This window comes from Vicugna pacos, chromosome 19, assembly GCF_048564905.1.
Source record: "Vicugna pacos chromosome 19, VicPac4, whole genome shotgun sequence".
NCBI classification, from domain to species: Eukaryota; Metazoa; Chordata; class Mammalia; order Artiodactyla; family Camelidae; genus Vicugna; species Vicugna pacos.
In genome coordinates, this window is record NC_133005.1 from 19,953,819 (window position 1) to 20,097,997 (window position 144,179).

At 44.0% G+C, this 144,179-nt stretch overlaps 4 protein-coding genes across 5 annotated transcripts; 3 read left to right on the forward strand and 1 right to left on the reverse strand.

The window, feature by feature from the left end:
* Window positions 1–23,039: 23,039 nt before the first annotated feature.
* On the forward strand, window positions 23,040–28,581 carry PROKR2 (prokineticin receptor 2). The gene is made up of 2 exons (XM_072943565.1): window positions 23,040–23,497; window positions 26,017–28,581. The coding sequence occupies exons 1-2, from the start codon at window positions 23,040–23,042 to the stop codon at window positions 26,711–26,713; spliced, it is 1,155 nt and encodes a 384-aa protein (XP_072799666.1). The 3' UTR covers window positions 26,714–28,581.
* A 15,296-nt stretch (window positions 28,582–43,877) lies between these two features.
* On the reverse strand, window positions 43,878–90,580 carry CDS2 (CDP-diacylglycerol synthase 2). Its single transcript, XM_072943847.1, has 13 exons — window positions 90,214–90,580; window positions 63,371–63,507; window positions 62,046–62,142; window positions 61,197–61,294; window positions 59,155–59,294; window positions 57,023–57,081; window positions 56,309–56,391; window positions 54,315–54,402; window positions 53,592–53,660; window positions 52,576–52,728; window positions 50,858–50,977; window positions 50,313–50,416; window positions 43,878–50,056 (listed from the first exon to the last, which is right to left on the reverse strand). The coding sequence occupies exons 1-13, from the start codon at window positions 90,268–90,270 to the stop codon at window positions 49,924–49,926; spliced, it is 1,338 nt and encodes a 445-aa protein (XP_072799948.1). The 5' UTR covers window positions 90,271–90,580; the 3' UTR covers window positions 43,878–49,923.
* Window positions 90,581–95,108: 4,528 nt separating this feature from the next.
* PCNA (proliferating cell nuclear antigen) lies at window positions 95,109–100,211 on the forward strand. Its single transcript, XM_006207361.4, has 6 exons — window positions 95,109–95,483; window positions 96,727–96,824; window positions 96,950–97,017; window positions 97,735–97,929; window positions 99,614–99,737; window positions 99,822–100,211. The coding sequence occupies exons 1-6, from the start codon at window positions 95,263–95,265 to the stop codon at window positions 99,899–99,901; spliced, it is 786 nt and encodes a 261-aa protein (XP_006207423.1). The 5' UTR covers window positions 95,109–95,262; the 3' UTR covers window positions 99,902–100,211.
* A 1,448-nt stretch (window positions 100,212–101,659) lies between these two features.
* On the forward strand, window positions 101,660–111,603 carry TMEM230 (transmembrane protein 230). Of its 2 annotated transcripts, none has more exons than XM_006207360.4 (4): window positions 101,660–101,775; window positions 103,723–103,843; window positions 105,195–105,317; window positions 109,668–111,603. In XM_006207360.4, exons 2-4 carry the CDS (start codon window positions 103,745–103,747, stop codon window positions 109,806–109,808), a joined length of 363 nt encoding a protein of 120 aa, XP_006207422.1. In that variant the 5' UTR covers window positions 101,660–101,775; window positions 103,723–103,744; the 3' UTR covers window positions 109,809–111,603. The 2 variants fall into 2 exon arrangements, with proteins under 2 accessions (XP_006207422.1, XP_031530900.1); XM_031675040.2 differs by lacking the exon at window positions 101,660–101,775 and adding an exon at window positions 102,139–102,283.
* Window positions 111,604–144,179: the final 32,576 nt, after the last annotated feature.

Here is a 144,179-nt window from a genome sequence, read left to right on the forward strand (position 1 = left end):
TCTGAATTTGTCTAACTTTGATTTATGCTTTTTTGTTTTATCAGTTCTTCTTCTTATTTTTTTTTTTTTTAGTTTGTTTTAAAACAGGAGGATACAGTCTTTACCTTCTTTGTGAGCATGGCTCCCTTTCATGCCTTCACTGCTTGTAAAAGGGTTATTCTGGTCCATGTTCTCTTCTTTCTTTACAGTAATTTTGCACAGGAGTCAATCTCGATCCTTTCTTGTGGCTCATTTTCAAGGGTGATTAGAATCATAGCAGCAAAGAATAACCATTAGAACTCAACCATTAGAACTCAATAGAGTTGTCAGTACTCAGAGGGAGAAAGATGGGCCAGCATGGCCTTTATCACCTCACAACTCTTGAGCGCCCTCTTCTGTTGTTTTTGGGAAGTGATCATAAACATGGTCTCACTCAGAGGTGCCCCGGACTCTCTCCTCCCCCCCACTTCTATCTAGATCTTCTCTTTCTTTTGTCCTGCTCAATTTGGATTCTGTTTTTTGTGTTTCTTCCCAGCACAGACGTTCCCTGACAGAGACAGCTGAAGAGAGCCTCTGATCCTAAGGATCTGTCTTGCAGGGAAGTGAAAATTGGGGCCAAGGTGGTGGAAACTGGAGCAAAGCAGGCTTCCTATGAGCCCCACAGTCTACCTGGAGGGAGGAGGGGAAAGGCCCACGGCCCACGTGTGGAGGCAGGCAGCCCAGCAAAGTGACAGGCCCTTGTTCCAGAGGCCTGGGGCAGACAGGGCAGAATGTCCCTACACATCGTGAGTGACTAGGGTCATCTAATGGGCCTAGTCCTCACCTTCTCATCAGAACACCCTTCTCCCTCTTTCCTTCCAGACCCCCACTTTTCACCTATTCAGATATACCACTGCTCAAAGAAGAAAAGGAGGGGGGGGGGCGCTTCTGCTGGACAGAGAACCTACCACAAATGGAAATGCTCTTAAAGGCAGTGGGGCATATTTCACTCATTTAAATGTGTAGGGAGATCATACTCTGTGGCAAGCACTGCCCAGGCACTAGGGAGTCCACCTCTGTTAAGACAATTGGCCAGAAGGAGATAAGATACTCTTTGCGGTTTTTGGAAACTTTTTTTTTTTTTGAGAAAAGCTAGTAGAATCCTATCCATTTATTGAGTTTCTAATGTAAGACAGGTATGTTTGTTCATCATCTCATTTGATCCCACTCAACAACCCATATTTTGTCGTTTATAACTGGCTCCGAGAGATTAATCGACCAATCCAAGGTGGTAGGAGGTAGCAGACCCTGAATTTTAACCCCAGATCTTCTGATTCTAGAACCCACCCTTCTGCCATTACATCAGTTTGCCTCTCAACTGATCAATATTGGACAATATCAGATAATAATCATATGATCTTGACCTCACTAGCATCCTTAGTTAACTTCCTGGACTAACTGAGCTAAAAACCAGTAAATTACAAAATAGCCTAGAAAAGCAGTGGGTGGGGAGGGAGAATGGTGGGTACTCTTGAAAGCTCTTATGCTGAAGCCCCATTCAATGACCAGCCTGTAGGTGTTGTTCGCTGCTTCCCTTCTCCCCCACCCTAAATTGAGAATGGCTCAAAACCCTTCCTCCTCCATAATGCAAGGCAAAGAGCAGCCACCATGGAGGGTTGAGTTCTAACGGCTTCTCTTTTCTGCTACAATAAGGTTTGAAAAGAATAAAATTAGCTGTATCCACACATGAAAAGCCCGCAGTTGAGTGGAAGAAGTCTGACTGATTTCTTACTATTAGATTTTTTTCACAAGCTTGATGCTTTTCTTCTCTTCTTGGCACTTGGTGAAGACTGACAATGAAAATACTTCCCAAAATAAAGAATATTGGAGATTGATGACACGGGGAGAAAATTAACCCCAAATCCACGTAAGCAGAGGAGGATTAACACAAGATACAAGCACCAATTGCTGAAAAGTCCAACAAGCTGGTGTCAGAAGGCTAACAATGCTCTCAAAATAGGAAATCATGTCCTGGGGCTGCTCGAAAACAGTGAGAAGTGGCTCCAAGAGCTTAGACACTAAGAAGCAGGGTGGCCACGAGAAGGGAGTTTTAAAAATTATAAGAGGAAGGGGATAGTTTAAGTGGTAGGGCACATGCTTAGCATGCACAAGGTCCTAGGTTCAATCCCCGGTAACTCCTCCAAAAAATAAAATAAATAAGAAAATCTAATTACCTCCTCCTCTCCAAAAAAGAAAAGAAACTTCCCAGAGGTGATACATTCTTGATGCCCAGACACCTGTTCAGAATGTTGAGTCCCCAAAGCCAAAGAAATTGCTGTGTGTTAAACGGACCACTCATTCTAGGCTCTGATTATACACAGCATGACTTAAATGATTCTGTATTTGCTCTGAGTGTACATTACTTAGCAGATCTGTGTAGGACTTCTCCCTCCGAAATATGACAGTGCCTTCCATTAATCAGCAATGCACCAGCAACTCCAGGAGCAGCCCCCGCTCCTCATGCACGCCATCAGGAAACGTCTTCAGGTCCTCTTCTACCTCCTTCCCTGTGTCTCCATATCTCTTGAGGTGGCTCCAAGCAACAGCAGAACTGAATACTTACTATTTTTCCAGAATTCAGTGCGTTCCAGAAAATATGTTGTTAACCATTGTTTTCCCTCTTCTAAATCTAAATTTGATTGTTTGATGTTTTGTTTATTTTTGTTCTTGTTTTTCTGTCACAAAGACAAGAGAAGGAACACAGATGTAGTCCAAGGTTATATAAAAGTACGGTAAGTCACCGTGAGCGGTATAACCATTTCCTCTGTTTGTAAGTTTGAGAGCATCATGTGAAGTTAGTGGTGCACATACTAACCCTTCCAACCAGGCTTCGTTTGCTTTGACCAATTCCACAGCAACTTTCCTCGGGCCAGTTTTCCTTGTGTGTCTCAAGGGATGTGCAGGCGACAAAAAAAGCCGTGTTCAGGACCCCCTTCCCACCTTGAGTCTGGCCCCTTGTCTGGGCTCAGGCTGCCGTTCCTCACGGGCTGCCTGGTTGCCCTGCACCTGGCCCTTTGTGAAGGGCGACAGCAGCCTAATTGCACACTTCTTTCCTCGTCGAAGCAAAATTGTTGGCATTCTATGGGAACTGTTTGCCGTATAATGAACCATCTGGTCCTCTGTGATAAGGAAATAATTGATCATTTTGAAGACTCTTAACTCATCCTGCCTGCTGCTCCAAAGGAGGAGAGCGGGGTCTAAGCCTGCATGACAGTCCTGTTCACTAAAATGAAGAAAGCAGCTGTGGCTTCAGGAAGCCACGATTCCCTTCTAATTAATTTATTTTTTTAAACAAATAGCAATAAAGTGATGACTATATGCCAAGCACTGGTTTGTTTGCTTTTGTTTCTTCCTTTTTTTATATATATTTCTGAATTTATCTCTAAATGGTAGGGTATATATATTTTGTTTTTAATTGAAGTATAGTTGATTTACAATATCATGTTAGTGTCAATATTGTGTTAGTGTACAGTGAAGTGATTCAGTTATTTTTTTCTTCAGATTATATTCCATTATAGGTTATTACAAAATATTGAATGTAATTCTCTGGGATGTACAGTAAATCCTTGTTGCTTATCTATTTTATTTGTGGTAGTTTGTATCCATTAATCTCATACTCCTAATTTTCCCCTCCCTCCCTCTCCCCTTTGGTAACTAGAAGTTGTTTTCTACCTCTGTGAGTCTGTTTCTGTTTTGTATTTAGATTCATTTGCATTCTTTATCAGATTCCACATATGAGTGATATCATATAGTATTTGTCTTTCTCTGTCTGGCTTATTTCACTTAGTATGATAATCTCTAGGTCCATCTATGTTGCTGCAAATGACATTAGTTCATTCTTTTTTATAGCTGAAAAATATTCCATCTTCTTAAGCCATTGTCTCTTGATGAGCACTAGGGTGGTTTCCATGTCTTGACTATTGCAAATGGTGCTGCTATGAACACTGGGGTGCGTGTATCTTTTAGAATTAGAGTTTTCTCTGGATATATGCCCAGGAGTGGGATTGCTGGATCATACGGTAGTTCTATTTTTACGGTTTTTTTAAAGAAACCTCCATACTGTTTTCTACAGTGGCTGCACCAGTTTACATTCCCCACCAACTGTGCAGGATGGTTCCTTTTCTTCACACCTTCTCCAGCATTTATTATTTACAGATGTTTTGATGATGTTCATTCTGACTGGTGTGAGGTGATACTTTATAGTGGTTCTGAAGTGCATTCTCTAATAATTAGTGATGTTGAGATCTTTTCATGTGGCCGGGCACTGTTTTAAGGGCTTTCCAGATTAGGTCATTTATCCTCAAAATAACCCTATACAGTTATAAAAAAGAATGAAATAATGCCATTTGCAGCAACATAGATGGGCCTGGAGATTGTCATACTAAGTGAAGTAAGCCAGAAAGAGAAAGAAAAATGCCATATCACTTGTATGTGGAATCTAAAACGTAATACAAATGAATCTATATGCAAAACAGAAACATACTCACAGATAGAGAGAACAAACTTATAGTTACCAAAGGGGAAAGGAGGGAGGAGAGGAAGGATAAATTAGGAGTATGGGACTGACAGATATACACTACTATATAGAAAACAGATAAGCAACAGGGATTTCCTGTGTAGCACAGGGAACTATATTCAAGATCTTGTAATAACCTATGCTAGAAAAGAATCTGAATATATATATATGTATATATATATACATATATCCACACACATATATGTGTATTTGAACCACTTTGCTCTGTACCTAAAACTAACACAGTATTATAAATCAACTATACTTCAAGAAAAAAAAAATGCATGGTGAGTGAGAAGGGGAACATATTACCTCTCCGTCAAAAACATCAGTGATGCACTCAACACACGCCAGACCCTACATGCACCCTTGGTGGATTCTGAGGCCCTGGAAGCCAAGTGAAGCTACTGGGGCCTCTCCCACCACTACCACCCCTGCATTCTGGAACACTTCTAGGCCAATCATCTTCAATCTTTTTTTATTGTAAACTTATTAAAACATTTTTGAAAAACTCTGTCTCTCCCTCATCCAAACATTGTTGATATCTTAAGTACTTTCATCGTAACTTTAAATGGTTGAAAAGCAGGGCAATTTCTGGCATTTAAAAAAAAACTGATAATTAAATTAAAATGTTACCTCCCTTGTAACCAATAACTGCCTGTTTCTTAATCCACCTAGGGCACCATTGCCTTTTCTTCTTCCTTCTTTCAATCTGTCGTTTGATTAAAATCACTCGCCACCTTAAAAAGAGTTCACCCATCTCTAGAGAAGACAGACTGTGAGAAATAACTAAACACAGGAATAAGTATTTGTTTGTCCTTTCTTTATCGGCAGCCAAACTTTGTATTTCTAGCTGATACATTGATCTTGACTCACATTCAGTAATAATCCTGGCCATCTATGGGTGATGTATGCACCTTGATGTTATTCCCTAACTATGCAGGTGAAACTCCTAATCGACGTTGGCCATCTTGGGTACCCTTGGTGGTAAGGTGCCCATTTAATCCTTTGCCATTTTTCTGTTTGGGTGTCCAAACTTTTCTCAAAACTTCGTAGAAGTTCTTTATGTATTCTGGATACAGACCTTCGACAGACACAAGGATGGCCCGTATCTCTTCCCACTCCATGGCTTGCTCTTCAAAAGTTGTCTCGATAGTCTTTTGGTGAACATATATACTGGATTTCAGTGTAGTCCAATTTTTCAGTGTATAACCTATTTAAGAAATCTTTTCTAATCCCAAGGATATGAAGATGTTTTTCTTATGTTTTCTTCTAAAAAGTGTATTGCTTTAATTTCCACAGTTAGATCAGCAATCCAGCTGAAAATGATTTTTGTGTAGGACGGGGAAGGTGGATGTTATTTCCTGGAACCCAAGTGTGGTGGTTGTAAATCAATGCCTACTGCTACAGATGATTTTCAGCGATAGATCTGGGGTGGGCACAGCCTTCTGAGCCTCCTGGGATTCATGGGGTGTACGCTGGGTAGTCAGAGCTGGAACGAGCATAGAGGAACTCTTGAGTTTTTCTTTATTTTCCAAGTTCTTAGAGGGAAAACTGAGTGTTATAAGGACATAAGAGCCAGACTAGGAAAACCCCTTTATAGCAGAACACATCCTCCTCCTAACTTGTAGCCCCACCAACCCCCACTGCATGAAACATAAGCTTTGAGATTAACAAGAACAGTCCTCTTCAGGAAGCAATTTTGTGACCATCAGTGACCAGTGCCGCAAAGATGGCCAAACTCTACCTTAACTTATTTAGATGCTGACAGCCAAGCCTCACAGATCTTTTCATCTCAATGATGCACCCAGCATCATTCTCCCTCCTTCCTCACCCCTGCCTTGGCATGGACTAAGGGGTTTGCCTCCTGGCTATTTTTAAGAGAAACTATTGAAAAACAAATAGGAGAAAAAAGGGAGGATTGATGAGGGAGTAAGAGGAGCTCTGGCTTGTGAATCAAAAGACCTCATTTCTAGTCCTGAGAACTTGAGCGAAGCCCTTAACCTCTCTGAGCCATGGTTTCCTTTTCTTTTTCTGATAACAATTTTTATTTGCGTCAATTCTCATATCAATAATCATGATCTGAAAAAGTAAAGCTGGGTCCTGATATTTCTATTATGTTAATATGGTCTCAGAACAAATGTTCACTCCTTAAATCATATTCTGACTCTTATTCATCACCTCATATCTGTTTTGGTACTATTGTGTGATTTCCCTTGCTTTCAGTTTCAGAATATTTCCTTTTGAACCTTTGAGTGTACTGACAGTTGAGCCTGGTTGCCTTAACTGTGTGTGATCTGAGCAGCTGGGATGGACAGTCTCAGTGGCCCTTCAATAGTGAATGAGATTCTATGAGACTCAAAACAACACTGATGTCAGGCACAATTAAAAATGTGTCGAAAGTGGAAACTGGGCTTTTAGGAACACCCCCAAGTGTTGTGTGTTTTGATGATGACTGGTCCTCAAACCAGCAATAAACTTCAATTTACCACAATTAAAATAATAAAATCTGAGAGCCACAAAGAAATTTTGAGTTCAGCTTTTCTTTTTGATGATGAAGAAACACAAGTCTGGAGAAGTCATGAGTTAATTCTTGTTTGAATCTAAGTCCTTTAACTCCCTGTCTAGTGCTCTTAGAAGTAACCCCATTGATTTTATTAAATTGCATTTTCCAAATGGGTAAATTGGATTATGAAAGCGTCACAGAGTTCTCTAATTGTGCTTTGGTATTTAATAAAAGGGAAGGGTTATGTGAACTATAATGTTTTTCAGTTGTTTGTTTTCCTTTTGTGTCCATATTATTCCTGGAAAGCCAAAGAACATTTGCTTTGCAGTCCTCTGTAGCGCTTCCTAGAAGGCATCAAGGAAAATAACCTGCCAGTAAGTTTGCGGACCCCTTCCCAGCCCAGAGTTAGTGCCCACCAGAGGGCTGGAGACCACCTCCCCAAAGGTAGCCTTAGAGGGTAGAGATTCACTTTGTCACCTTTTACTGGTGAGAGCTTTGGTGGGATGACGAAGGTTGTACTAGAATATCTTCCTTTAGCTGCACCCCAGGGGAATGGCGGATCATGTGCAGAAATCAGCCCCATATGCCTCTGATCTTCCCACAGCGATGACGAGTGGTCTTATTGCAGGGGGCATTGGTTTCCATCTAAAACGATCAAGGGAACACATTTTGTCAATTCGCTGTGCAGACCCAACTGTACTGGTTTCCAGTAGCTTCCAAAACACGTTACCACAAACTAAACGGCTTAAAGCAACACACATTTATTCTTTTACCATTCTGGAGGTCAGAAGTCCAAAATGAGTTTTATAAGTCTAAAATCAAGGTGTTGGCAGGGCGGCATTCTTTCTAGAGGCTTCAGGGAAGAATCCTCTCAATCCAGTGCTCTACGTGGTCACTAGCAATTGATCAGGGTTGGCACTTGTATATCGGACACTCATTTTGTTGCATCTATCAGAAAACCTAACCCAAGAAAAAATTGGGGTTCATGTTGGAAGAATTCAGGGTGGCTCTGGCTTCAAGCACACATAGATCAGACTTCCCTCTCTCAGTTCTGCCTTCTTCCATGTCGGCCGCATGCTCAAGTTTCACATGGGGGCCCCTGGCTACCCCAGTTCCTCATCGTAATGACACCAAGTCTCTCGAAAAGCGAGTCTTCAGAACTCTGTCAGAAGACAGTCCCAGTTGGCCCTGCTTGACCCAATTTGGGTCACATCCCTCTTCTTGAATTAATCACTGCGGCCAAGGGATGAAATTTACCAACCAGATTCAACTTTGGATTTCGAGGTGGAGTGAAACTGTCACCCAGACAAGCTTCAACACCCTGCAGTTCCCCCTCATTATAGTTTATTTAATACCTGTCTTTGTTCAACATCAGGAGAGTAAGGACAGTGTTGCTCACTGCCAAGTCCCCAACATCTAGCTAAGGGCCTGGCACACAGCTCTCAAAACCTCATGCACTGAATTGATGCAGGAGAGAAAAATAGAAAGAATAAGAAAGTCCACAGGAGACAGAAAGGATTTAGTCCAAATATGCTCCAGGAAAAACACTCAAGGAGACAGAATTGGAAGGGCCCTGTCTCCCGTTGTGAGTCCATCCTAGTTCTGAGAGTGGCCGGCTTCTGCTTTAGGCTCTCAAAACTCCCATCCCTTCTCCTCCTTCTCCACCTGGACCAGCTCCCTGCGGGGTTTTCAGCTTGCTCATGGGAAAACCCCAGACAAGCTGAGTTCACAGACTTGAGTCCAGCCAAGGTCTCTCACTACCCAGGTGTATGGCCTTGGGCAGGCCGCTCAGACTCTCTGAGCATCATTTCACTGACTCGTCAAAGAAGCAGGTGACCCAAGGGACCTCGAATGTTCCTTCTACCTCAAAGCCCCAGGAATCTCATTTGGACAGAGATGTGACAGGAATTTCCATTTAATCTCAACCTGAGTAATGGAAATAAAACCAAGCCCTGTAACTCCCAAAAGAGTTATTCTTTCTTATTATTCTTTCTTCAGCTCCCTTGTAAATTATAACAGCAGAAAGACTCTACCGTGTCATTTTACATTTGAATAAATGCTGATTATGTTGATCTGTTTATCTGTTTCTCCCTCATTCTGATTGTTTATCTAAAATGCAGTTTAGGCTGCACATGTGTAATAAGTATTTGTACTCCTCGGAAAGGAGCTGGAATGATTTGTAAATGTCTTCATTATGAGTTTGTAACATCTCCTGGAAATTCACCTTATTCAGTATTCACCTTATTCTGTAAGCTGAGTGAGCTTACAGAGATCAAGTCATCACACAGACATTTACTCTTCCACCGAATTCCAAAGATGATTTAAAAGCCCCCCTCCCAGAGGAAAAAAATGGTAAAACCACTATTGAGAAAAAACAATTGGGTGATGTTCATGGATCAAGAAAACAAATTGGATTCCAGAGCTTTACTCAGAAACATTAGCAAGCTTATTATAGAATACTTTGTAAATGTTTATTTTCAAGTGTTAATACTCTGTTCCAAGTGATGTTTTGGAAATTAGTTCACACAACCATGTGGGTCACTAATATTCCTGAGCCCATGCGTTGAAAATAAGAGATTGGACCAAAACCCTAAATTATAGACTATAAAAAAAATGCTATAGGAAAATCACATCAGAACTTAAACATTTTACAACACCCACCAGTATTTTTTTTAATTTTTATGGAAGTATAATAAGATAGATGCGAAAAAGTACACAAATGCTAAGTGTTTGACTTTATACATCTTTTACAAAATGAACATGCCAGTGTCACGAGCACTCAGAGAAAGAATCAAACATGACCAGTCCCTGCAGAAGCCCTCCTTGTGCCTCCTTCCAGGTGCTTCTTCCTCCAAGATGACTTCTGAATGAGGTGACAGGGAAAGAAAACTGAGGAGGTATGGCTAAGCCAAGAATGGCAGGATGAGCAAGATGTAGACAGGGAAGAGCAGGGTGGCAGGCTGGGTGGGGACCGTCTCCCAGGGAGGCAAACTGCCTGTGCAAAGGAGCCTCATCACAGAGATCACTTGTGCCTGTGTTTGGATTTTGTGTACGTGGAATCATACACTTTGTACTCTTTTGTGCCTGGCTCCTTTCATTCAGTATTTTGTCTGTAGCTGCTACCCATTCATTCTCATTTCTACATTCCTATATGGTCTGAAAACACCTCAATTTGTTCATCCATTCTGCCGCTGTGGGCATCTGAGTCATTTTCAGTTTGGGATGAACACAAACAGAGCGGTCCCACCAGTATTTTTATGGAAGGACTAGATGTGACATCTTTGTCCACTAGTTCTGAAGACGAGAGAATGAGTGATATAAAATCGTTGAACTTGAGCAATGGTTCTCAAGGGGTGGCGTGACCTGCATTCCCTGGAGGCTTCTTACAGCGCAGGTGGTTGGGCCCCGCCCCTCAAGGTCTGCTTCAGGCGTTCCATGGCTGTGGCAGCATCTTTCCAATCTCTGCCTCCATGTACACATGACCATCTGCCTTCTGTGTGCGGGTCTGGGTCCAAATTTCCCTCTTCTTCTAAAGACAACAGTTATGTCAGATTAGGGACTGTCGTAAGGGCAACATCTTAACTTGATTACATCTTCAGTCAACCCTGAAATATTTAAGTATGTGTCTTCTAAGAGTGTCTCCTACACAGGCACAATATTATTAGCACACCTTAGAAAGTTAACACCAGTTGAATAATATCAAATACACGGTCCATATTCAAATTTTCCCAGATCCTCCCAACAATATCCTTATAGCTTCTTTGTGTTTGATTTTCATGTATCTTTAGTCTTCTTTCATCTAGAACAGTTTCTCTGCCGCTTTTTTTTTTTAACATAGACTTTATTTTTGTGTGTGAGGGGGTAGGTAGGAAATTAGGTTTGCTTATTTATTTTTAGAAGGGGGTTGAACCCAGGACCCTGTGCATGCTGGCCATGCGCTCTACCGCTTGAGCTATACGCTCCCCTCTGCCACTGTTTGTATTACGTAACATTGGCCTTCTGAAGTGTCCAAACCAGTTATTTTGCACAATGTACCCCAACTGTATTTGTGTGGCTCTCTTTCTCTTAACGAGATTCAGCTGATGCATTTTTGTCGGGAACACCACAGACGTGAGGCTGTGCCCTTCCCATGATGTCATTTTGTCCCATGATTGAGAGTGTTAAGTTTGACCCCTTGGCTAAAGTGATGCCCTCTAGATAACTCCCTTGTAAAGCTACCTTTCCCTTTTATAATTAACGAGCAATCTGATGCTTCAAGACTGAGATCTGGAAGGAGAAGATTAATTACTGGAGGCTGAGGGAAAACCATGATCCATCAACAATTCTGTACAAGAAGAAAATCAAGAATGTTAGAGAAGAAAGTAAATGCTCCTCCCCACACCACTTCCCTTTCGTGCACACTTGCATATACACACATTAACACATTCCAAGGATCCCTGGAGATGCTGGGAAGATAAATAATGGGATACCCAGTGTTTATGGGATGAGGATTTGAGCCATTCTATTTTAAAACTAAAGGAAAACAACCCAGAATGCTGAAAGAATTGCTAGCATTGAGGCAGTAGGCACCCTGGTAGATTGTAGTAATGAACCCAATTTGTTCACGTCCCCTACATCCATGCCCTGTGGTGGTGCCCTATCCCATGGCCTCCGGACCTGGCCATATGACTTGCTTGGTCAATGGGACAGTAGCAAATCACACAAGTAGAGACCAAAAAAGTGCTTGCCTATACGTTGAGACATGCTGTCTTGCTATTCTTTGATCTTGAGACTCCCCTGTGAGTGAGCCCAAGCTAGTGTGCTGGACAGTGAGAGACCACGTGGCCGAGTCACGCCCATCACCGTGGTCCACAGCTGGAACACCAGCAGACAAATGAGTGAAGTCACCTGAAACTAACTAGCCCACATCCACCTCATAAGTTGACCTCAGACACAAGAGCAAACCCAGCTGCAATCAGCCAAACCAGGCTCAGATCAGCAGAACTGCCCAGCTGACCAACAGGCCCATGAGAAATAATAAATAGTTCTTGTTTTAAGACACTATATTTTGGGACAACTTCTTATGCAGCAAAAACTAACCGATACACTTAAGAACCACTCTAATTCACAAACTTTGGTTCAAGATATAAACTGTTACCCGGTTTTTAAAAAAATAATATCCTTCTTCATAGATTATAACATTTTTCCAAACAACATTTGCACTGAAACTTTAGTAGGGTTTTTTAAAAAAATTAATAAAATAGTTTTTCAACAAATTCCAAATTCATTTGAACTCAGAATCAATATCTCGTGACTTTCTACATACATGCTTATTTTAGTATAAGATAGACATGTGCAGTTAAAGAACACATTGAAAGATTCTAAATGTTCTTTAGTTAGGTTGTTAACAGAGACACCAAATCTCAATGAAGGCCAGTCTATTCAACCTCAAACCATAACTTTGTCGAATGGTGTTTAAAGTAATATGCAAATCCCATAGAGGAATGCTCAGACTTTCCTGCACATTAAAATCATCTGGAGAAGCTTTTAAAAATCCCAGTACTCAGGCCCCACTCCAGACCAATTAAGTCAGAATCCCTGGGAGTAGTCCCCAGGTATCAGTATTTTTCTCATAGCTCCTTGGATTATTCCTGAGAACCAGACGCACCAAATGTGCCTGTATATAAATGTATCAACAGATGTAAGTCATTCTGCAGGCTGAGTAATTGAGAAGCAAAAATACAGCATGTGATCACTCACTAATACATGTTCTACTACCATCTTTTACAAAAGCATCAGAAGACATATTCGCTCCTCTCCAGTTTCTACCTAGAACAATTTCATATTTTAGGTAATGTAAAGTAAATGATCTGACAACCAAACTTCACAATTATCCAATAATGCTTAATGAAATTAAATTGTTTGTTCTTCCAGAGTGCTTCCTGAACACTAGAAACTTAACCAAAACACCCCAGAAGGCGTTCAGCTACTTCATCTGAGGATTAAATAATGCAATAATTTTCTCAATAGCCCCCTTCACCTTGAGGATTCCCTATTCTGTCACTGTCTGCCTGGCAGAAAACACTTTTAAATCTCTTTTGAAGATTATTCTTGGCTTGCTATTCTGAGTTCCTTGGCCCCCATGTCCTAACAGTTTTATGACAACCCCAGGACTCCTAAACCATGTGCACAGAAAGTCATTGTTCCCACAATGTGACTTCCACATAAGGGTCTTTTGTTGCTCAGGGATTTTGTCTACATTTTACAACCTGGCTCCTACAAAGCCTCTGCAGCTTTTTAAGCCAAAGATCTCTAAAATGGGCCAAACTGTTTTTCTCCCTAGACTTTTAAAATCTTCCAAGGCACCAATGAACAGTTAGCTGCCTAAGTCACGTCACACCTACAACATAAAACATGCTGTATAACTCAGGATTCTCTGAACAAGAAGATAACACACCAGGATGATGAGTTAGAAGAGATTCAGAGGCTACGCGAACTCCCTGCCTCTGACAGAGCTAATTCAACCAAGTACGCCTGAGTCATACACGTAGCCATCATCACCGCTTGCCATGATCGCCCCATCCGGCCCGGAGATGGTACTGAACATCTTGAATCGAATGAAGTTGGGGTGATTTTGTGGCAGGAAATAGACAATAAAATCTGAAACAAAGAACCTATGAACAATCCCAATGCCTCAAAGAATATTCTAAGGTCAACTATAACTATGTTGACCTCCAACTACAAGAGGAGAAAATGCCTTGTCATTTCACAAAGGCTAATAGAATGACACTTTGAAGGATGTGCCCAGCTATGTTGGGTCTAAAGGGATGATGAGGAGCTGGGAGGGGAGTATCAGTGGCCTCAAAGGAAACTGGGAGATTTCATGTCACTAGAAGGGCTGAGAAGTGAGGTCTGGGTGACTTACAGCCCTCTGGGAGAGCCTGCTTTGCAGGGAGGCAAGGGGAACCCAGCGACTCTGGACATAGCCCGAGTCTTGTCAAACAAAGGAGAGGGAGGACAGTGGGGAGGCGAAGCACATGCAGAAAGCCAGGGGCTTTACCAAAATACAAGTGGGTTTTTATGTCTAATATGGGAACAAATTTGACGATTACAAACAGATTTCCGAAAACTGTAAGCCAGCTTATAGGAGTGGGTTCAAACAGAGTTCAAAAGGGAAGGATCGGATTGCTTGCTCCGAGCCAGGTATCTTGCTTTTCGGTAAAACCAGGAGAACTCCCTAGACCCTGCCTCCCCCTGCTCCCTCTCCCAGCAGACACAGTCCCATCCTATCCCAGATGCTTCTAGTCTCTAGAATGAAAATTCCCTAAGGAGAACTTCCATTCTTGTCTTTAATAAACCGTTTGCTCCTCAAAAACTATCTTGTATTTCATCCAATTGTTTGATGGTAGAAATTGAACCCAGTTGATCTCTTTTTTTTTCCTTCTTAGCTCTACATAGTAACACACATATCAACTTCAATTTAATCATGTTCTCCGTACATATGAACAAAGGTTACGGTTTCTTTGTGGAACATGCCAGCACAAAGCACCTCCAACTCTGCTGTAACATGATCTGCCTGAAAGAAGTAGGGTGGAAAGTTCTGGAGCTGGTTTTGCTCTCGAGGTGGAGGGTAGAGAGGAGGGTGCTGTCTCCCCACCCACTTGCTGGGGAGAGACCACACAGTGCTGCCGGCCCCTACCCCAGCCACAGCTGACTGGACCAGAGGTGGACAAGGACTGCCGTGTACCATTATCTGGGTCATGCTCTGCACAAGGAAAGGAGTGTGTGGGCTCAAGTGAAGCCTGAGTGTGTGCCCCGGCTCAGGGCTGCATCCGACTGGAGGAAGGGTACCTTTTCCAAATGATGCAAATACACCCTGTGGACGGGTGGCCACCTGGGGAAATGCCTGATCAGGGCTATGTGAGTTAAATTCTCTCTCTCTACCATGCACATAGGATCCCTGGGCTTGAAAACTGAGAAGTCAGATAGGACTGGGTCTGGGACAGAGAGAGAGAAGAACAGAGCAAGCACACAGAGAAAAGAGGATGCAGAAAGCTAGCCAGACCCCCAGAACAAGGAGATACAAGCTGCACGATGATCTCCATCTGTGATTCTGGCCCCCAACAGTTCTGACTTGGGTTCCATGGGATATGCCTGACTCTGTCACTAGATTCCCCTCCTTAACATGGGCTGGTTCAAGTGCATTTCTGCTGGTTGCCACCAGTGATGCTTGATTCAGGCCAAGACCTTGTGAAAAGCTACTCCCCAGGTGCCTTTGAGATGGATTATCGGAGTCCTGTGCTCAGTATAACTTCCCCTAATGTTTCTCTACTGATGAAAGTAGAAAGGTGGTTGCCAAGGGCTGGGGAGAAGGGGAAGAGGGAATTGGAGTTTAATGGGTTTAGAGTTTCAGTTTTGCAAGATGGAAAAGTTCTAGAGATCTATAGCAGAACAAGGTAAAAACATTTAACATTACTGAACTGTACACTTAAAAATGGTTAAGATGGTAGATGTAATGTTATATGTTTTTTACTGCAATAAAATATATATATTTATATATATGATAGACTATCGTTTACTAGTTCTGGGAGTTGCTGGAATTTTGTCTGAACCAGTCCGATTGCAGAAAGGCCTCTGCCCCCTAGAATGGCAAGAGATACCTGCAAAAGAAAAAGTGAAAAATAATAGTTGTCCCATGAAGAACACTTTCTACTTCTAGAAAAATAGCAGCAATCACTAATTCAAGATGTAAGGCAGAATCCAGCCTCTGGCTCTGAGAAGCTGGCGCCCACAGATGGGCCTCAGAAAGGTCAGGCTGTTAATCAGCTTTGGAAGGTGCACGGAAGTAAACAGGAGGTGTTCCCTTCTGAACTCCCTGCAATTCAATATCCAGTGATGCAGATTGAATTTGTTGGCCTTAAATAACAGGAAAGTTACAGCCTGAACTCCAGCTTTGCAGATTAAAAAGCAAAGGGAATTTTATGAGAATAGACACACTGTGGAGAAATAATGACTATCAGCTATGGCCTTTGGCATTAAAAACAAAATGGGAACTGGGGGAAATGGAATTAGAAGAACGAGCACGGCACCTTCTGGGCCTTTAGATACAGACAATGTCAATGGTGCGCTCACTCCTCCACTTCTGAGCTTCCAAGGTGAGTATAAACATGAACATTTATAATACCACATCTCAGCTGTCTCTTGTCTGCCTTTTCCTCTCTTTCTTTCACTCCAACCTCATCTCCAACTGGGGTCTCTCAGTTGGGAGGCTGGGGGGAAGCTGGCAGCAAATAAAGATGGCATGTCTGCAGGGGACCTCCTTCAGCCACAACCCCAATTTTTTCCACATGGAATCCCAGTGGCTTCTGCCAGTCCTGTCCACATCCTAATCCTCATCATTCCTCATAAAGGGTCCCTAGTGGGGCAGGGACAGCATTGGGTGGGGAAGAGAGCGCATGTATCCTAATACAGGGCTAGAAACAGGTGTGCAACTCCTGCTAGCATAGTCCTTCCCCCCACAACTCTCACCCATCTTTCCCTCAAAGTCAAAGGCAAGAGCGTCAATGTTCTGAGCCCTGGACGTCTTTTTTAAGGGGCATCTTCTGTCTCTTCTACTGAGGATGCTTGTGATGGGAGAAGTAAAATTTGGCTTCTTTATTCCCAACTGATGCCTACAGGGATACAAATGCCCAAAATGTGCCACCACCTGGCCTGAATGGACTCCTGAGGCTGCAAACCACTCCAGTACCCCACAGCTCTCACCCTTGTGAAAGAATTCCGGACTTAAATCTCACTGGCCATCTTTTAAAAAGAGACATGTGTTCATGATTCAAGTCATTTATTTATTACTAATTTATCATATGGCTTCTCAAAATCTACTTCCATTTCCCTGAACAAGCTGTGTCTTTGGATAAACTGGTATCTCTCATTTTTCCATCCTTGTCCCACGGTGCACCTTCCAAAGCCTTACACCAACTAGTAAAGTGTGTTACTTTAAAAGACATGTTAAATTTGTCACTCACTGATTTTAATTTTCTCTTCCTGGTGCCTGTGCATTTTTTAAGTGGCATTTTCAATTAATAAAGGATCAAAAATGTCTAAACTGAATTAAATTTAGAGGAAAATCCCAAAAATGAATTTTTTAATTTAAAAAAAGAAAGAAAAGTAGTCACACACTCTTGGCTGATAGGGGAGATTGGAACTAAGAAAACTAAATGCTTCTCTGCTAGGAAGAAGCTCTGCTGTTTTGCAGCAGAGTACATTAAGGTCCACCTCTTATATTCAATGACTTCCATCAGAGTATTTTTTACATCTCTTATTGCTTTTGGTGGGGAATTCTTATGAAGAATGAACACATGAAGAAGCCAGCAAAATCTTATTGATAGATAGAAAAAGAATCTACCAGCATGAGGCCCAGGTGTGTGTATTCTGAGAAAGGTCTAGATACACACTCCACTTAGAGAACCACCATTGTGGCCAGACTGGGCTGGAACACTCAAAGCCCCCAGGGTCAAGAATGGGTCTTGGAGATCTTGTTCATTCTTAGTCTGTTTTGTCCAGTTCTTGCTTCCATACTCCTTTTGTGGCAAGCAGAGTTCACTAGAGCAAAAGCATGTGCAATAAATCCTGATCCCAGCCTCCTTTCCCTTGCACTGTAGAAACATTCTCATGTTAGCACAAAGGAAACAGTCTGGTTTTGGAGCCTCGTTTGAATCTCAACTCTGCCACCTACCAGCTGTGTGACTTTTGGAATTTAACCTCTCTGAACCTATTCTTTCTTGCATGAAAATACCCAAATCTGTTAGTAGTTCTTGATAGCAAGCAATAGAATCCAACTTTGGGTAAATTAAGGCAAAAAGGGAAAAATTTTTAACTGAAGTACGGTTGATTCACAATATTGTATTAGTTTCAGGTGTTCAGCAAAGTGATTCGGTTATATATATTTTCAGATTATTTTCCATTATAGGTTATTACAAGATATTGAAAATAATTCCCTGTGTTATACAGTAAAACCTTATCTATTTACGTATAGTAGTTTGTATCTGGTAATCCCATACTCCTAATTTATCCCTCCCCATCTCCCCTTCCCCTTTGGTAACCATAAGTTGTTTTCTGTCTATAAGTCTATTTCTGTCTAGACTAATCAAGGTGGGAAAAGAGAGGAAACAAAAAACAAAAGTGTAAACAAAAGAGGAGACATTACAACTGGTACCACAGAAATACAAAGAATCATTAGGGTACTATGACAACAAATTGGATAACCCAGAAGAAACAGAAAAATTCCTAGAAATATACACACAACCTACCAAGACTGAATCATAAAGAAATAGACAGTCTTAACAGATCAATAATGACTAAGATTGAAATAGTAATCAAAAGCCTCCCATCAAAGAAACGCCCAGGACCAGAGGCTTTCACTGATGAATTCTACCACAACTTTAAAGAAGAACTTTTTTAAATCCTAAAATTCATATGAAACCGTAAAAGACCTGAAATAGTCAAAGAGATTCTGAGAAAGAAGAACAAAGCTGGAGGCATCACACTTCCTAATTTCAAACTATATTACAAAGCTATAATAATCAAAACAGTATGGTACTGTCATTAAAATAGACACATAGACTAATGAAATACAATGCAGAGGCCATAAAGAAGCCTATGCACTTACAGTTAACTAATATTTGAAAAAAGAGCCAAGAATACTCAATGGGGAAAAGATACTCATTTCAATAAATGATGTTGGGGAAACTGGATATTCACATGCAAAAGAATGAAATTGGATTCCTATCTTATACAAAAATTAACTTGAAATGGATTAAAGACTTAGATGTAAGACCTGAAACTGTAAAATTCCTAGAAGAAAACATAGGGAAAAGCTCCATGACATTGGTCTCAGTGACCATTTTTTGGATATGACATCAAAAGCACAGTCAATAAAAGGAAAAATAAACAAGTGGTACTACATCAAACTAAAAACTTCTGCACAGCAATAGAAACAATCAACAGAATGAAGAGGCAACCTACGATAGGAGAAAATATCTGCAAACCATCTATCAAATAAAGGGTTGTCTATGGCCATACCACCCTGAATGCACCCGATCTCGTCAAATAAAGGGTTAATATCCAAAATATATTAGGAATTCATAAAACTTAACAGAAAAACAAAACAAATGATATATATAAAATGAAATATCATAGAATGGTGCTTCCCAGGTGCTGGAGGGTAGGGGTAATGGGGACATGTGTTAAATGGTACAAACTTGCAGTCATAAGATGAATAATTTCTGTAGCTCTAATGTACAGCATGGTGACTACAGTTAACAATACTGTATTGTGTACTTGAAAGTTGTCAAGAGAGTAAATCTTAAATATTCTCATCATCAAAAAAATGCAATTATGTAAGGTGATGGATGTGTCAACTAACCTTACTGTGGTAATCATTTCACAATATATACATATATTAAACCATCACTTTGTATACCTTAAACTTACAAAACTGTTTATGTCAACTAGATCCAATAAATCGGTGGGGGGATGGAAGTAAAATAATTTAAAGAGGACAATGAGGGTAGGGTTAGGTGAAAGGCAGAATCACAGAATGTCACCACCCAAAGAGCTTTTTGATATCTATTCAGGAATTTTAAGTTGGCATCCCAGTGGACGATATTTATTCTAAGGTATGTTCTCTTTGGCCAACACGGGGATTTGGTTTTGTTTTAACTAACCCAACAGAATATTTATAAAGTTCTGAAATTCCAGACTCTCCAGAAAGATGGGAAGCTCTGACAAGCAGAGTCCATATTCCAAGCTGTCAATAATTGGCTGGAATTTAAAAGCAGGAGACGCCTATAGACTTCCAGTTCCAATCCTGTAAAGCCATATAGTCCCCTCGTTCAATGTATAAGGAAACCAAAGATTGCCTAAAATTAGAGTCTGTTGTAAGCAAAGGGGAGGGCTCCGGAGTCTCCCTACAGACAGCAGGAGGCCCAGCTGAAATGGTCTTTGGACTCTGGCAGTGGTGGGCATCGCAGGTGTTAGTGAAGTCTGAGGTCTTCAGGGTTGGAGCTTTGAGCAGGGAGCTCCGGTCCCCAGCTTCCTCCCGGAGGGTCTCCTTCCCCCTCCCCTAATCCCAAAGACTCGCTCTGCACTCCTCAGAGTATCCCCAGCGCCAGCTCCCTGAACGGTGGGATGCACCCTGGGCATTCCTGAAGGAGTCCCCGTGTAGCAGGAGTAGACGTTGTCACTGGGCTCCCCGGAAGACAGGATGTTCGGCTCCCTCACTGGTGACCCCTGTGGAGAGCCACACAGCGGGTGCAGAGGGCCTTACAGGTTCCTCCGACTCACATCATCCGAACTCGGTTATGTGTCCCATTCACACCGGGGTACGAGGGGTCAGAAAGCCTTTCGAGGGGCCGACCCCGCAGCCTGGGGATCCGAGCCACTGAGGCTTGGGCTCCGTGTGCCTCGCGTCCTGGGAGCACCAGGTGCAGGAGGCAGCGCCCACCCTCCGCCTCCGAGCAGAGGCAGGCGGGGGGCCCCGGGGCGGAGCCCAGCGCCGGGCGGGCGCGCCCGGCGGGGTCCCAGACGCCAGGAAGAGCTGCGGGGGCGGAGCGCCAACTCTAGCGGGAACCCGGAGACCGCGACGAGCCACGGAGGCGCGGGGACGAGGAAGAAAGAGGGACACCTCCTGCGCAGCGCCAGTACGGGTTCCCGAGGCGGGAAGCCAGCGGCTCGGCCCGACCCCCGACTCGGGTCTCCGGGGCCGCGGAGCGCGCCGGGGAGGAAGCGCTGAAGCCGGTACGTGCGGAGCTCGGCGCCGGCAGGGGGCTCCATCGGTGGGGTGGGGGCGTCGTCCCGGCTGAGGGCTCCGACGCCCACCTCTTCCTCGGGGGCATTCGGGCTGCTTGGCCTGATGCCACTCTCGGGATGCGCCCGGGCTGGCTCGAAGTAGGGGGTGGGGTGGCGGGGTGCCGGGAGATTACGGGGCAGGGGGCGGTAGGCTGGACTGGGCGGTGTGGCCGCGAGCGGAGGGAGCCAGCGGGTGTCTGGGCGCACGCGCGGGCGCCAAACTGATGAGGAGGGCGTGGACGGGGGCACCTTCGGGAAAGGTGAGCAGAAAAGGGGAAGTGTCCCCGGGAAAATTCCTGCCCACCCTCTTCTCCCTCGACCTCAGTTTTCTTCCCGGCCGGAAGCCCCTCATGCTTTGCTCCTCGATCCTAAATTGCTGCCTAGATTCCCGCCCCTGCAAGGGCAGCACCTTCCGAGCCACACGGCCGCGCCTGGCGGTTAATAAGGGAGAGGATGGGTGGGGCTCCTGGAGCGGGTTGGTCGGGGCGAAGCTGGGGCGCGGACCTGGCCCAGCCCGGGCGCACGCCCCGTCCTCTCGGTCCGGGGACTGAGGAGCAGCGGAGCGTAGAGGCCGGGAGGGCGCGACTCCCGCTTCTCGGACTTGGGCTGCGTGATGTCTGCGGGGACTGCGTGTCCTGGAAAGAAGACACCTCCAGCTGCGGTCTTGAGCCTCCCCTGGGGTACACGGCAGGCGGGCGCGCCGCAGGTTGGAGTGTCCCCGTCACCCTGCGACTGCAGTCCCTTCCGGAGGCAGTCCCTGTCCTTCGTCGTCTCCCTCTTCTAACAGGGCCGGGCCAAACCTACTGTCCAGTTTGGTCCGCTTCTTGCTACCAGCATCCCACGGCCCCTGCACTTGGAGTCCTTTCCTGGTGCGCCAAGAGGCAGGGTGTGGGGAGGGGGTTCATGGCTGGATGGCTGCGGCCTCCATTCTGCAAGCTGCTGAGGCCCGGGTTCTTTTTCCAGTCCCTTAGACACCTTGAACCCAACGGTGCTCTGTCTCCTAACGGCTCAGTACTTCAGAGACTATTTCTTCTCCGTGGGCATCTGGAGGTGCGGAGAATATGGAATATGTCCCGTAAGGGACAGTTCAGCTCTCAGGCCCTCCTGGGTCCTCACTGACACTCCTCCGCCCCCTTGGATGGCTGTTTTCAGTTAGGCAAGGTCTTGGAGGAGCCACCACTTTCAGAGGTCCCAGACTTTGGTGACAAGATATGGTGCCTCCCGGTTAAGGCTGATTCTGGAAGGGAAGTGAGGGGCCTGGTGAAGGGGATAAGGGAGGCAGAAGGGGAAACAGATGGAGGACTTTTTTCTAAAGCTGGTTCTTAAAACGCAGCAGGAGCAGGAGAATTCCCTCCACCTGCAGAATCCTGGTCAGGATCCTCATTCATTGATTCAACAGACCTCTGTCCAGCCCCTACTCTGTGCCAGGCCCTGGGCTAGGCAACAGGAATTTGATTTACCCGAAAACTGGGATTCTGAGAGCATACATCACTGGCCCAAGTTGACTCAGCCTGTCCATATTGAAATGGTGATTTTCAAGTCTGTGGATTGGCCAGAACTGAGGCCAGAACTGGCTGCTTTGGAGGAAACACCCTGCTGTATCCCAGTCCTCTCTCTTTATTGTCCCTGGCCAACAGATGGCACAACACTGTGACTGCCATAGATGCCGGGGCCAGCTGCCTGAAGCAGCCTGGGAAAACTTCCAGAAGACCCTGTGGGGCTTGATGTGGGGAGGGGGAGGGTCACTGGGCAGTCAGACTGACCCTGGCCCCTGGGAAATGTGCAAAGATACACATTCTTCTTGGGTGTCTCTGGAGAGTCCAATCCAACCTGTGCCCAGTCCCTCCTGACAGCTGAATTGCCAGGTGACAGTTCCCCGATTTCTAGATCTCATGTGCCCGCTGCCCTGCACCCCAGGTAGCTCTGCCTGTGGGTGGGCACTGGGGCTGGTTGGCCTACACCTGGGGGGCTCTGGGAGGGTGCTACCAGGTGTTCTCCTGCATTTTGTCCTCTGGTCGTGTCGCCTTCCAGGATCCAGGATGGCACGTTGACTCCTCAAGGATGTGAGCAGGTGGCTAGGATCTCTGACCTCATGAGAACAGAAGGTTTGGACGTCCAGCTCACAGTGCTCAAACCCCAGAGATTCCTGCACACCACTCACCAACAAGCTCCAGCATGGCAGCCCAGAATGGAAACGCTAGTTTGGCAAGCAACTTCAATCCACCCCAAGACCATGCTTCCTCCCTCCCCTTCAACTTCAGTTATGGTGATTACGATCTCCCTCTGGATGAGGATGAAGATATGACCAAGACTCAGACCTTCTTTGCAGCCAAGATCATTATCGGGGTGGCACTGGTGGGCATCATGCTGATTTGTGGCATTGGCAACTTTGTCTTTATCGCTGCTCTCGCCCGCTATAAGAAGCTGCGTAACCTCACCAACCTGCTCATTGCCAACCTGGCCATCTCCGACTTCCTGGTGGCCATTGTCTGCTGTCCCTTCGAGATGGACTACTACGTGGTGCGCCAGCTCTCCTGGGAGCACGGCCACGTGCTCTGTGCCTCTGTCAACTACCTGCGTACCGTCTCGCTCTACGTCTCCACCAATGCCCTGCTGGCCATCGCTATTGACAGGTGAGGATGTTGGGCGGGGTAAAGACGGAGACTGGGCCAGGCTGCCCCTTTCCTCACTTCAACTCCAACAGCTGGTATTACTCCAGATTCAAATGTTCACTGATCTATCAGAGCAAGAGGAGACCTGGTTTCTCCAGTTCTTGCTCTTGTTCTCCCAAATGTGGGCAAGAGTGAGGCTCCTAGGCCCCCCAACTCTAGGCCATGCCCCATATACCACACCTGCCTCGAATACAGGCTTGTCCTATCACTGTAAGTGGCACCAAACACACAAAGCAAAAGCAGCAAGTTCAGGCAGGTTCCTACTTAGAAGCCACATTAACCAGATTAACCAGGGTAGCTTCCAGTCACAACAGCATTATCTCCTTTCAAGTCTTTCCTGTAACCACTACCCAGATCAAGATATAGAACATTCCCATCCCCTGGAAAGCTTCCTGTGCCCCTCACCAGTCAGTCTTCCACCCCAAGTAACCATTGATCTGGTATGATCTGATCATCATAGTTTAGTTTCGCCGTTTCTTTAATTTCATAAAAATGGAATCATACAGTATGTACTCTTGTTTCTGGTGACTTTGCTGCAGAGCTGATTTTAAAATGAGATTACTGGGTTTGGTTGCAAGAAAAAAAGGGAAGGACATGCTTACCTTTCTTTTTGCATGTATTTGCATATATTTTCATGAGATGCTCTAGAAGTCCTAGAGTAAAATTTCTAATAGCAGCTTTGGACAAATCTGACACATGTTTTATTTATGTAAACAGTAGGTCAGCATTGGACTCACCACTGGCTCTGTTGGAGGGCAATTGATGTCATATCTTTTTGGTCCACCATTGTGAGTTGTGCTGAAAGTCTTTTTGCTGATGTGTTTTTTAATCATCTTTTTTCCTTTTTGTCTCCTTTCAACTCCAGTTTTTCCCTCATTTTCAGTGCTACTTAGGTTTTTTGTCCTTTTTAATCAACCAGTTGATTATTTTCCATTTATGATAATATAATACACATTCAGGTATTGGAGGCATCTTCCTTCTTTTAACCTAATTCCTACAGGAAAAACAATTTTGTTATCACAGCTCTGAGGTTCTCAAGCCCTGAAACCAATGTTTATGAAACTTACCTATTTACCAACTGCACAGAATTCCCCAGGGGAAATGATACAAAGTATCATTGATCTTCAAAACTATAAGGTAATAAATTTGTGTTTAAGCCACTGAGTTTGTAGTAATTTGTTACAGCAGCAACACTAAGCTGATACACTCAGCCACCACAGAGAGACAGTGATAGTGAGGTGTTCCTGCCCTAGTTGAGGATGGAATAGCCCATTTGTCCCAGTATCTAGCCCTGTGAGCCTTGTGCCAGTCATGTGAGCCTTGTGCAAGTCATGCAGGTTAACTTGGAAAAGCTGGGTCCCATGAATGGGTGAAGAACTCCAGCAACCATTGCTCATTAGTATATCCAGCTAGGGTGCAGCCAGTGGTTGGGGTGGGATCCAACTTGTCTCGGGTCTTCAGAAAGCTGCAAACTGCAGGGAGCCATGCTGCCACGGGGGTTTCCTAATTGAATTCTGTGGGTTAGAGCTGCCAGTGGGCCAGAGACAGGCAAGAGAAAATAAAACAATTTTATGACAGAAGTATTGCCAGGGACAGACAGAAATAACATGGCAAAAGGCCTGCTTGGTCAAGTCAGAAACTTGAAAAGGTGACCAAAAGGTCTAGTGACAAAAGAAGGGCACACTGGATAGAATTTCTACAGGTGGCCTCCTGCTTTTGGTCACAACCTGACTCAGTCTCCAGGTATGGGGCACATGCTCATTTCCAAGGTTGAACTGTTTCTTCCCTACCCCTCATGCCTCTTCTCTTCCTCCACTTTCTCCACCACCTCCTCCTCTCTCCCCATAAAATGCACAGGAATGATTCCAGGACACTAAAGTATCTAAACCAGTGTTGTTAGGTTTCTCTGGAAAGAAGGTATTCAACCGATACAAATAAGCTGATTCCCCACAGAGGGCTCCAACCTCTTTCCCAGGCAACGTTGCTCACTGGAAAGAGCAGGATAAAAGTTTTATGCTGTGTGCTGCTTTATGGTGTCAAGGCAACTTTATACACCTTCTCGTCTGAGCTTGTAACAGCCCCAAGAGTGGGTGTAAAAGCTTTATATCCAGACTGGATTCCGTTCTGGCACCAAGTGAGCTTGGGAAAGTTATTTATATCTCACTAGATTCCACAGATTCCACCCTTAGCCCACCCTTCCTCCCCTGCTCTGTAATGCAGGATGACACCTGAGTGGGGAAGAGAGAAAGCCCCAGTGCACAGCCCTTCTTCCACCTCTCCACCATGAGCTATTTGGATTGAAGAGTTTTGAAAGAATTATGTGTTTAGGCAGAATGGCAAATTTAGGCAGACTGAAAGCCAAGGTGGTATCAGTAGTAGGTCTTATAATCATGATAGGCCACATGTATTTATTGAACACTCACACCAGTAATGATTCTAAGCACACAGCATTGTTATTGATGGCTTCCCTCCCCCACTAGATATCTCGCTATCGTTCACCCCTTGAAACCACGGATGAATTATCAAACTGCCTCCTTCCTGATCGCTTTGGTCTGGATGGTGTCCATCCTCATCGCCATCCCATCAGCCTACTTCGCAACAGAAACCGTCCTCTTCATCGTCCAAAGCCAGGAAAAGATCTTCTGCGGTCAGATCTGGCCAGTGGACCAGCAGCTCTACTATAAATCCTACTTCCTCTTCATCTTCGGCATCGAGTTCCTGGGCCCCGTGGTCACCATGACCCTGTGCTACGCCAGGATCTCCCGGGAACTCTGGTTCAAGGCCGTCCCTGGTTTCCAGACGGAGCAGATCCGGAAGCGCCTGCGCTGCCGCCGGAAGACGGTCCTGGTGCTCATGTGCATTCTCACCGCCTACGTGCTGTGCTGGGCGCCCTTCTACGGCTTCACCATCGTGCGCGACTTCTTCCCCACCGTGTTCGTCAAGGAGAAGCACTACCTCACGGCCTTCTACGTCGTCGAGTGCATCGCCATGAGCAACAGCATGATCAACACCGTGTGCTTCGTGACCGTCAAGAACAACACCATGAAGTACTTCAAGAAGATGCTGCTGCTCCACTGGCGTCCCTCCCACCGCGGGAGCAAGTCCAGCGCCGACCTCGACCTCAAAACCAGCGGCCTGCCAGCCACGGAAGAGGTGGACTGTATCAGGCTCAAGTGACCCACGGGTGGTTCACAGTTGAAAACCCAAAAGCCAGTACTTGGAGGACAACTCGCCAGTAACCAGGTTCACCAGCTGCACAGAGAATGGGCGACTGGGTTCACCCACCACTGCCCACAAGGAGCTGGGTGCTTCTGGAGTCCTAACATGCGATAAAGCAAGACACAAACCACAGCAGCTGACGTTCACTGATGTCTGCTCAACACCTACTATGTCCACAGCCACACCAGTGAGATTAGACGGGGGCAACGGGAGCTGATATTTACTGATTACCTACTGTGTGCAAAAATATTTAAATAGCAAAATGAAATGACAGATGCTAGTGGAGTCGCCAGGCTACATCCAGATATTTAGGTGGTCAGACAGACCACAGATGGTTGTCTGGGCTCATTCGTCACCTTCCCTCCTTCTGTATTTGTCAGTGCAAAAAGTCAAAAGGCTGCAGAATACAGCGCTTAGACACGTGGATAAGTTAAGAGCGTGGGGTTTACAGCCTCATGAGAAGAGAGTTCATGCCATCACACTGAGCTTTCCCACCCAGCTCTCAAGACCTCCCTAGAACATTCTCTAGGATTGTAACTGCCAGAAAAGAATTTTTCTCATAACCGGGTCATTGATTATCTATAATGGTATAAGTTCAAAGGAAAGAATCAAAAAATCTCTTTTCCACTGATGTTTGAAACCCCATCATTCTTTTGGGTGAAGACAGACAATCCTGAAATGAGGAACACATCCAGTTCCCCACACCTTAACGTAAAGGATGTCAGGAGCTCTAGTGTCAGGGAGGAAGGAGACAGAGAAATGTGTGGCGTTTGCCCCTCGCAATGAACATAACCTGTGTGGCCATTTTGCTAAGGCCTGGACCACTTTTTGAGAACACACACTCTTTTGTAAAGATGAGCTCCACTTGGAATCCAAGGACCTGGGTTCAAGTCCTAACTCATGTGACCTAGATGTTTACTCTCTCTGCATTTCAGTTTTGCTTCAGTGAAATAGAAATGAAAACATCTTCTCTATCTATCTTATACGACTGTTGGGAGAGCCTGTTGAGGTCATAGTTTGCGAAAGTGCTTTTCAACTATACACTTATTCATAAGTGATGTTAAACAGTTTGTTTGGGCTCCATCCTCTGTGGCTTATTATAGAGAAACACTCCCACTCTTTCATCCTTATTCTTTGGACTAGTGACCACTGAACTCTTCAAAGTGCAGCCCATCTATATGAGGGCAAAAAAGGAATCCTTGTCCTGGGTTATAATCAGGGAGATTCAACCTCATAGTCTCAGTGACCCGCCCCTTCTCCCCAACATTCAGTATCCCCATGGTCATAGAAGTGTTGACAATTTTCCCTGCGTGTTACCAAACAGCACACCCTAGGGCTGCCTAAATGTGTATACATCTGTAGTCACTGTTAATATTTGTCCTCCTTTCTTCCTGATTCATTTTGAAGCAGAGACAGTACAAATGGTAACTGGTTTGGGATTGACCCAAATGACCCACATTTGGATAATTCCTGCTTTTCTATAGAGAAGGGGTTATTTAGTTGTTTGCTTATGTGTGTGTGTTTAATTAAAATTGTTGGTTTTTTAAATCCAACAGTGAAGTTTCAATCAACATTTTCTTCCATCACCACCCAGGAGCTTCACCTTCATCAAAATCACTGTACCCTCAGAAAATGCAAACTCATCTTAACATTAGGCTAAGCCAAATTGTTTATATTCTGGTTTTACAAAATTATGTAATGCATTCTAAAGCCAAGCAAGTAAATGTTTGGGGTTACCTGCATTTTCACAAATATAATAACTTCATTTTTACTTAATATCCCTGTCCTCACTCTTCTCCTAATAAGGTGATTCTTTAAGAGTAGACTGTTACCAATTGTGTCTGGCAAAAAGAATTCAGCCCCTTTTTCCTTTTTATATTAAAATGTACCATCCTCCCTTCATTTAAATTTAATGGAAAAACTTTTGTAAATATCAGTGTGTATTTATGATTTTCCAGTGAATAAAAGTGTTATGTTGTTATCAAATGAAATAATTAACACATGGTATCTTAACCACACTGTTCATGCATTTCCCCCATTAATCTTCGATATGTTAGTATGTTTAGGTATAAATGAAGTAATAGCCATCTAAACAGTTCAACCCTGAAGCAGAGGAGGAAGTTCTTAAAGACATTTTTAGGACAGTGGCAGCTCATACCAGCAACCAGTCTCATCTTGGTCACACCCCTCAAGCTGACAGCCCAGGAGGGTGCTCATGCATGTTAATCAGAGAGACACACTCCATGGTCACGTTACCCCTTCGTTTTAAAATCATCTTTGTTTAGTGAAAACTGCTGTTTGCATGGAGACTGTTGATTCATCTAACTGGTGTTAAGGTAATAAATTAATTGCACTTCTGTTTACCCTTTTCTTAAGACTGATTAATGCTAAGCCTAAGATACTTGTAAACATGCTGAGATATATAAACATTTACACATACTATTATAGATTGAAAATTTAATCTCCTTTGGCAAAACAGATCCATATCTTCTGCCAGAACAAGAGAAAATATGGCTTTGTGATGATGCTATTAGAGATTTTTCTTTGAGCATCTGATATCTAAAATAAGTTAATTCTCAAATTGAAGAAATCAAAAGGTCGCTTCAGGATCTTTGGGGATAAAATCCAATTCCAGACTTGTGATTAGAAAACTTCAAGTGAGTTCTGTGTCTGGGGGAAAATGTTGGCTTTGAATCATATCTCCTTAATTTAACCATTATCTCCCCTTTGGGCTTAAGAAGACACACAAACACATATGCACGCATGCCCATGTCTCAGTAGGACACCAAAGGAGGAAAAGGACTTTTAAGGGATATAATTCAACTCACTCCTTTCTTAGATGAGAAGATCTAAATACCAAAGGAGGAAATGACTTGCTTAAGGATGCAACGCTAACACTTGCTGGGGCCAAAACATTACCCCAAGGTCTCACTCTGGTCCAGTGAACTGCACTCAGCAACTGCCCTCCTGAGTCCAAAGGAGAGAACCTCCTCTATAAATGTTTAAAGGGCCATTTAAGCTGGTTCCTAACCTCTTGGGAGAATCTTAAACTGCACAAAAGATACCTTTCTTCCCTCTGGCAAGCAAAGAGTGCATCCCACCCGAGGGACTTCATCACTCAGACTCTAGGATTGCAGAGAAATCAGAACTACACCAGGGTCACTCTGGTGCTCCTGATGTTCTTGCTCCCTGAGAGAAATGCTCCCACTGGGAGAGGTCTGAACACACTGGACTTGAATGTATGAGGAGCTGTTTGGACGTGGGCTAGATCTGCGTGGGAGAGCAGGTTGTGATGAGGTGACTCTGGCTCCAGGAAAACCAGGTGATGGGAGAAGGGGCAGAAGTTCTCTCTTGCTTTGTTTCACATTCAGACAAAGCAAGTCCGGGGCCAGAGTGTGCAGTCTTCACACAAGTTCTTTACTAGCAGACTCTGAGCAGGGGTCATTCTTTGTGCCTCCCAGGAACCTAATGCCTTCCGGTCCTCAGGTCAGACTCTCTCCTGAGGTACACCAGCCAGGCCACACATCACCTCCTGGGGTTGCTTGAATCACTTATTCCTTTACGGATGCTCAAAGAGCTCCAGATACAGGACAGTTTTTCCAAGAGATCAACTGGTGTGAAAAAAAAATGTGTTTGGTACTTTCTTCAAATATAATAAATTGGTAGGAGGTGAGAGATTCATTGGAACTTGGAAAGAATGAGTAATCATTGAATAGAGGAACGTAGGCAGGGGGCTTTGCCTCCAAGAAGCAGGGAGGTCAGCTCTTGGAAGAGAAGGCCATGTAGGCGCAAGGTCCTGTGTCCCTTTGTTGACTCCTTGTACTGAATTTTCACAAATGAGCCATAGGTTGAGACAAAGAGGTAGTCCAGAATCTCATTTAATGCTGACCTTGGATTCCCAGCTAGGAAGGCAAGAAGGACAAAGTCAAAAAAAGGAGATGTGTTGACAAAAGCAGAGGTTGGAATGATGTGTTTTTGAAGATGAAGGAAAGCCACAAGCCAAGGAAAGCACACACCTAAAAACTGAAAAAAAAGGCAACAAAGAAATTTCCTCCTAGAACCTCCAGAAGGAATGCAACCTTGTTAACACCTTGATTTTAGCCTCACAAGCTCTTTTTGGACTCCTGACCTCCAGAACTGTAAGAAAATTACTTTGTGTTGTTTTAAGCCACTAAGTTTGTGTCAATTTGTTACAGCAATAATAGGAAACTAACATACCCAGGTACCAATTCCATTGCTGTCTTTGAGGTTGAAAAATCAAGAGCACTTTGGTCCTCCCCAAACTGAATGACTCTAACTAGACACGTACCCTCTGGTACATCAGTGAGGACAACACGAGGAATGTAGCCAATATTGTGTAATAGCTGTAAAGAGAAAGTAACCTTTAAAATTGCATAATTTTTTTTTTGAAAAGAGCCTCCTGTATAAATTACTTCAGAGATCCCCAAGTGAAGAGACAAACGTGAGACACTGTGGTGCAGACCTCCCCCTGCTCCTAGCATCCACCTCTCTTCCTCCATGAGAGGTTTGGGGTCTTTCCTAAATGATAATTCTGTTTTGGTGCCATGGCTGGTTGAAGCTGATGATCCTCTGATTCTCCTCCTTCCTGAGATCCTCGAGTGTTAACTAGAATGTCCTCCTAGGGTTCAAACTCTGAGTTACCCCACTATTGTAATTAGGTCAAAATCTGGCCCTGAGACCAGAGTTCAGGTGGAAGTGGTTGACTGGGAAATAGTTAAGTCCCTCCTCCTACACTGCTGGTGGGAATGTAAGTTGGTGCAGCCACTGTGGAGAACAGCTTGGAGCTTCCTTAAAAAAACTAAAAATAGACTCACCATATGATCCAGCAGTCCCACTCCTGGGCATCTATCCAGCAAAGATGAAAACTCTAATTCTAAAAGATACATGCACCCCAATGTTCATAGGAGTACTGTTTACAATAGCCAAGACATGGAAGCAATCTAAATTTCCATTGACTGATGAATATTTAAAGAAGATGTGCCATATATATGTGTTTGTGTATATATATATACACACACACACACAATAAAATATTATTCAGCCATGAAAAGGAATGAAATAATGCCATTTGCAGCTGCATGGATGGACCTAGAGATCATCATACTAAGTGAAGTAAGCCAGACAGAGAAAGACAAATATCATATGGTATCACTTCTATGTGGAATCTTAAAAAAAATGATACAAATGAACTTAGTTACAAAACATAAATAGAGTCATAGACATAGAAAACAAACTTATACTTACCAAAGCGGAAAGTTGGGGAGGGATACATTAGGAGTTTGGGATTAAAAGATACACACTACTATATATAAAATAGATAAACAATAAGGACCTATTGTATGGCACAGGGAACTATATTCAGTATTTTGTAATAACCTATAATGGAAAAGAATCTGAAAAAGAATATATGTGTGTGTGAGTGTGTGTGTGTGTGTGTGCACGCACGCATGTGTAAGTGAATCGCTTTGCTATATACTTGAAACTAACCAACATTTTAAATCAACTATACATCAATAAAAAAAGAAAATAGTAAGTTATTTAATGAATTAGATAATTAATTAATTAAGGAGAAACCAGTAAGAGAGTGGGGAAAGTGGAAGAAGAAGCCAAGTAGGCGAACATTTCAGCTGGGGCCCCAGGCTCAGCCTGACCCCGTGGGGACCTCTGGAGCATATATGATACCCTCAGACTTTGTCCACCTTGGGGAGCTGAGCTTCTGTGTTGCTGAAAGATCGGCTCCCGTCCTTGACGAGCCAAATAACCCAGAGACAAGGTCTTGGAGCTTAGAAGAAAAGAGGCAATTTTATTGCTTTGCTGGGCAAAGGGGACTCATAGCAGGCTAGTGTCGTCAAAACAGTGACCCCACCTTGGAGATGGGGTGGGGTGATCATATAGCTAGAGCTCAAAGAATAAAGCATTGATAAGAAGCAAAAGAATCATTTTCACATCAGATGACTTAGAATAGTGACATGATGCCTCCAGGTGACCAATTCTATACAGGCCAGTGGTTAGATCTCTTTATCTCACAAGCACTCAAGGTGGGGTCTTCTTGGTAATTCAGGCTACTTAGTATGGTTACAGTCCTGTGACCTTCTCCTTGATTATTGCTTTCAATTACTGGAATAAAGTAGAAACAGTAAGATCAATAGCTTCAGTTTTAACAATAGGCCTGGAACTGTGAGTAGCAACTCGTCATTCAGGTCACTTGACCATTTTAAGGGCAAGCATAAGAATAAGCCTTCTGTTAGCCTAAGTGCGGCCATTTTATTAATCCTCCATCTGTACTCCCACACCTGTCCTCGGCAAGGAAGGGAGGAGTTTAGGGGAGGGCATAGAACTCCCAGGCCCACTCTCTTTTGGGCAAGGCAGCTCTACCACCCAAGACAATCTTAAAAGGTACAGGTGCCAGTGTTCATAGCAAAACCCACAGCAGCTGAGGGTGTACACGGAGGGCTGGGCAGAGGGATCTCAGGGGTTCTGGGCAGCATAACAACAGTGTCCACAACACACACCAGCTTGTCTCCTAAAACTGAGAGCCACTATTGTTCTACTTCAGGGCAGCAGACATCTCGTCCCTCCTGACGCTGTTGCTCAGACCCCCATGCAGTTCTGAGGATGCTCTGGTTGGTTTTCCAGCCCTGGCCCCCAGCTTTGTCCAGCTCCTCTCATTTCTCACTCTGTCCTGTGGAATAGCCGTGACCTGATAGTGAGGACAAAAGCAGCATTCGAAGGGAAGCCCTTTTCTCTCCTCTTATTGCAGTCATTTTTCTGGCTTCCCTGTGGATTCTGTATAGATCTGCCCCTCACCTTTGCCTGATGCCTCAGAATAAGACTGAATGAATGAATAGCCAGACCTGTTGGGAGCTGCCTCCCAGATGGGGTGACCTGAGCCCCAGGCAGCTGGGGTGGGCACTGGACCCCCCACGGCTGAATCTTTTCAAGCTCAACTCAACAGTCTGCCATTGTGTCTTTGTTATTTTTTGGCAGATTGCTGTATTCTAAAAACAGAAGAAAGAACTTTTGTATCTCCAGGGAATCAGGATGTAGGGGGGTGGGGTCATTCCAAGATAAGTAAACTGAGACAGAAACGGGACAGGGCCTCCAACTGCTCCTCATCTCCCCACTGTCTCTGTCAGTACAGGAGTCATTTGCAAACTACAAAATCAAAAAAATGTGGCTTGTTACTGACTTAAAAAGCCACTTCCTACATTACCTGGGCAGTTTGGGATCTTCCATTCATCCTTACACACACACACACACACACACACACACACACACGGTCCTAACTGGGTACAGAGTGGATAAATGCCAAATGCTCCTGCCCTGACTGCACTCTGAAGCGAAATCTGTGTGTGATATTTGAATTTCTAAATAGGGGAAATTCAGAAAAGGAAATTGTCCTGAAAAGATGAACTTAGTTACAAAACAGAAACAGACTCACAGACATAGAAAACAAACTTACGGTTACCAGTGAGGGAAGGGGGTGCGAAGGCATAAATTGAGAGTTCAAGATTTGCAGATACTAATATATATGTAATATAGATAAACAACAAGTTTACGCTGTATAGCACAGGGAACTATATTTGACACCTTGTAGTAACTTATGGTGAAAAAGAATCTGAAAACAAATATATGTATGTTCCTATATGACTGAAGTATTACGCTGTACACCAGAAATTAATGCAACATTGTAAACTGACTATATGTCAACAAAAATATATTAAAAACAAATATTTTAAATATATTTAAATAGCAAATATTTATAAATACATTAAATTTTTATTTTCATCTTTTAAATACTTCAAATATACAAAAATATTATACTTTAATATTTAAATATTAAAATACAATATTCAAATACACAACTTTATGGCTGAGTTTTATATATAAACATTTAAGCTGTATATTATAATTAAAATTTATATATTATGAAATTTATATATACAAATATATGTTTATAAATATATTACACAAAATAAGTTGTATAATACAAGCATGTGTCGTGTGTAGGGAATAATTTACAAATGTATTTGTAATTTATATCTGCCTATATAATTTATCAAAATGAGAGCCACCTATACATTCTGCTCTGCAGTCTGCCTATTGTAAGCCTCTTTCCACTCAGTCCATGCTCTTTAGAGCATGACTGTAAGGCCTGTGATGTGATCATCATATTGTCACAGCTTGATCACCTAGCTGGATCCCAGGGTTGGATGTTTAGGTGGACAGACTTGCAAAATTCATTCAGTTTAGGGATTTTTTTCCCTCCTTATCTTTAAGGCAGAGAGTTGGTCTGGGGTAGCCAAAGGTAGATGAGGACTGAGAGGAAGGCAAAAACCTCTCTGGTTTGTGTCCCCTCCTCATAACTTCTTCTCCCAGAAGACCTCACAGGGGCCCACGGTCCTTGAGTTAATTAGAAATGCTTGGGGGCAGGAGAGGGTATAGCTCAGTGGTAAAGTGCGTGCTTCATATGCGCAAGGTCCTGGGTTCAGTCCCCACTACCTCCATTTAAAAATAAAAAATTTTAAAGAAAGGAAATGCTTGGGGAGCAGGGAGTGACTGTGGGAGATTGTATCTCTCAAGGCTCCATGAAACATGATGTTGCATGGGGTTGTGGAATGCATTATTTATTTTCAAATCCTCCCTGCCTCTAGGCAGGTAATTCAGCATTTCCACAGTCTGTCTATACCACTAGTCTAGTTAGGACATGGAGGCTGACTTTGGATGCTAGATACTCAAGACAAATTATAAGTGCTAGTGTATGCTTGAGGCTGATTGGCAGTTTGAGGCTTTATACCAATTTTTAAAACAGTAAGATTCAGTCTTCATCTTTTCTCTTTAGAAAAATTCCAGGAAGAAGGAACGTTATTTTCTGGTATAATTTGTCCATATCTCTGCCTGTCATCATTCATGAGGCCAACATAGTCTTCCAAATTTCTGCAGGAGGATTGCTCCCAGCAACAACCTGCTTGTTAAGACCCACTTGTCTGTCTCACCTCACTGCGCCACTGCAGGTCTGCCCTGGGCTCACTTCCAAGCAAACTCCTTGTCTCAGGGTCTACTCCTGGAGAAGCCCAACTAAAGCATAGCAGCTTAATGGATTTGTTGGTTCTTCCTCTAAGTCTCTAAGTGTAGTTCTTCAGACTCCAGTGTAGACAGGAAGCAATTTTCACAGAGGACTTTAGTACATGTAAATGACATTCAGATCAATCCCACTCAGTGGGCAGAGTAAGAACTACTGTTATTTCTGCAAACCTAATTATGCTGACGCCCACCAAATGCCAGAAGAGACGCTGTCAAAACAAAGATCAGAGAGACAAATGCAGCAAAGCCATCAGCCCTGGCCAGTGCAATCAACTCCCGGACGGAGAAGACTACATCATCAGGAGTTCTGATTTCCAAAGTGGGGAGGGGGAAAGCAGGAGATGTTTTAGCTGTTTCCCTTCTGAAACATCCTCCGCAGCCTTTGTCCAGTTATGTTTCCACTCCCTCGAATCTCTCTTCGTCTCCAAAAGAACCTCTGTCCTGTGCTAAGTAGTGAGATTCTTACAAGGAAACAAGGGCACCCCGTCCACCTATTGTTGGACAAGGCTCATATCTAAGGCTCGTTCTTGATTCCTCTTTCTCTCGCTACCTTGCATCCAACTCACCAGCAGACTCCACAGGTCCTACTTCTAAAATATATCCCCAGGGTCCCTTACCTCTCGCTTCCCAGCCCTGCGACCCAGGTCCAAGCCACCAGCAGCAGAATACTCAGCTTTGAAGGCCAGTGGGGCTTCATTGCAGACGCTCCACTGGACTGTAGGAAACTGAGACTTTACTCTTGAAGACTGCACAGACTCTCACATGCACCGGGACCAAGGATAGAAGCAGTGTTCTCATAGGCGCCTGGACCAGACCTGCCTGCTGGTCTTGGAGGATCTCCTGGGGAGGTGGACGTGGCTGTGGCTCACCCTGGGGACATAAAAGCTGATGGCAGATGCAGAGTACTCATTCACGAGAACCTTCCTGGAGGCTGACACCTTGCTTGGGTCATTAACCCCAAGACCCAGCCCCACCCAACAGCCTGTAGGCTTAAGTGCCGGGATGCCTCAGGCCAAACAACTAACTGGGTGGGAACACAGCCCCACCCATCAGCGGATAGGGGCATGAAGACTTCCTGAGCCCACAGCCACCTCCAGACATGTCTCTAGACCCTGCCCATCAGGTGGTTAGGACCAGCTCCACCAGTGGGCAGGCACAGGCCCCTCCCACGAGCGAGGAAACCTGCACAAGCCTCTAGTCCAGTCTCACCCAGCAGGGGGCAGACACCAGAAACAGGCTTTCTGGGACATTCAACAAAATAACAGCAGGGCAACTGAGGGAGGTAAGCCACCACCCAGGGAGAGCCTGACAGCCGGCTATAAAAGCTCATCTCTTTTAAAAAAGGAAAATAAAACAATAGATGGGCTTAATTATAAACTTCCTGCAGGGGAGGGTGGTATAGCTCAGCAGCAGAGCACGTGCATACAATGCACAATCCCCGGTTCCTCCACTGAAAAAATAAAGGGGAGAGAGCACTGCTCAAGCGTAGAGCACATGCTTAGGATGCACAAGGTCCTGGGTTCAACGCCCAGTACCTGTTCTAAAAATAAATAAACCTAATTACCTCCCTCTGCCATAAATAAATAAATAAATAAACAAACAAACAAACAAACAAACAAGTAAGTAAGTAAGTAAGTTTTAAAGTTAAGAAACTTCATTAGGACTAGAACCAGATTTTGCTGTCATTGTATCCCTCGGGTTACCTAACACAGTAGTGTCTTAGTTTGACTTACCAATTTCTTTTTTCTTTTACAGTTTTTTTTCTTTTTTCTTTATACTTTTCTTTTCCTGTTGTATTCTGCTCAAGAACTCTTCACCTACTCCAAGTCATGAGGTGGTCTCCCACGTTTTCTTCAAAAGCTTTATTGTTTTCCCTTTCACATTTAGACCTACAGTCCACCTGGAATTGATTTTTTTTTTTTTTTGGTATACTGGGAGGTAATTTTTTCACATGGCTATCCTATGGATGCAGCATACTTATTGAAAAGCCCACCCTTTCTCTAGGGTCCTATCACATTTGTCATAAAGTGACCTCATATGTCCAAGTCTGTTTCCCAGCTCTTAATTCTTTTACTTCACTTACAAATTTAAAAATCACTGGCTGTGTTGCTAGTTGGTTCATCTTTAGGCAACAGGTGCATGATACCAGTGGTATGGTTTATTTAGAAAAGGCAGGATAAATGCTTCTTTCTCTTTGTTTACTAGTCTTAGAAACAGATTTGGCTTACTAGCGTCCTCCAGTGGTGACCAATTGCGTTCTTTAAGTATTGTTATGAATTCATGTATTTAAAATTGAATTATTATATTTCAATCAACTGTAGTAATTATCCTCATTATTGTTCAAAATGTCCCAATTTTGGGAGCATCTTCCTGTTGGCTCTGAGATATTTTGATATGACTTTTTTATTTTTTATAGCTCCTTTGCTCTCTGCTATGTTTTACAGCAATAGGTAACAGACAGGTAGAGAGCTCTCGGCTGGGTGAAAATTCCACGTTTGACGGGTGGGCTATGGAGAGTCCAGTGTGAGTCGCCACTTATGTACAACAGATGTGTTCTGGGCAGGCCGGTCCAGACTCAAGAGCAACTCCCCCACCCACAGTGGGACCATCTTGGGGGTGAAATGAAAAGGCCAAGCACACAGATCAGGAAGAAGAGAGGGAACACTGAAATAATAACAGCTAATGTTTATGAAAATTTACTCTGTGCCAGAAGCTAATCTAAACTCCTTACAAGCACTAACTCATTTCATCCTCATAACACAGGGTGTGGGCACTGTTTTTATCAGTCCTCTTTACAGATGAGGAAACAGAAGTACAGAAAGTTAAATAATTTGCCTGAAGCCACACAGTCACACAGCCAGTAAATGATAGTCAGGAGTCGAACTCAGGTGCTCTCCCAACCAAAATGGCAAAGAAGACAAACCATTTCTCCCTCATGGGCTTGTTAAGGATGGCTGTGGAGGAGGATTCCAGCATCAGGGAGAGTCAGTGTCGTGCAGTGTTCAGCCAGCATCCCGGGGTGAATTTTAATTCCAACTGGTCATGGGTTACCCAAGGTAAGCAGACTCAGGAACAGTTACAGCTTCTGCCCCCCTCCCCTTCCTTCCCTGTGCCCCAGCCTCAAAGTCCAGCCCTGCGCCTGCCTTCACTGGACTGTAGGCACCAGCTCCTTCCTCTGAACCCCCCTGAAATTCACTTCTCAGGCCAAGGTGGCAATATGACAAAGAAAAGTTTCTGATGAGTGATTAGTAGGTGCTTGCTGCTGGACAAGTGTTTTGCATATTTCCTCAACTTTTCTCCATTTTATAGAGGAGGAGGCTGAGTGGTTGAGTGTTTTGTTCAAGGTCACAAAGCCAGTGGCATGCTCGTGGCCAGGATTCACTACAAAGCCTTGTGCCTCGCTTGTGACCCACTGCTGCCCTCTGCGGGGCATGTGGTAGCACTGCCCTGCTGTGCTGGGCACCAAGTTTTACTTTGAACACACAGCGAACATTTCCATCAGATGAAGGATAATCTAGGGGTAAGAAGGAAGAAGGGAGGGTAGTTCCAATTCTCAAAGTCACTGGAGAGACCCTCAAATTGCATCAGCCAAAACTATATGTATTATTTTGCTATAAAGAACACTATTGGGATAATTGGTGAAATTTGCATAAGGTTACATTAGTAAACTTATAGTAAAGGGGCATGTCCACAACTTACAAACAACTTTAAAAAGCATGTGCATGTGTGTGTGTAGAGACAGAGGAAGAGAGAAAGGGACTAATCAAACAAATGTAGGAAAATGTTAATATTTGGGGAACTTGGGTGAAGTGTGTAGGAAATTTTTTTCACTTTTTTATTGAAGTATAGTTGATGTACAATGTGTTAGTTTCTGGTGTACAGAATAGTGATTCAGTTATACATATATATGTATATATATATTATTTTTCAAGTTAATTTTCGTTATGTTATCGCAAGCTATTGACTATTGTTCCCTGTGCTATACAATAGGACCTTATTTTTAACTATTTTATATATGGTAGTGTGTTATCTGCTAATCTCAAACTCCTAATTTATCCCTCCCCGTCTATGTCCCTTTTGGTAACTGTTATGTCCGTGAGTCCATTTCTGTTTTGTAAACAACTTTGTGTCATTTTTCTAGATTCCACATATAAATGATATATGATATTTGTCTTTCTCTGTCTGACTTACTTCACTTAGTATGATAATCTCTAGGTCCATCTGTGTTGCTGCAAATGACATTAGTTCACTTTTTATGGCTGAGTAGTATTCCTGTGTGTGTGTGTGTGTGTACACATACCGCAACTTACTTATTCAGTCATCTGTCAATGGACATTTAGGTTACTTCCATGTCTTGGCTATTGTAAATAGTGCTACTATGAACACTGGGGTGCATGTATCTTTTCAAATTAAAGTTTCCTCCAGATATATGCCCAGAAGTGGGATTGCTTGATCATATGGTAAGTCTATTTTAAGTGTCTTAAGGGATCTCCATATTGTTTTCCATACGGCTGCACAAAACTACATTCCCACTATCACTGTAGGAGTGTTCCCTTTTCTCCACATCCTTTCCAGTGTTTATCGTTTGTGGATTTTTCAATGACAACCATTCTGACTGGTATGAGATGATACCTTATTGTAGTTTTGATTTGAATTTCTCTGATAATTAGTGGTACTGAGCCTTTTTAATGTGTCTATTGGCCATTTGTTTGTCTTCATTGGAGAAATGCTTGTTTAGTTCTTCGGCCTACTTTTGACTGGGTTTTGTTTTTTTTTTTTGTTTTTTTTTTTTTTGTTACTGAGTTGTTATGAGCTGTTTGTATGTTCTGAAAGTTAAGCCCTTGTTAGATTGTTTGCAAATATTTTCCCCTAGTCTACAGGTTGTCTTTTTTGTTTTGCTTATGGTTTCCTTTGCTGTGCAAAAGCTTGTAAGTTTACTTAGATCCCATTTGTTTATTTTTGCTTTTATTTCAATTGCCTTGGGAAACTGCGTTAGGAAAACATTGCTATGATTTATGTCAGAGAATGTTTTGCCTATGTTCTCTTCTAGGAGATTTATGGTGTCCTGTGTCCTGTTTAAGTCTTTAAGCCCTTTTGAGTTTATTTTTGTGTGTGGTGTGAGGAAGTGTTCTAACTATGTTGATTACCACACAGCTGTCCAGTTTTCCCAACAGCCCTTGCTGAAGAGACTGTCTTTTCTCCATTGTATATTCTTGCCTCCTTTGTCAAAGACTGTAGGTGTGTGGGTTTACTTCTGGGTTCTCTATTTTGTTCCACTGACCTATCTGTCTGTTTTTGTGCTAATACCATGCTGTTTAAATACTGTAGCTCTGTAGTATTGTCTGAAGTCTGGGAGTGTTATGCCTCCTGCTTCATTCTTCTCCTTCAGTATTGCTTTGGCAATTCTGGGCCTTTTGTGATTCCATAGACATTTTAGAGGATTATTCATTCTAGTTCTGTGAAAAACATTCTGGGTAATTTGGTAGAGATTGCATTAAATCTGTAGATTGCTTTGGGTAGTCCAACCATTTTAACAAAACTAATTCTTTCAATCCAAAAGCATGAGATATCTATTTCTTTAAATCATCTTTCCTTTATCATTATTTTTTGTTCTCAGTGTATAAGTCTTTGTGAGGTTTATTTATAAGTATTTTTTAATGTGATTTTTAAGGGTTTTTTTTTCTTTTTACTTTCTGTAGGGAATTCTTTATACTGTCTTATAACTTTTCCATAGTCTGAATTTTTTAAAGATAAATAATTGCCACCCACCACAGCTTTGTCTGTAACGATAGGGTCCATGAGAGACTGCAAATGTATTATCCACGGGGCTCCCGCCCTGGCTGCTCCTCGGGGTGACAATCATAACCACCTTGGTGGGCTGAGATGACGGAAGAAGATGCTACCTGTGAGCAGTAGCCACGCAGGGTCTTCAGTGCCCACAGGACCGGGTGAGCACCCCTTCCAATGCACACACATATTCACAGCCACAGGCAATGAAAGGACCCCGGAAAGGATAAGCTCCTATGTGTCCAGACACTGGTCAGCATAGCAAATGGGCCGGAAGGCATTTCTTTTGAGGAAGAGTGAAGAAAGTAAAATGAGGAGCTTGGGAGGAGAAGGCTGGGTGGGGAGGGGCCCTGCGTAATTGCCCACGCCCTTGGGACCTCGTGCCCCGCCACTGCTCCCTCCACCCTCGCCCTGCTTCACTCACCCTGCTGCTCCTCAAAGGCACGGTGTCTTCACACTTGCTCTGCACCTGCCTGGAACACCTTCCCCCACATCCTTCAGGTGTGTGTCCGTTTGCCCAAACATCACCATACTAGCAAGGCCCTCCCTGTGGGCCCTATTTACAGCTGCAACCTCTCCCCATCAGCATGCCCTGTTCCCCTCTCCAAGCTAGTTTCTCTATCTAACATGCCTTCTTCACATGTTTGCCATCCTCTCCAAAATGAGCCCCTTGAGGACAGGGGCAGTGTTGGTTTGATTTGTCGCTGCACCCACCGTGTCCGGCTGGGGCTTAGCACAGAGCAGGTGCTCCGTAAGTCTTCGCTGAATGCCTAGACAGCGTCAAGGCCTGAGTGCCGGGGCCCTGAAGTGTCTCTTGCCGGATGCAGACGGCTGCATGGGTGCCCCAGAGAGGCGGGCACTGGCTGGGGGGTGAGCAGGAGGACGGCACAGGCCTGGGCGAGGAGAACCTTAAGCAGATGGACCGAAGACCAGGGCTCCCATCACCCCGGCACCGCACGAGCCCTTGACTCCTGTCAAGGGAGAAGGCAGTAAGGGAAGACAACTAATGCCGAGCTGCTCACTCATCTTGGAAACTGGTGGCTTGGAGTCAGATTTTGTTGGATTTAGGAAAATAAGTACATTATCTTTTACACCATGAGTGCTGGGAAGCAATTCACTCCAGAAGTTCTGCTGTTTAAAAACAGGGTCCCCATAGGTAAGAGAGGCAGAGGCCCCCATCCAAAAGGCAAACAATCTAGAGGTCCCACTGGCCTGGGCATTGGCCCCAGGACGTCAGACTTGGGTACCTCCCCCCAGGGCCTACGCTGTCACCAGGAAAGCAGTCCTGGGGTGGGAGCACAGAGGCCTCCCACATCAGGTGCTGCTGACGGAGGGACATAAGGTGAGGAGGGGCGAGGCAGCCTGGGGGGACCAGGGAGGGAGAAGGAAACAGCGCGTGCAGAGGCTAAGAGATCGAGCACCTGGACACTGGAAATTGACACAACATTGTAAACTGACTATAACTCAATTAAAAAAAAGTTAAAAAAAAAAAAGATCAGAGCACCTGGGACAGAGAGGGGACAGCGGGTGTGGCTGGGAGAGGGAGGGGCCCATGGAACAGCCTGGGAACCTTAGTAATAAGCCTCCACTTTGCCCTCAGGCCCCAGGAAGGTGTCAAGCAGAGAAAGGTCACCCTAGCTATCATGTAAGGAATGAATGAGCAGAGGTGACCAGGCTGCAGGGAGGCAGCTGGCAACCAGGAGGAATCTGATGGGTAGAGAAGGCAGAAGGGGCAGGTCGGCTTACAGATGAGATGGCTCCTCCTTGCCGGCTTGTATAGCAGAACAGATGGTGGGTCAAGAACACCAGATTGGGGCAGGTCCAGGAGAAGCCTGGGTCTGGGTTTGGCCATGCAAAGTCCACATGAAGAGGCCCATGTGGGTCAGGGCTGTGGACTTGGGACCTGAGGGCCCAAGTGTGGTAACTAACTGGAGCCCTGAGAGTGGGTGAGAACCCCCAGGAGAGCCTTCAGTGCGGGGAGAACGTCGGGGCAGGGTGCCACCATCTGAGGGCCAGCGCGGGGAGAGATGCCCAGAAAGGCAGCTCAGGAGGAGCAGCCAAGGGAACAGGAGGAAAGCTGGGGAGCAGGTGGCGAAGGCCAAGGGCAGAGGAGGTTTTCAGAAGCAGGGCGTGGTCGGCAGCGTCCTGGGAAGTGACGCTGGTTCCATACAAACAAACCGCCCGTCTCTCGCCAAGCCAGCACTCCGCCCATCAGAAAGCACACGTGAGCCAGAGTTTAACACATGTTTATTTGTGGAGTAGGAAGACTCAGGTATACAAATAAGGTGAGTACTTTCCAGTGGACAGTGTATCATATTCTGAAACTGCACTGAAAAAGAATCTGCACGTATTATTCCGCATCGATCAGACGGTACACAGAGAACGGTCAGCCGTGGCAAAAACACATGGATTTAGTGAAATACCAGAGGCCGGGCCAGAGCAAAGTCAAGGCCAACCTCGGGACAGCACAAACACTGCTGTGGCTACATGTGACTACCTGGCTCTCCCCAGAAGAGGCGGGCAGGCCATTTCTATGTTTGGGGTAACTTTCTAACTAAATAGATCTTCAGAGGGAAAAGAATTGAGGAAGTGTCTCACTTACCCACCACCACCAGGGTTCCCAAGATGCCCCCTGTCTTTACCACTCTGGTTTTCCCCTCCTGTTTGGGAAAAGCATTAAACACCAATAAAAATTAAAACTTGGTATCAGCCTCAACTCCAGATCATCCACAATCCATGAGCACTGACTCTCCCCGGATGGGCTCCTGAGCCCAGTTACTGGTCCCCACACCCACAAGGGACACAGCCTGGCCTCTGCCCGCTGCGGGAGGCCGGGCCTCACCTTTGCCCATGTTCGTCCTGCTGCGCCCTCGAGGCTTCTCAGCAGTCCTCTGGCCAGATGACAGTAAACTGCCATATTCCTGCTCCTGCCTTTTTCTCTTGGTTCCAAGTCTTTGGGTTTTATTGGCCCTGAGGTCTGCTCAGCTCTTTCCCTTGGTAATCTGCTCCCAGACACCCAACCACTGTGACATAAGGCAGCCACACGGGATGTAAACGAAACAGCACACAAAGGACCCCCTTAAAAGAACATGTATGTACTTTCTTAACCGCTTTCCATCCTGACGTTCCCTGGCATAAAGCCAGCCCATGGACCTAAAGGAGGTGAGAAAAGGGGCTCCAACAGCCGAGGACAGACCCGCACTGTGAATGATGTCAGCAAACAATGTCACCTGGGACAGAGTCACCATGTGGCGAAACCCAACTAAAACCTCTGAGCGCTGCCTAAGGGAAGCCCTCAGGAGCCCTCAGGAGCACACTGGGAGACCACGCAGGGAGACCACTGCAGGGGGATCACACAGGGAGACCACACAGGGAGACCACTGCAGGGGGATCACGCAGGGAGACCACGCAGGGAGACCACGCAGGGAGATCACGCAGGGAGACCACTGTAGGGAGACCACGCAGGGAGATCACGCAGGGAGACCACTGTAGGGAGACCACGCAGGGAGATCACGCGGGGAGACCACTGCAGGGAGATCACGCAGGGAGATCACTGCAGGGAGACCATGCAGGGAGATCACGCAGGGAGACCACGCAGGGAGATCACGCAGGGAGACCACTGTAGGGAGACCACGCAGGGAGATCACGCAGGGAGACCACTGTAGGGAGACCACGCAGGGAGATTACTGCAGAAGCGACTTCAACCTGATGCCCAGGGGCCCCGCCCCCAGTTTAGAGCCATTTCCTCTACAAGCAGAAAGCTGCCTGGGTCCATTATATGCAATGATGAGAGAGAAAGTGCCAGGCCTGGCAAGCCTGAGTCCAGAAGGGCGAGAGGGCAAGCCCGGGGTCGGTCCATCCCAGCTGCTGCTTACCGACCCCTCCACAGCCACGTCCCTGATTCCTGTGTAACCCCTTCTTCATCACTTAACTGCGGGCAGAGGCTCCCGTTTAAACAGAGCGGGCCTCTGGGTCTGCTCTTCATTCCCCACTGACGCTCAGGAAAGAGTCCACAGTCAAGCCGATGGCTCTAAGCCATTATTATGCTGCTGGCTTGAGAGCTTCACAGATGCTCTCTGTCAACACCAGCCCTTCAAAGTGAAGAACGCTCCACCCCCCCACTCCCTCCCCAGCTCCTCCAACCTCATTCGGAAAACTCAAATGCTTTTCACTCAACCCAGCGCCTGTTCTCCCTTCATTCAGGCATCACCTGTGACCCTTTGCTAACCTAGAACCCAACAGAAACACCCCACATCATCTGTCCTCAAATGGTCACCTGCACCTATCCTGTTAACACTCTTAACAAAGAAGCACCAGGCCCCTGGTTGCTTGCATTGTAAGGACAGGAGAGAGCACGTTTAGGCTTCCCTTCTGCATTAGAAGCTGCAACAGAGGTTTCTCTCTCTCCCACTCTTCTTGGCCCTGAGATGCCCACTCACGTGGAGAAGCGTGCAGTCTCCTGAGCCATGTGCACAGAACACAACCTTTGGCAGAGGGGGACACGGGGTCCAGAGTGAGCCACACACCGGCCCTCACCACCCATGGGGTGGAAGCACCACTGGGCAAGAGGAAAGGGCTTCCTTCCCCATGGGAAGTCCAGAGCCAGGGCAGCAGGAGGTGGGCAAGCCCTCAGGCAAACCATCCCTACTAGGAACAGGAAATTCCAGAACATCTCCACATCCTCCTTCCTTTCGTCAGGCTGCCTTCTCAGTGAGTGCCAAGTACCCAGACGCTGCAGGTGGCTGTTACGGTTGGACTGCTTCTCTTAGAAGGAGGGTGTGGTCACTTTCTAGACTCTGGACACCCAGGCGGTGTGCAGGGCAGTGGCAGTGTAGTGGCTGAGAACCCAGTCTCCAGCATTACACTAATTTGGGTTCAAATAACCAGCCGAGTTCAATAAAAAACTACCCTTGATTGAGCGCTTACTATGTGCCAGGCGCTGTACCAATGTTTACACACCTCTCTCATAAAATCATCACAATCCCACAAGGGAGGTGCTAATAGCAGACCCAACTGGGTTGGATCTGCACCTAGTAACCTGCCCAAATCCAGGACTATTTGAGCCCAAAGCCTATCTTCGTAACCTCTGTGCTTATTAGCTTGTCAAGGTGCCTCATTTTCCTCTTCTATAAAATGGGGATAATACCTAATCAAAGGTTGTTTTCTGGATTAAAAGGGATAATTTAGGTAAACCCTTAGCAGTGTCCCTGCAATTATTATTAACAAACACTCTGCTGGTAACTTTATGACTTAAGGATAAGAAGGAGCCCCAACAGATAGGCATCTGGGAGAAGAGGGGAGGGGGGGTAGTTTTCAAAGAGCCAATGGATTTGAAAGCCACCGGCCATAAAATCCTAGGCTCCACATATCCTGGCCCTGTATTCTCAGAAATCATCCACATGTTTTAAAACCCCATCACTTCAGTACCCCAAGTCTGCCTCCCCAATGACCCTCACAGCTGAGATCTCTTTGCCTTTGAAAGCGTGGCGCACAGACAGTTGAAAAGCCTTACTCTACTGAGAGGCAGCCCTAGATCAGAACAACGGTCGCTACCCACCTGGGAGCCCAGGAGAGTAAGGTTCCTGCTGGTCAGCGTGAAAGGGGGGTAGTTCTGGGAGGAAGAGAAAGATGGGGCCACCTTCAAAGGGACACAGTAACGTGGGGAAGCTCTCTCCCCTCCAGCCCTCAGCTTCCTCACGAGTAACGCGTTCGTGCCTCTTGCCCGAGGTACCTGGGAAGGACGCTGTGACACTGCATAGGATTCAAGTTAGAAAACAAAACAAAAACTCTAAGTTGGGACTGCACAATATGTATGAACTCAAAAACAAGTGGGAAACAGAAAACCATGCATGGAAGCGAGAAACCGAACCCATGACAAGGTAGGGTACACAATTTCAGGCACATTTTATTTCTCACAAAAAAAAAAAAAAGATCTGAAGCAAGTTATGCCACTCATTAAGATCTGCACGGGTGAGTGTTACAATTAGTCTCTGGAATCTTGCCTGCGTGGTGATTTTCAGTAAATGGGAGAAAGAAAAACAATGCACTAAATGGACACAAGGTGGCGTCGGCCTCTCGGCTACTGGACTGCTAACTGCCCTCACTGCACCTGAACGCACGTGAGGACGTCAGAAGACAACAAACCCCAGCTGGCTCTCCTGCCTTCTTGATGGCAGCCCTGCTGAGCACCCAGCTTCAGTCTCCCGGGCCCCCATCAGCGGCCACGTCTGCAGGAATGTGCCAGGCTCCCTGATCCCGAAGGCAGACCTATTCAAGGGTGGCTCTTTGCAGCCGAGTCCCAACTGGGACGCCCGGTTCCCAAGGACCCCACCCTCTGCCCACAGTGGGGCGACATGAGACAAATGAGGTACCATTCTATCTCTAGTTTGGGGAACCAAGTTCATTCTTCAGTCAGAAAACTAGATTCATTACTAGTCACCTCCACTGTTTAAGATTTATTGCTGAAGACAAGTATTTTTAAGGACAAGCATTTAGAAAAGGCCTGAAAGCACCTGCTTTTTGGGTGCTCAGGACATGACTCAACACCCCTGCAGGCCCTGGGACAGGTACTAGTTCAGCCAGAATCATGGCTACCGGAATTATAAGACAGCTGAGAACCCACAGGGTGACGCGACCTGCCCAGGTCACAGCCAGCACTGAAACCTCGTGCAAAGGCATGTTTTGCCTTTAAGGGGGCCTTGGATCTAGAGAAGAAGAGCCGTGTACTAAAATGAAAATAAACGTTCAGAAGGAAGAAGCTGCTGCCCATGGATGGTCACGCGGTGGCTGAACTGAAATGTCGAGAGGGGTCAGCCCCGTGCCAGACACCCCAGGGACCTGGGCCAACTGTGAGCGTTCTAGGATGCGCTAAGGCTGAGGCTAAACAGAAACAAAGCAAACCAGAGCCAGACCAAGTGCCGAAGCGAACTTCACCCCCATATTTGGCAACGAGCACCGAGTGGCACTGAGGAACGGGCACATTTGGGCACCACGCTCGCTTGCTCCTGTGCTCCCTTGCTTCTCGTCCTGACAGAGAACGTATGTTCCAGAAGTCAACCTCACTCCTCTGATTAGAAGGAAAAAAATAAATAAATCACAGTTTAAGAGAGGAAAGGTCCCCCTGCAAAATACAAACTACATTTAAACTGGTCACATTACGTAACAAATGTGCACTTAATCCGGAAGATTCAAAGCGCTAATCTGGCTGGGGTTATCCAGAGCCGTAATCAGGACTTTGCGGTTTCAGTGACGAAGTCGTGGTACAGTTGAAAATCACTGTAAGAAATAAGTGATTTTTTAAAACACACACACAGATACACACTTGCCTTAAGAGTAATTATACATACACACAACACAGCAGCTACACAGGTGGCCAGCCAGCAAAGGGCGCGTGGGTGTGTGAACGGGAAGCCCTCTGCTCCCCGCCCAGCGGGCACAAGCCCCCCGGAAGGACTCAGCAGCAAGTCTACAGCACAGATGTGAACGGCATCACCCCTGAAAAGACCCAGAGCGCCGGGCCGCCCTCCAGGAGCCCCCTGAGCCTCACACCCACGGGACAGGGCCAGTTAACGGTACACTCTGCTGCATACGCTTGAAATTCCACAGTGCGGCTTTTTTCCAGATTATAGTTTCTCATGCTTTCTGAAAATACTAAAAACTGCAACCTGCTTTCAGCCTGTGAGGAAGTCGGGTGAGCCCATACCTAACGCAGAGCTCACACTTCACAGGATTGCGTGAACAGAAGGGTGATCTGATCAAAAGCCTTCATCCCTCCAGCCTGCGGCGCCCTCCTGCAGCCCCAAGGCAGGGCGTATGGAGAAGCGCTCCAGCAGTAAAGACACCCAAGCTGTGCACCTCTTCCCTGGCAGCTGGAGGGGGGGGGCACCTAAACTGGATAAACTCAGATGAACGCCCACTCTCTGATCAAGCCCAGAAAGGGAAGCTCTGGCTTGGGAGCTGGACACACCAAGCAGGCCCTCCAGAGCTGGGCAACAAACACCATCTTCCAGATTATTAAAAACTTGTTTGAAAAACCCAAATGGTTTTACCCCCATGACTTCTTTCCAACTCAAACTGTATTTACTCACAACCCAAATCAGAAGCACATAGACTGTATACACAGATTTTCTTTTTTAAATCCACAAATAAAAACACTAAAAAAAAAAAAAAGACAGTGAGTTGAAGCCTTGTCTTTGTCCAAGTTACACCAACTGGGCCTGCCTGGGAGCCCGTCCCTCACTCAGTCCTGGTCCTGCTCTCCCGGCCCCGGGTGGCCCCTACTCGTCCTCCGGGGCAGCCGTCAGCATCCCCTTGTCGATCAGGTGAGACTTGAGCGTGTTGAAGATGTGGAGCTGCTGATCTGGCCGCAAGGTCAGGAACTGCTGAACCAGCTTGCTGGGGTTCGGGCCCCTGAAAAAGGACGTGAAGGAACAGCACTGGGCGCGGCCCGGCCACTTCTCGGGCCTGATCGTGCAAGTGGCTGCTCCCCCTCTGGATTCTCTACTAATGGAGGGCAGGAGGCCTCAGAGAAGCCACAAATGAGCACAACTGAAAATGGCATTCATATTTGGGACGCTTTTCACTCAAACTGAGAAATAGCTAAAATTCTAGAACTTCACCACACTTGACAATCCACCAGCCTGGTTCAAGTGGGAAGGCACTGTACCTGATGAAACTGGCGATATACACGTTGACAAAGGTGGCCATCAGATACTGGCAGTCAAAGCGATCCATGATGCCTCCGTGGCCAGGAATGGTGTTGGCAAAGTCCTGTCAGAGGAGGGCAAGGATTGGTGAGCCTGGCCTGGGCCAAGGTCAAAGCCTGGCCTATGGTCCCGCCTCCATGCCCAGATACTGCCCTGAGTAGCTGAGGGCAACAGAAAGTGAAAAGTGCTGATTCAAATGCTGGCGCTCCAATAGTACACAAGCTTATTAAATTACAGAACGTTTCTTTTGAAGAAAGACACAAGATATATTAACAAATAAACTGAAACTCCAACTACGGAATTTCTTTGAAACAATGTATTTTCACTTAACGTACCTAAGTTAAATGTGTGGAGAAGAGCACATATTAATAGCCAGGGTCCACAGCCTGGTATTGTGAAGGGGGCGGTGGTTGATGGGCTGGGACAGGAGGAGGAAGGCGGAAGATGGGTGAAAAGGGGGCCCCCTGGGAGACAACAAGAGGAAGAGAGCAAAGGGTTCTCCTACTTTGATTTTAAAGGCTCGTTTGAATCCACTAGCGAAGAACCCTCCAAAGGGGCCGATGAGCGAGGCAAACGTGGAGAGGGCAATGCTGTGAATCTGGAAGGGGTACATCCGGACAGTTTTCTGAGAAGAATAAATGAAGTCAGTCAAGGTGCCTGCAAACCCAGGCTTATTACTTGTTAACATGTTATTAAACCAACTTTATTCAACCCCACCCCTCCAGCAAAATCAGTAAGCAGACTGGCTTGGGGGTTTTGGGTAAATCTCTAGTATCTCTGGCTTAACAGAGGACATTAAGATACTATGCAATCAGTCTGCTGCACAATGAGGAATGTTTTGGTTGAAGTGTATGAAGAAAATCCAGCCCTACATGGATGTGTAGTTGAAAAAAAAGGAAGAGTACTCAGCACTGCCTTTCCAGATAATTACAGGTATTCTGTGGTATGATACCAGAACTTGACAAGTGGTAGTTTTCTAAAAACTGGTGCAACGTGGACTCTGAAATCCTGTCAATGACCTCTTTGTACCCTTACATTACAATCCATTGGTCTGGGAATACAGCCAAGATTTTGTTATAACTGTAAATGGAGTATAACCTTTAAAAACTTAACACAGAATATTTTTAAATGCTTGGGGGAAAAACCCATTGGTCTGCCTTGCATTCTGAATGGATCTTTTATCCAGGCATGACTGTGTAACACCATGCATTGGCCATTTCGAAAATACTGGTTCACTGAGTTACATAAACATTCTTCCAAACATAGACACACTTTTCACCATACGATGTCAAAGCATCATGTGTGAAAATCACCACAGGTCTCATCAGAAAAGCCTTTGAGTATTAAAACAAGCTGTCAAACTCACAGTGGCAGGTATACACTTTCCAACATTCTAACTTTTACTTGAAAAGCCAAATTTTATCAATAGGAACCATTACTATCAATTGTTGAAGTGACAGACCCACTCCATTCATTTTCAAGAAAAATGTCTGCCAAAATCTAAATCTGAAAAAATGTAGTTTGTTGGTTCTTTTCAAATAAAAGTCATATCCCCATAAAGCAGCAGCTAGTGTGGCTCATAAACTCAAACAGGTACACAAAAGCTTTTCCGTGAGGCATGCACTGCCCTTCAGAATTTGGCAGAAGCATTTTATGTATACCTTCCATTCTGGTACACAGAGTATTAGAAAGGCGTGTATTCAAGGGTCAAGACTTAATAAAATTAATCACTTTACTATTTCATCAAAGATATTCTGAAGATGAACTGGCTAAGATGTCCCGCGAGGGTGTGGCATGATGAAGCCCGTGACAGTTCAGTTTGGGGCCACTGCCTCCACTCATGCTAGGATGCCCGCAAGTTTACCCACCATCGCTTCTGCACCATCATGGCAAATGTCGACAAAGCGAGAAAGGCAAATAATGTCATTACGTTATGAAGAAAATAACTGTGCTCTCACAGACCCCTGGGAAGGATCTCAGGGGCCCCGACGGGCCCAAAAGCATGCTTTCAGAACTGCTGGTCTTAATGATGTGAAGTGGGAAGAATCACCTCCTCCTGCCCCCACTCTGAACTGACCTGAACAATTCCGCTCCACCCCGGGGCTTGCACTTAGGGGAGGGAGGAAGTGAGGGAGCGGAGGGAAGGCACTGGGGGGTGGGGGAGGCTCTCTTTGTAGTCACTCTCCAGTGGAGGACCGCTCACCCCAAGTGAGCAGCACATACCCAGCCAATGACCGACTGGATCACCCCAGGAATGTTGTACTCCTGCAGGCGAAACAGGTCCGAGGGCTCGCAGTCCACAGTGAAGCTGTTGGTATCGTTGTTGTACTCCACGGGGCAGACAAAGCAGCGGTACCCGGACATCACGTAGGACAGCTGAGGACGAGGAACAGACAAAGGAGACAAGGTCTGGCCGAGTCCCACACAGTGCTCAGCGCCCTAACTGCAAGCCACGTGCTAAATCAGAGGTTCATGTTTAACCACGTGTGTATTTTACCTGAACGGGGGGTGGGGGCTGAAATCAAGAGGCTTATGGCCCACTGAGGAGGCCTCACACCTGCTTGCTCAAACAACCAGGTCTTGAATAGATTGGGAAAGACCTGAAGGAATTTGGGCAAAGAACTATAAGAAACTTCACCCCATTTGGAGGAGCTATGGCCCATTTTTCTCAAGGTCTCTTAACTGGAAATGGCAGGGGTGAGGTGGGTGGTGCAGTGAGATGGAGACACGTGAAGGGAGAGAAGAGGGCCCAAGAGCGAAGGACGGCTGGACAATCCTGAAGAACAGGGAGGCGGGCCTGCAGGTCAGAAGCAAGGATGGATGCTCCGGGAATGGCTGGAAGATCATCCCCCTCCAGGCAGGGCACTGGCAGGAGAAAACCTGTGCTGGAATGGCCTGCCCACCTCACCTCTTACTCAGGCAAAACAGCAAATGCCTGGATAAGGACGCCCCTCCTGGGAGCGGCCAGGCCGCGGCGTGAGAGGAGCACAAGGCGCGCACGCCCCAGTCCCCGGTCCCCTACCGCCGGGGCCCTGCCTGAAGCCGGCGGGTGAAGGACAGTGGGCACTGTCGTGCGGGCTCCGGGGGGGCCGCGCCCAAGCCCCTCTGCAGAGCAAGCCCACCATCCAGCAGGACAGAGTCCTTGGCCTTGGGAGACCTAATCTCTCGCCCTGGATGGGCTCTGAGGGTGGGTGGGAGGCCTCTGCCCACCCCCTACCCAGCCAGGAGCCACCACCTACCAGCAGGCCAAATACCACAGTAGCAAAGCAGCCCCCAATGAAGCCTTCCCAGGTCTTCTTCGGGGACAGCTGTGGACAGAGAGCAAGCTCTTAACAAAAGGTGTTGGTTAAAAACCCTTCTACTAGTAAAGAAAAAAAATCTCCTTCAGTTAACCGCCTCCCCTTCTAAAATACCCCCATGTTTGGTTTCCTTGTTCCCTGCTTGATACCCCTCAGTTTCCTTTCTGTTTCAAATGGCCAAATACTTTAAATATATTATAAAACAGTATACTAATTAAATAACAACACTCAAAGTCAGATTGAAGCTCCAAAGGTGTGCCTATATGGGCTATACATTTTTTTCTCTATTAGCTCCTTTTTTCCCTCTGCAGTTGTCAAGTTTTCCTTTGGATTTTTTTTTTTTTTTGAAAATCTGGGGATCATCCCAAATCAGCAGGAGGTAATTAGGTTTATTTATTTATCTATTTATTTATTTACTTTTAGGGGAGTTACTGGGGATTGAACCCAGGACCTCGTGCATGCTAAGCATGTGCTCTACCACTTGAGCTGCACCCTCCCCCTGGCTTTTCTCTTGAAACCAATTTACTACCAGCCTTTCTCCAAGATGACATGAAGGCGTACACACCAGCAGGACCTCTTCTCTGTCTCCCAGGCTGACCTATCTATGCTGAAAGCACCACCGTTCCCTCACGGTGATGGTCCATGTTAGGGTGATCCATTTACCTTGATGAGCGGGGTCCGACCAAAGAAGAAGCCAAACATATAGGCCATGATGTCATTACAGATCACACAAGAAATGGGGACAATGAACCTAAGAAATAAACTACAGTAAGAATCAACTCTTCCCCAGATAATACCTCCAAAGTCCACAAAACAATGCCATTCATAAATTTCAGTACCAAAACAATCTATAAAGTACGTATTATCCCTTAAGGAATAAGTTTAAAAGCAATAAGACACCATATAAGCCATGCCTAGAACCTGGCACACAGCAGCATTCAAATATTCACTGAAGGACTACGGAGTAAATGGAGGTGGTATTTTATAAAATGGCATTTATTCTTTTTTCATTATGAAGTAATCTATGCATACAATAGTACAAATTTAAACTGTAAAGGAAAGAAAACAAAATAAAGTTCTCTTTGCTTCCCCCAACCCTATTCCCATTTTCCAAAATAACTACTTTTAATTATTTCTGACTTTTCTGCTAGTAGCTACCTCCATAATTCCAAGTCATGTATTTCATAATGTTCAACTCTTTTTTTAACTGTTTATTACTGGCTCCAGTGAACCCTATCTTTCCCCAGGACCTCACTGATGGCAGGACCATAGTCCACGCAGCCAGATTTCTTCTCTGCCTCCGTCTGCCGGTGGTCTGGGTCATCCTCACCATGAAAAGGGGGACAAGTGTCCACACTTGTACCATCTCTCTCCTCTCCTCACTCTCTGACAGTCACTTTTTAAAAATTTCCTCCATTATAGTTTAATATACATAAATCTCCATCTCCTAGTCCCTCAACTATGGGCAATATTTTCTGACTTTCTGTTTGTTAAGGGGGGCGATTTAGAACATCTGTCTCCACCAGCCACCTGTGCTAAGGACTGTGATGAGGCTTCTAGCACACGTTCTCTGCTCTGCAACTGTAGTTCAGTCTTGCGGGTTGAGTTTGAAGACCAAAAACTAGAGATTTTAACATGATTCACTCTGGAACCAAGCAGTACGTCTGGCCCTAAAGATGAGGACTTAGCATGAACCACTCTTTGGAATTACCCAACAAAAAGTCTGAAAGAAAGGTAGAGTGTGTCTTCCCAGGCCACCATCATTGTTTTAAACAGAATTATGACTAAGGCTAACACTCAGGTGAGCTCGTCTCTGTTCTAAGTACTTCACACATTTGTACTAATTTCTTCCTCAGGCGGTGGGTATCACTGCATCTTCATTCTGAGATCTGGAGACAGAGGCACAGTCTGGGACCTTAACCACAACACTTCAGCTCCTCTTACATACACCAGGGTGTGCCTTCACCTGTTCACTGAAGTCACAGCTTCTTCAGTCAGGGCTGCTGCTTTCTATCAACGGTGACAGATTTCCTGCTGAAACCACTGCATTTCTGGAGTAAAATCTACCAAGTATATCATTCTTTTGACACATTGCCATATTCTATTTGCTAATAGTTAATTTAGAATGGTTATTAGTTTGTCATTCTTGTTTCTCCCTCCTTGTGCTTTTATCAGCTTTAGTATTAAGGGTCAGATAAAACTCAGCTGTTGTCACTGGTCTTTCCTTCCCAGGTGTGGATCCTTATGCAATTTTCAAAGTTCGTTTGTAATTATCATCTATTCAAGTTTTCTTCTTCATGACTTTTAGTTGTTGACTTTTGCCAGGAAATCATAATTCTTTTCCTCTAGATTTTCAAAGTCTGTTGCACCGTCCTTGACTCTGTCTCCATACCTGTTAGCCTAGAACAACGGTTCTCAAAGTGCGGGTCCAGACCCGCAGCATCAGGACCTGGGAATGGACTAGAAATTCAAGTTCTCAGGCAGAAACTCAGAAGTAGGGTCCAGTAATCTGTGTTGTAACTAGCCCTGCAGGGGATTCTGGTGTATCTAAAGGTGAGAACCGCCGGCTTAGACAGTCAGCGGGGGTCCTCAGCCCACCCACACATGACAACACCCACCAAGTGAAAGGAAAAATCCCCCTCACTGACGTCACTCACCAGATCATTCCTTCAAACAGGTTGTGGATGACAAGATGTGACTGGGTTACAACAATCAGTAATGTTACGTGGGTCCAGCCAAACTGCAAAAGAAGATAAAACTTTACCTAGCAGTTTATCTTGAAAGGAACTTCTAATGGCAGTCAATACCAAATGGAAAACTGCTGAGAAATGGGTAGGAAAGATATTCATTTCTGTACCTGGTCTTATTGGAAATGAAAAGGTACAGAACAGGCCTCTGGGAATAAGTCTGTTTCCCAGCTACAGTTCCCATCAAAAGGAGGGCCCATGTGGCCCGTCAGCCCCTCTATGCTCCAAAAGCCTGGGTACTTCTCGTTTTCTTAGTATTTAGTGAGTGCTTGGGATGCTCAGAGAGGGGGTGTTTTCAAGTTGAGGGGCTATTACAGCAGGTAGGGTATCTCTGGGCAATGCCTGAAGCTTCACCTTGAGTCTTACCTGGAGTCTACCCCTCATGTCCAGAGTGGAGAGACTGCCTTGCGGTATAAATTATGTAACAATGATTGTGTCTAAGTGGATAAAGAGCCACCAAACTTCAGTAGGGATGCCTCCCTCCATCCTCTGGATTCCAGATACATAAGAACAGACTACATTCCAGGGTCTTGATTTGTCCCAGGAAGGATGGGAGGCTGGCTGAGTTACCCCGGAACTGCACGCACTCCAGGAACGCTGACTCTGACACACCCACTCCCTTACCATGTAGAACTGCAGCCGGTAATGCTTCTTGACCAGACTCAGCACAAACATGCAGAACCCTGGTTAGAGGAGGGAGGAGCAGAAAGGGCACCGTGAATCACATTCTGCATTTCTCTCCGTCCTAGGCATTTCCTCGAGCTGTGTTAAGTAGTTCTTTGCTAATTTCCTGGCAGCAGTTAACCAGGGCACAAACCCATAGCCCAAGGGGATAAAACCAGTTACTCAAATAAACAGTCAGAAGGAAAAAAAAAAAAAGACTCCTTCAAGACAATCAAAGGAAGGCAGTACTTTAAGATCTTGTAGACAATTTAGGACAATTTAGGACACTGTTCACTAGACAGGAATGTTTTGATCCTAGAGCAGGGGCCAACAATGGTCAGGCCAGCTGCCTGTTTTGTTTTATAAACAAACTTTTATTGAAACACAGCCCTATTTGTTTGCATGTTGTCTAGGCTTCCTTGTCCTACAAAGGGAAACTGAGGACAGCTCCCAAAGCCTATAATATTTATTACCTGACCCTTTAAGAATAGGTCTGGCAGAAGGGGGATCCACCGGGTATGAGGCCAAGGCCATCCTTGCATCTATCTTTCACTGACCTATGTGACCAAAGTCTCCAGAAAGGGACTTTTACCCAGAAGTCTGCTGATGCCCAGAAGAGAGCACATCCCTGTCCCCGGCCCCCGGCCTCTCTCTGCGGGGGCCGCTGTGAGGCACGCTCCCTGACTCTCCCCAGTGCAGCAGGCTTCTCGGCAGCGCTCTTCACATTTTCACAGCTGTGGACCTCAAAGGGCTGCACAGGCCACCAAATGTGGGACACAACACAGCGGGCCGGTGACGAGGAAAGTAAGGACAAGGAACAGTTTAATAGTCGCGCTGCTACAGACAAACGTGGGCTAGTAGACCAGAGGGCCCCATGTGTGCGTCGGCACAACCATGCGGGGTCTGTTATTGTAAGGACGGGCCGCACACAAGGAGGAGGGCCTGCAGGATCAATTTCTACATGAAGACCTGATCAGTTGTCAGATCTGTCAGGGACTTCTCTGAACAACAGGATTTACAACTCTGATAAGGGCAGGAAGTGAGGCCTGTCCCCTAGGGTATTGTGAGCCGGGCTATCTTCTGGAGCGATGGGCTTTGTTAGGCTAAACACACATCAAGAGATTTCTTTTCTTTTCCCTACAGAAACGCAGGTGTGCGGAGGGTCCTGGGGGGAGGTGTGGCTCCAGGCACACAGAGACGCAGGGGTGGGGCTTTTATGACTCCACAGCAGCCAGGTGTCATTCACAGAACCAAGTACTGCAATTAAACTGATGAAAATCAGGTCAGACTGAAATTTTAGGTCAGAAGAAGTATCTCATGTGCCTCAAAATGGCTTTGAGCACAACTGTGAAGAACACTAGCATTATTACAACTACTGTCTTAAGTGAGTTTAGACTCACACAGCACTTTACTGTTGGTCAAGTTTTAATGTATCTGATCAAATCCTCACAGTAACTCTGCTGTTTTGGCTCAAGATCACAAAAGAGCTAACCAGAGACTCAGAGTAAGCTCCCAGCTCCTCTGAAGTCACTGAATCTTTTTTTTTTTTTTGAACAGAAGTTTTTATTTTGACAAAATTCCATTCTTTGTTTTTTAATGGAGGTACTGAGGATTGAACCCAGGACCTGGTGCATGCTAAGCATGTGCTCTACCCCTGAGCTATATCCTCTCTGCCCACAGTCTTTTTAAACCGAAATTAGTAAAATTTCCAATATACTGCAGTGTCCCTCAGGCAGTCTCCTAAAATGGCCACCTGTTTTACACACAAGTTCCTGGGTGGTCTTTGTTTCAGGATCTCTGCGGGGACCTCTGCCAACAGGGGGGTCCAGAGGACCTTGTGTTCCAGGTCCTGGAACACAAGGACAGGAGGCACAAACTGCAGCCCCCACAACCACACAAGCCCCTCCATCTTAGTTCTCTTCGTGAAGAGCTGCTACAGCTTATGTAAGGCAGAACCCTCAGCTCCACTCCCCAGCGGCGCGGGAGTCAAGGTCATCAAAACCTTACATTAACCAAGAAATGCCCCAGCCCCTCCTCAGCTGCTATGCAAAACCAAGAGAGACATAAGAGCTGGTGAGCCGCTTAACGCATACCTGTTAGGTAGAGAGTAAAGGAAATGAATCGGTGGTATTTGCTAAGAATCCGCAAAGGCTCCTCTCTCTGGACCAGAGTGAAGAAGTAATCCGTCACTGTTTCACCATAGAAGAAATAATTCACACACAGTAGGAAGTACCTGTAAAAGAAGGCAGGTCACTGTCAAAGGGAGGGGCCCGTGTGGCCTCGCCTTTACAGCGAGGCTGCCAGAAAGCCCCAGCAACCAGAGCAGCAGCCCACCCAACGCCCGAGACCCCCCGGGGAACCTTGCAGAGGGACAGGTGGACCACGGTTCCCTGCTCTTGGGTGACACTGCAGGTGAGAGCTTTGTCTAGAAATTTGTGGCTTTCATTCACTCTCCATTTATCACAAACCTGGGACTCAGTTTTTACCACTTTGGAAGCATTATCAGGCCTAACTTAACACTCAGATCATAAGCCAATGCTCCGAAACACACCTCGCCCTCCCTCCGCAGTCTCACTTCCACTCTTCCCGCCGGGGACCCCGCACGCCTGCCAAAATGGATTTCTCTGGCTTCTCCATTTGTCTGCTTCGTGCTCCCCTCTTTTCCCTGCCTAGAATATCCTCTTCACTTACCCAGTTTTTCACCCATTGCTCAAATACCATTTCTTTATAAAACCCTGCATGACCTAACATATCTGCCTCTCCTGTATTTAATTCTATAGCATGAAGTATTTGCTCTCTTCACAAAGCAATGCATTATGCTCCATCTCAGACTGTCTCCCTCTCTGAAGCTTGGCTCTGACACACAAATCTTTCACTAGCATTAACTCTTCACTTGTTTATATGCTCTTTCCTCCACTGGGGCTCCGGGAAGGGAGAGGCCATCACTGATGTGCCTTCACAGCCTCGGTGGTGGTTCCAAGTACGCAAACAAGTGCCCGGCTCTAACCACTCAGCAAAGATCCAGACAGGAATGAGAATGGAGAGTTTCTCTCTCTCTCTTTATTTTTTAACTTGTGGAAGTTCAAGAACTCCCATACTGGGCTTATTTTCTATTATATGGAAAACACCCTCTTTGGCCAGTGGCCACAGTCAGGGGTCAGACATTGTGAGTATATTAACTAAAGTCAAAACTGCTTTCCAGCTACAAAAGAGCCACGAGAGAGACCTATACCGGGGCAGGTGGCAGGCATGGGGACTGCAAGGCAGCTTGTGCTGCTCGGGGATGAGGAAGCATCTCCGAGAAGGATGTGTCCAGCCAAGTCCGAGCATGTCCACTCCCTGGGCCATGACCGATCTGCTGGGGTCCAAGATGCTAACCTCTGGCCTGCTGAGTAATGGACTCAATCCCTGAGTCCCACACGGCAGGGTGAGAAGGGTCTGCATCTGGCCCAGGGCTCTCAGGACCACGGCAGTCCTCTGCTCACATGTCACAGCCTGAGAACAGTGTGGTCAATACCGCAGAGAGCTGCAGACCAGGAAGTGGTCTCGGACATCACCTGTGTTACAGGTTTTGGTTCTGTTTCTGCTTCAAGACAGCCATGCTCTTTCCTAGGAGGAGAAAGCAGAGTTCCTCCGAGGAGCCCAGATCCTCTGCCTTCAGTCTCACTCCTGCCCATCGGCACCCATGGAGCCTCCAAAGAACACTGGCTAGGTCTCAATCACCTGTTCTAAGGGTGAGGAAGCCACGTTCCAGAGACAGCAAGACTAGCACTGGCAGCTCCCAGATGACTCTCATGGGACACTGGGACACCACAGCATGGACGATACACCGATCTAGAAGGGGGCGGGGGCGGGAAGGGGATTGTACAGAGTCTCAGGACTCCAAATGCCGAGGCAAACATGGTCACAGACGCAGCCATTCTGGTTTCTTCTGAGGAAGAGCCCAGACCCCGGGTAACTACTAAAACACTCCCCACAGGCCAGCCACACAGCCTGGCCCACACAGCACTTGGGTCTCAAAGGTGCTGTGCCGGTCCGTGGCCACCACCGGCTCCCTCCCACCACGACCGTAAATACCTACCACAAAACACTTGTCGAAATCTGTTAAGGGTCCCTGTGAGGCTAGAGAGCTTACCAGCTGAGGGTTCGGAACCAGGGCAGGTCGTAGGAGTGATAGACATTGTAGCCAATAGTGATAATCTCATGGAAACACTTAATCTGAACACACATCACCTGCAGGACAGAAGAATTAGAATACTTACTCACCTCCCCAGTTCTTATGATCTTTGGAAACAGAAACCAACAAACAGGGCATGGGCCTTCAAGAAAAACATTATATTTAAGAACACTGTCAGTCCCCGAGTGACCCTGTTCTCCACCTTTGTCTTGCACCAACCCACAAGGCAATGATGCCTGTCATGTTGCACGGAGTAGATCCAATTTCTCACAATAAATATATGCTTCTGAAACTCCACTTGGCTTTTTATTGTAGAACCTCCCAGAACTCAATCTCTTCCCCTTTTTGACTTTGAAAAGAATTACATACTTGACAAGTCCCAAGGGCTCTGCTCAGCAGTCAGCTGTTAGGCATTTGACCCTGCCCATGACACTGTGGAGACTAAGAGAAAAGTACTGTGGACTGGGATTTCTTAATGAAAGTCCTAAGCCTGTGGGTGAGGCCACAGGAAAACAAGAAAGAAACCAAGAGTCACAAAGGCTCACGGCAAGGGTCACAGTTTAATATAACAGCTGAATTAATAAAATCAAATGTTAAAATGAAGAGACATCTTTAACCATGTCCAACTGGCCCATCGACAACTCTCCAGCTGGCTGCTGGAAGGTGAGAAACTCTAAGGCAGATGTGGTCTGAGGAGCCTCAACCCCAACTGATTCCCAGAACCAACCCAACACGTGGCACTTCAAATGCCCGGTCCTGCAGGAAAAACCAGAGGCAAAACTAAAATAACATGCAGATGGCACTTACAATCATCATTAAAACCATTGGTCCCAGGTAAATGATGATGAAGAAAAACGCAATCATGGCCAGAGTCAGGATGCCTCTCACCCACCAGTTCTTCCATCTGAGTTAGAGGAGGGGAAGGAGAAGGCACGTTAGGAGCCCGGCAAGAACTGAAGCACAAACCCGCGGGGGAGGTCCTTCCTGGGCTGAGAGGGCCCTGAGGTCAGCCCTTTCCGGGAGCACCCCCTGCACCTCGACAGGGCACTAGTCGCACGCTGGCAGGAGCAGGGCCGCCTCTCTAGGGCCATCACCTCATCCATACTGAACTCAGAAGGTGCTCCGAGGCCTTAGAAAAACACACTCAGGTTATGTCTTCAGGAATGAATCAGGCCAGAGTCCCGAGGGAAATGCAGTGTCCTCCACTCCTGTGTCCACCTGGGTGGCTTCTAGGGGCCTCTCTCTTGGAGGGAAAAACCAGGAACATTTTCCCTGCAGCAGAATCCTGCACTGCTCTGCCCCTGCATATGGTGATCACAGCATCACACACCGTGGTGATAAAAGCCGTCACACATGGGTACCTGGCACTTTGCTAAGGCTTTACCTGTATGAACTGATTCAACTCTCAACACTACCAGCTTTTACAGCTGAGGAAATGGGTGCGCAGGTCACCTAGCTGGGAAGCGCTTAGCCCTGGGAGTCTGTCTGGCTCCAGATCCACACGCCCTGAACCTTTCAAAGGGACAGACATATGGGAGACACTCACAGGAACACTGTTAGATAATGTTTTGGAGTCTTACAGTTTGTCTTTTTAATCTACCCGTAGAGCTGGTGCTGGAAGGACCAGAGTCTCAAGGGACCAAAGTTTTAACGGATTCACCCAAGTTGACATGTTTCTCAATTATTACAAGAGAATTTAAGGAATGTCCACAAGGCATGCGTGTGGGAGAGAGAAACTGAACTCTGAGCTAGAAACTTGGGCTCAGTGGAAAGTGGCCTGCCCATTAGTCACAAACGCCAAGGACCATTTCTCTGCATGCGCCCCTATGATCGGGCTTTCCTCCTCCTTGGACAGTGCCTCCCAGGCAGCCAAGGGCACCCTTCAAGGGCCAGATCCGCCCAGGCTGTGTTCAGAGTCACTGTTAAGCACCAGATGACACTCAGTGGAGCTCTGGGCAGAGGCAGGGGAGACCGTGCCAGTGATAGTGGGCAGGCCTGCCCCACACACTTTATTTAACACGGGTGGGCTCCTGCCACAAGACCGTGGGCTCTCCAAGGGCTCCAGGTCTTCCATGGCTCCTGGAGACAGCGCAAGCCCCCCGGCAAGCACCTGCACCGCTAAGCCAGGCTACCTTGAAGACAAGTTGGAAAGGGCCCTGTTGAGGACCTCTGGGGTATCGTCTGCAGAGGGTGGCAGGCTGGCAGCGTCCACTCGGCTCTCACTGTCTGACGCAGTCTCTCCATCAACCTTTGCTTCTGACTCCAACTCCTACGGAGCAGAAAAACAGAAGAGGAAAAGGGCGAAGTGCTGAGCAGGATACTTAGACGTATGTGCCTGTCAAGAAAGATCTGTGAGAGAGACTCAGATAGGGCCTGAGGACCTGGCACAGTCAGGTGGCAGAACAGATGGGACTCTGGGCGACCCCGACACTGTGCTGACACGTGCTGAGATGGCCAGCTCCCTGCTGCAAGAGGCGGCATCCGCACCACGGGAGGATGAGGAACAGCTGACCACCTGCTCAACCTCCCCGCCTTCTAGGGGAGCGGGGGAGGGGACCATCCATAAGCGTGAGAAAGGGGCTCCTCTGTACCTGCAGAACGCAAGAGGGACTTTGTCAGGCTTCAGCTCCGATCCTGCCCCTACTGCAGGGATCCCAGGGTCCACTGCCTATAAGGGTTCGGCTGCAGACACCCAAGAAGACCCACTCGCCTTTGAAAACCCCTCTCCATCAACACCTAAGTCACACAGGGAGCAGCCCCTGCTCTGCCACAACAAGCTGTGGACTCAGAGCCACCAGGGCAACCAGCAGCTCTGGCCAGGCTCTCTTAGGGGCAGCTGGGAATGCTGGCTACTGCTCCCCAGCTGGGCTCCCCAAAGTCCAAGTGTCACTTCCAGACGTCACAAGAACACCCCGTGAGGACGCCAGCCCCAGTCAGTGTGGGAGCCCTATGGGACCAACTGACTCGAGTCAGTGCTTCACCAGGACTGGTGTGCACCACTGCCCCTCCCCTGGGGCCCAGGCAGCAGCACACTTTGATGTCACGCACAGAGTTGCCCCCAGGTCCCAGTCATGTAAGGAAGCGCCTGCAGGAACCCGTCCTGCTCCTCAGTCAGGGGGAAGGGACCACAGCCATGCCAGTAACAGGCTTTCCATCCAAAGTACCAAGGAGCAGGCCGCTCTGCATCCTGGGGACCATCCTTCTACTCAGAGCTTTTATTTCTCAGGGGAGTTTAAGAGTATCTGCTGTGAGAAGAGGTGGAGAAATCAAATCACTTGGAATTAGAGTAACAATACTGCCTGGTATCTGAATAGCCCTTCACAGTTTTGAGCACATTTCCCACACCTGTGAACATCTGAGCAGTTCTGGGAGGAAAGGAAAAGACAGAAAAGGTCCCTCCTTACAAATGAAGTAACAGGGGCTCTGGGAGATTCAATGGCTCGCCCCAGATCGCCTATTAACCGAGGTCTCTGACTTCACTGTGTCCATTCCACTGGATTCCCTGTCATTTAAGCATCTTGGAATCCATTTCATTCTTCAGTAAGAAATTCAGAACAAGGTAAACTGGAAATGGCAAAAGATGTTTCACCAAATCTTCAAAGATTTCGTTGCATGAGTGTGCAAACACAAAAGTTACATCTTTTTCAAATTGAACAATTTGAATTTCCCTGATAACTAATAAATACATGAAATTGAGCACCATTTCAAAGGTTTCTTGGCTATTTGGGTATCTTCTTTTGCAAAGCATCTGTCAAGTCATTGGCTGATTTTCTACTGAGTTTTCTGCCTTTTTATTGCTTTGGAGCAGTTTTTTATACGTTCCAGATTTAAATACTTTGTGGCACTAGTATGTGCCCCCAGCCTGCTCTCACCCCTGCCCCGCCACCTCAGTCCTTCCCCCTCTAACAATCAGACCTTCTTCCTCCCTCTCAGCACTGGCCACAGTGGGGACTTGGGAGATTTTTTTGTAATTGTTGTTCCAAATGACCGCAAGCTCCCTGAAGACGAGGATTACGACACCTTGCTCTCATGACATCCTCATGCCTGGCACACAGATCCTTACACAAAGTACTGACAGATGGAAGGAGGCGGGAGGAAGAGCAGAAGTCACCCCAGGTCTGCAAAGAGAGGCGCAGCCTCTGCCCTCGTGGAGACAGCTATTTCTAAATGAACATACGACGGTGACAACACTGCAAAGTCGAGGCCTTCGCTGCTGCGGGACTGCTGACACAGAGGCAGCTGGCCTTGGTAAAGAACTTGTGGCGGTGGCCTCGTCAGTAGATCTGAGCTCAAGGGCCACAGCTTCTGATGGCGGGGTCGCTGCTCCCTCCTCTGCCACAGCTCAGCCAGTGGCTCTGGACAAGTCACCCAAGGGCTGCTGTACTCCCGCATCCTCACCAATACAAGGGTGAAAGGACCCTCCTTATCTGGTAGGGGTTCCCTGCAAAGATATGACCAAACCCCCACCTGGAGCTGTATCCTATTCCACTGCCCCAAGAGTCTCTGAAACACGACGCCGCCCCCAGGACTGTCTCTCTCCAGTTAGACTCAGTGAAGACCGAGGCATTCAGAACAGCTTTCCATTCTTTGCATCAACACTAGCACCCACACCCCATCAGCTACCATCAGTAATATAAGGTAACGATGCTGTGTGATTACCTAGCTGACCCCTAAACCACAGGGCTTCCAAATGCAAGTACCAGGGACCCACCGAGGCCTCCCACGGATGCTGAGTGGAACACAGCAGAAGAGAGGGCACGCGTGTGCATGCACAGAAGCCCCAGCACAGGTTATTTTTAACTCATCCATCCTGTTGTCAAGGAAACTCACAAAGGCTGCCGGCTGCCCAGCTAGGAAGGGCAGGAAGGAACTCAGGCACAGCCCCTGCAGGGGAGGGGCAGGGGGCTCCGGCTCTGTACTGTCTCCGGACCTGCTGGGCCCTTTTATGAAAGTTAGCCCAGACATCACCCTCCCCCGCTCCTCTCCTTCCTGGCTAGGAAGAGGTGAAGTGAGGAGAGGCATCCCGAGGCAGGAAGGAGTAAAAGGAAGTCAAGAAAAGTTATGAAGACACTGTGACTTGTTATTGTCAAGACATCAGGGGGCCTGGGATGAGCAGCTAAGAAATTAAGTAAACTCCCCGAAGAAACAAGCCTGAAGGAGACGAACTTTCTAGGTGAGATGTCACCTGCCTTTAAGCACGTTAACTCCAGGGTCCTGGGCCTCACACCAGGCCTCCGAGTAAGGAACCTCAGAGCCCTTCTTGGAGGTCTCCTCAGAGCAGGAAACAAACACCTGCGGAGACAACCGCTCTCCCACAAGCTGGAACAGGAAAAGGCGGAGGGCAGACCCCTGTCCCAGAGGAAGGGGCACAGCCCGGGAAGACAGGGGCCGGGGGCAAGTCAGCCAGCTCTCCAGGTTCCAGGTGCGGGTGTCAGAGAGGCCGAGGGAACAGAACCTAGGAGAACCTGCAGCCTGCAGCCTTCTGGCTCCTCCCCGTGTGTGGGCAAAGGCCTCCCGCTTGGATGTTCACTTGGGCCCCTTAGCCCTGAGTGAGGAGGCTGAATGCTGGCGGTAGCTTCCAACGAGGGCCCAGAGGAGGCAGAAACCTGAGCCCAAGATGTCACCCAGGAGAAAGTGGCAGATACTGGGCCAAGAGTCGGAGATGCCAAGCACTTCACTGGTTTGCTCCTCTAGGGGGTGGTGACATAGGCAGATGCCAAGGAAGACTTTCTGCAGGAGGAGGAAGCAGCCAGACAAGGGAAAGCAGGGCCCAGGTCCCAGCCCTGCTGCCCATTACACTCAGCACAGGCCTCCCAGTGGGGAAAGGACCGCTACCTGGAATGGCTGTTTGGATGATCAAATGCAACACCAGTGAAAGCCTATTAAAACTAGAAACGGACTGAACAGCAACAGGTACCCACTGCATGTACCACCCCGACCCTCACCCCTCAGCAGGCTGACTACAGCACACAGGACCAGAGCCCAGGAACCTGAAACACCCACCCCAGGTGACCCGAGCACCCTTCCCACGGAGGGTGGAGAGGAGAAAGAATGGAGGGGGCCCCCGGCCTTGCTGGGGCCCGTGTGCTAATCAGCAATGTGCACTTAGCATCTGCCTGCCTTGCTTCCTCCATCCCGTCTTCCATTCATCCAACAGGCGGCTCTGACTCAAAAGTGATCCTCTTCCCAAAGCTCCCACGGAAGGGCGAGGTGTGAGCCGCAGGCGGCGGTACGTGCCAGTGCTGACGTGGGAGGTGCGCAGCACAGTCCGTCGAGGTGGGAGGAAAGAGCAGGACCTATTACTGTTGACCTCGTTCATCTTTTCTTTCCTGTGCGTGCTTTATAACGGACATATCAACACACGTGCGCGCTGAGTCTGTGCAGGCTGGGGCACGTGGATAAACACCACATACACGTCGGACACGATGGTGTGTCAGCAGCCCTGGGCTTCTTGATTCCCACCGCATTGAGCAGTGCCTGGAACACAGCAGGTACCCGAAGACTTGTTGGACTGATGAGCTGATTAATTTTACCTAACCTACCATTGACTACTCAGTGTCCAGAGTGCACTGAGTGTACAACAGAACTCAGATTTCCAGCTCGTGTGCCAGGACGGCCAGGCCCCCACCTCTGCAGCAGCCTTGCAGCAGGACCAGACCAGTGCCCGCTCCCACCCACCTCCCTGCTGGGCACTGGGTCTGAGGACCCAGCTCAGTAGCTCTGGGACCAGCACACGGTGGCGGGGAAAGGCTGCCTTGCTGCTTCAAGGTGTCTCAGCCCAGCTCCCAGGCACCCCCTCCCACTTCCTTTCTTTCTTTTCAACCCAAGGACCCAGACCAGTGAGTGAAGCAGAGCCCGTATCACCACCCACCCTCCCACAGCCCTGTAGCCATTCCCCAAAGAGGTTGTGGTGCTGATGTAAATAAACAGGAAATAAGAGCGCTGCTCTAAAAGGAAAAAAAAAAAGCCTTCTCCAAGGCCTCCTTCCTTCTGGTTCACTCAGACCTTACAGGGAAAGGCAGAGCACTTAGGGTGAAGGACATGTGGGGCATCCTGGGCACAAGGGCTCAGATAAGGCCTGTCAACATTTTTAGAGAAACTTATGCCTGAAAGGCTTCCCCCACCAGCCTTCCAGGGCCCCTCTGCTTTCCAGCCAACAACCTGGAGCTCAGAACAGCACAGAAGGCTTCCTTCAACAGAAGAGAAGGCAGCGAGGGAGGGCCCGAAGGAGCAGTCATGGGGGAGGAGGGGAGGTCCCTGTGGTCAAGGTCTGGCTTCCTAGCCTGGGGAAGGGAACTTGCTTGGTCCAGAACACCGTCTGCAGGACTCATTTTCACTGTTATCATCTAGGAGAGAACCCCAGCAGCTTAGAGGACATTAAACTGCATTAATATTCTTAAGTTTCATTTACTGAGTGACTCCATTACTTACACAAACTATTTTTTACACTGCTTTAGATGCAAATTACAACCCTGTCCTGGAGGAGGATCATCAGGCTGAGCCTAACCTTTCCACTAAATACCAAGCCTGCCATCTTCTTAATCAAGCCCTGTGGCCAGCTGCCAGGGCAACTGACACCCCCACTTACAGACACAAACCCCAGGAGAGAAATCACTCGAGACAGGCTTATCCTTAACATGAGTGTAGGGAACCTGTGTGTTCCTCTCACTGAAAAAGGCTGGGTTCCTACTGGGGGAATAAAATTGTGTGTGTGTTTGTGTTTGTGTGTGTGTGTGTGTGTGTGTGTGTATGTGTGTGGTTTGGAATAGCAAAGGCAATATTTCTAGCTTTTTCTAATGCTAATAACCTCATTTGACAAGTTCAGTTGTAATAACATAGGGTCAAAGAGGAGGAGCCTTACTCTGAAAGTCTAGAATCATCCCCAACATGGCCATATCCTGTCTTCAAAAGCCTCTTGTCAATAATGTGATCTACAGAAAATGCATACGGGGAGGAGGGTATAGCTCAGTTGGTAGAGTGTGTGTTTAGCATGCACAAGATCCTGGGCTCAATTCCCAGTAACTCCATTAAAGAAAAAATGTACTCAATAAATCACAGAAATATTTTTTTCCTCCTACAGTAATGGAAATAAAAACCTTTCTGCTGTCCCTCAATACACTGAGCTCACACCTGACTCAGAGCCTTCACAGTAACTCTGGGATTTTCTCACTACTCCATCAGCCACCTCACTCAGTCTCCATTCGGACAGTCCCTCCTCAAAGACGGCTTTTCTGGCCACCCTACTGAAAAGAATGACCCAATTCCACTCCCATCATCCCCTAGCTCCTTAGAATGCTTTCTTTTATTTATAGCACTTACCAATGCCCGAAATGTGTTATCAATATCAATTTTGAAGGCACCAGAGGAACACATACCTCTTTACTGTCATCTGATCTTGATAAACATTTTTTAAGTAATATATATTCCTTAAAGATAACTGAGATAGGCATTTTCAGAACCTCCCATAGTTCTGCTATCCAAAATAACTAACATTCTGACATATCCCGTGCTAGCCTTTTTCTGTGTACACGTTTTGTGGGGGGGATAATAACTGTAATCACACTGCACACCCAATTCCAGTTTTGCTTCCCTGTCACCTCTGTCATCAATGACTCAGATGAAACAACTGACGGTAGAATGATAAAACGTGCAGAAGACACAAAGCTCCGGAAGACAGACAGAAAAATAAGTACTTAAAAATATCAATGTGCTGGGAAGATGGGCCAATTATACAAATATAAAACTAGGTATCAATCAGCCCAAGACTTCAACCTAGCCTGCTTCCAAGCACAAACTGAGGAAGACACAGCTTAACAGTAACACACACACATAAAGACAAAAGAACGTTGGTTGGCAATCACAGTTCATAGTTTGAATAATAAAAACAAAAGAAACCAAAAAATATAATGTGATCTGTTCAAATCAGGCCCAAAATGGAGTCACTTATGCTGAGTTCTACATCACCAAACCAAGAGTTAACTTTGGCTCTCCTAGAAATGGAGAATCTCTTAAAGCAGTCAGTCAGGAGTTACCTGATCAGCACTGTTTAGGGTAATCTGCCTGAGACTCCTGCCAGCCCCTAAAGGAAAGTAACTTTGCAATAACTTACCTCCTTTTTTGCTAGTATATAAGTCCCTTATTCTCACTCCCTTCTGCCCAGAAAAGTCTCATTTAGTACAGCTTTCTTTCTCTCCACCACATTGGATGCTGCTTGAGTCATCATCTTTGAATAAAACTATCTTTAAATTTTACTCAGTTGAATTTTCTTTTTCTTTCTTTCTTTTTTTGCAGGAAGGAAGTAATGAGATTTATTTATTTTGGGGAGTTTTTAACATTTTTTTATTGAGTTACAGTCATTTTACAATATTGTGTCAAATTCCAGTGTAGAGCACAATTTTTCAGTTATACATGAACATACATACATTCATTGTCACATTTTTTTCACTGTGAGCTACCACAAGATCTTGTATATATTCCCCTGTGCTATACAGTATAATCTTGTTTATCTATTCTACATATGCCTTTCAGTATCTACAAATTTTGAACTCCCAGCCTGTCCCTTCCCAACCTCCACTTCCTTGGCAACCACAAGTTTGTATTCTAGGTCTATGAGTCTGTTTCTGTTTTGTATTTATGTTCTTTTTTTTTTTTAACGATTCCACATATGAGCAATCTCATATGGTATTTTTCTTTCTCTTTCTGGCTTACTTCACTTAGAATGATATTCTCCAGGGACATTCATGTTGCTGTAAATGGCATTCTGTTGTCGTTTTTAATGGCTGAATAGTATTTCATGTATAAATATACCACATCTTCTTTATCCTCAGTTGAATTTTCTTAAACAAATCTTGGGCTGAATTAACACACATATGCTCCTGCTCTACTTAGCACTGGTCAGACCTTACCAAGGGGTGAAAATGTCCAGTACAGTGGTTAAAGCAGTAAGGAGATACAAAAGGAATAAGACCATAATAGAAATAGAAGAAACCAGAGAGGCCAAGCCTGGGACAACTGGGAAATGAGCATGCATCATTGCATTGTTAAAAAAGCAGAAATAGGTGTTACGTCCCTAACAAGGGAAAATTATTAGGTAAATTATGGTAAAACAACTTTCTGTGCAGCTATTAACAAGACAACTATAAATGCCACATAGCGGGGAAGGGGTATAGCTCAAGTGATAGAGTGAGTGCTTAGTATGCACAAGGTCCTGGGTTCAATCCCCAGTACCTCCATCAAAACTAAATAAATAAACCTAATTACCTCCCCGCCCCCAATAAGTAAACGCCATGTAGCAAAATGCAAGACAAAATGCAAAACTGTATCTAGATGGGGTTTTAACTACATAAAGCCTGAAAACATACACAGCAGTTATCAATCTTTCACCTCTCAGACTGGATCTCTGATAACACTGCTGGGCTTGGATCAATCCTGGGATACTGCACATTTAGTGTTTTACTACCCAGCTTCGGTTCTCCTTTTTGAGACAGTAATTCTTTAATTTTGCTTTTAGGCAATCCTCTCCTCCCTTACCATGTGCAGGCAGGTATTTTATACCTAATTAGGGCACTAGGCTCCCTAAACCACAGCCATTGGGTCCGAGATGAACACATAACCCAATCACAGCAATTCCCTGTAGTTCTTCTGGAGCCCCCAGGAAGAAGGCATGATCTTGTCAATGGAACTTTCCATCTGCTGGAAAATCCTGCAACCATGTGAAATCCAGAAATGATGCCATCGTGAAAGAGAGCCAAGACATGGAGGGAGACCAAGGCTTGATGACTTTTGAGACACTAAATTAAACCAGGCCTAGAATCTCCTCAGTCCTGAAATTACATGCGCTAATAGAAAGAACCCTTTTCCCTTTTCAGTCAAGTTAGAGCAGCTTCCTGCACTAAAAGAGTCTTAGTTTCCTTCCTCTCTTCCTATCTTCTCTGTTCTTCCTCCCCACACTTCCTTAAATGCCAGTGTTCCCCAAGCTTGTATCTCTACACTGCACCCTTAGTACCATCAGTCTCTCTTCTGTGGACCCATCTTCCGTAACACTACTTATATCCTCTCCCAAGCTACAGCACTACATTTCAACCTGCCAGAAAGACCCCTCCATGTCCAACACCACCTCCAACTCAACAGGTCCAAAACCAGTCACCTCCTTCCCAGCTCACACCAGCTCTCCTGTTTCCCATTGAGAACCTAATCCATCCGAGATGTGTTCCGCAGGGAACGCTGATCTTCATCACCGTCTCCAGATCCCCTGCCACACCTCATCAGTTCTCACACCATGTGAGCCGATCACTAGTCTCTCCTTACTCTCATCTCACCATTAGCATCCTTGCTCAAGTCTGCAGGTCAACCCTTCTCTACTACACTGGCCTCCCAAGTGATTTCTCCACTAATTCCTCCCTTCTCTGTCTTATTCCCCACACATTCCAAGATTAATCTTCACAAAGCGCAGCGGATTACACCCCTCCTCCACTCATTTTTGCCTAGAGAATTAATGACCTCCTACTTTAGGTCCTCTAAGATCTGTCCTCTGCACTCTGCACACACCAAGTGCTCCAATCAAACACAGCTGCTCACTGGCCCTGAATACCTCCACCCGGCTCTCTTCTCTCCCTTTGCTCCCAACCTTTTTTCCTCCCTGCTCATCCTTTAAGTCCCATCTTAGAGTCACTAAGTCTCCTCAAGGAAAGTTTTCCCTGATTTCCATCTATAGTAGATAGGGGGGAAAAAGGCCCCCTCCCCAAAATAAACTGACTTCCTAGAAATCTGTGAATATTACATTACATGGCAAAAGAGTAAATATTACCTTATATGGCAAAAGGTGTTAATTAAGGTAAGAATCTTGAAAAGGGGTGTTTAGCCTGACAATCCAGTTGGGCCCTAAATGGAATCACATGTATCCTTCTAAAACGGAGGCAAAGGGAGATCTGATGCAGAAACAAAGGAGAAGACAAAGTGAAGACAGATGACAGAGGTGGCCACAAGCCAGAGGATGCTAACAGTCACCAGAAACTGGAACGAGGTGCAGCATGGAGTCTCCTCTAGAGCCTCTGAAAAGAGTACGGTCCCGCCAACACCTTGATTTCAGCACTCCAGCCCCCCAGAATAATTTTCTGTTGTTTTAAGCCACCCAGTTTGTGGCAACTTGTTAAAACAGCTCCAGGAAACTAATACCCCATCCTTCTCACCAACTGTCTTTTCCAGTAAAGCTCCCACAGCCCGTGATGCGTCTCCCCTCCTACCATTTGTTGCACTTTGCATTTATGTTAACAGGGCACTTTCCATAATGTATTTTAGATTTCAAGTTCTTCAAAAGCAAGGACTACCCTATTCATCTTTGTTTATCTTGAAAGCACCTTGCCTAGAATCTGATAACAGCTTAAGGAGAGTTTTTTAAAACTCATTAAAATTTAATGAAAATTCATCAACCTTTATTTACAGGGCGTAGAATAATGGCTGCCATCACTTGCGCAGGAAAGACGATTTGAGAGCTTCAGTTAGACAGTTGCAACTAATGACTAAAAGGATTACATTTTCAGCCTTCCCGAAGATTAAAGTTATTTGGGGAGGGAGGCCCATAAAATCCAGGGTGGCAATGAGCTGTATTTCCAGACAGCAATTGAAGTGTTGCCAGGAATAATGAATAAGCAGGCAGAGTGAAATCTTTCATACTCAAAAGGTTCAACCCTGCCCTAAAGAACGTACAGGTCTGTGCACAATTCCACTCATTTCCCTTGAATAACGGGAAACACTCCAGGCAGAATCAGTACACATCTGTCCTTTGAGACAACTGGACGGCATGCTGAAAGGTCTCTCCCAATGCTAACACGGAGAAATGCCACCTTCATATTAAGAAAACACCTGCTGCTGCTGCTCCTTTGTCAGATCATTACCACCTGAAATTATTACACATTTGTCTGTCTCCCCCACTGGAATATAAACTCCATGTCGAAGGGATTTTGTTTATTTAATGCTAAATGCCCATGGCCTACAAGACTGTCTGGTACATAGAAGGTCCTCAATAAGTGTTTCTGTAGAAAAGGACGAAGGGAAGAAAGAAGACAGGCTAAGGAATGACTAAGGAGTTCTCCACTTCTGAGTCTGTAGGTTAAAATGGCAGGCGTGAGTACCACACTGCAAGAGTCAGCCACTTTGCACAAAGTGTCCCCGCCTTATCACGTTTACATAGATTTGCAGGTTCTATGTGGAAGCGATGTGACATTCTTAAGAACTGCAGGATGAGCCTTCAAACAGGAGAACAGAGGTGGGCAGCAGAATGGGGAAGACAATCTTAGGCAGCTGCTGACTGCCTTTCCCCCCACGCTTTCTTGCAAAAAGGAAATACCTGCCTCCTGCAGCTTGGGCTTCCAGAAGCTGAGCTCTCCGCCAAGTCAGATTCTGCTCCAAGCAAAGACAGACAGATGCATCAACCAAAAGAGAAATTACTCACTTCTCCATCTTAATAACAAGTGCGACAGTGATGGCCGCTCAGTCTTCACCCTGTGAACAGCCTGGCTGGCATCTCCATCCAACGCCATCTCAGCTGAAGTTTGAAGTTTGATGAACAGAGTTAACTCTAACACCTCTGTTACCTGGTATTAAGAAAAAATCTGCTAGTCCATAAGAGAAATTTCTACATAACCAAAACTTCCCTGCTTTATCAATTAAAAAAAGAAACACATCTTTCTTTTAAAACCATTTAAAAGCAAATCTTCTACTCAAAGTTTGTTTTATAAGCAGAAGGGAGTGGGAACAAAGAAGTTACAATGGCAAAAAAGTAGACTAGTTATTTCAAAATTCCTTTCTTTCAGGGGGTGGCAGGGACCTACCAGGCCGATTACCCTAAGTAGTGCTGGTTAGGTAACTCCTGACTGACTGGTTTAAGATTCCATTTCCAGTAAAGCCAAAACCGTAATTAAGTCTTGGTCTGGTGAGGTGGAGCTTAGCATAACTGACTCCATTTTAGGCCTGCTGTCTTGTTTTAACACCTTGAATTTCCACTGCTCTTCCAGCTGTGTGGACCTCAGGAGCTAATGAGTGAAGAGACTGTCTCCCCTAGTTATACTGGCCCCCACTTTAGTGCTCAGGTTGGAATCCTAGCGTTTATCCTCCCTAACAGGCTACTAGCATCCTGGCCTTGAGAGCACTTCCAAGCTGCCTCTCTTCCAGAGAACTCTATCAGGGTAAAGAAGTCAGAAGGCCAAGACTCTTAGAAGTAGGCCTGAGCTAAGAATGGACAGAGCCAGTGAGCCGTTCACACCCGGAGAGGGTCCTCAGGTTCAGTGCCCGGGCAAGGACTTCCAGGCAGAAACTGTGGACATCAGCCCGGCTATTCTCAGGACATTTACTCTTTCGAGGTGCTGACTGGGAGCAACAATCTCTCAACCAGAAAGGCTTGAGGAAGACATGACAACTCAGTCAGTACTTAGGCCCTACAGGTAGGTGTTCCGGAGTCTGAGAAAGACATGGGGTGGGAAGAAATCTACCCATAGGCTTCCACAGGCAGGTAAGGAAATCCAACCCTCCCGAGCAACCTCCCTGCCCCAAATCCCTGCTAGGCTATCGCAGTGGCCTGTCTGTGAAAAATGGATAATCATTTCTAAAAATCCTTTAAGAACAATACCACAGTTTGGCTCTTTCAACTTTTTTACTAAAAAAACCTCTTATCATCAGTAAGAAAAATGTGATCCTTCCAATAGAAAAATCAGCAAAAGAGAAAGACAATGTGCCAAATACAAACAACCTATATACTGATTTAACCTCTCTAATAATCAGTGATGTAAAAAAGTGAAATGGCCATGAGGAATCATTTTTCTCACATGAGACTGAATGAATAGATGAAAAGAATATTTACCGCGGATCAGGGTTGGAGAAAACCGGAACATTCATACAGTATTCATAGAAATGTAAATTGGTACTACCTCTCCGAAAGGCAATTTAGAAATAGGTACAAAGAGTTTTTAAATGGTTCACATCTCCTCTGACCTAGTCATTCCATATTGAGACACTACCCTATATGAATATCCAGAGAAACACAGAATTTATGAGGCTGTTCATCACAGCATTATGTATGGGAAGAAATAAGCTATGCGTCCAACAACAGAAGATTCTGCCATGATCTATTTAACAAAGATAGGGAAGAATGCCAAACAGTCATTTTAAAACCATAGGTGGGGAGGGTATAGCCCAGTGGTAGAATGTGTGACAGGTCCTGGGTTCAATCCCCAGCACCTCCACAAAAAAAAATAAATACATAAAAACCTAATTACCTCCCCCAACAAAAAAAAAATTAAAAGAAAAGAAAATCTGCATGTCTAGTCTCTAAAAATACAAAAAACTATAGGAAAAATATTAGCAGGACTTGATGAAAGTGTTAACAGCAATTATACCCTGAGTAGTGAAATTAAGGTAACTTACATGTTTTATCCTTTCTTGGCACCTCTACATTTTCCACAAAATAAGCTATTCCTTCCATAATTTTAAAAAGTACAAAATGGATATACCTAAGGCTCTCATTCCTCTGTGCTGACACCTTTACTGGCTTCCCCTAAACTCTCTGGCAGGGCTCTTAAGGCCTCCCCATCACACTTTGGGACCCTTAACTGAGTCTCCATCCATCCTTCTAGGCACATTCCTGCTCCTCCAGCTCAAACGTCACCACCTCTGCACCTGCCCAGGTGGTGCTAAGCACCTCAGATCGATCAGTGAGCCTTAGAGTCATACATGGATGCCCACAAGAGGACCATAAGATTCTTCAAAGCAATGAGGACAAGCCCCAGGGTCAGCTTCCACAGCCACATTACCTATACTGAACTCATCAAAGCCAAGACATTAGTGGACAACAAACGCTGGAAATCCTGGGCCAAATTTCCCTGAAAAATCTCAAACCATCCTGGTTTTCTATCCCCTTTTCGATCCCCCGGACACTAAAAGTTTTAACTTCAAATGGTGGTTCACTCCAGTGTTTTGGATACCTTAAGACCAATGAAAATGTAAGACTCATGTCAGAACACCAAGTCCAGTAATCGAGACAACTCTTCCCTGAGATCTAGGAAACAAGATGTCTAACAGCTCTCAGGACTCAAGCAGCACCGCCCAGAATGATGAGATGTCCCTTGTCTGATGAAAAGTCCCTAGAAGAGGCTGGTATCTGTGGAAGAAATGGTTCTTTCATCAGAAGTTCTCAAAACAGCTACTCCCCAGGGGCACCTTTCCAACAGACCACTATGTGCAAATTGAAAAGTCTCTGAACAGAGAATTCTGTGGAACAGACAGAAGACAGAAATGGCAACTGTTCAAGAGAAGACTGGGTGTCTGGCTGACATCCCTGTGAGAAAACAAAGCTCACGTGGCCCTTGCTCTCCCAAAACTACAGGAGGGGACAGAAACAGCCCAAACACAGCATAAATGGGACCGTGGTGGGATATTCTATTCAAAGTAACCAAAGATCAGCAGTGACGAGGGTCCCCAGCTTCTACGAACACCCTCACACTCAAAGCAGGATGGGACACTATAAACCTACAATGGAAGGGATTAGAGATTTATGCCTTTGGAGCTAAGCCCATGGAAAAAAATGACCAGAGGCAATGAGAACTCCAGCCAGCCAGTCTCCACATATAACACAATGAGGCTATTTCTCAACCTTATCCTTTAGTTATTTTTCCACCAAGGATCTCTTATTTTAAAGATCGCATTTATTAATAACTGATTTGATTCTCCAAAGGTAACTGCCACATTGCGCCTCCTTCTTAGGCCCTTCAGGCTGCAGGACACCTGGGTTTCAATACCAGCCCTGCCAGGAGCCGCTCCATCTCCAGCAAGTTACTGCTCCAACACCTAGGAAACACACATTTCTGCTGCAACAGCAGGAAGCAGGTGCATGTGCAAGGGTGACTTTTATCCAAAGCCATCTTGTCAAAGCTCTACCGTTTCTGGCTATTTCCACCCAATTTTGTAGTAATTCAAGATCATCATTTTATATGAAAATGAATACATGTATCTATATGCATGACACTGTGCTGTATACCAGAAACTGAAACATTGTAACAGACTGTACTTCAATTAAAAAAAAAAAGATCATCACTTTAGACAATTACTGCTCCATCACATAGAGAGATCAAAAGATACAAATTAGATGATGAGGGAGAGGGAACTAAGGGCCTGGTTTTTCTTCTGTTTTTAAAAGAGTGTTGCTGGACATCCATGCTTAGTGGATACTAGGATTCAGGGACTTTCCTACATATTATTCCTTTGTTTGCCAGACAGTTACATATTATACCATCCAAAAGATGCTCAAGGCCTGTGTCTTGAGGGTTCTCCCACTGGGGAGCAGGCAGCTACCTACACTTGGTCCTCAGCTCCTTCCTTTCCATCCCCAAACCTGCAAACAGTCCCCCTCTTCTTGCTGCCTGACTGTCAGCTAATCAGCTACCCACCACCACTGAAGGAGACCCTCAGCCACCACTGGTCTCCTCTGCTCTCCACCCGCATCTTCCCCCAGCTTTTCTTTTCCATCACTTAACAGATCCCTGCCAATTTTAGTAAGCCTCTTCAGGCCTTTAGAAGTGCTCAGAGATCGTTGGTTGCCCCGACATCCATTCTCCTTTTTTTTTTCCATTGTTAATAGAAACCCCGGTGCTTAGTCCAGTACATGGCCATTTCCCAGCTTCCCCTGTAACCAGGCAAGGACATGTGACAGAGTCTGGCCAATGGGATGTAAGCAGAAATAGTGAATGCATTTTCTAGGAAAAGTCCCTATAGAAAAGGAGTAGACTTTCTCTTCCGCCTTTCTTCCTGCTTTCTGAAATACGAATGTGATGGCTAGGATTCTAGCCATCCTGTACCAGAGGTGGAAGTCACACACTCAGGATGGTGGGACAGCAAGAGGAGGAACCTGAATCCTTGACACCATGAAGCTGCTGGCATGCTGACCTCTAGACTTTTCTTTTTTGTGAGGTAAACACATTTTCATCTTGTTTAATCCTCTATCATTTTTGTTTTTCAGTCACTTGTGGTTAAACAGGGCAGGGACTACTTTTTGGCATAGAAGCCTGAGATTTTGTTATAATGTATAAAGAAATAAGTTATAAACACACAGTGCTAGCTATTTTGAAAAGTTATATAGAGGCTAAAAAATACCGTAAGAGCTCAGCAAACACTACAACACAGCAAAATTATGTATAAGGGTTTATTGTTCAAAAAAAACTTAGGTCCCATCACCTTCTGTGATATCATCTTCCATAAAGATACCATCTTCCATAAAATGATTTTGGGGTCACTGTAGGAAAATACAGGGGCAGAAGATAAACCATGTCTATTCCTTATTCTACTTGACATCTCCATGGCTCTTGACACTGACCTTTCCTTTCTTCTCAAAAATTCGTTTTCTCAAACTTTGGTAGCAAAGTACACTCTTCTTCACTGGCCCCTACCCTGTCTCCTCTCCTCCATCAGCCAGCTCAAACCAAACAGGCACTTCCCAGAGTCAGCCGGCAGCAATTTGCCCTTCTTGCTTGTCAAAAGCAGAAGCCCAGAATTCACAGGTTTCATCAGTTAAGAGGAACCATTTTTATCCTTCATCACACACGAAGAACAAAACAACAACAACAGTGTTGCAACCACCTGCTTCTAATGTTGTAAGATCAGCCTGGTCTCTCAAAACTCAAAGCTCCCTGCTGAAGAAGGCAGACAGAGTCCATACCTACTGACCTAACATCCCCCTGAAATGAATGGGTTCAGTAAGGAATAAAACCGTGCCCTTGAACAGAAGTACTAGGGGCCAGGAGTCATCAAGAGATATGAGATTTCAACAAATTTCTGGATGACAAAGTAGACTGAAGAGCTAAGATGGATGAAATAAAACAGGTCGGGGGAGGGTGCAGCCAAGAGTAGACACAGGAGAGGCTCCAGGGAAAGCAGGAGGCGTCAGCCCTCTGAAACCTGGAGGAGCTTGGGACTGAGATCTGACGTGAGATGGTGGATGGGATTTAGGGGCTTCTGCTCCCCACCCACTCAGCCTAAAATGAAGCCTATCGGGCAACAGACCCCATCTCAGCACACAGAGGTCACCGCGACTCCCACTCAGGAGAGAGGTGAGCCAAGACACTGCTGTGTGTCTCCCGCAATCTTTCCTCGTCCGAAAGGGGAAGCTTATTTGGGATGTACTGTCCACATTCATCCTGCCCCTCTTCCACACTTGGAGGGGTGAGAGATGACAGACTGATAATAACCCTTTTGTGCATAGTCACCAGACCCAGCGAGGAGACTACTGGTCATCAAACTGCAATGCTAACTATGAGCCACACACAATGACTAATGACCCGACTGGGCTTTGTGCTGCCTGCCTTTGGAGGAAGTGATGAGTTCTGCAAGCTGGAGGAGATCAGGCAAGCACACCCTGCAAACCCTCCCCAGCTAATGTTTTCCTGGGGAGACCGACATGGATTAACATATACACCTCACAGAATGTACACATGATCTTCAACATGTTTTCACTCAATGTTTTTACAGGAGGGAAAAAAAAAGTATAGTTATGTCCCAAAGATCCATTCAACATTTTTAACAGAACAATGCATTGCGGAAATTTTTGAGTTACATTTCAAACAACACTGGGAGAACATCAAAATCGTTACTTATTCTGAATAGTATTTTAAATTTCAAGAGATGTGTGGCCTCCAAAGGTACTGGTATTTTGAGTCATATTGGCAACCAATGCCTTGTGAAGATATTATGAGCAGCTTTCTTTTAAAAACTGGCCTGACATATATACCATACAGCACCATACAAAGAAAATCTTAATGTAAGAACCAGGAATGTAACAAAGCTTCATCCTGCAGTTTCTCCATCCTAAAGCATGGTCCACCATGGTCTATAGGAAGATAAAGGCTTGTCAGTTCAGGAAGATCTACAGCGGCACCAAAACAAGGACGGCCGAGTCTGACCATCCACCTGATGTGAACCCCATCATCAGGGTGACCGTATAAACGTTTCCTCCAAACTGAGATACGTGAAGGCAAAAGAGCGCCACCCTATTCACCACTCAAGTCATCCACACATCCATTAATAATGACTGTATTAACCCTTTACTTCCTTGTTGAGTAATATAGTTCATCAGAGCAGCAGTTCTTGAATTTTTTGATCTTAGGACTTCTTTACACTCTTCTTAATTATTGAGGACCTCCAGAGTTGTTTATATACGTTGTCTATTAATACTTGCCATTGTTAGAAATTAAAACTAAGAAACTTCTAATACACAAATATGGCAGTTCCTAAAAAAATTAAACATAGAAGTACTTACGACACAGCAATTCCACCTGGGGATATGTTGCCCAAGAATTGAAAGCAAAGACTCCAACAGGTATCTGTAGACCCGTGTTTGTAGCAGCATTATTCACACTTTGGATCATTTGCAACTTGGGGCTACTACAAAGAACACTGCTTTTAATATTCTAGAACTTGTCTTTTAGCGGGGAGGGTATAGGTCAGTGGTAGAATGTGCACTTAGCATGCATGAGGTCCTGGGTTCAATCCCCAGTACCTCTGTTAAATAAATAAATAAACAAACAAACCTATTACCTCCCCTCTGCTCCCAAAAACGAATTTAGAACTTGTCTTTTAGTGAACATATGTGTAGATGTCTATTGAGCACTCACCTAGGAGTGGAACCACCAGATCATACGGTTTGCATATATTTAGCTTCAGTAAATACTGTCAGTTTTCCAGAGTGATTGTACCAATTCATATTCCCACAAACAGTATATGAAGGTTCCATTTGCCCCACACGTTTGTCAACTCTTAGTACTTTCAGTCTTTTTAATTTTAGCCATTCTGGTGGGTACATAGTGGTATCTTGTGAGTTTTCCTTTGATTTTCCTGATGACTAATGATGTTGGATGCATTTATTGACCATCTAAAGTGCCCATTTTTCTATTGAGTTGTCTTTTTTATACTCATTTTGTAGGAATTATTTATAGATTCTGGATATGAGTCCTATGTCAGACATATTTTTTATAAATATCCTCTCATTGCCTGTGGCCTTCCTCCTCACTCTCTTTAATAGCTCAGTAAACAGATGTTCTTAATTTTAACGTAGTTCGATTCATCAGTTGTTTTCTTTAGAGTTAGTGCTTTCTTATAGGGACTTCTAAACATCACCATACCATTACATTACCACACCCGAAAAATTAGCAATTCCTTTACATTAAACATCCAATATTCAAATTTACCCAGTAGTTTCGATTTTTTCTCTTTACAGCAGTTTGAACCAGGATCCAGATAAGGTCTAGAAATCATCCATATGCCTTAAGTCTATTAATTTGTAATTTTACCCTCCATGTGTCTATTGCTTCCTCCCTCTCTTCCTTTTTTTTTTTTTAAAGCGAGGCAGAATGTCTCCTTGCCATTTATTTTCTAAAGCAATCAAGTCATTTGTTCAGTATTGTTTCTCATTGTCCCTTGAATTTCCTGTAAACTAGCACTTAGAACTACGGTCTTGAAGAGTCCTGGGTATGATTTTTTGACAAGATTCCTCTATCAGTAGCATTGTACTCTACTTCCATCAGGTACACAATATCTGGTTGTCCGTAGTAGCACTGATGGTTACTGCCTTCTAAATAATCCAATGGGGTGTAAAAAGATTAACATTCAAATTCCATCACTCCTTTTTCAATTATTCCATAAAGAGAAGCTTCTAACCAACTATTTGGTTACTCTAAGGGACAGTTCGTATAGGGTACAAGTGATAATGCCTCAGAACAACCCCATTCTAAGCCCCACTGTTCAGATGAGAAACTGAAGCAAATCGGTGGTACAGCAAAGTAATAAACCAAGCCATCCAACTCCAGAATCTGTGTTTGTAACCACTGGGCCGAAATGCCTCTCCCAAGATTACGAAACAAGTGAATATTCAGTATTCCTCTCTGGAGAGGAGAGATCACAAGGCCAAACACTCTCAATACAGTTTTGATGATGACAAATTTACTATGGGAATAAAATACATTATTTGTATCAAAAGCTTAAACAATGTATATCCTTTTTGGGGGAAGGGGAGTAATTAGGTTTTTTTTTTTTTTTTTTTTTTTTTTTAGTGAAGGTACTGGAGATTGAACCCAGGACCTCATATATGCTGGGCATGCACTCTACCACTGAGCTATGCCCTCCGCCTATATCCCTTTCTGAGTTGGCAGTTCTAAACATAGAATTTATCTAAGGATATGCATGTGCACAAAGTTGTTACTGTTTTTCAACGTGGGTATTTCCTACAGTTGGCTTACAGCAACAAAATACTGAAATGTCTGGTTGGTTCAATAAGTTAAGGTACAGTGTCAACTAAATGACACACAGCCACTAAAAATGATTTAAACTGTTTAAAGACCTGAACAATGTTTAGGGCACATAATTAAGTTAAAAATGTGCAAGAATGTACAAAATGTATATAAAAAGAAACGTTAACAGTGGTTATCTGAGTAGCAGGGTTAAGGAGATTTCTTCTTGGTGCTTTTACAAATATCTCTTATTTTCATCTATTTCTTTCATAAAAAAAAAGTTTGAAATACTGTTTGCAGAGAACCTTTATAAACTTTTAACAATGTGTGTAAATGCTTCTGACAGCATAAGAAGGCAAGCTATCAGATCACCCATGGCAGCTACCACTACACCCACCAGTAGTAACATACACAGGAGGGCTATGCATTTGGACAATGGTGGTTTCTCTGAATGGTGGGACTGTAGATGGATTTCATTCTCATATGTACACATTTCTGTGACTTCTACAATACGCACATGCCTGATGAAGTACTGAGATAGGGAAGATCTAAAATGGGTTTGAGAAAATAGGATTTAAATAGGTAAGAGATGGGGGAAGGGCTAACAGAAAATGAGCACGTTTCCTAGGGTTGGAAATACCAAGAGCCGAGATCCACGTCACAGAGGCACCAAGCAGGAAGAGGGGCTGGTTAAGAGAGGGGGCCATAAAGAACCAAATTTAAGAGATCTGGAAAAGGGGACAGAATCACTTTTTTTTTTCTTTCTGTATTTCATAGGGTGGTTTCAGAGCTGTTTGAACTTTTTTTTTCTTGTAATTCATAGGGTGGTTTCAGAGCTGTTCAAAGAAAGGTCAGGTAGGCTAGAAAGGGCTGAGAGCCAGTCCTAGAGGGATGAAGCTCACTCAGAAGGGTTTATAGTAGTTCAGGCATCAAGTCCTGAACTACCCGAAATACACAAAAGCAACATAGATAAGGAATCCAGGTATCACCTGATGACCTGGACTAGACGAGGGAGCAGAGACTAATGGATTTCAAGCTGGAGCAGAGCAGAGAGGAGGCAGGTCAACATCTAAAATGAGAAAAGTCAGATTTGAGACCAAGTAAATTTGTGCTGACTGAGGAACATACACTTCGGAATTTCCTTTAGATCACCGAAACCACGGGACTAGCAGGACACTGCCTGTGAGGACAAGGCTCTGAGAGTCACCCGCTGAGGGATCTGGGTCAATGACAGATGTCCTCTCAAGTTCAGGGACTCAAGAGCAGAGTATTGCCAGTAAATTCCAGATCTCAAGGGCTCTTTCAAAAACGCAGTGAAGTCTTCACGGAGAAGCCCCAGGCTGGCCTTGTGGTGATTCTAATACAAAAGAGCTAATACCAAAAGGACAACAAATCAGAAGGACAGTTCAGGTCCTTCTGCACCAACAGCAGGCACACGTGCACACAATTGACTGGCAGGAGGGGCCGTTTCCAGAGAGGGGAACCAGGGAGGAGGAGGAGGCATTCACCGTGTACACTCTGCACCTTTCAAATTCTAAACCACGCATGCCCTGTCTAGTCAAAACAGCATAATACAGTTTAACTTTCTTTAAAAGGTCACTCAACGGAGTGGGCCCTATGCCATCCCCACTGTTGGGGCAAACAGCAAGAGAACAAAGATCGGGACTGGCAGGGTGAGCTGCGCCACCATCCCCACCTGGCAGCCACTGGTGGCAAAGGCTTGGAAGGCAAGAACTAGCATTCCTCCAACGAGACCCCAGCAAAACTAACAGTCAAGAGCCAGGGTCTCTTTGCCAAGCCAGAGGTACTGTGTAAGTGAAAGGCTGTGCTTCACCACCCCCAGCGCCACTCAGGAAGGCGGGGGAGGCTGTCCCAGCACAGTGAGCAGCTTAGGGAGCTGCGTGCAGGACAGTTGCCCCCGGAAGGCTAAGGAGTTCACTCCCCTCCTCCTAGGTGGATCCTAGAAAACACAGCAGGGTACACAAATCAGAAATATTGATGCACATCTTTTTCAAACAGTTCAAAGAGTGATTATTTGCACTGTGACATTGGTACAAGTCACTTCAAGTTTCCCAGATGCACTCAAAATTACAGCATTTCTTCAAATCAGTGGCGAAAGAATGGATTATCTGGAGCCCAAACTGATATAAAATCCTGGACATTTTCCTCATGAACACAGACACCAGCCCTCCCTCAGGGCAACTGAGACTGTATACAGCAGGCTTTGGATTTAGGGAACAGTCTCAAAAGAAAGTGTGTGGAATACGGAACGACTGCTTATTGCTAAAGCAGACAGTTCTCACACTAAGAGTCATCAACCAGGAGGCAGTTATTCCAAGCGGCCTCCCATGCAGCTGAAAGGAGCCCACACCATGCTACAAGCTCCTTTCAAATACACCCAAGTGGCTGCTCCCAGGGATGGGCTTAAAATACATAAATCACCCATTTTCAATAACCAGGAAAACTGGACCTAATCAACCTTGTCTACCAAAATAAAATTTTTCTCAGATTCTCACATTCACTACCTGAGAATTTTTATATTTATATACATAAATATATATACATGTGTGTATATATACATGTATACATATGATATTTTGAAAGATTTATTTTGTTAGTTTTCTGATTTTGTAGCCACATAAGAAAAATGGGTGATACTAGGGCATTTTTTTCCTATCAAACTCAATCAATGCAGAAGCTTTTAAAGTCTGTAAATGAAGTCTGTATCCTTGAAGGCAATATTATGCAACATAATGAATAAAACTGAATTAGAAACCTTCATACTATCAACCACTCTGCATCTAACCAGCTGTATGAACTTGAGCAAGTAACAAACGCTCTGGGCTAAGGCATCCTCTGCTATAAAATAATCCCTAAAACCCCTTCTAGTACTAATATCTGACAAGAGCAATTTACTATTTTTAAAAGATGTTAAATGCTAATGAAATATCACAAAAATTTATGCAAACACAGAACATTTTCAGTTAGCTTTTTAAGAAAACTAATTTTAAGTAGTCATAAGTCGGGAAATAATTGAGTTTTTAAAATAAAATTATACTGTTTGAGCAACAGAAATAATCAATTTAAAAGGCTGGATTACACAACAAATCAATCTTTCATTTTTCTCTGTATTTAAGTCCGGGAACCATGTTAAGGATAGAGTTTTCAATACCCAAATTCTTTCTCAATGTGAAAAAGAAAAAAAAAGTTTGAAAGAAATAAGGCATTTCTCCTACAGCTGTAGTCATAGCACTGAAGTAAGATTTCATTATTTCAGTAGTTCACTCTTAAAGTCTACCAGAAAACCATTTTTAATTATTCACCACTATCCTAAAATATATTATACCTAATGCTGTGAAGGAAAACATGCACAGATGTTCATTCTACAGCCAAAGCTTGACTGTGATTCTGAGCACAGAAAAATTCAGCAAGACAATGAACTGAAAAAATAAGTCATAGAAGGCTAAGCTGTCTATAAAACTTTCCTTAAAAGGGGCTAAATAGAAAAAGACTACTCCAGACAATTATAACTTGATTGATGATTAAATCTTCCAAGAGTGGAAGGTGTGAATATTAAAGGTTTTTTTTTTTTATGAAACTGTATTTCTACCAGAGACAACAAAGCTAACACATCATTACAATGTGACCACTCCTGCCCTAGATTTGTATCATGCACACTCATTTCATTCACATGAATATCCTCTGAAGCACACGCTGTTTTTTTTTATCACCCCTGTTGTAAAGATGGCTGAGGCTTCTATACAAGTTAAGTGATTTGCTCAAAGTGACACAGCTGGTAAGTGGCAGAGCTCAGGCTCAAGACAGACGTAGCTGATTCTCAAGTCCTGCTCTTAAAAATCATCATCGTCAGAATTTAAACTCCCCTATCTAAATGTCACTATTTCCTCTCTGTACTGATTCCACTGATCTAGAAAGAAGGCCTTGAAATGAGTAAAGCTCTAATTTAAATAGCACTCCAGCATCTAAGTACAGCCGAAAATCCCAGAACGTTCATCCTAACCTCCAAAACAGTCTCCTAAAATGCCAACCCAATCATAAATTTTCAGATGCCAAATCTTTTGGCCTACATTTCACCCCTTTCTTTCCTAAGCTCCATTGGAAAAACATGGATGGGTGGGAAGATCATTCCCAAAGCTTAAATTCCAAGTTTCTTAGTTTGGCAACAATACTGTGCTTTGGGACCTTAAAATTATAAGCACGGTTCCCAGAAGAAAACATTTCCTTTATTAGCAATTGGCTTTGACAATTCCATTCTAGGATGCTAAATATAACAAAATACCTCTGACTTTTATAATAAGCACATTCCCCAGATTATTTTAAAAATAACAACTGTCTGCTTATTTACAAGACATTTTGCCACAAGTTAAGCAACTGTAACATTTTAAAAAATCTTTTGAATTTGTTCCAGTTCTTTTAGCGAATTGACCTGATACTGTTTTCTGAATTCTTCTACTATGAAATAAGAAAATTCCCATTTCACCATTTATTTCCCTAAAAAGATATCCTTGTTCTACTGTTTCTAACTTTTTAAAGTTGTAATCCAAGAACATGAGCAAAGCCAGAATCATTTAGTTTTTCAAACTATGAAATAGTATAAGCCAAAAAATTTAAAAATCTATATGCATTCATCAAAAGCAAATAAAGCATTTCACAGTTCTTAAAATGTACTTTCATTCTTAAAAATCTGATGCATAATAATTCAGAAATATTAAATCAATGGAGTGAGGAGCCAACTGCTTTATTCTGAACAAATGGACTACATCAGGCTTTTAACAGGATGCAGTGCTGCTGTGTGTTTAGGGAGCAACAAGCACTTGGTGAACCTCAGAGCTCCAGGCATCCTGTCATATAAGCAGTTTGACCATGGTTGTGGAAAAAAAAAAAAAAAGATACCTTTAGCTGAACAGCTTCTCATATCCTCCTTACCTAAAACAGGAGATTGGAAAGTATTTAAGAACCAATCGGCACTTTCGTCTAGGAGATGGATCCAAGTAGTTGGATGGAGAGGGTAGAAACTATGTTTCTAACCTCATGGCTTTGGGGTGTGTGGGTTTGTTTTTACCATTCTAATTACCACAAATAGTTTTTCAAAAACGTAACTCACTAGGTGTCATGAGTTCTTTTCTTCTCGCTCTTCTCACACCTTCTAAACCCACAAAGCCCTAGTAAGATCAAATTTGATCTCTCGCCCTTCTACAGGGATACCAAGCCTCCAAATATTTGAAAGCTCACCAACAGGCATATGCAGGGTGGGGACAGAGTGCTCCCAGGCCGAACTACGATATTTAGTGGGAAGAGCAGAGACTTCAAAGTACTTGTGTCTGCAAGTGACTCCTAAACTTGCACCCAAGCCCTACATTTTCTCCACAACACATTTTAAAAATCAGTATGGAGAATTCTTCTTGGAAAGTGTTCACTCTCATAACACAACTACTTAAAGTCCCAGCATCTTTCACCCAAGACACTCCTCCTAGTATAATTGCTCTGTCGACACGCTGACACCAAATCTTGTGGGGTTTTTTTCCTTCCTTCCTTCCTAGTATCTCCCCAGTATTCCTTTCCTCCACTTGTCAAAAACAGTAAGCTACATAAACGGGTGCATGGGCCTGGCGTAGGGCAATGGGGATTGGTGGGAACAGCTGTTCTTCAGCCCTGCCAAACGTTAATCAGGTGGGAATGCGATAGCAGATCTTCCAATGATCCAACTGGAAATTCAGATTGTCGGGAGAAATGCGCCGGTTTCTAACGCAAGGTACGGACTAAAGAAAACATGGCAGCCCGCGAGTTAACCAGTCTCTTTCATTCCGGTCCAGACTCCCTCAGTCTATTCTGCACATCACTGTTAGATCAATTTACCAAATACACTACTCCTGACCACTGCTAACTCCAAGCTCCAAATACTACCACGACGCGTATGCTGTCATTCAACGTCCACAATCAAAGAACCACTCTTCACCTTCAACTCCCCTACACTAACCTTTCACTTCAGTCAAAGGAGTCTACACCCCTCCCTCACTCCTCAGCCCCCAAGCAGCTAAGTCCCGGCCAAGATGGCCTCTTTTATACCCTCCTCCTCTACCCCATCAACGCCCACATTTGAAGCAGGAAACAAGCCCACCTACTGGGAATATACCCTCCAACACCTACTGACGGCAGGAGTTAAGAGACTTCTCTGCTTAAGGCCAACAGATTTAACTTTTGAGAAGGGGTTTAAATTTCCTAACAGGCAAAAACGATGGCCTTGTCCTGACACATCTTCCCTCCTGCCACCCCATAACATTTTAAAGGAGAGCAGAGAGCCGAAGTCCTGCTCAGAGGAGTCTTTCCGGGGTCTCGACGTCTTCACACCCAGGAAGGCCTCGGGGAGGTGGAGGACTGGAGGGGGACCACCCAACCAGCCCTGCGAGGCAGGCGGACGTGCGCAACCCTCCGCGCCCTCTCTTCTGCACCCCGGAGATACCACCCCCGACGGGACCCCAAGAGCCCTGTCCCCGGGACCCCGACCTGCTGAACCCTGCTGCGCGCTTCGCTGGGGCCCCCGCACCCGAGGAGCCTCCGCGCCGACCAGGCCGGGTGCCGCCGGCGGCCTCGCCAAAGAGTCAGATGGCCAGACGACCCCTCTGTGCTCGACCCCCTACCGATGTCCCGGGGGCGCCGCTGTCTCGGCCGCGCCCACCCGATGCCGCCGCTACCTTGTCCTCCGGCGGCGCGTCCGGCTCGCGGGCCACCCTCTGCCTTAACTCTGTCATGCTGGAGACACCGGCGCTTCGTCACCCCGGGCGGGTAGCGCAGCCGCGGGGGCCGGCAGCTCAGTGCGAGCGCGCGCGGACTCCACTCGGCCAGCCCCGCCTCGCCGGAGCGGTGCGCAGTTCCGCGGCGGCTCGCTAGCCCACAGCAGCCCGGCCGTCAGCCCAGGAGCTTGGTCCCGCCCACTGCCGCCGCCGCCCTTTCACCCGGGCGGAGTCTGATCGGCCTCCAGCAGCCCCGGCCGGGCCCTTGCTCCTACTATCCGGAGGGCCCCGGAGTGAGCGCGCACGCGCACCGCCGCCATCTCGGCCCTGGAGATCCACCAATGGCGCGAATCCATCAGGCAGGCGGGCGGGGGGCGGGGCAGGCGGAGCGGAGTGTTAGGGAGTGCGTTGGGTGGCAGCATGGGTGGCGGGAGAAGGCGTGCTGTCCCGAGGGAGACTAGCCAATGGGAGCTCTGGCGCTGGCGCCCTGGGTCCTAGAGGTAACAGGTTGCTGTGGGCCGAGAGGCGGCGGCGGCGCCCAGGCTCCAGATTTCTCACCCATAGGGAACATAATTGTGAAAGGTCATATCTGAGTTAGTATCACATCAGTCCTCCTGGAAGGTCACCTGCTCGCTTTAAAACCCAGTCTAACATAAAGGAGGCTGGAGAACCAGTGTTTGTAGATCAGAGTTTCAGAACGCACAGTATGATTACTAGGGTAGATAACTCCTTACAGTTTAGCTGAAACCAACTTATTATCACTCTCAGCCCTCCCAAGCTAACGGAACCCAGACCAGGTACCATTCTGAAGTGAGTACTGTGGTGGATAGGGATCAGGTATTCAGACCTCTGGAAGTTACGCTAACAGATGTTTAGGCCAGCTTTAGGGCCTCTCCCTCAATTGTAGAAAGAAATTAAAAGTAACAAGTCTCCCCCCCACCTCCAGCCCAAAGAACTTTCTTCCTTTACGTTACCTTATATACGTCCTCCTCTATCCCTGATTTTTCTCTATTCCTCATTATAGCTCTTTCCTCAAGGGTCGTTTCTTCCAGGCTTTAGATTCTTGTATATGGTGACTTCTTTTCATTGCACTTCTTTATTGTGCAACTTCCATTATTTTATTCCATTATTACAGGTAAGTAGCATGAGATTTTTAGTCCCCCAAAGTGTGCAGGCCGGCTGTGAGCTCAGTATAAGTGGGCAGCTATTGCTATAATTATCATTCTATAATAAAAATATCTTCCACCTTCTAGATAATTTTAAAACTGCATGGTACAAATGACAAGAAAATTCTTCAGTTCCCTGAATACTGTTTTTCCTGTCTTAAGAGGGGAAGAACTGTCAATCAATTCTTTAATTTATTTAAAAAATTGTCCATAAACAACACACTTGATCTGCTCTTTCCTTGTCCTTTATATTGCCTTTCTAGTTTTTAGTGTGCCAAGTATTCTCAGATAGCTGAAACTTCTTATTGTTTAATTCAAAATGGAATTGAGAATGAGCCATGCAGAACTGTCAAACTTCTTAGAGTTTCAAAAATGCAAATCCTGCATGCCTACAAACTTATAGACCTATTAGATTATTAGACAGTCCATCTAAACTATAATGTCAATCTTCTGACACACCATAGGTCTTACTTTTTCAAACCAATAGTCTACATGGGGGTGCAGGTGGGTTTAAGCATAAATATTCATCAATTGATCATATATGCTGAAACAGTACTTTTCAGCCCTGATTATTTATTAGAATTACCCGAGGAGCTTTTGAAAATGCTAATGAAGGGCCCCTCCTAGACCAACCAAATAAGAATCTCTAGAGATGGAACCTAGAGGAAATAGGCTTTTTTGTTTTGGTTTCTTAAGCTCCCCAGGTGAGTCTAATGTGCAACCAAGATTGAGACTCACTTTCATATATGATATTGCCTGTAAAGAAATTTGCCAGAAATTATATTAAATAGTTTATAGCACTTTTCTCTCCCAACATGCATTCACATTTTCTGATCAACAATACATGTTTGATGAAGAAAGTGTGGAAAATACAGAAAAGCATAATAAAATATATTAAGACCATTTGTGGTAACAGCCACAGATAATTACTGTTAATATTTATATTATTGCCTTTTTATTCTATTTTCTGTGCACTTACACCCAGATAAAATATTTTAGAAAATTGGGATACTGTTGTTTATACTGTTTCACAATCTGACTTTTCTCTTTAACAATTTGATCATAATTTACTTCATTCATTCTTTGTCTCTCTGATTGGAATAGCATCTTTACCAGGTGTTAAAGTGATCCTCTTAAAACATAAATTGTCTCATGTCAAAGACCTTCTTTCATAACTTTCCCTTTCACTTATAGAGGGCTTGTAAAGTGCTATAAGATCTCACCCCTGCCTCTTTGCAACTTCACCTTACACCACTCTTCCCATTGTTCAGTCTATTCCAGACACATCCATCTTTGAGTTCTGTTATGTCAATTACATCTCAATAAAACTGAGGGAAAATACTTATTTTTTATTGGGGGAGAGAAATAGCTCAGTGATAGGGCACATGCTTAGCATGCAGCAGATCCTGGGTTCAATCCCCAGTACCTCCATTAAAAAAAAAAAAAGCTTTCCATTCTAAAACAAACTACTATCTGAACATGTTTAAAAAGAAACATGTTATTCTTTGCCTAGAATCCTCTTTATTGCATGTTCCAAAGAGCTGGCTTCTCTGGCAAAATGCTACTTTGCCTCAGAAAGTCCTCCTCTGACCACAGGTTATAACTATTCTTACGTCCTCATTTCAACTGATCAAATGCATTATGGGTAGCACATGGCTGGAGTTTAATTGCCATTTAAAATGACTTCAAATCAATAACACTTTGATTTGGCATTAAACTAAAATGTTATTATGTAAGCAGAAAGCACAGAAACAGAGTAGCAGAGTATACATTTGTTATTAGTGAAGCAAATGGTCCTCAATGGAGGAATCAACACATTCCACATTTTGCAAAAGAACTGAAACACTAAAGGGACCTAGAAAAGAAAATACCCATAAATAGATGAAACTGTTGTGTTATGATATTAAGATGTATGCAAAAGGATACTTGATCATACATAAAGCAAGAAAGTGCCAGTATCAAAATTTACAAATGGATAGCAGAGACTTGGAGAAAATTCGTGACAGCAGAGTAGCACTTTAAAGAATGCAGCATCATCCACACCCTTGACAATGGAGTATGATACATGGAAAAACAGCAGCATCAGTAACTCAGTGAGAAACTGAATGTAAAGTAATATTAGGAATGCCTTAACCAATACATATAGTGCATATTTATTATGTACAAGAGTGATATAAGATACAAATGTTTTTAAAAGGCTAAAAGTTCTTTCAATAATTACGAGTTTGACATTTTATTTTCTTTCTTGTGCTACATAAAATTATGGGGCATCTTACAACTAAATGTATCTTAAATTCAGTGAAACAGATACATCTAATAGAAATGCTAGAGAGAAGAGAGGAGGGAAAGGTAATTTTTGAAGCCGTAATTGTTGACAATATTCTAGACTTGATGAAATACATGAATCTTCTGATTCTGGAACACAGAATTCCCTGAACAGGATAAATAAAACTAAATCCATACCTAGATACATGGTAGAAAACTAAAGAATTCTACAAGGCCAAGGTAAAGTATTAGAAGCGACTAAAGAAAAATGCTGTAAACAAAGGTAGAAAGAAGCAATAAAGGGGGGATATTTATAATAACGAAATGATTAATATATAAAGTACTCCTTTTAATCAATAGGAAACAGAAAATATATTAATAGAAAAATGTGAACATGCAAAGGTCAAGAAATATATGAAGGATATCCAACCTGCACCAATTTTTAATATGCAAATTGAAACTTTCACACAAATGGACAAATGAGACTGCTAATATCTATAGTTTAAAAAAATGAGAAATGAGCATGCTTATAGTCTTAGCCAGAAGGTAAATTGCAAACTTTTATTAAGTCAACTTAATAACATTTATCAACGTTTTAATATGCATGCTCTTAGATCCAACACTACTACTGCAAGGAGTTGCCGAAATTACAATAAACTGGTAAGTGGGTTACATACGTAGGCTATTATGCCATCTTTTTAAGAGGTGCTGGTATAAAAAAGATGTACGAGTCATAAAATTAAACATACTTTATTAAGTACTTTGCAGAAGTGTTTACGGTGTAAACCCATTTTTTAATGTACATTTGCATAGGGGAAAAAAAGCTTAAAAAGTTTTATACGGTAAGCGATACCAGTCTGGTGTGTTTATGTGGTAAGAGGTGGTGGTGGGGAGCCAAGACAACTTCTTTATAAAACCATACTGTATACCTCCTTGTCGTTTGACTTTTAGAAGTGCCGCTATAGTAGCAAAAATAAAGTGCACATTTAAAGCAGCTATACTCTTTAGGTTACAAGATGGCTTTTTCTCCTAGTAGGTTGTATCTGCGTTTCACTTTCAGTTTCATGGCTGAAAATTTCCTACCCATCAAGCTGTTGAGGAGGCACTACAAAGCCATAGATCAACGACCCCCAGCCTGGGCTTGACCTTCACACTCGCCCGGACATGTCCATCGTCTAGGTTCCGGAACCTGACAAAAATGCTAAGTCCTCCCAGACGCCCACCAGCCGGCCCTCAGGAGGCTCAGCGTTCCTGCCCCGCCCCCACACCCACATCCTCCAATGGATGTTGGGTGTGGGGCGGGCTTTGTGCAGATCAGGAATACGATTGGCTCTGCGTCTTTCCGCCCAGACAGCGGGGCGGGGCAGCGTGGTGACGTCTCCACGAGGGGCGCGGGGCGTAGCGCGCTGTCTCTGACGCTGCTGTATTAAACGGCTGCAGGCGGCGCGAGCTGGTAGTGGGATTTCTCCGGCTTAGGCTATCGTAGCGGTCTTCCTCCGCTCGCTCCCATCCTCTGAAAGCTAAGCCGGCTACACCTTCTTCCTTCAGCTTGTACCCGCGTCCCTGCGACTCCGCCACCATGTTCGAGGCGCGCCTGGTCCAAGGTTCCATCCTGAAGAAGGTGCTGGAGGCACTTAAGGATCTCATCAACGAGGCCTGCTGGGACATCAGCTCGAGTGGTGTGAACCTGCAGAGCATGGACTCGTCCCATGTCTCCCTGGTGCAGCTCACTCTGCGCTCCGAGGGCTTCGACACGTACCGCTGCGACCGTAACTTGGCCATGGGCGTGAACCTCACCAGGTGAGCCCGGGAGCCGCGGAAAGCCGGGCCCTGACCCACCCCCGACCTGCGGCTCTTGGCGGGAGCGCCTCCGAGCCGGGCCCTCATTGGCTGGCGTGGGCCATCTGCGCCTTCTCATTGGCCTGCGGCGCCGGGGGGTGGGACTCACTGGAGCGCGCGGTTCAGAAAGCCCGCGCTGGCTGCAGCGCGAACCGGCTCTTTCCGCGCCAAAGTCACAAAGCGGGTGGTGGCGGGAAAATGACAGGCTTCCCCGCGGGGCCAGTAAAAGACTGTTGCAGAGCTCTTTGGGCCTTATGTGCAGGTGGCCTTGGATGAGAAACGTTGGTCCTAGTTGATTTATCGCTTTATGATGTTCCCCCTAGTTCTGCCACCCTATATAGGGACAATAGCTTATTTTATTTCTGCAGAGTTGAGATGAGCCCCCTAAGATCCTGGACTTGAAAATTTTATCCAGAGCAGTGGCTTTCAACTTTTTGACCACTACCTATCTTGTACATACACGTGTTTAAATCTTAAAGCTTTTGGGAAATACCTGTGCTACATGCATCGTGTTTTAATTGGTATGTTAGATGGTTTCTAAAGACCGTCGCTGCCCAGTAATTTACTCACCTACTAAGGGATTTGCAATTCGTAAAATACAGCTTTTTTATTTACATCCAGCGTAGTAGTGTGCGGGCTTTTTAGTTTAAATATAAATACCGCCAGATTGCATTCCAAAATGGCTGGACCGGCTTACACATCCTCTTGCAGTACGATTCCCTGACTCACTTATTCAGCAGGTGGTCTCATGGTTAGAACTGGTAACTCCCCAAAAACAAAACAAACAAACAAAAACAAAGCGTAAATACAGGACAGAAATAGACTCACAGACAGAGAATACAGACTTGTGGTTGCCAGGGGGATGGAGGGTGGGAAGGGATAGATTGGGATTTCAAAATGTAGAATAGATAAACAAGATTGTACTGCATAGCACAGGGAAATAAACACAAAATGTTATGATAACTCAAAGAGAAAAAAATGTGATAGCGTGTATATGTCCATGAATGACTGAAAAATTGTGCTAAACACTGGAATTTGACACAACATTGTAAATAAATCAATAAAAATGTTAAAAAAATAAAATGTTTTTAACTTTTTAGCAAAAAAAAAAAGAACTGGTAACTCCTTGTTTTAATTGCCTTCGAAATCTAATAATCTTGAGAAGATGGTGTCGGTTTTAAACCCTGTGTCTTCTGTGTTCCAGCATGTCGAAAATACTAAAATGTGCTGGCAATGAAGACATCATTACACTAAGGGCTGAAGATAATGCGGACACCTTGGCACTCGTATTTGAAGCTCCAAGTAAGTGACACCCTGCTACTGAGTTATGCTAGTGTCAGTATTTCCCAAAGCTAAGAGAAATTTAAGATAATGTTTTACGGTTTACCTTGTAGTTATTTTATTCTCCATTTGCTTTCTTTTGGTAGATCAAGAAAAGGTTTCAGACTATGAAATGAAGTTAATGGACTTAGATGTTGAACAGCTTGGAATTCCAGTGAGTATCAAAAGTTTCTGATTGAGCATACTGTACAGTCATAATAGTTACATTAGATATGTTAATATAATAATATAATTTAAAGCCTACTTCCTAACAACTTTTTTTTGCCTGCATGCTGATGCATGTTCCAAAGTGCAGTATTTAGACTGACATTTGTCATTTTATTAAACTACGGTATTGGTTTGAATTCATTGCTGCCAAGTACATATTTGCATTAACCTCCCTGCATCTTTTTTTTTTAATTCTAGAATAGTTGATTTTTATTAAGAGTAGACTTAAAAGCTATTTTAGCTGTTAAGTTTATCAGCATCAAAGGACAGAAGAGGTGTTCGGATGTTTAAAATGCCTAATATCATATCCTCTGGTTTTGGAAAGCATTAGGCCTGTTTGCATCACCATCCTTTGTAGGCCATATCCTTCTGTCCTTTTGATTTAGCCCTGTAGGGTGAGATTCTTGTTCCCTAAATAGTGCATTCACTGTTAAAGGTTTAAGTTCTAATTTGTTTTCTTAGTATGATTATTCTTAGACTTGTCTTATATCTGCATTTATTTTTTGAGTGGGTAGAGTGTGTTAAATTATACAATGAACGGATTTCAAAGTAATCAGAAAACCTTAAATTCTGAGGTCTTGTTTAGATGCTGAGTCTGCAGAAAGTGAGGGTGCCAAATCTTTTCATTTCCCGCAGTTGACCTTCAACTTTCTTTGTTTTATAGGAACAAGAGTATAGCTGTGTGGTAAAGATGCCTTCTGGTGAATTTGCACGCATATGCCGAGATCTCAGTCATATTGGAGATGCTGTTGTAATATCCTGTGCAAAAGATGGGGTGAAATTTTCTGCAAGTGGAGAACTTGGAAATGGAAATATTAAGTTGTCACAAACAAGTAATGTTGATAAGGAGGAGGAAGCTGTAAGTAGTTTTTAAGTAAACAGAATACTTTGAAGAGTAACAGATTATGTCTCAGTCTACTAACGCTTCAATAAGAAAATACCGTAGACTGAGTGGCTTATAAACAATGAAAACTTATTTCTCACAGTTCTGGAGACTGGGAAGCTGGCAGATTTGGTGTCTGACAAGGACCTTCTTGGTTCACAGACAGCAGCCTTCATGCCTGATGGAAGGGACAAGGGAGTTCTCTGGGATCTCTTTTATTAAGAGCACTAATTCCATTCATGAGGACTCTGCCTTGGTAACCAGAAGCACCTCCCAAAGGCCCCATCTCCAGTACCATCACATTGGGAATTTGGTTAGGGGAGGGGGTGGAGCACATTCAGTCTGTAGCAAGGTAACTGCTAAAATTAAAGAAAGCTCTAAAGAAAAATAGACAAAATTTGCATTTCAAAGTAACTAATTTGTGAGAACTGAAAGACATTGTTGAAATATGCAAGTAATTTATAAGTGCCACCAGCATGAATTTGTGAGAAGGGAATGCAAATTCAGTACATCCTTTATAAACTGCAGAAAAATGGGTTTGTATGTAAAACCCACACATAGACTAAGAGTAGGATAGGAAGCTAGGCATCTAACCATTAGCTTTCTGGAGGTATTTACTCTTTTTACCAAATAATGGAGCATAGGACAGCAACTAAACAGGAGGGTCTAGTTGGGGAGAAAAATCTAGCTATTACGAGCTTTTGTGGAATCCTTATATTAACTTTTAAATGAAGACTTTAGTGTGTGTGTACATGTATGTACATATCTCAAAAATCCAGGGCCTAATCCTTTTATCTTCTAAATTACATTTCACTTCCCTGCCAATCTTGACTTTTGTTCTTAATCTCAAACATTAGTTCATCCATAAATATTTTAATGTTATTTGTGGTATAAACATTTTATGACACGTAAGAAAATTATGATATTAAGGAATTTTTCAGTGTTCTACTTCCTTGGTTATTTGAATCAATATTGTAATAAGGTTCGTACATTGCAGTTCATTAATACACTCCTTAAATTTCTTTCAATCCATTGGTTCTCTCTCCAATTTCATTTTTCCCCTCTCCATTAAAATTGTTTGTTAAAAAAACTTAAGTCATTTGTCATCAAGTTCCCCAAAGTCTGCATTTTGTCTCCTATCCCCTATGTCAATTAATATGTTCCTCTACTCCATATTTTCTGGTAGATGCAGCTTAGATGCAGCTTTAGAAGCTGATGGTATTTAGGATGTTTTCTTTGTGTTGAGGGCCAGAGCACAAGAATATTTTATAGATGGTGATATGTAGTAGGAGGCATGAGGTATCTGGATATCTTAGGGATTTTTATCAGCCATAATAATTTTTGTCAGGATCATTAAATCATTAGGGTTTGCAGAATTGTAATACTAATGCATTTCATTCATTAGCTGATTTATTTATTAGAAATATTTCCATAAAGAGTTCTCATCACATAATTTAACCACCTGACATACAGTGTAAATAGGAAAGGCAGGCTAAGTACTTAAGCTTTTTCTTTGTTTACTAATCTTCAAAATTAGTTTCATAGCACCCTCCAAAGTAACCAATAAAAGGTTTTTTTCTGTGTTAGAAATACACATTAGAAACTAATGGGTTGCAGTTTCTTGATGATCTGCATTAAGATCTTTTGTTTTCTCCCTTAGGTTACCATAGAGATGAATGAGCCAGTTCAGCTAACTTTTGCACTGAGGTACCTAAACTTCTTTACAAAAGCCACTCCACTCTCTCCTACAGTAACACTCAGTATGTCTGCAGATGTACCCCTTGGTAAGATATTTTGTTGAATCTTGTTTTGTAGATAGTGTGTGTGGTACTTCTCAGTCATTTAACTATGTTCCTGTTTTCTTTCAGTTGTAGAGTATAAAATCGCTGATATGGGACATTTAAAGTACTATTTGGCTCCCAAGATCGAGGATGAAGAAGGATCTTAGGCATTCTTAAAATCCAAGAAAATAAGACTAAGCTCTTTGAGAACTGCTCCTAAGCTACCAGCACATACTTAAGTCTCTTCTTTGTACCTCTGAGTACATATGTAGATAACATTCTCTGTAAATAACCTTGTTTTTCCTCCATTCTCTACAGTTTGTTTAAAGAATAAAGTCCAAAGTCAAATATGGTCTTGTTAATCTAGAAGTACTTCTGCCTTACCTAGAAATACTCTTTATGATTTTTATAAACAAAAGGATTCTGACTCTAAATGCAGTTTTGTTTTCAGTTTAAATAAAAGTTATTTGAATTTCAGGCATCACAGGACAGTGCCTTCTTTTGGACCACAATGGTTGCAAGTATCCTAGGGAATTCACAGTTAAAGCAACTTTCATGTAAATGTTCTTATTTGCTCAGTCTAGAGCAGCTTGATACATGACATTAGATATAGCAATAAAAAGTATTCCAAACACAGCAGGTTACAAAATATTTTGGGGGGGTTCATTTGCCAAACTTACTCTAGTATCCTGACGAGCTCAAGAAATGAAAAGGAGAACAAATCTTACATATTTTATTATTTTGTCTTTTTTTTTTTAAATTAACACTTTACAGAAGCTTAATGTACCCAAAGTTTTGTGGGCTTTATAAGACTAGTATTGCTATAGAGCAGTGTTTTCTTTAGCCTAGAGAGCCTTGTACAGGAATCTTGGAAATTTTAATAGATCTGTGATAGAGCCCAAGAAATATGTGCAGATATAATTTCTCTAGTGTAAGTAGCCTTTCTTGGGACTTAATCCCTTAAAGGATGAAGATGGCTTAAATTCCATAGATGTTAGATTTAACCAAGAAAGTGAAAAGGCCCAGCTGTTGTGAAAGATTTAAACGTTCCAAGTAATAGTGCTACAAGGTCACAAATTGACATGCTGCATATCGAGAATTGCTTTATTGTAGTCCTTTTTCTCACTGTATTTTGTTTGGTAGGTTAAATGACTGGTTTCTGTGTTGTACTCTAGTGAGTTACAATTAGTGGACGGCAGAATTCATGCCTGGGGTAGGAATATCGGCTGCAAAGCAGCCTGATGTAAGTTTTTTGAGTGATGGAAAAATTTTACCTACACTGTGGTGGTGGTTCCAATACTATGCATTTGTCAAAACTAATCCAGTTGTACTTTGTTGTATGTAAGTTATGCTTTAATAAACCTTGACCTTTTAAAAGGCTTTACGTGTTGAAAAATGTCCCTTGTGGGTAGGCCTCTTACACGGGCGAGGCCTGATGACACGGAGCGGAAACAAGCAAGAATGTGGGACTACAGGAGAACAGTATGGTATAGGGTCGTAGAGACGGTGGTGCCCCCCTAGGAGAGGCTACTGCCCTGGTCATAGGGACACTGGACAGCTCAGGTCTTCCAGAAGCTTCGCAGGCTCGGCTTCCGCCTCCTGCGGGCGCCACTGCGCTCCCTGCACTGCTCGAAGGGTCTGAAAAACAACGTAGCTCACTAGTCCCGGGCCCGACTGTGACCCAGGCGGTCCGGCTTCCTAGGCACCCGCCCGCCTAGGCGGAGGTAGTCGGCCGCCTGCCTAGACTGCGGCGCCTCCCGAAACTTCAGGGCACGCGTTCCAACCGCGTAGTCCTAAGGCCCCGACGCCGTAAAGCTGGCCGCTCGCACGATCACCGTTGAAACGTGACGGAGAGCGTAACGGGACGGTGTCGCTCCCGGTGACGCCACGTCCGGCGCGCCGCCTTCCGGCACGCCATTTCCGGCGTCCGCCGGATGGGGGTGGGGCGGCAGTTGGGGGAGGCGGGCCATGAGGCTTCCGGCGCGCCTGCTGCCAACCGGGAGCAAGCTGTCGGTTCGCGGGCGGCCTGGCCGGGGCTCCGGTAAGGCGTTCGTGCGGCGGGGCGAGAGCGGAAGCGCCCGCCTTCAGGCTCGCGACGCGGCCCAGAGAGCTCTCCCCGCGGAGCTCAAGCCCCGAGTCTTGGGTGTGGAGTGCTCGCCCGCCCGGGGCACGGCTGGCCTCTTTCCAGAAACGGGCTTTTGCTTTCAGTCTAAATTCGCATCGGTTTTTATTTCTCTTCCCGGCTAGGTCTGCAGGCGGGCAAGGAGATTGTGTGGCGGCACGTAGTGCCAGGCGCTGTGCTTTGCTGATGCTTTAAAAATTCTTGCAACATTCAAATGCTGAGGAAATTTAGGGGTTGCGGTGAAACTGGTTAAAAAAAAAAAAAGCCTGTTGGGAGCTTAGACTGGTACTTAGAAAACATCGGTTTACATTTTTCCTTTACTCTTGTAGAATTCTTACTGTTTGCCACCAATAAGCATTCGTCTCCTCTTTCTCTCACGCTCTGCGCTTTTTGGTGGTCTGATGCGGTGTGAATAGTTACTGACAGAGTACGTAAACTTTAAACTTTTTTTTAAAGACTAATACAAATTAGAAGTGATTAAATGCCCTCAAAACCCCACATATTGTTAGTTCGGACTTTAAAGTTTATAGAATTAAATTTAGATTCTCTTGTAATTAGGATCGCAGCATTTAAAAACCTAGTAGTATTTGCCTCAGTTTGATCTAACCCTTTCAGAAAAACATATGTTAGCTTACCCTTATTTTTTCAGTACTTGAATTCTGGGGCCAGTATATAGTTACTAAGAAGGGGCGTGACCATTTAGCCCCAGTACCTTCATAATGCTAATTAATTTAGATTGACTGCAGGCCACTTAAAACAGCTCATTCGGTATTAGGTATATATAAAGCACTTAAAACAGTACCTGTCACCTTTAGCACTAGGTAGGTTAACTGCCATTGTAATGGTGATGATTACTTGCAAAATGTCATGCCAGAGGAAGGCTAGTCCTTATTTTTGTTTTTTTATGTTACTGTCATTGAAATACTTCATTTTCTTTTTAAAGATATGTTTCGCTTTTAGAAATCAAATAGCTTCACAATCAAAATAGATTTACTTCTTTCATTGGTATAACTTTGTAATTTTATGGAAGAAAAGTACACAAATTACAAATGTTTTTCAATTTAAATATTAATGTTTTTTAATGTTACCATCTTTTACACCGGTGTCATGATGACCATGATTTCATTGCTGGAGTCAGCTTTGAATATTTTGAACAAAAACCAGATTTTATTCAGGTTTTTGTTTGTTTGCTTGTTTGTTTTTAATGTAGCTGTAGAAGTAACCTGGAAAGTGAGATCACTACTTTCAGTGCTTGGGGAGGAGCAGAGAGACAGGCAAATCAGAGGGCACTGTGTACAGTACTGGTAGCCAGTAGCGTATCCACATTTACAACAAGAAGCTTTATAGATCAGTATTAAAAGGGAAATAGAGGGAAAATCACAGGGAAATAGGCAAAATACGTATGTAAATGTATTCCATTCCCTACCCTCCCTCCTCTCTCCCTGGCAAATAAGAGAATCATTTGAGTATATACTCCTCTTGCTGTTTCTGGTAGCAAGGACAGGGGACAAGCAATACTATAGCAGAATGGCTAAAAAAATGGACTTTGATGTCAGGTGGACTTAAGTCACCACTTTCACCTACTGTCTGTGTGACTTTGGAAAAATTAGGAGGCAGAGAAACATTGGTGGCAAAATAAACATAAGATCTGTTTCTTGGCAAATGTCTTGACTCTCATTCTACTAGGACAAACCAGAGTAGATAAATAATGACAGTGTTTTCACTTTGTCAGAGGAATGCCAGGTTCTAAGAATAGCAGAGCCTAAATTGCCAGTTGCTCGTGTGACATTGCAGCCCGTAATTCCAATACCTATAGCAGACACATTGTTGTCTCCTGCAGAGAATAATGCTTTTCCTTGTTTTCAGGCTGTAGCTGTGTCAGCGTGTTATGATGCCATCTCGTACCAACCTGGCTACTGGAATCCCCAGTAGTAAAGTGAAATACTCAAGGCTCTCCAGCACAGACGATGGCTACATTGACCTTCAGGTAAATGCAGAAGGGAGCTGATAAGATTGACTGGCTCTGCTTCTGCTGAGTTAGCAGGTAGACCTTCCAGGTGGAGGTTTTGCTAACTGTCCCTAAGGATTAGAGGGAGCTGCAAGAAAGAAACTCATCTCTGAGATTCTTTCAGCTATAGCCTGCAGAAGAAGGGACTGTGGCAGAGCAGTTATGAACCAATGTAAATATTGTCCATTTCTAAGAAATTTTAGTTGTAAAATGCCAGAGTCCAGTAGTTGCAAATTTCATTGAGTTTATCTGAAAATAATCAGGTTGCGTTTTGCTAAGTAGAATTTTTTTAAGGACTGTGTCGTTGGTTTGTTTACACTTTAGTCAAAACCAGTTCATCTTTTAAGGGAGAAACTAACTGCTAAAGCCAGCAGATTGTGGGAGTCTTCCTTCTTTCCTGATGTCATGAGATCCAATTTATTAAAGGTATTCTTTATGGCAAACAGTAAGTAAGACAGAATATTAAGTTTGTGTACTGCCCTCATCATTGTTTATAAACTACTTCATTGCATATAAGATACTAGCATCCCCTTTGCCCACTTCCCCTTAGAATAGAATAGTTTAGGTGGAACCAGGACCAAGGAGGAAATAGCAGGAACCCATCCTTTTAAATATAAACAGATCAATTATTGTTTGACTTTTTGGATCCACACTTGAAGGAGAGAGTTTTTCTTTTTCTTTCTTTTTTTTTTTTTCTTTTTTTTTTTTTAAGTATATCTCGGAAGCTTCCAGCCAGTTAGGTCAGATACAACATGAGCCAAACCTTAGTAATCTGTCTCTGAATCTTAGCCTTGAATTGAACTTGTTAATAAGGAGGTTACTTGCCCTGCGGGGCAGGCAACTAACGCTTTAGAAAAAGTTGTTTCTAAAACATTTGACTGCATTCTGACTTAGCTTTGAATGCCAGAAGTCATTTATTTTCTTTCTTACTTTTCCACAGCGAGATACTCACTCTTCATCCCCATGGATTAGCCTTCCATGTGCCAAGCACATAATAAGCACGTGTAATTAATGAATGACCAAAGTGCCTTTTGTTTTTGTAAGAAGATAGCTTTTTTATGGTACAATGAATGGTCTGTGGAATGAGACTAGAACTAGAAAGAGTAACACTCTGCTGGGACTCCCTCGAGTGACCGTTCGCGCAGTTTAACTGGAGCGTCAGCTACTGCCTGTGCTTTTTCCTTCTCCCCCAGAGCTACGCTGGATAGTAGGACTTACTTCAAGACACACGAGACATCCAGATTGGTTCTTCTTATCCTCCCCGTTTTAAAGTGTCTAAGCCCTGGTGTATTCATAATGCTCTTCCTTGTCTTTTTTGTTTCTCTTCCAGTTTAAGAAAAGCCCCCCTAAGATCCCATACAAGGCCATTGCACTTGCTACAGTGCTGTTTTTGATTGGCACCTTTCTCATTATCATAGGCTCCCTCCTGCTGGCGGGCTATATCAGCAAAGGGGTAAGTGGAGGGGCTGGTGGGAAAGCCATGAGATGTTTAAAATGTGAGCCAGGACTCTATTGTTTTACATTCATATCTGGTACAGCAGATTCCAGCAGGAAAGAGAAAGGGATTTTCTTTTGGATTTTATTCTCTGATAATAAGGTGTGTTTCTTTCTTTGAGCCACAACGGATTCTCCCACAGTTCCTGTAAGGTGGGTATGGCTGGTAGGCACATTTTTCCCTCTGGATATGGGGCAATTTTCCTACCATCATAGTTTGGAACAGCAAGGCTGAGCCTGGCATTAAAGACTCTTGACTGACGAAGGCCACAACTAGAGTAGAATGCTGCTTGCTGTTACATCTTTGCAGTACCTCAGACGTACTGCTGTAGTCAGTGCTTGAGGAGAAACGGTGAGGGTTGTATATAGGTCTGGGGCTGCTGACCAAGCCAGGAGTTTGGCTTATGGATCAGATATTTCATAAATTAGATTTGGTCAGAGTTTCTTTTGAGCTTCAATATGATACCTTAGAAACCTAAAGTGGTTTTTGGTGGTTCTTTCTCTTGGATTGTATACAGTTGCTTCTACAAAGCATCTAAGTTGCTGTTAAACTAATATTGATGGTAATTCACATCCATTCTTCAGTGCAAACCAAGCCAGGGAATGATGGTCATAATTGCTCTGCGGAAGGAACACAGCCAGGAGCTAAAACTATGGGCATTATCGCTGGAATTGTAAATAGTAGCATTGTCACAATAAAATGGCTGCTTTTAGAAGTGTATCTAATTTGCCTTAGGTCCTTAGCTATAAATAAATTATGTGGCTGCCAGATGCTTACTTGGGGCAGTTTAAGCTTGACCGTCTAACTTCAGGACTGTGCCTTCAGTCAAGTTTCATTGCAGCATGCAGTGCTAACTCTGGGGGCAGGAGCAGGGGTCTATTCGTGATGTAAAAATTGAGAATAGAGGTGAAATCCACATGCAACAAATATCACTTCACCTTGCGTGGTTTATCAAAGACTACTTTAGAAATAAGGATAAAGGTATTAATTAAGAAAATCACTTATTAGGTTTTTTAGTTTTTGACTTTTTTTTGTGGAACTACAAGATTTTTATTTAAAAAAATTTTTTTTCTTTCCATTATGGTTTATTACAAGATACTGAATATAGTTCTGTGCTATGCAGTAGGTCCTTGTTGTTTATCTGGGTTTTTTTAACTTTTTTGATTGATTTACAGTCATTTTACAATATTGTGTCAAATTCCAGTGTAGAGCACAATTTTTCAGTTATACATGAATATACATATATTCATTGTCACATTTTTCTTCACTGTGAGCTAGTTTTTCACTTTTTATTGCAGATGTTTCAAAACAGTAGGTGCAATAATTTAATGAACCCCTGCCACGTGTACCCCACGGAGCATCAACAGTTATGTTTTCTTTCATCTATACCCCCAACTTTTTTTCTGGTAAACTAAAGAAAATACCAGATTTGCATTTGCTGATAAATTCATAAGTGTGCATCCTCAGTATGCATCTCTAACAGTTTTTACATAAATCTTGGGGTGCTAGCTTAATATCATTTATCTTGTTTTTCTGTTTTTCATATATCTGGCAAACTGTTAGATTTAGGGACTTGCTTAGATCTACTTTAGTTTTATTTTAGAAAGAATATTTCGTAGGGGTTGCTGTGTAATTGCTATTGCACATTGGTTCTCAAACTTCAGTGTCTGTCAGCATCACCTGGCAGACGTGTTCCCACACAAGTTCCCTGACCCTAGTCCCAGAGGCTCCAGTTTTGTAGGTCTAGGGTTGAGCACAAGAATTTGCATTTCTGACAAGTTCCCAGGTGATGAAGGTGATGATAGTGGTCCAAGGACCACACTTTGAGAACCATTGCTATATAGCATTACATTAGGAGGCACATAATGGTTGTCTAAATTTTTATTTGATATTAAGATTGATTACTGGGTTCACATGTCTTCAGTCTAATTCATTCATTAAGGACTTATGCCCCATTACCCTTTGCACTGATGAGTCCAGTTCTAACATTTTCTGCATTTATCAGCTAAAATTCTTCTAGAACTTTCTCAAATCCACTATTTGGCTACCCTGAAATGCAATGTGTATAGTGAAGGTAGGAAAAATGTTTGATGATTTCTCTTTAATTATCAACTTTTATGAAATTATACCTAGCAACCTCGAAAGGTGACCATAGAATTGCTAGTGTCACTGTAAGCTTATCACCTTTTTACATACTTGTGTTCCAGTCAACTGCAGTCTGTATTCTTTTTAATATATAAATTGTCCCATATTTGCTCAGCAGGAGCCTCTTCAAGTTACTCCTGTGTCTTTTAAAGCTGACCCAGGTAGCTTTTAACAGCTTTCTTGCTCAGCAAGTTATCCCAGGCCCAGCTATAGATTTCCTGTCCCCCCAACTTGTAAATAGCCATTTCTCTAAGGAGCCCTGGTTTCTTTATGGGAGATAGACTTAGAGATCACAAACTGGACATTAATCTTTCTCATTGCTATTGGGTTTCATTGTTCCTAGGCCTTTTCAGTGACAGAATTAGGAAATAGGTATCTTAGAAAACAAAGGAAAATCATATTGTATAGATACAATAGCATATAGATGTAGTATAATATATAGATATTTGCCATGCAAATTTAAGACTAGAGTTTGAACTTAATTTCTTCGATTTTAGGTATGTATATCTCTTGTAATGATATTGATATAGTTACTTACATCCCTTATTCTACATTATACGTATAATAGTTTCAAAATAACAGCAGAGTTAATGCTAAGTAAAAGAAGGCTGAATGTACTGTATGTTTCCTTTGCAATTCTTTTAACCCTTGGAATCTATCCCACTAGGGATGTACAGTTGAAATCCTGCAAAAAGTGGAAGAAGCAGAAAAGTAGAAAATATAAAATAAGATGATAGAAAAAGTACTGAGCATGTTAATTGTGAGAGTTGTAGACTTTATTCTTTTTAATGCTCAGGTAGTGCCCTTCAAGTTCTCTTCCCTCGGTTTTAAGCTTGCGTTCACTGAGTCATATGTGCCAGCTGGGACTACTTGCTTTACGTGTGTCACCTCATTTAGTTTTCACTAGAACCATATGAGGGAAATAATCCTATTTCCGTTTCTGAATGAAACAGCCAAACTTATATTGATCAAATAGCCTATCAATATACATTGTGTAAATAGCCCTGTTAAAAGAAGATTTTTTAGATTAGGTGCATGTCTTTAGGGAAATCTTCCTAAGCTTAAAAACAACGGGAAAAATCACAAAGAACAAGAAGAATAAATTTAACTGTATAAACATTTAAAACTGCACCTACACAGGAGAGGCAAAGCAGTTTCATAAAGGTGAATCCATTCATTTAGCAGATTTATTAAGCCTCTATTATATGTTGGACACAGCCGGGGATAACAAGGATGAACAAAGTCCCTGCCCTCATGGAACACCCCCAAAAGTTGAAGCCCTATTAATAAAGAAACTAAATACCATTCCTCCCTCTCTGACCTATGAATTGTGCTTGTGGGAATGAACATATCCTAAGAAAATAACCTGGAAGACCAGGCAAAACACTGAAGTTTATTGTGGTATTCTTTGCAGTTACAAAAAGGTATCCAGCTATCTGGGGCCTGGTTAAGTAAAATTGTAACATCCATTATCGCGGAATGTCACATGTCATAGCTGACATACAACATTTTATTGGTTTCAGGTGTACAGCAGGATTTGGTATTTGTATATTTTGGGAAATGATCACCACAATAAGTCTATTTAACATCTGTTACCACAAATAGCTGTATTTTTTTTCTTGTGATGAGAATTTTTAAGATCTACTCTCTCAGCAACTTTCACGTATATAATACAGTATTATTAACTACAGACACCATGCTGTACGTATACCCCTAGGACTTAGTTATTTTATACGTGGAAGTTTGTACCTTTTGACCACCTTTTCACCCATTTCACCTACCTCCCTTTGTCCCCCCAGTTAAGAGCTTTTAGTAGTATTTTGGCAATTGTTTGTTGTAATTGCCAAATTTGTCCCAAATTTTTGTCTCAGAAACAGAGTATGGTGTATTCACAACTAAAAACTTCAAAGGAGTGGAAGGAAATAAGCCAAAATATCTATGGATGAACATGGGTAATTTCTCTAATTTTTTGTACTTTGCAGTTTTTCTGCAATTGATAAGGAGGAAAAGAGACATAAACCTTTCCCCTTGGTAGTGTACCACCCAAAGAAAATGCTCTGAAAAGTGTAAAATAACTGATCTTTGGATTGGACCCTTGCTTTATTTTATTCTAAAATGTGTAACTTGCATGGAACTGATGGGCTTTCCTCCTTCTGCCACCAGGGGGCAGACCGAGCCGTTCCTGTCCTGATCATTGGCATCCTGGTGTTCCTGCCAGGATTTTACCACCTGCGCATCGCCTACTACGCATCCAAAGGCTACCGGGGTTACTCCTACGATGACATTCCAGACTTTGATGACTAGCACCCACCTCAGTCCTGACGAGAAGAGTCACAGATGGGACCGAGCCCAGCTTTAAGACACTGAGCAGAAACTATGGCTATGGGCTGAAGAGCTCTGCAATTGCAGATGTTTAACAAAACCGTGGCCAGATTATATGGGTCCATCCTAAAGATGTTAACTGAGCTGACAACCAGCTCATTAGGACAGTCTCCCTTTTTCATCTCTTGGCCCTGGCAAAAACCCCTGACAAGTTTTCCCACATGACTGTGTATCATGGAAGAGTAGCAGTGTGAATTGTATGGAAAAGTGGGAGGTTTTCCTCTAGTGGAAAGTGTTGCTGCCACCACCCTTTTTAGAGCTGAGCATTTCTTTTAACTAGTCCTCATTGCCAATATGTTCTTGTGGCAAATGGAAGAATGCAGTATGTCAGGTTTCTTATTAGTAAGTAATTTATTTTGAAAGTCTCTAAGTGTCTTATCCCCATACTCGCCTCTCACTTTGTGTTCTAGTGGAAGACCTTGGCAAGATCAATATCAGTGTGAGTGCATCTGTAATGTTTTTTACTTGCTTATTAACAGCAACCAGGAAGTTTTTTCAACCCTCAGAGCAAGTTTTCAAAATGTAAACACTTTCTCTGTTCACAAATCCTTGGCCAGCTCTGATCTGGTAAAGTGATAGGTTGGCCAGCATATAATTTGGATCATTCTGTCCTTTGTAGATGAAGATGTTCTGTAGATCATGCCTTTAAGGACTGGACTTTTGGCTGTTTCCTAAGGAAAAATGTAGATAAGCAGTTATTAGAGTTTATAAACCCATTGTTAGCACCTTGTGTTATGATGCCATTCTGTTGAAGGCCGTAAGAATTGGCCCAGATCTCTAGAGGACTAGACTGCTTTAGTTTGATTTTGTTCCCTAGCTTGCAAAAAGTGATTTATATTCAAAGGAAATTAAAATGTCAAAATCTAAATGCTAGACTTAAAAGTTAACTTTAAACATATTTCAGAAAACAGTTTAATGATTATATGATATCTTTGATCCTAATACCCAGGGCTTCCTTTGTTTTTAGATAACTGGCATTGTGTGCCAGACTGCTTTCCAGTCATTCTTTTACTCTGAAGTTACGGACTTGACCGACTAGAAGTCTGGAAGTGCCATCAGCTGAGGTTTGGAGGGCCGTGGGTAGAGCTAGGTTATAGGGGAAGATGAGCTCAGCTTTGGATATGTTAAATTTTGGATGTCTACTTGCTGGCCAAGTGGAGATGTTGAGTCGGCAATTGAAGTGTGCAGTTTTGGAGTTCAGAAACGGAGTCAAGGCTATAGTTAGAAATTTGGGAGTCAGTGTTGGGCCAATATCTAAGAGCCATGGAACTGGATGAGATCACCTATGGAGTGAGAACATATGGGGAAAAAACTAGGCTAGGACTCAGGCAATGAGAGACAGACAGGGGGCACCTGAAGCAGCCTCCAAGATGAGGTGCATTTTACAATGGAAAGGTAGGCAGGGAGTCCAGTCTTCTAATTAAAGTTCTTAGGTTTTGGCAGTGAAAATATGAGGAAATACATAACGCTTTATCCTGGGCAGTGTTGCAAAGCTCAGACCAGAAAGTTTTGGCCAAACCAAATATTTGATCCTTTTTATAAGGGTAATGAGGCTACCAGTAAGGGGGGAGAAATCCAAATGCAGTGGTAGAGGGGAGTAAAAGGCCCGGTCCCCAACCTTGTCTAAGTTTCTCGTGTACCCTTCTAGAAGTGTTCTAAGCACATGTCTATATCCTTAAAAAAAAGAAAAAGAAAAAGAAACCTCAGACTCCCATGATACAGTTTTGTAATTTTTTTCCCACTTGTTCTATGCATCTTTACCATATCCATGGGGATCAGCCACATTCTCTTTAACATACATCATGTGAGCAGTTTTCCACGGATAGTTGTGCCTGTAGTTACAAGGTCCTACGAACAGAGACCATGAAAGTCAGGCTCCTGGAGCAGGAACTGCCTCTTGGGTGTTCCCTGGGGAATGGCCCTTGCTCTTCTATTGGAACATAATCTCATTCTAGTTGGGATTGCTACCCTTTTGTGTAAGTATTGTTTATTAAGTCAGAATCAGACTCCTTGTAACTATGCTCTGACGGCAACTGTGTGTTCTGGTGCTTTACAGAAAACATCTAACCTCCATAACAGCAGTGAATGTTCCTGGGACCCTTTGCCAGATGTTGTGCCAAGCGCTTTTATTACATACTCTATTTCATTTTAATCCTTGGAAAAATCTTGAGTTGGGTAGGATTCTTAGGTTATAGGTTATTTGGGACTTATGTTTAGGCCAATCCTGAATTTCCCTTGCCAAGTGTGAAAGTCAAATGCCTTTAGGGGCTGGATATGTAAAGAAATGGAGGGCAGAGAGATGGACAGGATTATTGAGGTCAATTGTCGAATGTGTATTTTACCTAAAAGCAGCCTCTTCATCCCTTTTAAAGTGTTGGCCAAACCATGTGCCCTAGCTGTATGAGGCTTCCCTTATTTGCAACAAGGATTGGCTCTCATTAGTCATTTCCAGCATCCTCCCCAGTTGCATCAGCTGCTCCACATATAATGGCAGTTTCAGGCCGGTTCCCTCCAGATAAGCTTCACCTGGTCATTGTGCCAGGTGCATGTTGATTACTTCCTTTCTGTCAATTGTCAGGTGCTGAGGGTAGAGTAGAAAAAGAGGGTTTAGTCAATGAGGAGCAGAGGTTGCCAACTAGTGGCCACAGGTGTTGGCCAGAATTTTGTTTTAAAAATGGAAAAGTTTACATGATCTGGATTTGGGGCTTTTAAAAAAAAAAGAATGAATAGATTTTTCTTACTGAGTAACCGCAATCAACTTGAGCAAAATAGTGTTGCAGCAGCTTTGAGCAGAATTCACCAGTTCACTGTAGTTCCCGCCACTGGTTGGTTACTTTTGTACCAAATCTGCTAGTTTTCTTCATAAAGGGCAAAGAATGTGTCCCACAAATTCTAGCACAGTGCTGGTGGGCATTTAGGTTTATTGAATGAAGAACCAAAGTCAAGAGTGCATTTCTGTCCCGGGTCAGGATGTTCCTTTGAGGCTGGTACCATTTGATTCAGACTTTCCTAAATGACCCTGTGCCAGCTGCTCTTTGGACAGCTCCTCTTTTGGTGCTATCTGTGAGTCAGGTCTCTGCCCGGCACCCTCTGCTCGGGCTAATGAGCCCAGTTCACAGCCACCTGCAAGTCCCTTCCTCCAGGGTCGCGCGTGTCCCTGCCGGCTGGCACAGAAGCGCCTCCTGTTACTGGTGCGGTGAGGGAAGCTGGTATGGGATGAGCACAGCCTTGAGTTTCTGCTGACCAAAGGATCGTAAGCCATATCAGCTCACCTTAGTCGCCTTGCCCTGCCATCTAATTTCCTATCCAGAGGCCTCTCCTAAATACGGTCCCACTGGCTTGTGGTCTCACGGTGTGAAGTCCACTCAGGGTTTAGTGCCCGGGTGGAAAGGGCACACACAGTCTTCCTTGCTGTAAGGTATTGTGCAACTTACCTCTGAAGCCCCAGTTTCCTTACCTCCTAAAGTGAAGATAACCACTTCCTACCCCGAAGGGTAATTGTGAGGATTAAATGAAACAATCTGAGAGGGTGCTTTGTGTAGAGCCTGGCTTCCAGGAAGGGAAGCTGCTGTTTGAGAGAATGAAGAAGCTCACTGTTTTGGCTTGAGGGCGTCTTGCCTGGGGCGAGGCTATAGAGGAGGGATGAGGGCCCATGTTGGATCCCTGGGGCCAGCCTGAAGAACTTGCAGTTCCCTGAAGGGACGACCCCAGAGCCTGGGCAGGAGGCAGCACAGCAGGTGGCCTCGCCCAGGCCCAGCTCCCTTCCCTGACCGCTGCCTGTGGGACGGGGTGAGGAGGCCTCCAGCCCCTGGCCCTCCTCCAGCACGCAGCTGCTTCAGTCCTACTCTGGAACAAGATGGAAAGGAAGAGGACCAAAGCCCCCCACTGTAGCCAACACGTGGGCCACCAGAGACCCCTGCAGGGAAGGCCCCGCAGGGAAGGCGGTGGATGACACAGGAAGATGGGATGATACAGCTGGAGCACCCTCAGACTGCCTCTCCCTGGAGCTTGGTCCCTGTTTTCACCTCTCCCTCCCTGCACTTCCCTTCTCAGCCTTACCCTTGGACATTCAAGGGTGGGCTGTGGACCAGCAGCATCAGCATCCTCCTGGAGCTTGTTGGGTGCACAGAATCTTGGGCCTGCTCAGACTCCTAAATCAGAACCTGCGTCTTAACTAGACCCCCAGGGGCTCCATTGCCTGTCAGTGTTGGAGCAGCGCTGATCTGGGGTGCCTCGTGCCTCCCAGTCCATTTCCTCACTTTAGGACTGGACCTCCTCTGGTAGTGCGGGTGGCCAGGGGTGGGGAGCACCCAGAAGTCTGGCCCCTCCTTCTCCACCCACCATTATTCTCCAGCTAAAACGGTAATCCCCAAGGTCTTGACGCTTCATACCAGTGGTACAGAAATATTGAAGGAAGCTTTGTGAAGATTCTTTTTTTGTGCGTGTGTGAGTAGTGAGAAGTCCTACAGGTGGGGAAGGTCTGTGGCGGAAGTGGAAGCACGCCTTGGTGCTCTGAAGGCCGGGGGAAGGGACAATGTGTACTTTATGGCCCAGTGAGAGGCAGGATGTTTTCTCTTGGTTTCTGTGGGAGACAGAGAGAGTGGCTCAGGAACTGACCCTGAACCCTGAGGGTGCTGGCTTTCCTCCCTGTCCCTGTGGGTCTCTGATGCCTCCAATCTTTCATTCCTGTCACTAACTTGAGAAGATTCAACTAGAAAATGTTCCAGGCTAGGGGATAAAGGTTCTTGGCTAAGATGCTAATGCTTCAAAAGGTTTTTCTCTAGGATTGATACCTATCAGGTTTGCTCTGAGGTCACTCACAGGACCACTGTGTCCCTACAACTGAAAAGATGGCATCAGTGGAATCACCAACACAGCCTAGGAGAGTCTGTGGCCTGGCAGAGTTGAGATGACTCACCCCACTGGGAGGAATGACCTTCCAGGCCTCCCATTTCCTCCACGTAGTTGTGTCACTTTGGCTGAATCGATATTCATTGTTGACATTACTAAGAATATATAAACCTTCACAGCTCAGCCGGGACAGATACTATGACTGACTTCTCTCTTCCAACACAGCTTTCAATTTTTCCTGGAGTTAACAATCTTGTTTTATTTGTTGGCATGATTTTCTGTACCTATCACAAATTCATCAATCTTGCTTATGAATATTGATTTTAAAATTGTAAGTAAATTATAAGATCACGGCCAGCTGTGGATTCAAACAAATAAGCAAAGTCGAAGGTATGTTAAGAAAATCAGTTGTAGGGGGAAAGGTATAGCTCAAGTAGTAGAGCACGTGCTTAGCACACACAAGGTTCTGGGTTCAATCCCCAGTACCTCCTCTAAAAATAAATACATGAATAAACCTAATTACCTCCCCCCTCAAAAAAAAAAAAAAAGAAAGAAAGAAAAAAAAAAGAAAATCAGTTGTGTACTTCAGTATCTTAATAGGTTAAAGGAGAAAAATCATATAACTCTCTTGATAGAAGCCAAAAAAGCATTAGATAAAATTTAACATCGGTTCCTGATTTATTGACAAAAGAAATTAAAATTCTGGCCAACTTTGAATAGATAGACCTTAGCATCAAAAAGAATGTAAAGAATCAATAGCAAATACTATGTAGTAAAATACCAGATGTATTCTCATTAAAATCAGAAACGAGGTAAAACCTGTCATTCTGGTTAAAGCAAAAGCAGACATGAATCTCAGCTCATAGACCCAGGTTTGCAAGAAGTCAGGCGTTTCAATTGTTTTCCTGCTTTTTTAAATAATTACATTGAATTTTCGTCGTAAATCAATATCCTACCTGGTGATTGAAATTTACTCTTGGTCATTTTGAGAGTGTTCCCCCTCTGCGAGGTTTGCCATCTCAGTTGGAGGAGAGGGGCTATCCAATAGCATCAAGGCTTCCAGGAAGGGAAAGCATGTGGTCCTTGTGTGTCCACAGTGGCATTTGCTGTGATGTACTTTGTCTTGTTTAATCCTGAGATGTTGGTCCACACATGTAGCTGTGGTGGTGCTGCTTGTTCTCAGCTGCGCACTCTGAAGTCTGTCTCTCAGCTCCTTCTGGACCCCACTTGGGCACATGAGAACATTAGATCACCCTTGTACCTATATAGTGGGACTGTACAAGGTTCTTCACTGCCTTTGGGCTCTTTCTGGACACACATCACATTATCCTGCTGCCCCCACCCCCATCCTGGGGTGCCCGGGAACTGTCTGGGCTGTCTCTGCTCCAGCTGATTTTGCTGCTTCCCAGGCTCTACTTAGAACAGGGGAATGGATCCCTTCCACTTCCAGCTTCCCAGTCTATCAAAGATACCTCTTGTTCTCCTGCTGGCGGCTCTCCCTTCCCATTCCCGCCCTCCATTTACGGCAAAGCTTGGGCTTCTGGGGAAGACGGATGGGATGGATGCAGGAATACGTTAACGTTTCAAACCCACTTGCTTTCCTCTAACTCTCCTCTTTTCTCTGAATCCAGAGCCTTTTATTTAATCTAAAGAAGCACTAAACTTAAGTACATTTACTGAGGAAGTTAATTTTAACATCAAATAATCCCTAGTGAAGAACCTTTTGTTTTACTTCCACCTGTCATGAATTAGTATTTTTGGTTTATACACTGTTCAGTGAGATGAGTCTGCCAATCGTGCATTTGGATATTGTGGCAATATCAAATTATTATAAAGGTTTAAATGCTTGCTCTCAATATCTGTAATTAAGTCATCAGAGGCCAGTGACAAACAGCTTATGACTAGCAGTGGTCCAGAGGCCACATTGCATAACCTGGAACAAAGATTCAGTCACCTCCACGTCAGCTCTTCTAAATCTAGTTCAAACACTGAAATTAAAAATGCAAGAACGTGACTTATTTTTCCTGTGTGTTCTGCTGCCTCACCCCTTCCCTAAGCCAGTAGGCACAGAATACCTAACTGCTGCAAAGTAATAGTGATGAGGTCACAGAAAATAGTGGAAATGAAAATTGCATCAGTTAACACAGCGAGTTTCTTGCTGCAGAAATGAGAAGTATAAAATTGATGTTTTTAAAAAAGGAAGAGAATGAGAGACTAGTCATAATTTGTAGATAAATAGATTGCAACCTATAAAAAACAAGAGATTTTTAATGAGTTCCGTGGGATGGATGGTTACAAAGAATATCAAAATCAAGGGCTCTTCTACTATACTAGAATAATGATTAGAAAGTGTAATAAAATAAGGGTCTCATTCACACCAGCTGTGAAACAAAATACTTGGAGATCAAATTAATAGGAAGTTGCTGAGTATATTTGATGGAAAAAAAATAAAACCTTACTGAGATACTTAAAAGATTTTATTTTATTAGTAAGTCTCTATATTGTAAAGAGATGTAAGTGTTTCTACAAATATACTCTCATACTAATCAAAATCATGTGGGAGGGGCAAGGAGGACTTGACAAAGTGATTCTCAAATCAATCTAGAAATTAAAAGGATGATAATAACCAGAAAAAATTTCAAGGGAGAATCTTGAAGGAGCATTTATCTTCTTTGACTTTACATGGCATTGTAAAGCTACATAAATTAAAACAGGGTGATTCCGCACAGGCATGAAAAGGGAAATAAATGTGTGTCACATTTGGACACACAAAATCTGTGTCCCCCAAAAAGCCAAAATATCAGTAAAAATTTAGCATATGATTAATGGGCGATTAAAATTACAAGAGAAATGATGAATTGTTTAAATAAATGGTGTTAGAACAACTGATTTCTAAATATGCCCAGTCCTCCTGGGCTCCTGTTTGGATTGTACTTCCTTGTCACTTCAAGCTGCATGTCCCCATGTGATTTGTGCTGGCCAATGAAATGTGAGTTTGAGTGGCATATGTCACTTCTGAGAAGAAGCTTTAGGAGCCAGTGCACAATTTCCCTTGTTTTCACTCCCTCTGCCTTGGTCCTGGAGTGAGGATGATGCATAGCAGAGCCCCTAAATGACCCACAAGGAACATATAGTGTGAGAGAAATAAACCTTTGCTGTTTGAAACCACTGGATTTGGGGGTTTCTGTTATGCAGCATAACCCAGCCTACCCTGACTGATACAATCCCTGTCTCATACTTTACACTTGTCAGAAGAAAAACAATTCACATCAATGTATCAGAGGTGTAAATCATTAATGCTTTCTAGAACTATCTTTGCTTTTGAAAGGGTGTTTTAAGGAGAAGGCATTACTTACCCAGAAGAATAAACTGCTGTATGCAGGACCAGCTATATAATAAAGCATGAAATGCAAATGCAGGATCCCTTGTTAAAATGTATTAAAAATTTCAAGATGGTGACAGCAGAACATAAACCTTGAATGAGGTCCTTCTAAGCGTGGGTCCCTGTGGGACTACCCAGCTTGCACACCTGTGAAGCTGGACCTGACCTTATGTAATTGGTATGGCTGCATCCTCCCTTTTCTCCTGGTGTAATTTCCTCACTATTCTGCCCTTAGATTATACTTCCACAAAGTGGGGAGGGGAGGGTATAGCTCAGTGGTAGAGTGTATGCTTAGCATGCATGAGGTCCTGGGTTCAATCCCCAGTACCTCCACTGAAAAAAAAAGATTATACTTCCACAGGGCAGTGAGGTTACTCAAATGTCATCTTCTCAGTTAGGCTAACTCCTATCCCCTATGTTCCTTATCCTGATTTATTTTTCTTTTTTAATACTTTCCACTATCCATCATAGTTCACATTTACTCATTTATCTTATTTATGTGTATCTCCCCTACTAGAATGTAATCCATGAGGGCACAGGTTTTTGTCTGTATTAGTCACTGTTGTATCCTCAACACCTAGGACAGTGCCTGTCACGTAGTGAACAGTGAACATCTGTTGAAAGAGTGAATAACTGAATTTAAAGACTATCAATAAGAGACTATGTAACAGGCATCCACACATTGGTGGGTCCATCCACCCAACAATATTTAGTATCTCAAGTCATTGTGTCGTGTTACCCCTGGGGCTATGGTAACAACCGAACCACAGTACTTCCTGTCCAGCAACAGAGTTGGGTGCTTGGGCCATTGCTGCAAATCCAAACAGCAATTGTGAAATTGCTCATGACACAGCATGTCATGAGGCTGGGATCCTACAGGAAAAAGATTCTTTTTTTTATATCAATTTTACTGGAATGTAATTTACCATAAAATGCACTCATTTGAGCTGTACAGCTTGATGCATTTAGATGTAGGTATATACTTACATTCTGTATTGTTTTATGATAAAAGTACATAACATTAAATTTACCATCTTAGCCATTTCTAAGTGTACAGTTCAGTAAAGTTAAGTATATTCATATTGTTGTGCAATCTTTCCATCTTGTGAAACTGAAATCTGTACTCATTAAACTCAAATCTCCCTTTCCCCCAGAGAAAAACTTTGCTTTTAATTCACCCTTATAAATGCAGTATTCAGAATGCTTAAAGAACTCCTTAAAATAATCTCAGAATAGGACCACTTCCAGGAAGAGTAAGTGAATCATTCAGGACCCTTAAGTGTTCCCCCAAAAAAGAAAGAAAAAGCAAGTCAACTTAAATCAGCTAAACAGTAAAGAGAAATTTAGGGGCTCTTGTTTAAGAATTGTCCTCTCCCCAGATATCTCCAGCTGTTGTTTCCCTTCCCAGGCTGGTGGGAACAGCGCCAGCCAACCCTCTCTTCCTGGGTCTTCTGAGAAAGAGGCTCTTCCTTCCTGGCAGCCAAGGCAAATGCCTCCTCAGCTCCCTGTTAGATCAGTTTGGGTGTCCCGCCCAAGATGGAACTAATCTCTATGGCCAGAGTCTTAAACCAGTCAGGGTCCATGTGGGAGCCTGGGCAGGGTTATAGCCTCCTAACACTGCCTGGCTGAGAATGAGATGATCTAATCAATAAAATTGGGTCCAGGAAGTAAAAGGGGAAGGGATGCTGGGGCAACATCATGATGTCACCATTTCTATGTATTTTATACAATTATGTCAATCATTTAGTATTCAGTGAGTTCTAGTTACAAAATGAAAACCTTGATGAACCACTGGGGTGTGGATTGAGTTGTACCTGAGTCCTTGATTTAGGGTTTATGAAGGAAGTATTCCCAGGAGAAACCTGAAAGGGGTCGGGGTGGGAGAAGCAGGACAGGGAAGGAGAGGAAGCCCGGTAAGGATGCCACTGGAGAGATATTCCAGCCGCAGAGCTGAGTGTAAATTAAAGAACTGGGCTATTGGACTCCGCGCCAGTCATTGGCTGCTGGCCATGGGGAAGAAGGAAATCTCCCAGATGCTCCCAGCCCTCCAAGCAGTCACAGAGGCTCCTGTGCCCAAGGGCACTCACTGTTCTGATGTTCGCTTGTGATAGCCATTCACAGCAAAGCTGATGAGAGTTGGGTGCGTGGAGCTGATCAAAGGTGAGTCTTCAACAGAGTCCACTGCAGGACAGGTGTGACCAGAATCTACTGAGAAAGCTGGTGCCAGATAACCAGACCCAGGGCCCACCCATGGGGCAGAGAGCACGCGTTGTACCTTGAGGGGAGCTGCTATCCAAAGTGCCACATAAACAAGCAGGCTGAAGGTATGGCACAGCGAACACCCCGCCGTGGGTCTGGAGGAATGAAGTTATTGAATGGAGAAGAGAAAAAGTGGTGCTGAGAGGGACAGTCCAAAAGTGAGGGAGATGAGGAAGCCCCTTTCCGGTTTCCCTCATCTTGGTGCATCAACTCCCACCAGCCCAGGCCTCGGCTTGACCTTGGGTTCACCTCTCCCCGAGCTGGCTGCCTGCTGGCCCAGGCTCGCCAAGCTGCTTTTCACCAGGGCCCCAGGGCTGCCTGCCCAGCGCCATCAGTGGTGCCAAGCCCCAGCCTGAACCTGACTCTAGCTCTGCCCTCTACCAGCACCCTAACGGTACCTTGGAGCCTGCGGCCTGAGCAACCAAAGCCACAACCCAGGTTGGAAGCACCACGGCCCTCCAGGCTGGCTCCATCTGGAGCTCTGCCTCTGTATGGCAGCTGCTCTCAGTGCTGCCTCCAGCACCTCTGGCAGCCCTCTCACTGGTCATGTGTGCCTGGGCTTCTCGTTCCTTTACAGGCTTCTGAGTCTTTTGGGAGGATTGCCCTGGAGTTTCTGAAGCTCTTCTGTAAGAGCTGGGATTTTGCATTCCGTGAGGAAGCCCTTAATCAATGAGCGATGGTCTAGAAGAAAGAAAGTCCAGCTCCCTTGCCTGGAGGCAGGATAACACGAGGGATCAGGTGAGGCTGGAACTATACCCGAAATGCCACCAGAGCTCAGGTTTCTTCCCCCTCTCCCTCCTGCTTCACCATCCCCTGTGTCCCCTAATAATCCTTCCTCAATAATTTGTTGCACATGAATCTTTTCAGGGTCTGTTTCTGGGGAATACAACTTCAGTGAATATGCTGGTTGGCCCCAATTTCTTGGGCCATCAGTCCCCACAAAGAGGCTGAAACTAGATCCTGAGGAAGCTGCAAGCTCAAGCCTTTACAGCCTCAAGATCAGCAAAGAAAAAGGCTCTTCACTGCCAGCTCCAGGTAGAAAAGTCCCCGAGAGAGATCTGCTTGGCCAACATGGAGCATGTGTCCATCCCAGCAGCCATCACCATGGACAGGAGAGTGGGGTTCTGTAAACTCCCCAAAAATGACATGGTTAGAAATTGGGGGAGCAGTTCCTAAATGATTGGGGTACTTACTGTTCTGCTCAGACAAAACTATAAATGGCAACTGCACTTGTGAGAATATAGGTTTGGCTGCAAGTGACAGAGGTCAAACATAATACCACCTTAAACAGATAGTTCTCTCTCTCATACAAAGGTCCAAGGTGGTGTAGCATCTCAGCTTTGTCATGTTGCCAGAAGCCCTGGTTCCTTCTCTATTCTTGCTCTGCCCTTCCCTCCTGCGCTATGTTGCTTTTGACTGCATGATCCAATATGGCTCCCCAGCTCTCTGTATTCCACTCACTGTGGTGGAGCAAGGGGGAACACGTACCACTTTTCTTTTTGAGCACAACCCAGAACCTACAACCTTCTCTTTTCTCATGTCCCATTGGCCAGCACTGAGTCACATGGCCACACTAGCTGCAAGGGAGGCTAGGCAGAGCTGACTTTATTCTTGGCAGCCATGTGCCCAACTAAAAAGTTTGTTATTCTGGAAGAAGGGGAGAAGAAATATTGGGAGATACCCAGTCTTCCAAGACTCTCACCAAATGCTATGTTTATGGGCATTTAGGGAAGATTACTACTGAGATTCAAAAAAATTGGCTGCAGCCCACAATAAAAAGGGACCAACTTAAAGTAATGTTTCTCAGTCATATCCAACAAAACACTTCTAAAGGATGCTAATAGGTGTGAGAGGAACTCAAGGTTCCATAATTGAATACATTTGGAAAATGCTGGGCAAAATGCTAGAGTTTCTTTTTTTTTTTTTAAATCACATGACTTCTGTGATGCACACATGGACACTATGACATTCCTGGAAGGACACAGATTACATTTACACTTACTGACACCTCCAGGAGGAGTGGTTTCAGAAAACCAGTTGGAAAATATTATCTTTACCGTCCAGCTCTTTCAATGGCATTTTTCCATTACAACTCCAACATTTGCAAAGATATCTACTATACATATGGTCATTTTTCAATTTGTTTCCACTAAAAGTTTTGTTTTAATTAACAGCAATCTTTTGCTGTTCTGACTACCTGGTCTTTGTTGTGAAACCTCATAAATCCTGGCTTCACCCTGCCACTTTGGAGCAGTCCCTCAGAGCAAACCAAGAGGCTGTCATCCCGGGCTTAAATCCGCAGAAGCATCTGCTGAATAAAACATAACTCTCAATTTTTAGTTTGTGCATTTTATTTCAGTTGACACCTGAAACGCTGTAAATCAACTATACTTCAATTTTTAAAAAATTACTTAGACTCAGTTCAAAGTTTTATTAGTTTCAGTGCTCATCACTATTCCTTTTATACAACTCTTTCTTTTTCTTTTTTTTTTTTAAATTGTGGTAAAGAACACATAACATAAAACTTGCCATCTTAACCATTTTTATTTTTTAAAATTTTTGTGTTTATTTAGTTTCTCTTGGCAGGAGAAGGGAGGTAATTAGGTTTACTTGTTTATTTATTTTTAGAGGAGGTACTGGAGTTTGAACCCAGGACCTTGTGTATGCTAAGCATGTGCTCTACCAATTGAGCTATACTCTCCCCCCTCATCTTAACCATTTTAAAATATACATTTTAGTGGTGTTAAGCAGGTTCACATTGTTGTGCAGTCATCAGCTCCATCCATCTCCAGAACTTTTTCCATCTTGCAAAACTGAAACTCTGCACCCATGGGCCACTAACTCCTCACTCCCTCTCTCCCCAACTCTGGCAACCACCATTCCACTTTCTAAATCTTGTAATTTGGCTACTCCAGGTGCCTCATACAATATTTGTCCTTTTGTAAATGGCTTATTTCACTTAGCATAATGTCCTCAAGGTTCATCCATTGAAGCATGTGCCAGAGTTTCCTTTCTTGTTAAGGCTGAACAATAGTCATTGTATGTATCTAACATTTTGTTTATCCATACTCAACTCTTTCTTAAGCTCTTTTTTTTTTAAACAAATCTATCCTCTGAACTAACAGCAAACAAATACATGACAACACTATTTTAGCAATTTCCTTGTATGCTGAAAATAACACTTTGAGTTATTTTTTTCAAGTGGGGCATTTTGTTCATCTGGAGTTGAATATTTCACACCCGGCAGAATTCTAAGGACAGATTCCTTTCACCCCAGATTTTCATCCCCCGATTGGTCAATCAAACACTAATCTAGGTACTGCTGGAAAGTGACTTGGCAATTATAATAAAAGTTCCCAATCCAGAGAACCATTAAAATACAGAGGTCGTCTGGGTAGACCTGATCTAATCGCATGAGCTCTTTAAAAAGCATTTAAAGAAGGTGGGAGAAAAAAAGAGATTCATTTTAATTGAAGTACAGTTGATTTAAAAAAATAAAATAAAATGTAGATTGTGTTGTTTTGGAAAAAAAGAGTAAATCTCATCACAATGAAGAAATATTTTTCTCTTTTTATTTTGTATCTATATGAGATGATGTATGTTCACTAAACTTACTGTACTAATAATTTCAAATCATTATGCTGTACCTCAAACTTACACAGATTGTATGTCAATTACATCCTAATGAAACTTGAAGGAAACGAAAAAGAGATTCAAAGCATGAGAATGGGAGAATGACTCTACATGTCACTCATGGTTTAAAGACTGTGGAGACTACATGAGAAGGAACGTAAGTGATATTGAGGAACTGAGAGAGGTCCCCAGTAAACCACCAGTGAGGAAGGAGCCCTCAGTCCTATCACAGCAAGGAACTGAATTCTGCTGACACCCGAGGGAGCTTGGAAGTGGCTTCTGCCCCAGTAGAACCTCCAGAGAGGAATGTAGCCCTGCCCACACTTTGATTTCAACCTTATGAGACCCTGAGCAGGAGAACCAGCCAAACCTGCCCAGACGCCTGACCTACAGAAGTTTAAGGTAATAAAGAGGGGTTGTTTTAAGTTGATACATTTATGGTAATTTTTACACAGCAACAGCCAACTAATACAATGCCTCTTCTAAACTATCTTATTTCTCACATATGGTTGGTAACAACTTTCACTGCTTCGTATTCCAAGTCCTTCCTCAAAGGATGAAAGTTGTTTACCATAAGATGAATCCATATCATTATGGACCTATGTGTAAGTTATCATTAATTAAAGCATGTGCCACAGTTTCTGAAAGCAATGTGCACGTAAAAATGCCTTTTTGCACTGTTGGTGGGAGTGTAGATTGGTACAGCCACTGTGGAGGACAGTATGGAGTTTCCTTAAAAAACTAAAAATAGACTTACCATGTGATCTAGCAATCCCACTCCTGGGCATATACCCAGAGAAAAATAAAACTCAGAAAGACACATGCACCCCAATGTTCATAGCAGCACTATTTACAATAGCCAAGACATGGAAACAACCTAAATGTCCATCAACAGATGACTGAGTGAAGAAGTTGTGGTATATATATTTATTCCATTATATACTACTCAGCCATAAAAAAGAATAAAATAATGCCAATTGTAGCAACATGGATGGACCTGAAGATAATCATTCTAAGTGAAGTGGGTTGGAAAGAGAAAGAAAAATGCCATATGTTATCACTTGTATGTGGAACCAAAAAATAAAATAAATAAGGAAACACACAAACACACACATAAAGCATTTTTAGATCAGGAATACCCATGAAGAATCACTACTGTACTCTGAAACAGCTTGGTTGAAAACTGGATATTTATCATAGATGGTCATTTTTCTGTAGTAAACTATTTCACAGAAATACAACATAACTAGGTACATTATTCGCCACTTGGAACCACAGGCATAGCTTTAAATTTTCCCCCTTTTCCTGATGCTGGAAATCCTCTATTTGCCTCTACACCCTAACTAGATGGGAGATAACTGAGTGTGTCTGCCAATCTGTAACCTGTCCTACAAACTGTTTTATATTTAAATATATATATATTTAGTCTTAATATATATATATATTAGTCTTTAGTATATATATATTTAGTCTTTTAGTCTTTTCTTTAAAAAAACTTTCTTTTTGGACAAATGATGCAAATTCATTTTAGAAAAAGCAGAATATATTAGATGAACAAAAAGGAAAAACATCTCAGCATACATAGGTAAATAAACTCATATATATACCACTCTTTATATGTTTCTGTCTATCCCTCTCTAAATGCTCATATTGGTGTCTATATTCATCTTGTTAGAAGTCATTATAATTATAAATCTATACATCCTTATATGTATATTCATGTCTGCCTTTCGCCAGCTCCACATCGCCACATATCCGCACCTGTTCCTGCATCTCGCTGTGTGTGTTCTTGACTTGCTCCCGCCCTGTATTAAGCCACACTTAGTCTAGTGATGCCTACTTCCTGAGCTGAGACATTCGCCGATGACTGGAGTCAAATATATTCCCATTTCCAAGTTTCACCATCCAAGTTTTACCGGGCATCTGAGAATATGATCATCCTGTTTTTGAGTATGTCCTGACAACCATTCCGTTGTTATTCATCTGGAAGTGGGGCACTGTCAGCCCCTAACATATAAATAACAACGAAAAACAAACAAAAAATCCCGTCCATCTTCTGCGGAGGCTATTTCTTTTCTCTCCCACACTTGCTCCAGAGCAACCAGCGACAACAGTAACACCAAACAAACAAAACCTGCCGGGTTATTTGCCCAAGAGGAACAAAAATCCTTTTATGCGAATACCTGTTAAGTTTTCTCCCACTCAGTAATTAAATACTGCTTTCCACTTACACCTGGATGAGTGGAACCACTGTGGTGGAAGAGTGCCACCTGTCACCTGCCGCAGCCCCTCGCACCAGTGCATCTGGAACGGGGGCGGCAGAGCGGGTGCTGGACTGTGCTTTCTCACCGGTGATGTTCTCCTGGGTGATCAAGACAACTTCTTCAGGGTTCCCGTCCTTAGATTTCCTTCTTTCCCTGTATCACTTCCCCGCTTCTTCCTGGAATTACCTCCAGACAAACTACCCGTACCCAGAAACTACTTTTGTAGGAACTCAAACTAAGACCAGCTGGAGGTCATTGGAAGCACCTAGAAGCTTTAAACGGGGCTCAGATGTGTGTGAGTTGGCAGCTGGGGACCCCAAAGTTGTGGGCAGAAGACTGGAAACAAAGAAGTCAGTCAGGAGATGAAGACACTCACGTCCAAGAGGGGTGATGAAAGCTGACCCAAGTCAGCGATATTCTGTCTGAGCTCAGAAACACGCAAGGTGTAAACTGCATGAATCACAGGTGTGTGTAAAGCGGGAAGGAGGTTCTTTGGATATGTTTGCAGTTTTGATATATTTGTTTTTAAAGCCATACTCTTTTCTCTGCTTCCCAGTCTTGCCTTTTCTAGGATGCTCCAGAACTCTAGGAAGACAGAGAAGCATTTCTCAACCTCCATCTGGGAAGGCAGCCTCCTCCAAGGAAGAATGACTCCACCCTGCCAGGCCAGCACAGTGGCCCAAAGCCAGTTCCAGCCCCATCCATAAACAGGCTTGCCAGGTTGACAATGATGCGTCATCTACTTGGTTTCCTGGCCATAACTGGCCTGACCATGACTTAGCAAGGCTGTGAAGTTTTCCAGTCTGGGCCAGTGTGGGTGTGTGGGCAGAATAGAGCAGGGGCTGAGGGCAGAGGCCTGAGCAGAATGCCGAAGCTGGGAAATTCTGTGGGCTGCTTCTACCACACGGCAGCCCCTCTCCACCCCTGCTCAGTTTGGCTCCTGCGTCTCTAGTCCTCACAGGGATGGGGTTTCCAATGCAACACACTCGCCATCACAGTATTGCTCATCTCCAGTGCAACTCCAAGCCGACCTACACTTGTGGCATCTGACACGGCAGGGGCGTGACCCACAACCCACACAACCAATGAGTCACAGCACATGTGGTCCAGTCTGTCGATGATGGCTTCCTGCCCTTCATGTCCGAGCCCTGCCCCAGAGCCCAGTCATTAGACAGGCTCTGGCTTTAACTCAATTATTCCAGAAGTATCCCCACATGAGTCCAGGGAGCCTGAGAAGCTGGTGGTAGTGAGGACCTCTGTTCTGGCCACCTGGCCTCCTCCAGACCCAGGCAAACAGGCCATACCAGCTGCCTCTCCCCTGCCTGCTGGTCTGTAGGCAATCATCAGAGCAAATTTGCTGCCCATAACCATAAGGTCACTGATGAAAGCAACACACAGCTAAGGAAGGTGGATCCCAGAAACAGAGAATTATCTGATCCGGTCTCCCTAAAAACACCAGCCTCATTGCTCCTGACAACTGGTCCACCTCTCAGTTGCATCTGAGCCTGAGACGGCCAAACCTGCTTTCCTATATTTTTCATCATTTCATGTTTATTGTATATCTGTATTTCATTCACAAAATATCAGACTATTTGTTTAAATTTTTAAATGTATTGCTATAAATAAATTGTGCCTAGTATTTTTCATCTATTCAAATATCGATCATTTGTTCTTACTAGTATTGTTCAAATGTTATCTTTGTTTTTCCTTTAATAACACTTCTTAAACATGTCTGTTTTATTGTTCTTCCCTCAATTAATCAACATTTGGCTTTATTTGGGGGTTTTGTTTTCATTTTATTTATTTCTGCTCTTATCTTTAGTGTTTTCTGCTGATACTTCCTTTGAATTTATTTTGCTATTCACTTGCTAACTTCTTAGGTTGAAAACTTAATTCATCTAATGCCAGTCTTTCTTGTTTTGTTATCAGTGCACCTGTGGGGATGTGTTTTCCCGGCTACTGCTTTGACCACACTCCAAGATGCTGACATGGAGGTCTCTAATTATTGTTTATTTCTGAGTAGCTTATAATTTGTTTTTTTAAATTTCCATTTGGAACCAAGAATCACTTAGAAAGGTTTTCCAAAAATTTCCAAGCTAATAATTTTGGCTAAATTTTTATTATTTTTCAAAAATTTTATTGCCTGGTGGCTAGAGATATGGCCCACTTTTCACTTTTCTGTAACTCTCATTCATCTGTCTCAAGTTTGTTCTCTGCTTCCCCTCAAAGAAATTTTAGTTCCTCTTTCACAGGACGCGCCAGTAAACATGTGGCATCAGTTACTTTGCAGTCCCTGTGGACAGAAAGGGCACCGTTCTCCCCTGGAGCCTCCTGCATCTTAAGATGCTCAAATGCCCCACCCTTCTGTCCCCTATCCCATCACTGTCTCTGTGTGCTGAGACAGGAAAGGAAAATCTGCTCTCATTTAGACGTTCACAGTAGGACAGATGTAGCTTGGCATCACCGTCCTGGAGTTAGTTCCTGGGGATGTTTGAATCTTCTGATGTCCCTCCTTAACCGAGATCAACACAGCGCCCGTCAGACTGCAGGGAGCAGGCGCCTCCTCTTTTTGCCCTGAAAACTGTACTTCTATGAATGTGTTTCAAAGGTAGCTCTGTTTTTTTCATAGCCCAGACCGTAACCTAAAGCCCCAAGCCAGTGTTTCCCACACTGTGCTCCAAGGATCATCAGTCCTGTATGTATTAATAGGAGATAAGAAAGGGTTCTGTTTGGAGATGGCTGAATTAAACAAAGAGAACTCACTACTGTGGGCACCTCTGTATTTCCTAGTGCATTAACTGATTTTATAAGAGGGGAGGAGAGCATGGTTGCGTGTCTGAAACTCACCTGGAATGCAACCCTTCTGTGGGACACGAGGTTAATGTTCCGTAACAGGCACTGCATACCACTGCTATTTTCAAATCTGTTCCTATGAAGTCTTCTGTTCGTCTTGGTCCAATTTGATTTCGTCCAATGGTTAGAGCCAGTCCTTCACTCCACCCTTTCAATGTGCTTGTGTCTTGATTCTACAATCCAGTGTTTCTGCTCCCTTTCTGGGATCCTTCCTGTGGGCACATTCGATCAGCCTGCCCTCTATGTTCTCGTGTGATGTACAGAGAAGCATCTGGAAAAGACAGGACCAAGGACAGAGCCTCGCAGGGTGCCTCTGGGGTGGGGAGGACACACATATTTCACTGGTATTTGGTAGACGCTGCCTGAGCACTTCTCAGCACTTCTCAGATTTCCTGGCTCAAATGAGTCGCCTGAAAATATTACTTAAATGCAGGATCTGACTCAGTAAGTTTGGAGCAAGGTTTGAGATTCTGCATTTCCAACAAGCTTCCAAGTGTTGCTGATGCTGCCAGCCCTGGGACTACGTTTTGAGTACTAAGGCAAGAACACCGTGTTGAGAAGGAAGCTGAGGCTACATTTGTGCTCAGTGGGAAAGAGTGTCACACTCAATTAGTAATGTTTGCCATGGACAGAGGGGTGAGCTATGAATACAAGCCATCTTTGCCCTACGGCTCTCTGTGTTGAAAATGATGCATTACTCAAGGTAGTAGAGAAAAAACGTTATTCACAACTAAGAATGTTATGCAAGGATGAAAATGGATGTCTATATATCCTAGATGGTATACCTTACAAGATATATATTGATATTTTTTAAAAGGCAAGTTTGAAGAATGAACCATACTCTCCCATTTGTGTAAAATAATCAATAATCATATACTCTGACAATACAAAGAGTGGATGAAGCTACAGAAAATTCTCACACTGCTGCTGTTGAGAATGTAAACAAGTATAACCACTTTGGAAAACTGTCTGGCATTATTATTTAAATTGAAAGCATTTGTATTCGATAGCCCAGTAATCCCCCTTTGGGGTACACACAGGAGAGAAAGTCATGTGCCTGTGCGCCAAGACCCACAGACAAGAATGTTCTCAGAAGCATTGCACTTAACATCCCCAGACGAAGAGAACTCAAATGTATCTCAAGAGGATAGTGGGAAAAGTATGATTAAATTCCTAATGAAACACCACACGGTAATAAAAATGACAAAACTATAGCTATATACAGATGAAAATCACAAACAAAATGTTGATGGAAAGAAATAAGACACAAAAGATAATGCATAATATTTTTCCAGTCTGTAAATTTCAAAACCAGGAAAAACTTGATTATGTCACTTAGGGATACATATGAAGGTGCTAATGTTTTTTATTTTTTTTCAAGGCAAGGAAGTAACTATCACAAAAGTTAGAATCATGGGTACCTAAAAGGATAAAACAGTCATGATCAGGGAGAGGAATTACAGGGAGCTTCGGGAAGGGAAATTCTCATTTCTATTCCTTCACCTGGGTGTTGGTAAATTTAAGCTCAGTGACAGAGTGCATGCCTAGCACGCATGAGGTCCTGGTTTCAAGCCCCAGTACCTCCATGAGTGATCATGTTGGTTTCTTTAGCCTCATTATACGCTCACTGTAATGTATTAGCCTGCTAAATGACACATCCACCAGCACCATGACTGTTGATGATTTCCATGACATTAACTGGAAAAGTCCGTTATACTCGGCCCCATTACACCCGGAAGGAGGGCATGATGGCAGGAGTCTCCCGTAAAAGTCCACGTGGCCTGACTCAGGCAGGAGCTGCCTCTACTTCGTCTTGGCCGACTGCTCCCTGCTCAAGGGCCTCTTCCTCACGTGCGTGCTTTTTCTTCCTTTTCCTTGTTCAAGCACTTTTCCTTCAATTTTCCCTTCTGTTCACTTCGTCCCTCTGCCTCTGCTGCACGAATTCTTTCACAGCAGGGGACAAAGACCCACACTCTGGTGGGCTCCTAACTTAGGGATCCCTCCATCCACTAACAGCAAGGTTGCCTGGATGATTATTAAAAATATAGATTCTTGAAACGTACTCTGAACCTGGCATTCAAAGAGTGGTAAATAGGAAAGATCACTGGGCCTAAGAAAAAGAAAATTGGGAAAAGGAATTGACTTTGAGGAGACTCAGAAAGAGCTTAACTGAAAATGAGCACACTGCATGGAAGAAACTGCTTTTCTGTTACACATGGTTCTCTGGTTGCAAACTTGAACAGCTTAAACAAGAAAAGGCATCTTTCCTGGGCATCTGGCTTCATTCATTCATGCCAAATGAGGCCCTCCAGAATTTTTCAATAGAATAAACTTGAGTATATTAAGTGCAACCATGTAAACCAAACCAAGACGAGGCAGAAATTTTAAAAGGAAGTTCCCTATTTGTGGAGGAAAATGACATTGTAGCTGGCATTTGCTTTACAGTAATCCAGTGGGGGAAAAGTACATAGGAAGCAAAATTGGCCATGAGTTAGTTAGCTGTTAGTTGTTGAAGATGGAGAAGTATTACCCATTGAAAAGTTAAATTTAAAATAGTATATTCTGAGCTCCAAAATAGTATACAATTTACATGTTTATATATATATTCAAATTATATATTTAACATCTGCTTGCAAAAAATATTTTAAAGATATACACCAGCTGGGTAAAAGACGGAAGGAAAACAAAGTTTCAGGAATGGAGAAGTCACTGTTCAGAGTGGGTTGGGACACACAGTCCAGTCAAACATCCTCATAATTATTGTAGAGCTGATTTCAATACTAAATGCCAATGCCAAACAATTTTGAAAGAATACATACAACATAAAATATAATAATTTAGTAATAATAATATTGGTCAAAAAGTTGGATTACATTATACATTTTATTTTAGATAAAATAGTGTCACTCCTAACTCTGACAGAGAATCGTAGATTAAAGAAAACGTAAGTTCTTTATTTTTATTTTTATTTTTATTTTTATTTTTTTATTGAGGTGTAGTTGATGTGTACAACATAGTGAGTCCATTTTTAAGGGTTATATTCCACTTATGGTTATTATAAAATAGTAGATATATTCCCTGTGTTGTACTGTATATCTTTGTAGCTTGTTTATTTTATTTTGGGGGGGAGCAATTAGGTTTATTTTTGTTTGTTTGCTTGTTTAATGGAGGTACTGGGGATTGAACCCAGGACCTCATGCATGCTAAGCATGTGCTCTACCACTGAGCTATACCCTACCCTCCTTATTTATTTTATATATAGTAGTTGGTACCTCTTAATTCCCTACCCCTATTGTGCCCTCCCCCTCCCCCTCTCCTCACTGGTAACCACTAATTTGTTCTCTATATCTGTGAGTTTGTTTCTTTTTTGTGACATTCCCTTGTTTGCTTTATTTTTTTAGATTCCCCATATGTGATATCATACAGGACTTGTCTTTCTCTGTCTGACTTATTTCACTAAGCATAATACCCTTCAAGTGCATCTGTGTCATTACGAATGGCAAAATTTCACTCTTTTTTATGGCTGAGTAGTATTCTATTATATATATATATACCAAATCTTCTTTATACATTCATCTGTTGATGGACACTTAGGTTGCTTTCATACCCTGGCAATTGTAAATAATGCTGCTATGAACATTGAGATGCACGTATCTTTTCAAATTAGTGTTTTCCAGTTTTGTGTTTTGTTTATTTTTTGGATGGGGTGGTTTCTTTTGAATAAATACTCTGGAGTGGAATTGCTAAGTCATATGGTAGTTCTATTTTTGGTTTTCCATAATGTCTTCCATAATTAGCTGCACCAATTTACATTCCCACCAACAGTGTACAAGGGTTCCTTTTCTCTACAACGTTGTCAATTTTTGTTATTTGTGGTCTTTTCGATGATGGCCATTCTGACAGGTGCAAGGTGATATCTTATTGTGGTTTTAATTTGCATTTCTCTGATGATTAGTGATACTGAGCATCTTTTCATGCGCCTGTTGCCTATCTGTATGTCTTCTTCAGATAAATGTTGATTCAGGTCTTCTGCCCATTTTTTTAATTGGGTTGTTTGTTTGTTGTTGTTGTTTTTGATGTTGAGTTGTATGAGCTGTTTGTGTATTTCTGATATTAACTCCTATCGGTCATGTAATTTGCAAATATTTTCTCCCATTCGGGAAGCTGTTTTTTGTTTTGTTGATGGATTCCCATTTTGGTTAAGATTTCGTGCCCATCTGTGAGACTGAGATGGCTCCTTTGGATTAGGCAAGGAGAGGAGCAGGAGCTGAGGGGGTGAGGGAGGCAGAGAAATGGTGACCAGAGCCCCAGGGCCTAAATTCTTTAAAGAGGGAGGAAGAAGATTTAGGCCTTGAGTCAACTAAATTGGATTACCTTTATCTCTAAAAGAAAAAAGAAACAAATCTAGCTGAAGGGTAGGTGGGGCTGGAGGGCCACAGGGTAAGGCGAAACCTCCCCTCAGGATATGGTCCTTGTGATGCTGAGCAGGGGCACCTGTTCACAGAAGTAAAAGAGGCAACAACTAACCTGCTGGCAATGCAGGCAAGGAGGTGCAAGGATCAAAAGATAGTCTGATAAGTCAGGACAGAGGAGGATATCAGAGAAACGTAAGGCAAGGAGGGAAGGTGTACAGCCATGATGCTTCCCAGAGTAGAGATCAGTAGGCTCACTGGAGGGACTGCTGGCCAACAACTCCCACTCGGGGGTGCAATGAGGCCATAAGCCCCGAGAACAATTGTGGAGGGCTTTGCCACAAATTTTTAAAGGAGGAACCCCAGAGTTTCCCCAATCTGGGCCCCCTTACACAGTTCCAGCATCCCAGAACCAGACTGAGACTAAGACCGAGTAGAGAGGAAGCATTGGGCTTGAGGAGCCACAGGGGAAACTCACCCAATGAGGCTGTCATTTACTTGCCACGTGGTCTTAATTTGGATGTCTGGGTTGTCGCTTCCTTGGATCTTCGAGTCCGAAGAGACAGAGTGATAGAGAAGAATGAGAAAAGATGGAGAGGAGAAAAGCCTTGGGCTTGGTGGGATCCTTCATGGCTAGAGAACTGGTCTCTGCCAGATCCTGCAGGCAGTGTCAGCTGCCATCTAAGAGGCCACTTGAATCTGCACAGCATAGGAGAAACCCCCTGCCACCCTCCAAAGGGAAGGGAGCAGTAGCCCAATAGGTGGATTGAAATTATGCCCTTTGAAGCCTGTTTTTTTTCCCCATCCCTGTCACCAAAAGATGATACAGGAGAAAGGGGAGGGCATGAGAGGATGGCTGTGTCCCAGGTCTTGGATGAGTCCCCAGGACACACCCAATGAGGATCCTTGGCTTCATGCACGAAAGAATTCAAGCGTGAGCCATAGTTGAGTAAATGTAGACTTATTTAGGGAGATGTACACCAGGGGCAAGGGGGGAGAGAGGGGAGGTGATTAAAGTAAAGGTAGATACACAGTCCATACAAGCTGCTAAATACAGGCTGCTAAAGTGTGAGATAGCTTTGTTACACAGCATTACCTAACTAATACACATACCAATTCCATATATGTGAAATTCTTCAGGATTTTCCCTAAAGACAAGCATATTATCTACAGATAATGACAGGCATTTTTTGTTTGTTTCTTTTTTTGTTTTCTTTTCAATCCTTTCACTTTTCTTCTTTTTCTCTTTAAATCTTTATGATGAACTAAAGTACTCACAGAGGCCACCCTTGTTTCTGATTCTATCTTTAAATGGAACATTTCTAACTTTTCATCACTAAGAATGAAGTGGGTTGGTTTTTTTTGATTTGGTTTGCGGTTTCTTTTTGGTAAAATTCTTAACAACAAAAAAATAGGTTAAAATAATTAAGTAACTCGAATGTTTCTAGCAAGATGAGTGTGTCCCACCCATATCTTAGAGATTCAGGGTGCCTGGGCCCACATTAAAATGCCAATCAGCCTTTCTGGGCCTGAGGCCTCCCCTGATCCTGCCCCAGACTAGGAAGGCTGGATGTGAGGGAATAACAGCTCCAAGATCAGCACTTAAGCAATGACTTTTCACTTAGGAAGTACAGTGTAAACCCCTAGCTCCCTCCCCGCTCTGAGGGGATAATTGTGAGGGTCTGCTTCTAGGGGAACCCAAAAGAAGACTGTTTTCATAAAATGACTGCTGAATTTATCTTTTTTTTTCTTTCTGAACCTATTGAGATGACCATATGTTTTTTGCTTTTTTGATCTGTAAATGGGTAAATTATATTGCTCTTTTCTAATGGCCAAATGACATCCTTTTCTTCCTGGAATAAGCACTCCTTGGTAATGTTTGTTTTCTACATTGCTGCATTTTAACCAAATGCTTGTGGTTTATTCATAATTGTTACATCTGTATAAGTGAAACTGAGCTATCAGTTTCCTTCCTTCACTGTCCTTTCTGGTTTGGTGTCAGGGTCAGCAGTGGATTGTGACTAGCCTCACACGGATTGTTGGATCTTGTTTTTGAGTTTGGGTAAGATAGAGGCTTTCTGTTCTCTGAAGGAGATAAAAGTGCCTGTGAGGCCATCTGGGCTCGGTGAAGTATTTTTTGTACCTGAATTCAATTTCTTTAATGTATAAGTCTATTTAGGTTTTCTATTTCTTGAAAAATTTTTGATAATTGATATTTTTCCAGGTCATTGCCCACTTCATCTCCCTTTTCAAGTGTATGGTTTAACATACAGAGCTAGAATTTTAAAAAGAGAGCATCTCATCTCTCCTCCCTTGCAGGGTTGGGCAGACAAGAAAGGTGGCAAAGAAAAAAGATGATTTTATTCATCTCTGAGATGAGCCTCAAAAAGACATGGGGGAGGAGCTGTTAATTTCTCAAATACTCCCAGGTATATTCATTAAAAAATTTTCATTGTAATTTAAAAAAAAATCATTAAACAACACGTTCTGAGTATGTAGGGTGTTTTGGGACATAAACGGACCAGTGACGGGGGTAGTAAAAGAATTTATCAAAGGCTACAAGGAAAGTTTAGAAAAGTTGAATAGGGAAAAAAAAAAAAGTTGAATAGGTACTCCGTTACAGGCAACAGACAAGAGGTGCCCGCGTGAGCGCCAAGGGTGGCCGTGCAGGGTCTTTATTGGGGGGAGAGGCTGTGCACACAAGGAGGAGGGGCTGCATGGTCATTTGGTGCAGGCACCTGATTGGTTGTCAGATCTGTCGACTTCTCTGAATAATATGATTTACGGACTCTGATAAGGGCAGGACGTGAGGGCCGCCAGCCAAGGGCTATTTCTGGGGCAGTTAGTTTTGCTCAGGAGAAGATGTTTTTATCTTGCAGAAATGCAGGTTTGAGGCGGGTCCTGCAGTGGGGAGGGAGGGGTTGAGGTGTCTCCAGGCACACAGTGAGCCCTGGGGTGGGGGTTTCTAACCAGTCAGCTCCACATATGGGACAGGGGTAACAAGGGCCCCCAAGCTAGATGCTAGCACCAAAGGTGGCCTCAGGTAAAGGTGAGTACCAACTGGGCAGAGAGGAGGTTTTCCTGGCACAATGGTAAGGCAAGATGCTGACTTGGCACAGAGGCTGTGACCACATGATGGCCACCTAGAGGCCAAGGGAAAGAGGTATAACTTTATCCCACAGTTATCTAGCCTCCCATCTTTGGCCAAATGAACCATTTTGGAGAGAATTGCAGGTCCAGAGAGGGGATAAAAGACACAGACCTTTTCTTACTACTTTTAAGCCCTATTTTAAAATAGCTTGAGGATGAAAGAGAAATGAAGATAAAGAAAGATACAGGAGAGGCTGTGCCCACAGAACATCTGAGACTTAGCTGTGACTAGGATGGGAAAAGCCTGCAATCCAGTGGGGGGATTTAGCCTGGGTGTTGGGAGGAAAGGGTGTGAGCGTAGCCTTGGGACAAAAAGGCACCAGGGATTTGGGAAATCCAGTGTTTTGCAGCTGTGTGACCTCGGGCGAGTTACTTAACTCCAAAGCCTTGGGATACCAGAATAAGGTCTCTGATTTTCAACTGAGTTTCATGCAGTTTTAAATTCCTGTGGCTTGGCCACAGGGATCTGGGAATCAGTGGGGTGGGGGGAAACTTCAAGGCCATATTTCCCAAAACCCCCGTCTTCAACCTCAGTAGCTCTCCTTTTCTATCCTATTTGTACACCAGGGATCCAAGCAATAGCATTGTGCTTGGGAAGCCAAAAGATTCTGTGGCTTAAAAAAGTAAAATAGTAAAAAGGAACTGTCATTGATGTTCAACAACCATCAGGATTTTTTTTAAACAGTGAAACATAGCACTCTAGAAAAATAAATGCACAATGATATGCAAAATAGATTAGAGAGAGGAGACACTAGAACTCTGGTTCTCAAGGAATGGTCTATAGACCCGGAACGTCAGCATCACCCGGAAGCTTGTAAGAAAGGTTAATTTTGAGCCTTGACTCAGACCTACTGAGTCATAATTTAGATTTTAACTTTAGATGATTTAGAAATGCTTTAAGCCTGTGTTAATGAGGGCTCAAACCAGGGGTTTCCGATTCAGTGATCTGCCAGGACCAGGGAGGTCCAATAAATGAATGAGCAGCCCACTGTGTGGGGCTGGCAAATGATAGAGAGCTCACACCCCCTTCCCCACTGGGGGAGGACCCCCAGATCCAATCCCAAAGATGGTGCTCATGCCAGATCAGAGACATTGCCAGGACTTCTGATTTTTCAAGAGATGAACTCTTAATTCCAAAGTTGAATCTCCTGACTTTTAAATCTTAACAACCAACTTTTAAAATTGTTCCTAAGTTTGAAAAATTAAAAATAAAAACCTGAAAGGGGAATAATAAAACAAATCGGTTTTCTTCTAACCCAGGGTGGTGGGGTTAGGGGAAGGAAGATGGAAAGGATGGAAGGAAGCAGAGCGAGGGCTGCCTCCCAGATTCCTGTGAGTAGGAAAGGGTGGAGGGGAGCAGGCCAGCCTCGGGGAAAGACGGCTGGTCCTGTTTCTGGCGTAATGAATGACTTGCAGGCTGTCTGGCTCCTGAGCCTGGTTCTTCCTCACGTCCTTGCTCTCAAAAAGAATGAGGAAGGCTTAGTGTCATGATACCAGGTTATGTTAAGCAAACCAAGCAGGGTATGAAACAGTATATACGGTATCCTGTGTGTCTTGGTTTGGGTTTCCCCCAAGGTAGACCAGGATTTGAGTACAAGGGGTTCATTTTGGAAGTGAGCTTGAGAAGCATTAGGAAGAGAGTGAAGAAGTGAGACAGGGAAGGAAAAGCAGCCTATAATGATGAGTGGCTTATCCAACAAATTAGTGCTGTGGGCAACTGGAGCCTAATTCTGCTGAGGCGCTCTGGGAACCAGTGAAGAATTCACATCCCTGAGTTATCGCACCAGAGGGATGGGTGGAGAGTTGAGGTATTAAGATACTACTTCCTGGGAGTCTTGGATGGGGCTGTTCCTGGGTGTGGGTAATTCCCCCTCCACATAACCTGCTGTTAGTGCTTCAAACAGTCTTCCCGGCTTCCATCAAGCTCTCTGGCACAGAACCCCACTCCTGGCAGGTGAGTCTGGAGGAGCACACTGAAAAGATAAAGTCCCAGAGATGCAGCAGAGGGCTGACAGCAACTGCCGTGCAACTGCTTGTGTTAGGAAGTTCTTTTTACTTACCTGTGCCCTAAATGTGTATAGATATGAAAATACTAGAAAACAATACGAATGGTTGCTACTAGGGAGAAGAACTGTTATGGAAATGACAGGCTAGCAAGAAACAAGCACCACTCAAAGGGCTGGAGTACTCAGATTTGTTAGCCGGCGGGCTCAGAGGGGCTTCTGCTCCGAAGCTCTGAGCCCCTCCAAGACGTGCGCGTGAGGTTTTATAGGGTTAATTACAAGCTTGGGGTATTCAGCCAATAGGCATGGAACAGCTTTAGCAGCATCATTATCCAAAAGTAGAGGCAGGAAGGCAGCAAACCAACATTTCAAGGCCAGATATGTCTCTTTGAAAATCCAGCTGGCTAGCAAAAACACATGAACAGGTAATCAGCAAATCGACACTTATTAACTTAGATTTACGGGTTAGTCCAGCAGAGCTCAGATCAGTAATCCAACACTTGTTACACTTAGAATTGTGAGTTATCTTGTTAGCCCAGCCCCGCTTTTCCTTCATAGAGCTGGGGAGGAGAGGGCCGGGATCCCAGGGAGACTTTCATCATGGACCTTTTCACCTTTTGAATTTTGAACCCGGTGAATGTACTACGTACTTTTTACCTGTACAGTGAAAGCATAGAGTTTTAAAAAGTGGCCTGCAGGAAGGGAAAAGGATAAAAATAGATTCCAAAACGCCTTGCATGTGGCATTGAATGCAGGAGAAAGGAGGTAGGTGGTGGGTGAGGAGAGGTAGAGAACACTTAGAGGAAAGGCAGGTGTTCGGATGGGCCGAAGCGTTGGGTGTGTACGGAGGCAGCTCAGATTCTGATGCTGTGCTATTTTATACATTTTAACATATTAAATATTGTATAGCATATAACTAAATGGGACTTAATGCTTTTATGTTTACCAGGCCACACATTTTATTTCTTGGTATAGACATTAGGGTCACCAAACTCACAAGACGGGATTTGAGGGCAGCCAAATACAGGTGCCAACATTCTTCCTGAAGTACGTAAGCACTGGCTGTGATGAACAACATTCAAGAGGAGTCTTCAGGAGTCTTGTTTAAAAAGTAACTGCCCTCCTTGAATAGCCAAAACAATCATGAGAAAGAACAGATTTGAAGGACTTACACTTCCTGATTTCAAAATGTGCTACAAAGCTACAATAATCAAAATAGTGTGATACAGCATAAGGATAGATATACAGACCAACACAATAGAATAGAAAGACCAGACGCAAACCTGTGAGTCTATGGTCAATCGATTTTCGATGAGGATGCCAAGACCATTTAATGGAGAAAGAACAGTCTTTTCAACACATGGGGTTGAGATCATTGGATATCCACTTGCCAAAGAATGAAGTTGGGTGCTTACCTTACACCAAATACAAAAAATTTACTCAAGATGGAGTCAAGACTCAACACAGAGATAAAACTATGAACACTTAGAAGAAAACATGGGGAAAATTTTTATGAAGTTGCTGTTTATAGCAATTCATATTATTCACAATAGCCAAAAAGTAGAAGCAACCCAAGGTGTCCATTGATAGACAAATGAATAAACAAAATGATACATTTTATCATAGTTTAAAAGAGGTGATTACCCTGTATCATTTGATAATGGGACAAAACAGCAAAAATGCCTCTAGATATAGTGCACTGAGAGGGTTACAACATCACATTTGTGATTTTTGTCAAAAGCATTTAATCCAAATCTAATCACAAGGGAACATCAGTAAACGCAAATTGAGGGTCATTCTGCAAAATAAGTGATCTGAATTCTTCAAATACATGTACGTCATGGAGGACAAAAAAATGGCAAAGAAACTCCTGCAGATTAAAAGATTAAAGAGGCATGACATCTAAATGCAGCATGTGATCCTTAACTGGATTCAGGATTAAAAAGAAAATAAATATACAAAGACATTATTGGGACAATTGGAGAAATTTGAATATAGACTGAGTATTAGAGGTCAGTACAAACACAATGTTAAATTTCCTGAGGGTGATATTGTGGTTCTGTAGGATGTTTTTATTTTTAGGAGGTTTATGGTGAAGTGTTTAGAGGTGAAATGTCAGGATGTCTGCAGTAACTCCCAAATGGCTGAGCTAGGGGGAAAGAGGGAGAATGAGAGAGAGGAGGTGCAACTGGAGAATTGGGGTGAAGGATTTGTGAATGGTTTTTTTGTTTTTTGTATATTTCTTGCAACTTTTCCTGAGGTTTGAAACTTCCAGAATAAAAATTGGGGGATTAAAAACAAAATAAAAACAAAATTGGGGGTTAAAAAGGTTCTGTGCCCTAAGGTGCAAGCTACTGTGGGGCTGTAAAAGCCCAGCTGTGGCCTCCAGGATAACAGGCACCTCACATCTGGGTTTTCCAGATGGGGGCAGAGGTGAGCAGAAAGGTCAGGTTTATTGGTGCTGCGGTGGAGCCAGTAGGGTGTGAGCCAGAAGCCAAAGATGGGTCACTGTGATAGGCTGTTCCCCAGGGGCTGTGAGCAAGGATGTAGAGGCAAGGAAAGAAGTACAAGTGTATGATTTCCAGTCTGGATGCTTGGCCAGGCTCCCCTGCTCAAAAACATCTCTGCCACTTCTATCACAGTGCATGACAGGCTACCGGGAGAGATGCTGGGGGACACGGCATGCGGGTGTTGCAGGTAAAAGAATTCACCAAAGACAAGGAAAAGTTTAAGAAACAAGGGAAAAGTTTAATAGTTACGCTGCTATAGGCAGCAGCAGGCCACACAGACTAGAGGTGTCTGTGTGAGCACCGAGGGCTGGTTGGTGAGTGTTTTAATGGGAATGGCGCTGTGAATACAAAGAGGTAGGGGAACAGATTTCTGATAGGCTATAAGTGAGGTAAGGGGCTTTGGTATATGGGAGTGAAGTGGCGGGATTTATGACTCTCATAAGGAGGAAACGTGGGCTGAGACAAGTCGGGCTGAGACAAGTCATTGTGAGCTATGACAAGTCATTGTGAGGATAGCCATTTCCCAGGACTATTAATTCTGCCAAGGCAAACACATGTCAGAAAAGGGTGTACTTTGTTTTTCTGAGGGATGGCAGGCGGGCATCTGTAAGCCCAGGAGAGGTTGGCAGGTCCCAGTCAGCGCTGCAAGAGAGACGTGGCTTTTCTCTCCCAATAAACTGATTAATTCATTAAACCAGTATTAAACCATTACTCCTGGGATATAAAAATGGGCAAGATGATGTGATCTTTCTGCCTCACAGAGCCCGGAGTCCAGTCTTGAGACCCATAAGGCAATCGTGTGAAAAGTGATTTAGAAAGGCCCCTTAACCTGGGCTAATGAGTTGGGCAGCTGGAAAAGGCTCCCCAGGGGGAAGTAACTGGTAAACTGGGGAGTAAGACAAACTAACTGAGGGTTAGGAGAGACGAGGGTGTTAAAAATGAAGAGAAAGAGAAGTAAGAGGCATTAATTTAAGCATGCTTTCTTCAAGGGACAGAATTCAAAGAGATTTCTTTGAATCCCAGTTCCTCCCTTTAAACTCTGCAGCACTGAGCAAGTTACAGCACCTCTTCTGACCTCTGGTATATCAGAGTGAAAATGGAGAAATAATACCTCTCTGCAGGGTAAGGGTGAAAAAAACATGGTGCAAGGAGCACCTGACACCTGGCAAACTTCTGTAAATGTTTACTTGAACTTCCGGTTCACATTTTGCCTGAGGCCAGCTCTTGCAATACATGTCCATGTATCTGAGAAAGTCTCCATATCCAGAGTGTCCAGAGTATATGAAGAATTCTTTTTTTTAACCATGATGAAATGCTGTTTATTATCATTTAAAACCACTTACTAATTGTCTATGGGCACACAGCACAAATTTCCATATCTTACATTTCCTGTTGGTCATTTTATATTTTAAAAATTAGCTTTATTGAGTGTACAGTTTAATGGGTTTTAGTATTTTACAGAGTATTTGCATTTAGTATTTTACAGTATTTGCATTCATCACCACAATGAGTTTTTGATCATTTTCATCACTCCCATTAGCAGCCATTCTCCATTTCCCTCCAACTCTCTCAGCCCCAAGCAACTGCTAATCTACTTTCTATCTTTATGGATTTGCCTATTTTGGACATTTTGTATGAATGGAATCATACAATATGTGGTCTTTGTTGACTTGCTTCTTTCACTTAGCATAAAGTTTGCAAGGTTCATCGATATTGTGGAAGAACTCAGAAATTAGTAATAACAGACAAATCAATGTTTTTAATTGGCAAAAGTCATGAACACTTCACAAAAGGATACATTACAGTGACCAATAAGCACATGACAATATACGGATCATTACTGTCATCAAGAAAATATAAGTTAAAATTGCCTCGAGATATCTTTTTACATATACCAGAATAGTTAAAATGCAAAAGATTAACAACCCCTAGTATTAGGGGATGCGTGCAGCAGCTGGAACCCTCATATGCTGCTGGTGGGAGTATGAAACAGTGCAACCACTTTGGAAATCTGATTGGCAGTTTCTGATAGAGTGAAAGATACATCCACCCCGTAACCAGCAATTCCACTCCTTGGTATTTATCCACAAGAATGGAAAATATTTATCTGTAAAAAGATTTGTACGTGAGTGTTCATAGTAGTCTTAGTTATAAGAGCCAAAAATTGAAAACAATTCCAAATATTTATTAGCTCAAGAATGAACCACCTGTAGCATATTTATGCAGTGGAATGGAATACCTCTCAGCAATGAGAAGGAATGAACAATTGCTGCATGTAACAATAAGGATAAACCTCAGGAACATTGTTCTGAGTGAAAGAAGCCAGACACACAACAAAGTTTATGTACTGTGTGATTTCATTGCCGTGGTAAAACTAACTGATGATGAAAAAAGTCAGAAAATGGTTACCTCTTAGAAGGCTACTAACTGGGAAGAAGCATGAGGAGAGTTTCCAGGGTGATGGAGACATTCTGAATCTTGAAGTGGGAGGTGGTTATATGAATGTATACAAGGGTAGGTATTCATCTAGATGTCTACCTAAGATCTGTATATTTTACTCTATGTAAATTATACCTCAGCTAAAAAACATTAAAGGTTTTTCCTTGACTTTGACCCACAGGCAACTTCTTCTTGTTGGGTTTGAGACAGGAGGGAAGGGGGCAGGGCACAACCATTAAAAGAATGATACAGCGATTAGCACCAAGATGGTGGAAGATTCAACTCCCACTAGACCTTGAACTTCAATATACGCCCATTAAAATTACAACAATAGTGTGCTAAATGGCACTCCCACAGGTGCCCTGACAGTTTTAAGGCTGCCCATAAAAGGTCAAAAAGTGGGTGATGGCTTTATGGTTTCATATAAATTTTGGAATTGTTTGCTCTAGTTCTGTGGAAAATGTGAGTCTTTTGACAGGGGTTGCATTGGATCTGTAGATTGCTTTGGGTAGCACAGTCGTTTTGATAATGTCGATT

Excerpts from the sequence above, each read along its gene's own strand:
- PROKR2 (XM_072943565.1), top strand. The coding sequence starts at position 23,040 with ATGGCAGCCCAGAATGGAAACGCTAGTTTGGCAAGCAACTTCAATCCA. Across the intron at positions 23,498-26,016 it reads CTGGCCATCGCTATTGACAG|ATATCTCGCTATCGTTCACC; the intron begins GTGAGGATGTTG and ends CTCCCCCACTAG.
- CDS2 (XM_072943847.1), bottom strand. The coding sequence starts at position 90,270 with ATGACAGAGTTAAGGCAGAGGGTGGCCCGCGAGCCGGACGCGCCGCCG. Across the intron at positions 62,143-63,370 it reads CTTTCCAACTTGTCTTCAAG|ATGGAAGAACTGGTGGGTGA; the intron begins GTAGCCTGGCTT and ends CCTCTAACTCAG. Across the intron at positions 50,057-50,312 it reads TATATCGCCAGTTTCATCAG|GGGCCCGAACCCCAGCAAGC; the intron begins GTACAGTGCCTT and ends GTCCTTTTTCAG.
- PCNA (XM_006207361.4), top strand. The coding sequence starts at position 95,263 with ATGTTCGAGGCGCGCCTGGTCCAAGGTTCCATCCTGAAGAAGGTGCTG. Across the intron at positions 97,018-97,734 it reads TTGAACAGCTTGGAATTCCA|GAACAAGAGTATAGCTGTGT; the intron begins GTGAGTATCAAA and ends TTTGTTTTATAG. Across the intron at positions 99,738-99,821 it reads GTCTGCAGATGTACCCCTTG|TTGTAGAGTATAAAATCGCT; the intron begins GTAAGATATTTT and ends GTTTTCTTTCAG.
- TMEM230 (XM_006207360.4), top strand. The coding sequence starts at position 103,745 with ATGATGCCATCTCGTACCAACCTGGCTACTGGAATCCCCAGTAGTAAA. Across the intron at positions 103,844-105,194 it reads ATGGCTACATTGACCTTCAG|TTTAAGAAAAGCCCCCCTAA; the intron begins GTAAATGCAGAA and ends TTTCTCTTCCAG. Across the intron at positions 105,318-109,667 it reads CGGGCTATATCAGCAAAGGG|GGGGCAGACCGAGCCGTTCC; the intron begins GTAAGTGGAGGG and ends TTCTGCCACCAG.